Source organism: Pinus tabuliformis, chromosome 9 (assembly GCF_031772625.1).
Source record: "Pinus tabuliformis cultivar Carrire ecotype Pingquan chromosome 9, CPIR1, whole genome shotgun sequence".
NCBI lineage: Eukaryota > Viridiplantae > Streptophyta > Pinopsida > Pinales > Pinaceae > Pinus > Pinus tabuliformis.
In genome coordinates this window covers 1161307340-1161451518 of record NC_142307.1, presented here as the reverse complement: position 1 = coordinate 1161451518, position 144179 = coordinate 1161307340, and positions in this window count along the sequence as shown.

The following is a 144179-nucleotide window of genomic DNA, read 5'->3' as shown; positions in this document are numbered from 1 at the left end:
TGAGTACAGGATAAAACAAAGAGAGCAGAAAGCTTTTGAAGCATCGACATCTCAACAACGAATTCAGACACCCTTGCAGCAGAATTATGCTCAAGGAGAGTTTGATGATGAAATAAACTCGATTGTCAAGGAAAATCATTTCTCATCCACCTAGGAGTAGTTATTCCTTTCCAAAGCACTCAAAACGAGACAACTAGTTATTTCACAATCAATTTTTTACAGTCCACCTAGGAGTAGTTCTTGGCATCTTTCTTTGACTAATTTTCTAGAAAACTCAGTGTTAAGTTTTTCACCACCTCATGCTCCTTATCACCCAACACCTAGAGGTTTTTATACTCCCGTCAATATGGCAGGACAATCATCCATGTTTGCTCAATCGCCCGAATCTTTTTTGTATGGCGGTCCTTCTGTTCCCTCCGGGTATCAGTCACTTTCTGGTACTTTTTTGGGAGCATCTCCTCAACCCATTGAGTAAGGGTTATTAACTGGAAGCAATGGTACTAAGCCATTGACCGTAGAAGACATTCTTATGATGTCAGGTTCTATTCCCAATCCTCAACCTCAAGGTGGCCAGTTACCGCCTAGGGGGCAACCTCAAGGTACACAATTTTCATCTGGGGGGTAACCTCAAGGACAGTACATACCTATGGGACAGTACGTTCCTCAAGGTCAACCCCAGACTCAATATGTACCCCAAGTTCAACCCCAGTATCAATTTATACCTCAAGGTCAAACTCAGTATCAGTATGTGCCTCAAGGGTATCAACCCCAAGGTCAATACTCGAACCAAGGTTTCCAACCACCCCAAGGTCAAACGTTTGTTCAAGGAACGGGAAATGTACCTTTCAATTATCAATCCTACCCTCAACCTGGTTATGGTCCTCAGTATTCTCAACCAGTTATGGGTCAGTACCCTGGAATGAATATAGTGTGGGATCCATCGCAAACCCAACAGGTGTTGCAGCCAAGTGTACAGTTGTCATCTCAAACTGGACAACCCTTAGTTTCTGGTTCACCCCAGCAACCAGTCCAGTGTAACATCCAAACTTCTGTACCTTCGGTAGTTTCTCAGCCTGGGCCCAGTACACCTCGTACTCCACCTCAAACGACTGCTACAACTGCCGCAACATCTGTTCAATCTACCCCACCTACTTCTGGAGTATCGACAGCTCCGGTTTCTACTGTTCCTGTATCTACTCCTCAGACATCTTTACCACCGTTTGGATCTACGATTCAAACTTCGGTTCAGATGCCTGTAGGACAACCTGGTTTAAGTATGATTGTCCCAAGTCAACCACAATTCACCTATCAACTGTACCAGGGACAGTACCAATTCGGTCCTGTTGTGCAGCAACCAGTCTATCAGTATCAACCGTATCTTGGGTACACTTATCAACAACCTTAACAACCCCAGTACGGTCCGGTTAATCCTGGTTTTCCGAGAGGATACAATATCCCGAACACGATTCCTATTCCTAGTTATCCTGGATATCCTCCTCCTGGGGCTGGTCTCATGACCCAGAGTTTTAGGGACCCTAATCGGCAGTTACCGTTTATTGCAACTTTGGACTTACCTGACTTGTCGTGCCTAATGAACGATCCCATTAATTATCTTCTGTTTTGGCCGCCAATGCCGAATAAGTTGCCCAGTGACATTCCCAAGTTCGAAGGTAAATCAGGAGAGGACCCGTCGAACCATGTGATGACTTACCACCTCTCGTGTGCGTCTAACTCCATTACAGATGATTCAATCCGTCTTAGACTTTTCTAGCGCACTCTAATTGGTCTTGCGGCCAAGTGGTACATTGAGTTACCACGAGGCACTTTTTATAATTTTAGTCAATTAGCTACCTCGTTTTTAACTCATTTTCAATTGCCAGTCCGATATGACAATGGCACGTAATTGTTAACTTCGCTAAAACAATCGACATCCACTTACATTTCAGATCATATTCATGAGTGGAGACGTCGACGTCGTTTAGTGAAGGTATTTATTCCGGATCAAATCTTCGCTGAGTGGTTTGTAAAATCTTTGTTTCCAAAGATCACTGAAGATGTTGCTAAAGCCAGAGTTGTTACTGAGGAGCAAGTCATTGCTCAAGCACAGTACCTTAACTTGGTCTACACTCAGTCGGGTACGTTACACGAAAAAATCCTCGATCTTCCCAAGCAAAATCAAATCGCTGCAGCTCCTTCGGGATCTCATGCCGCTGATGGTATGATTGGCACGGTTAACACTAAAAGTAAGAAGAAGTCTTCCAAGAATTCTTATCCCATTATAACCTTTCCTGATTCCCCAACAGGAGATTCTTCTACAGAGATTTCCGCCGATATTCACGTTATAGAGTCATCTGCAGCCAAATCAAAATTCAGTGGGAAGAAGAAAGGAAAGAAGAAGAATAAAATGGACAAAAGTTCAAAGGAGAAACCTGAAAAGGCAGAATCCAATGATGAAAAGCGCAAACCTCGTTATCCTTGTCTCATTTGTGACGATGAACATTTTACAAGAGACTGCCCTCATCGTGCAGAGGTTGCAAAGATTGTCAAAGGTTCCCAAACTCCTACTGTTTTGAAGGATCCTTTTCCAACTCAAGAAAGTAAGATGATAGGTTCATCCTCGAGTGCCAATGAAGAACCCATACTGATGATGTCCCATGTTAGGATTGCGACTCGATCGTAAGATTATGGTAGTAAGAGTCCTGTTGATGGTAAAGAAGTAGAATCTTCTCATTCTAATCCATCAACCTCAGCTCCCGGTTCCAATCCACTACAGATCGAGAAACCTAATCCAGACTTGGTAATCAAACCGCCCACCAAGGGTATACTTCAAAAGTCAGCTTTCAATCCACATGCGAGAGCGGCTCAAAATTATAACATTGTTGAGGATTTAGCTGTTTCACCCTTAGCAATGTCGGCTTTGGAAGTGTTGCAATCATGCCCAGCACAACGTAAATTACTTTTGTTGGCTATAGGAGCTGTTGATGTTCAGGACTTGAACCTAATAATTTTCGATCTAGAAAATAGTACACCGTGTTTACCTCATCAAATGGCTTTCCAGATTCCAGTGATAGTAAAAAATAGCCCTATTCATCGGACTGTAATTGATGAGGGAGCCTCAACGTGTATTATGTCGATACAGTGTTGGATATCGCTTGGTTCTCCTTCGCTAAATCAATCCCTGACAATTCTAAAGGCCTTTGATGGCTGTGGGTTTCATCCTTTTGACATTCTACAGGATTTGCCTATAGGGGTTGAAGGAAAAACTATTAGTGTAGATGTGGAGGTGGTTGATGCCCCTCTAGATTACAACCTTCTCTTGGGTCGAAGTTGGTCTTACGCTATGACAGCGGTCGTTTCATCGGTCTTTCTAGTAATAAAGTTTCCACACAATGGAAAGATCATTACAATAGACCAGCTGGCTTACTTTTCATCCGACCCAGCCTCTTCGGAGAGTATTCAGCATGTTGGTAAAACGACTATCCCATATAAGGGTGTTGGAGTAGGATTAGTTAAAGACGCCGGTTTACTGGGAACTTTTCCTTTTCCTCCAATCAACGTATCATCTTCATTTGCAACCATTCATATGATTACATCAGACACCATTATTTATGATGATCCTTGGATCATCCCTTCTGAATCTGAGATAGACTCATTTAGTAATTCCATGCCTTTGAGTCCATATGAAATTGCCTATGAAGCCGTGCAGTCTTTTGCCGACCCGTGTTCAACCGCAAATGACTTAATGAATGTGGTCCGTGAGGAATCACTTTTCACATCAACCTCGGATTTAACCACGTTTTCTGAACTTGTTCACTCTGATGAGAAAATTCATGAAATCCTATGTGTAGATGATTTACCATAGGAAGATCTCCATCACAGATCTTCGTTTTTACCTGAGGATGATTGTTTTGAAAATGATTTCTCATCAATTTTTACAACTGAATATGTCAAGGAACCTCAGAATCCAATGAAACATCCCGATTCAGAGTTAAATTTGGGAAACATCTCTCGAACTATCCCTATTGACATTTCGGTTAAGCCCGAAATTGTTGAGAACATTGATATAGGTGCCTCGTGTACAGATGACGAAATTCAATTATATAAGGCCCTATTTCAAGAATTCTGCGACGTGTTTGCCTGGTCCTATGAGGAAATGCTAGGAATTGATCCCGTGATTGTTGTTCATGAAATCAAGTCTTACCCGGACGCTAAACCCGTCCGGCAACGTTTGCGTCAGATTCACCCACGAAAAGCTGCTGCAATTAACGCAGAAGTTGAAAAACTGTTGAAAGCAGGTTTCATTTATCCGATCCTGTTAACGGATTGGGTATCGAATATTGTTTTGGTTAACAAAAAACAGGGAACAATAAGAATATGCATCGATTATAGGGACATTAATCGGTTCTGTCCAAAGGACAATTATCCAACCCCCTATATCGATCAAATCATTGATGATTGTGCTGGCAGCAAAATTTTCTCCTTTATGGACGGTTTTTCTGGATACAATCAAATTAACATTCTACCTGCCGATCAACCAAAAACCTCGTTCATTTGTCCATGGGGGACATTTGCTTATTGCAAATTACCTTTTGGGCTTAAGAATGCCGGAGCAACTTTTCAAAGGGCGATGTCTTATGCGTTTCATGACATCAAGCACATTGTGCAACCCTATCTCGATGACTTGCCTACTCATTCATTACATCGAGCTGATCACCTCGTCCATTTACGAGCAATCTTTATGAGGTGTAGGAATTATCGTATTCGGTTGAACCCACACAAATGTGTCTTCTGTATATAAACGGGTTGATTGCTGGGGTTTGTAGTTTCGAAAGCCAACATTCGCATTGATCCCTCAAAGGTCGAAGCTATCATCAAATTGCCTCCTCCTTCGAGTCTTCGCCAACTCCAAAGTCTGCAGGGAAAAGCAAACTTTTTACGACGATTCATTCCTAAGTACGCCAAGGTTACAAAGGGTTTTACCCGGTTGTTGAAACAGAATACTCCATTCTATTGGGACGAGATAGCTCAGAAATCTTTTGATGCACTCAAACACGCATTGACCCATGCACCGATGTTGCATCCTCCCAACTACAACCAGGATTACTTCTTGTATCTCGCCGCTTCTCATTCCACCATTGGAATGGTCTTAGTTCAGGAAGATGAATCAGGAACTGAACATGTGATATATTACCTTAGTCGAACTTTAAATCCAACTGAGCTAAAATACTCACATGTGGAGAAATTGGCATTGGCAGCCGTTCAAGTTGTCCAACGTTTTTGTCACTACATTCTACTACATAAAACTACAGTAATTTTGGATTACAACCCTATGATCTACATTTTGACCAAGCAATTGCTAGGGGGCAAGTACTCTAAATGGATCGTTATCCTGCAAGAGTTCGACTTGGAATTTGAGAAATCAAAGTCTAAGAAATCTTTAGTTTTTGTGGAGTTAATGTGTGACTTCCCGCGTGCTGACACGGAAACTGTGGCGGAGGAGCCCATTGCGAATGAATCCTTGTTTTTAATAAGCACTTTAGATCCGTGGTATGGGGATATCATTGTTTATCTCCAGACCCAATCCTTTCGACCAGAAATTTCAAGGTCAGAACGTCGGAAAATTCGATTCCAGTCCCAACAATTCAGGATTATGGGAGATACTTTTTATCGCCGTGGGGTGGATTCTGTTTTTCGACGTTGCTTAACTCATGAGGAAGCTGAAAGGGTTCTAAATGACTGTCACTCTGGAGCGTGTGGCGGTCATATGTCTGGGTTTGCCACAGCCCAAAAGATATTGCGCGCTGGCTACTTTTGGCCGTCTTTATTTAAAGATTGTATTACGGCGGTCTGAAAATGCCACAACTGCCAGATTTTTTATCGTAAGATGCGCGCTCCACCTACTCCTCTCCACCCTATAATTGCCGTTGGTCCTTTTGCCAAATGGGGTATCGATTTTATTACATGTAACCCTCACTCGGCCAGGGGGCATGCGTATATCATCCTTGCAGTAGATTATTTTACTAAGTGGGCCGAGGCGATGCCTACATTTGAGGCAGACGGCAAGACAGCTGCAATTTTCGTGTTCAATCATATAATTGCTAGGTTTGGTGTCCCACAAGTGATAATCACTGATCATGGACGCCATTTTCGAAACGTTATGATGACTGAACTTACAGGCCATCTTGGTTTACGTCACGATAGTTCAACCCCTTATTATCCACAAGCGAATGGTCTGGTTGAGTCCATCAACAAATTTTTAGTTATCATGATTCGACGAATCATTGGGATTCATCAGTCGAATTGGCACAACATGCTATTTTCAGTGCTTTGGGCGTACCGAACTTCAGTAAAAACATCAACTGGGTTCACTCCTTTCCAACTAGTCTATGGTTTGGAAGCCGTGTTACCCATTGAATGCGAAATCCCGTCATTGCAAATGGCCATCGAGTTACTTCCAGCCACTTCCGAAGAGGAAAAGCGTTTGTTATACTTGGCTCAATTAGATGAGAATCGACGTGATGCTGCATTGGCAATCGAGACTCACGCAAAACGCATGAAAGCTCAGTATGATCGAAATGTGACCCCTCGAAATTTTTTGGAAGGAGATCTAGTCTTAGTTTATGATCAAGCTAATGATAAATTAGGTGCTGGAAAATTCGTTCCTATGTGGCATGGTCCCTATGTTGTAAAGTGAAAGCTAGCCAAAGGGGCTTATGAATTGGTAGACTTTGATGGGGACTCTTTGGGTAAACCCAGAAATGGCCTTTACTTGAAGAGGTATTATGCTTAAAAGAATGGGTATGGAGATTTAGTTAGGATAGTTTTCTCTTTTTAGCTGGTGTGTTTTAGTTCAAATAGTGTGCTTAGCTTAGAGAGTGTTTTTTTTGTCATTATTCCGGCTTATCTTGGTTTTACTCTTAATATCGCAGATGTCGATGCCTCTCCAAACATACATTGGTTTCGCTGATGGTGCTTGTCGTAATACACAGAACATCTCTTCCGCAGCTTGGGTTATCTATTCGCCCTCTGACGAGTTAGTATCTATGCATGGGGTAAGCCTCGGTCAAACAACGAACAATATTGCCGAGTATAGTGCAGTGATTGAGTTATTATCTGAATCTATTTCATTTGGGATTCGGAGTTTGATAGTGAGGTTAGATTCTGAACTCGTTGTATTACAGCTTAATAGAGTGTATGCCATTAGAAATCCAGTGTTATTAAGATTATTTTTGAGAGTGCGTCTCTTGGAACGTGAATTTGATTATATTGAATATTAGCATATTCCAAGGTCTTTAAATACATTAGCAGATGTAGTTGCTTCTCGAATGTTAAATAGACATTTGCAATAATCATACATGTAAATTTAAAACCTTTCCATAACATGATTTACAAGATAAGCCAGTAATAGTGATATATATATAGGAGTGTGTCAAAAAATACATCGTCCTCGATCATAGGTTGAAAAACACCTTATGATCGGCAAAAATGATAAGTACAAAAAACAAAAATATCATATGTGCCCACAATAGGTGATCATCCTATCACTGGTGATGATCTCTATAAGAAACCACTGCACGGGCCACCTTGCAAAGGAACCTCCTAAAAGGTCCCGGGTCTCCAATCACATAGCGTTGAAGTCGACGAGGAATGTCGTCTATAGTGGTCTCAGGAATATCTCCTGCCAAGCGCTCGAGATGACCCTCCAACTCGGCCAAAACCTCTGCTGATTCGTCCTGTGGGGCTGGCGTGGGTGCAACTGGTTGCCTCCTCTCATAAGGCCGGAGAGAGGCTGGTCGCTGTGGACCCACATTTGCATTTGAAATTTTTACTATCAGTTTTTAGACGATGAAAAAATAACAAAAAATTAAAATAGGAAAAATGTTGAAAAGGATTTTACCTGACTCGTCCCATTGCTCTCTTGTTGGAAGAACCATGTCTGGGTCACCACAGAAATCTATCCCAACGTAAGGGAAGTCCTGAATGGAAAAGACCTGGTTTTCCAGTCATTGGAAATACTCAGGTTTGAATCAAGTAACCTCTGTCCTCTCGTCCGAGTGACGGGCCATGACTACGACCCATCGCATCAGTTTGGGCTCTCGAGGAAGCCCAGCTCCAACAGTAAGGTGCTGTGGGATCAGCATAGGAACCCTCTCCAGGCCAAAACTCACAACCAAAGCCCCATAACCAAAGGTCTTTAGTTGTCCGTTTTTGGCCCTGGTCAGTTGGCCTTTCAGATTGGCCAACACGGCATTGCACTAGTTGAAAATGGTGCCTCGAAAGCAATCAACTGCCATACGCATCTGGGATCCGGTGGCAATATGTAATGCGGCAGCTCCGCAAAGTCTGGTGACAGTGAACACAATCACCATGAGCTCAGGGTGGGATATGGTCTTTATGTCTATCCCTTTATCTCTAGCCTGGCTGTTGCAGTACTCTAGCCTGAGGCTATTGACAGACTGGCCACCTGGTCTAGCCCCAAACAGAGTCAAGTCTTCGCCTCTCTTCGGCAAACCAGTCAAAAAATATATGTCTACCGGCTCGATTTCGAGCTGGTGGCCACCAATGAAGAAGCACTGGTCCTGTATGCTCCATCTGTCAACCAGCCATTGTAAGAAATCCACCTGAGCCCTCATGCCAGGAATGGCCCAGTATTTGTACAATCCGCACGCCCTCAAAGCATCAAGTGAAGGCTGATGATTCCATGCGGCGGCATCCACGTCCTCATGCTCTCGTTCACGCCAATCTAGCATGATGTACTCTCTGCATCAAGCATAAAGATAAATTAAAATGCTAGAAAATATTTTGTGTGGTCCATTTTTGAGAATTTTTGGGTTCAAAACCCTTGCGGCGGGGACCGCACCCTCCAGGTTAGACACAGTGCGTGGGACCGCACTTTGTCTACACGGAAGGTGCGGACCCCGAGCTTTTTCCCAATGGAGAAAAAGTCAGGGTCCGCAGGCCCGCAATGGTAAACCTGCGGGCCCCCGCGCGCGAGTTTTGCGCCTAAAAACCCTCCCAAAAATGAAATAAAGGACTAAAACAAAAAATTAAATGGTTAAAAATGAAGAGTGGGATGATGTGGATTACTTGGAGAAGACGGCGTTCGATTCCGACGGTTGGATTTTCCGCAATCTTCACGGAAAGTTTTCTGAGCAAGAGCACTATTTTCTCACCCAAACTCAAACGGTAAAAATGAATTGACAAAGGCCCTTTTTATAAGTTTTTTGAGTAAATAAATTGCAAATTTGTTTATGTTTCACTTTGAAAAGGTATTTTGCGACATTTTTATCCATTTCAAAAAGGTATGAGTAATGTTCGTGTTCTTGTGCAGAATAAAGGATTATTCAGGCGAAATCTATCATTTTCGACGAAAAAAACATGTAGAGTCATCTTTAAACTCTTTTCTGACTCCTAAAACATGAAAAGATTGCCGAGTGTTTCTTTTAAACTCGTTAAAACGGAATTAAAAGACGGTCCACTTACAGCTCTTTTCCGACCGTAAAAAACATGAAAATATTGCCAGATTTTTGTCGTTTCAAATTCGATATCGGTCATAAAACGACGTGTCATTGATCGCTTTTTTACTTTTTCGGGTCAAAGGCACTAATGACGAAAAGTACTCCTTGGTTGTAAAAGATCAAGCGGTTCTCTCAAGTATTATTTTATACTTTTTCGGGCTTGGGAGACACAAATTTACGAAAAAGGTCAACCATGGAGTCTTCTTAAGTTTTTTCAGACTCTCTAAAATTGAAAAACGCCGAGTTTCTCCTATACTGGACTCATTAAAATTTCACAGTAAAGGACCTGTTCAATTACAAATAGGAACAAACCACTCCTTCTTAGGGTTCGAATTTAAACTAAGTTGGACTCATCCGAAGGATGAGCTTATAATCAAGCAAATGTTATCCTCCTCAAGCTTATCAAAAATAAAGAGGTACTTGCCAGAAATGGTGGGGGAAAAGAGAGAAAAATGAGCTTTTTTGTCATACTTTGTAACCACTCTTGAACACGACACTTTCATTCACCTGGGTTGGGAAATCCTTTGCCTAACAGTTGATCAAACCACATTGAAAGTCTTCAGCCGGTTTCTGGGTATTAACTTTGGGTCAATCGTCACCAAGCCATCTGTCGTGTCATTATGTGTTCAAGAGGTCACTGCCAATAAGCCATTCATCTGCAAAATATCTGTCATCCATCTTGACCATCCCTGAGTCAGTCCTTGCAACTAAATTTCTTCAACTTGATCTATGATTTCGTGTTGTGGGCTTGCCTATGACGGATCGCTTTCTATCGACATCAACTCATTATCTAGAAAGATGATCTAGGAATCGTCAGTACCTTGAAGTCTGCATGCCTCAATGGCAGGTTTCTCGCCTTTGACGACAGTTTACATATTTAATTTCGATCAAAGGATTCCGTGACATGTTCGACATCAACACATTTATTCGCATCTCATGGATTGTACTAGGTGCTTTGAGAGCCATTGACATCATTGACGGTTTCTCTCACACTTGTTAACAGTTAACATCATTGAATGGTAATCAAGTGGTTTCTACCATGTTCGACATCAACACATTCGTTCACATGGATAGAATCATACTATTTCAGGAAAGTAGAAATGAAGACCCTGGATCTAGTTTCCACAATCCAGGCTGCGAGGAATTTTGTATTCATTATATAATGGACTATTCATAAACAGATGGTTGCGTCCATACTGTGTCCACATGAGTCTATACTTGTGATGTTTTACAAGATCATTCCTGTATCAGAGCAGTAGTTAGTTTTTCTAGTTAGTTTTGATCTGAGCATGGGAATGCCTACCTCAGCGATGATATGATCTCATATATATATTTTGCATTGAATGTTTTTACAGGTTCCAACCGGGTTCTCCACAAGATGATCCTCGAAATGATAAAGTACTTCACTCTTCCTAAATGATAAGAAATCCTCATCTACTACAAAATTCGCACTTTAGGGGGAAATCTGTTACACAAAAATATCATCATCATGATTATTTGCAGTCAGTATGGGTCTATCATCACTTGTACTGTCCTCCTAAGCAAGTCTCAGACCTCAACTCTTCAAATCAAGCTTTGGAAATGAGAGAAAGACATTAAAAATCAATGTAACTCTGGTTCCGCACTTTCTCTCATGGTCACCTGCGGTCCTGCACCTTCTGTGTACAAAAACTGTGGACCTGGCCACTCTGTCCCTAACGGTGTAGGTGCGGACCCCTGTGAAAGTCAAAAGGCGCAAGTTTTATCTTAAAAAACTCACTTTGGGTTAATTCTAGAGGTTTCTAGAAGGAATTTTGACGTGGATTGTGCGCTATGAGGTGGTTCATGCATCCCAAAAGAGAAGGAGCTAATCCCTTGATGAGAGGAGCTATCCCTTTGAAAAAGGGCTTTATCCCTTTGAAAGAGGACCTAGTAACCTCCCTCCATTGCACTATAAATACAGGCATTGGGCTGGTTGCTAGAGAGGTTAGAAGCTGAACATTTTTGAGGGTAAATGCTGGTGAAATCAAGACTTCCTAGTTGAGCTTAAGAGGAGAGATCACACATCCTTTTGGCTTCATTGGGGAGTGAATGAAACTTGTCAAAGTAGAGGAGACTTCTTGCTGGACCCTGGGAGGAGCTTGTACAACGTCAAGGCAAAGGTTGTAAAGTTCTTCTTCTTTTGAATTAATACAATCAAACTCATTTTTCTCAACAAGTATCTTATGTTATTTGTTTCATGGACTCCTTGACTTTCATGTTAAATATGTTTTATGAAATTGGCTTTTCAGGTGCTATTTAATTTGTTTGCCTTGTTTGTGTTTGCAGATTTGCGAAAAGGAGCTCACTCAGATCAAAGGAGTGAGGGCATCCACAAGCTTGCGTTGGACCTAAGGTAGGCCCTAAAAACACTTGTTTGCTATTTGTTTATCAAAGCATATTTAGAGAAAGATAGTGTCTGGTTGGTTTGCTTGTCATTAGGTCTTCTTTAGATCCTAGGAAGGTCTATCTTGTCTGCAAGATCGACTTATTCCGTGTGACAAGTAGAAGCAATATTCCTTGAGAAACAAAGATGTCCCAATCACTCCCATTCAGAAAAGGACATCATAGTAGAAGGATAATCCACCAAAAATAAATCCACAAGGTAATCAAAGCAAAGGTAAAGAGCTGGAAACATCTATCCAAAGAAAAGTAAACAAAGCATCTACAAGCCATCCAAATAAATACCTTGACAGTCAAAGGAAGGATCAGACACCAAGAGATCTACCTGAGAAAAGAGACACCATCCAAAAAGAGGTAGACAAATCCATCTCATTCAATTTAGAAACTGAAATTTCAAAGTTGAAAGTGTCAATCCCTCTTACTGAACTTGTCAAAAATAGCCATTAGAAGTCTGATATAGTTAAAATGCTAAAAGTTGATCCTATGTCTGATATGGCTAATATTGAAGATGTACAAACTGAATTTATTTTTTGTCCAACCATAAATGGTCAGTCAGGAGATAATGATGTTCCTCCATTTTACTTGAGTTTAAGAATCCATTAGTTCATTCTTCATAACTCCATCCTTGACTCTGAAGCCTCCCATAATTTAATGCCTAAGGCCATCATGGAAAGGTTGCGTCTAGATATAACTCATCAGTATCATGACTTGTACTCTTTTGATTCCGGTAATGTTCGTTGTCTTGGTCTAATCAAGGATTTGGTAGTATCCCTGGACCAAACCCTGACAAATAATGTTTTAATGGATGTTGTGGTAGCTGATATACCACCACAGTTTGGGATCTTATTGTCAATATCCTTGAGAGATAAATTAAGAGGCACAACGTAGTTAAACTTATCCTATGCCACCATCCCAGTTTTCGGGCAATTGAGGAAGTTGTACCGAGAAACCAAAATGAAATTCATGATAAATAGCAAGGAGAAACCCAATAATCATCCTATAAATGTTGTACATACAAATTTAGAGTTATTTATTCTATATAATGATGGTGGAAAGAACGATGTAGATAGTCATATTGTGGAAATTAAAGATGTACTGGAGATTTTCAATTGTATAAAGATAGTTTCAGATCAGGAAAAAGAAAAGATGCCAAGTTCATCAGAATAGCCATTAGACAAGGCAGAGAAAGGCTCAGAACAACAGTTAGAGAAGGTAATGGAAAATTCATAACACTATGAAAACAAAACCAAGATGTACAACCTGTTAGCGCTTGAAATTTCACCTCAGGCTGAGAAAGGTAAACCTCAAGGCAACATCAAACCACTTAGCCTCGTAGCTAGCCCTACGGGGCAGGAGAGGGCTCTCTCTGGTCTATCTCGGTAAATATCTTCAATTGGTGAGATGACCAATAGGGTAACGCTGATTTTAGGCTAGTAAACTGATCAAAAGGGTTGATTTGGGGTTTTTAGGGTTTTTGGTGGAAAATTGGGGAAATGGCAATTTTAGGTGCGGGATTGGACACAGTTTTCGCAGGGGGTTCTTTGGGGTGAGGTAGGAAACAGTATTGATGCCTTTAATAGAGATGGATGGATGAGAAATACAGGTGAGGAGCTAAGGAGAGCAAACAATAACTTTGAATTCTCCTTAAACAGTAGAAAACATTGAAATTAAACAAACTTAAAAGCAGAGCATGACAGTCATGAGTTCTACTTTAACACTTCATTTACTTAATGTGAAGAAGGAAAAGAAAGGAAATGATTCACATAACACACTTACAAGTACATAGAGAAACACACCATCAATACATGTAACCACAAGAATCCCAAAAAGGACTGCAAAACCCTGGTCTTCCTTAGCCAAAAATTGCAGAGATACAGTGAATAATACAATAAGAGCTTCTCCCTCAAGAGTCCAACCATGAAAATGAGAAAGAGAGTACATAATATAGATCATCTAACATCTTTCCCTGCCTATAGGGGTCGAGCTCACTATCCTAGGAGCTGTTTCAACTAATTCTAAACTGAGCACTAAAATCTAGGCAGTCAAAACAACTTGCCTCTATAAGCTAGGAAACCAATTCATTCATTAAATGTTTGCTATTTCATGAATGAATCTTCTAGAATAGGTAAATAAGTGTCATTTCAACATAAAAATACATTAATTACATCAAAGAGGGTGAAAAATCCCATCAAAAGTCAAAACTAGTAAAAGTTGGGCGAATCCATGAGCTGTAAGTGAAAAATTGTGAAAATTGCCTGATGGGTCGCGCGCCTTTGAGAGCACTTTTGGGGCACTTCCAGGTGTACAAATGAGGCAAGAGTAGGCGTGTTGGAAAGGTCTATGAGTCTACTTTCCAACCCAACTGGAATTGCTGAATTTGGCTGTCATTTTCCCCTCCAAAATTGCAATCTCCCAAGACTGTTTTCTGTGTGTCAAAAATGTGGCAGAAAGTCATTTTTTTCTTGTTTTTTGACTTTTATGAGGCCCAAAACTTCATAAAATCTCTTGGAAATGGGTGAGCATGTGTAAATTTTCATGCCAAATCCAGAAATGCTGATTTTTTTGAAAATAGAGTTGCCAAGTGAAAGGGTCGCGCGGGGGGTGAGACCCGTCAAGCGGAAAAACCTGTTTATGGCACAAAAAATTCACAAATGACAAAATTTTCTCCAAATTTCTTGAAATTTGGGCTGGGAGTCCCCAATCAAGTACCATGCTCATTAAAAGAGGCTTTGACCAAAATTTGGAGTGGATCGGGCCTTTTCCGTCGTTTTAGTGCCTTGGCCAACCTCCTTGGATCCGACGATTGTAATTTTGACATTTCTCTAAAACCATGACACCTGTGCAAAAAGTGAAGGAGGTTTTTCTTCTTTGGCATGTTGTGGACAAAAAAATCTCTCATTTTTGCAAAATTCATCTTTGATTGCTCTAAAACATCATTTGAGTGAAACTTGCCCCGATGTGTGAAACAAGGAATTTTGTCGAAATGAAGCGAAATGAAGGGGATAAGGGGCTTCTAAATTCTTGGGGAAATTTTTGGAAGTAGGGAGAGATGTTAGGAAGCAGGGGAAAGTGGAATCTCAGGGATTGAGTGAGGGGAAGGGGTCCAAAAGGGCAAAACACGGGTCCAACTTAGAAAATTGCCAGGTTGTAGCTAGAAACTAGGGTTTGTGCAAAAATGAGGAATTTGGGGGATCTCAGTGATGGGAAGCATTTGGTAAGGTACTTTAAGGATAGGGAAAGGTGTATGAACATCAGGATACAAGTTTTGCCGATGATTTGACCATCCAAGAGAAATTGCCCTCAAAACCCTGGGAGAGGAAAATGACCTTACCTAGGCGCAACTGAAGCATGGACAAGGTGTAAAAAGACTCATTAGACACTGAGATGATAATGAAAACCCTATGAATGATGATAGACTTAGCTGAATAGTGACATAGATTGGCATTTGGACTACTTTTAGAAGGAGTGAAAGCAAACCCTAGACCTAATGCCTAGTGACCAAATTTTGCTTGAAAACTCTTTGAAATGACAAAATTTGACCTTGACACTCTGAGACCACTTTGTAAGAGCATATTTGATCACTGGAGGAAGGCTGGAAAGAATGACACTAACATTGGCTCCAATGGGGATGGTAGCTCCTTGGAGGTGCCAAGAACCTCAGACCTCTGGGAGAGCAGACCAGTGCTTTCAACCATTAGGCGATGGAGTCATTATTTGACAAACAATACAAGACCTTGACTCATTTATTGACTGAAACTTGATTCAAACCGACTCAATTATGAAACCTACATGACTGAAAACTGACTCACAAATGACTCATGACTGACTTAACTAAAACAAGAACTTACAAAGCTTATTGAAGGGCAGCAGTCCATCACGATTTGAAATCATGATGACAGCCACCTGTGTTTCTTACAAGACAATATACATCAAACTATATCAAAATGCCAATGTAACAAATCAAGCAGATGGCTTCTTGACTGATTCTTCCTATCAGAACTTCTGGTCAACAATACAAACCTATCACTGGGCATCCAAAAACATAGTTGACCATATTCTCCTTCATCACTGAATAATGCAATAATCACCTTCACTGTTGACTGTAACAAATCTTCCATTGGATCCTGGAAAACATGAAGACTTGACATTGCCACCTCCTGCTGAAAGAACAAGGTGTCTTTTGCTTCAAATTTTGATCTGCCTTCATCATGTGCTTCAGTACAAGTATGCTCATGGGATTCAAAAAATTCTGAACAAGTAGGTGAGCAGATCTCCTCTTGGAAAAGCATTTCAACACATGAAACATATGAAGATTCTGAAAGGTAATCCTGTATGATATGATCTTCTGTAGTCTGACAATATGGTAGGTCATCTTCATATGATATCACAACCAAATTATTAAGTTCCTTATTACATTCTTCAATCATGAGAAAAGAAATTTCAGATGTTTCGTGAAACCCAACACTAACATTTCTATCAGCTATCATAGATTCATCCAGAGAAACCTTTTCACTTTCTTGAACGAAGATCTTGTCTTGTTTTTCACAGAGGCAATGAACTACCTCCTCATGAAGATCTAGTGCTGGTGAGATGAGAGCATTTGGGTCTGCTACTCCATTTTCTTCATTTGAGGCAGCCGCGACAATACAACTCTCTTTTATGAGATTCGGAACAACATGTTTTACCTCATCAAATTTATCTCCCGATCTGATTTATCATCATCACTTTCGGAGATTGGAACATTACTTTCCTGCGTTACCTGCATGCTATCTTCGTCTATGGACAGATCTGAAATAGAACCCTCTCTTTCATCATTTTCAGCCATATGGCCATCTTCAACCTGCTGATCTTGATTCTGCTGCAAAATTTCTTGATCATCTTGATAGGTATCCACTAGGTTCTCATCATGTTGCTGAAATGGATTCTCATACAAAGCCTCCATGATCTCAACATCCATAAATTTATCATCTTCATAATATTTCTCAAGGCTTTCAATAAAACCATAAGCATGCTTGCAACATTCATGAACCAAATTTAATGATGGATAAGAGTCCTTATATCGTTCAATGAACATAGCATGAAAATCCTTTAAACAGTAAATACAAGAAGGCGGCAAACTTTCATACCATGATTCGGCTTTACCTTCCAGAGTGGCCAAGAATATCTTCATCAAGTAATCTTCAGGAAAATCCACCTTCAACTTGCGAATATGCATATGGAATCTAACTAGATGTAAAGCAGCATCCTTCTTACCATCATCATTAAATATAGGCAGATTCCTTGACCAATCTACCTTCGGAATTTTATTTGGAAAACCTGGAATGTGATCTCGGCACAAGGGAACATATCTTCTTGTGATTCGATCCATCTTGAAAATCTCAAAGCTACTGATCTCTCTGCAGTCAAGTCACCATGAAGCATTGATCTCTGGAGTTTTCAGTGAAGGAGTCGCCAGTGAATGATTTCAGCCTTGTCAGTGTCTGATCGTTGTCCACTATCAACAATCAGATCTGAACTTGATACATGTACTGGGGTAAAATGCAAATGAAGTATTGTATTCACAAGCTCACGGAGATTGACTGAAGCAGCGTTTATCTACTTCCGCTTATGCAATACAAAAGCGTTTCGAAGGCTACCTGGCATAACTTCAGGCTCCGTCTAAGACTTATGAAACAAACACATCAATCAACAAACAATTTGTTCTCCCCAGTATGGTCGCCAATATGTTAGCGCTTGAAATTTCACCTCAGGCTGAGAAAGGTAAACCTCAAGGCAACATCAAAACACTTAGCCTCGTAGCTAGCCCTACGGGGCAGGAGAGGGCTCTCTCCGGTCTATCTCGGTAAAGATCTTCAATTGGTGAGATGACCAATAGGGTAACACTGATTTTAGGCTAGTAAACTGATCAAAAGGGTTGATTTGGGGTTTTTAGGGTTTTTGGTGGAAAATTGGGGAAATGATAATTTTAGGTGCGGGGATTGGACACAGTTTTCGCAGGGGGTTCTTTGGGGCGAGGTAGGAAACAATATTGATGCCTTTAATAGAGATGGATGGATGAGAAAGACAGGTGAGGAGCTAAGGAGAGCAAACAATAACTTTGAATTCTCCTTAAACAATAGAAAACATTGAAATTAAACAAACTTAAAAGCAGAGCATGACAATCATGAGTTCTACTTTAACACTTCATTTGCTTAATGTGTAGAAGGAAAAGAAAGGAAATGATTCACATAACACACTTACAAGTACATAGAGAAATACACCATCAATACATGTAACCACAAGAATCCCAAAAAGGACTGCAAAACCCTGGTCTTCCTTAGCCAAAAATTGCAGAGATAGAGTGAATAATACAATAAGAGCATCTCCCTCAAGAGTCCAACCATGAAAATGAGCAAGAGAGTACATAATATAGATCATCTAACATCTTTCCTTGCCTCTAGGGGTCGAGCTCACTATCCTAGGAGCTGTTTCAACCAATTCTAAACTGAGCACTAAAATCTAGGTAGTCAAAACAACTTGCCTCTATAAGCTAGGAAACCAATTCATTCATTAAATGTTTGCTATTTCATGAATGAATCTTCTAGAATAGGTAAATAAGTGTCATGTAAACATAAAAATACATTAATTACATCAAAGAGGGTGAAGAATCCCATCAAAAGTCAAAACTAGTAAAAGCTGGGCGAATCCATGAGCTGTAAGTGAAAAATTGTGAAAATTGCCTGATGGGTCGCGCGTCAAATCCTGACGGGTCGCGCGCATTTGAGACCACTTTTGGGGCACTTCCAGGTGTCCAAATGAGGCAAGAGTAGGCTTGTTGGAAAGGTCTGTGAGTATAATTTCCAACCCAACTAGAATTTCTGAATTTGGTTGTCATTTGCCCCTCCAAAATTGCAATCTCCCAAGACTGCTTTTTGTGTGTCAAAAATGTGGCAGAAAGTCATTTTTTGCTTGTTTTTTGACTTTTATGAGGCCCAAAACTTCATAAAATCTCTTGAAATGGGTGAGCATGTGTAAATTTTCATGCCAAATCCAGAAATGCCGAGGTTTTTGAAAATAGAGTTGCCAAATGAAAGGGTCGCGCGGGGGGTGAGACCCGTCAAGCAGAAAAACTTGTTTATGGCACAAAAAATTCACAAATGACAAAATTTTCTCCAAATTTCTTGAAATTTGGGTTGGGAGTCCCCAATCAAGTATGATGCTCAGTCAAAGAGGCTTTGACCAAAATTTGTAGTGGATCGGGCCTTTTCCGTCGTTTTAGTGCCTTGGCCAACCTCCTTGGATCCAGCGATTGTAATTTCGACATTTCTCTAAAACCATGAAACCGGTGCAAAAAGTGAAGGAGGTTTTTCTTCTTTGGCATGTTTTGGACAAAAACCTCTCTCAGTTTTGCAAAATTCATCTTTGATTTCTCTGAAACATCATTTGAGTGAAACTTGCCCCGATGTGTGAAACAAGGAATTTTGTCGAAATGAAGCGAAATGAAGGGGATAAGGGGCTTCTAAATTCCTGGGGAAATTTTTGGAAGTAGGGAGGGATGTTAGGAAGCAGGGGAAAGTGGAATCTCAGGGATTGAGTGAGGGGAAGGGGTCCAAAAGGGCAAAACACAGGCGCAACCTAGAAAATTGCCAGGTTGTAGCTAGAAACTAGGGTTTGTGCAAAAATGAGGAATTTGGGGGATCTCAGTGATGGGAAGCATTTGGTAAGGTACTTTAAGGATAGGGGAAGGTGTATGAACATCAGGATACAAGTTTTGCCGATGATTTGACCATCCAAGAGAAATTTCCCTCAAAACCCTAGGAGAGGAAAATGACCTTACCTAGGCGCAATTGAAGCATGGACAAGGTGTAAAAAGACTCATTAGACACTGAGATGATAATGAAAACCCTATGAATGATGATAGACTCAGCTGAATAGTGACATAGATTGGCATTTGGACAACTTTTAGAAGGAGTGAAATCAAACCCTAGACCTAATGCCTAGTGACCAAATTTTGCTTGAAAACTCTTTGAAATGACAAAATTTGACCTTGACACTCTGAGACCACTTTGTAAGAGCATATTTGATCACTGGAGGAAGGCTGGAAAGACTGACACTAACACAACCCTTGGAAGAGGAACATGGCCTTTGGACCATGGAATTTGATGGTGCTCTTGGGAAAGATGGAGCAGGTATTGGCATTTGGATTTGAAGTCCACATCATCAGCAAGGTAAGCTCCCTCAGAATGTTAGATTATGCTCATACAAGTTAGCTTTTGATTGCACTAACAATGAGGTGGAGTATGAAGCACTGATCACAGGTTTAAAGATCTTGAAAAGGTTAGGTGCACGAAAAATTTCGGTGTATGGTGATTTAGAACTTGTGATCAAGCAAGTCAAAGGTGAATATCAAGCTCATCATTCGCGAATGAAACAATATAGAAATGTGGTTTTGGACATTCTTAAGATGTTTCCTAAATATACACTTTTAGTTGTACCAAGGAGTTAGAATCTTATGGCGGATTCATTAGTTGCAGCTGCAAGAAATTTCAAAATCCACATTTTTTCAAAAAATAAAATTGAGATTCATGTGAAGCATCGGCCCTCTGTTCCTGACAACTTGCAATATTGGCAAGTATTCTGGGATGAAAAGCAAGTGAATGACTTTATTTAGTGTGAAGGAGAGTTTGAAAATTGTTCTATGGATGAAGTTTACGACAAGGATGATTAAGTCATTGAGGCAACCCAAGTTGACATATTACAGCTGAAGGACAACATTATTCCAAAAGGTCTTGTACCTTTAGAAGACTTGTTTGATCAAGATGATGTAGCAAGGAAGCCTACATTAGTACCTACAGAGAAAGGTGTGGAAGACGTGAACATTGGAACAGGAGACAAAAAAAAAATGATCAAGCTATCCAAAACATTGTCTCCAAAGGTAAAAGAGAAATATATTCATTTATTATCTAAAATTTGTGATGTTTTCGCTTGGGATTATGCAGATTTAAATGAGTATGACAAGAAAATAATTCAGCATACCATCCTGATTAAGTCCAATCAAAAGCCCTTCAAACAAAAGCTAAGAGGGATTAACTCGAGGTTTGCTTCCATCCATAGAGAAAGAAGTTAACAGACTTGTTAAATTGGCAACTAGGGCCAAACTCCATGTGGGTTGGCTTATTTCTGGCAGCTGATATTTTTATTGGATCCCTCTCGTCGAGAGGTGTATAATTGATCCAAAGATCATCCGATTCCGATAAGTATTTATGGAGATATGAATTTATTTTGTTTATGTAATTATAGTCCAACCGACCAGCTCTTATGTAGGCTCTAGAAGCCCAACCGATGTGTCTATTCATCATCCTCGTTTTACTATAAATAGATGAGTGTTTGATGTCATTTGAACATGTATTCTTGAGTGATCTCCTCCTCTCCACGTCTTGGGTTTTTGGAGAAAGAGTGAGACACTAAGAGAAACACACGCTGGCCCAAATATGATGCCCTAGCCTACACGTTGTTCAAGACGCCCTAACATATCTGAACGCAGTCCTGTAATGGAGTCACCTAGCCACAGTAAGGGAAAACATTTACACGCTGATCATACGCTGTTTAGGTAGACATTTACACGCTATTCAGACACTGTTCAGGCAGACATCACGATGGACAGGAGATAGCTATATACTGTTATATATATATATATATATATATATATATATATATATATATGTTGGGTCCCTATAATACTAGTGATTACCCCATTACTATTGTAGTTATACCCCTTATTTATATTGTTGTGGCCCTATTACCCCCATATTGTTATTTCTGTGCCCCATAGAATCCCTCTATTGTTATTTTTGTGGCTTTATATTATTATTGTTAGGTCGGCTGGATTATATTGTGACTCCTTAGACTCCTATATATAGAAAAGAGGTTTTGTCATTTGAATCATCCAAGAATTGTTCATTTATGTAATGTAAAGGAGGTTTCCCCCTCGAAGAGGCTGAATTCTAAGGCGTTGATCTATCTTTTCTTGATCTGGTTTCATAACATTTGGTATCAGAGCTTTGGAATTCTAGGGTTTCGCTGCTCCAAACAGGTCATCGTGGAATTTTCGCTATAACTTTCTTTCTGTGACATTTCAGAAGTCGCAAAAAAAACCCATTTGAGAAGAATTGGCGCTGAACCTTGGGTCCACATTTCAAAGCTTTTTGCGTGATATTTTCGGAGATATGATCTGAGGAAGTTGACCTATTTGCAGACTCCTGAATTACATTCAAAACAGGTGATCTGGGGAAAATCGTCATAACTCTCTCTGAGGATCGGATTGAAATTTCGTAAAAAGGTACAGAAAGAGGACAGACTGTAGTTTCTTTTGTGTGTGTTTTAGATTCAAAGGTTGAAACAGTGACTCGTGGCACGTCGTACAAGTTCGCTCTACTGAACCAGTCTAAAAGCAAGTCACTGTGGGAGATTTCACATAACTCTTCCTTGGAGAATCCAATTTGGCTCAGACTTGTGGCATTGGAAAGAGGACGCAGAAGGCTACCATAGGTAGCAATTTCAGAACTGGATGATCCGAAATTACAGAGATACATCAGATTCAATATCAGGCTTCTATAAAGTGAAAAAAGGTGTGTAGTTTTTTTTAAATTTTTGTGTAAGCTTGGTTTAACGGAATTCAAAGGGCATAGTAAAGCATTATTATCGGTAACTGATGCCCCGAGGAAAGAAAATGCAAACACCTAGTAAGGAACCTGAAAGCTCTAGCATGACCTATGAAGAAGAGGAAGAAATGCTACATGATATATCAAAATTACAAGAACAAGTGCAACAAATGTCACGCTCACAAAAGCTAACAGAAGCTAAGATAAGTGGCGTGGAATCTAAGATAAATGGCGTGGAATCTAAGATAAAGGGCATGGAAGCTAAGATGGATGATTCGAAGACAGACTTGAAGAGAGACATGGCAGATTTGAAGATAGATATGAAGACAGACATGGAAGAATTGAAGAAGTTGCTACAAGAAAGGGTCACTAATGGTGAAAAGGTAGTAAAGGAAACTCATGATGAAAACAAAAGAAATGTTAATCATGATACCATAGATGCTAATGTTGGATCGAAGAATCACCATATTCCAAAAATCGATATGAGGAAGTTTGATGGCAAGGATCCCGCTACATGGATATTACAGATGGAGCAATTCTTCGATCTCAATAATGTGCAAAACGCACAAAAGGTACGTATGGCAACTGTATATTTGGAACCAAATCAGTTTGTATGGTATCAATGGCTTTGCTCTCGTAAACAATTTATCACTTGGGCAATTTTTACGAAAGAATTGATAGCACATTATGAGGATACAAAAAGCAACACTTTTTTTAGCCAATTGATAAGTCTCAAACAAAAGGGTTCAGTAATGGAGCACATTGAGGAGTTCCAAAAATTGAACATAAGGGTAAAAGATATTCCAGAGGAGCATAGGATTGATGTGTTCATAGGGTCTTTAAAGGATAATATCCAACATGATGTTCGCCTTTGGGAACCTGATTCATTAGAGAAGGCATTCAGGTTAGCAAGAAAAATGGAAAGCAAAATTATGGCAACCAGGAAGCATACCACTCACAACTATAAAGACGGAAGTGTTGTTGCCCCTAGTCTTCCACAACCTATAAGGTTGACACCACAACAATTGGAAGAAAAAAGAGCAAAAGGGCTTTGTTACAGTTGTGATAGCAAATACACTAAAGGTCATAAGTGTGCTGAGAAGAAATTATTCTACATAGATTGTGAAGAGGAAGAAGAAAAGGAGCAAGAAAGGTCAAAAGAAGAAGATATACTCCAGGAACAAAGCCTAGATGAAGAACAAATAAATCCGACCATATCTTGTAATGCATTGGCGGGAATTACCACTCCTCAAACCATCAAGATAGAAGGACAAATCAAGAAGAAAAAGGTAATAGTGTTGATTGATTCAGGAAGCACCCACAATTTTATTCATTGTAGGGTAGCAAAAGAATTGAATTGCTTCCTATATCCAGCACCAGAGTGTCAAGTGATGATTGCAAATGGAGGAACAATAAATTGCTCTGGAAAGTGCCATAATATCAAGCTATCCATGGGAGAATATGTATTGACTAGCCCAATGCTTTCCATTCCAATGGGAGGTGCTGATGTTGTACTAGGAGTCCAATGGCTACAATCCTTGGGTACAATAGCTTTTAATTTTCAAGAACTTTTCATCAAATTTTCTGCAGAAGGAAAGGAAGTTGAATTAAGGGGTATTGCAGGGAAACCAGGAAAGATAATCAGCTCTAATGGTATGACAAAGCTTCTAAAAAAGGAGCAAAGAGGTGTAATTGCACAATTATGTTCGCTAGATGTTTCCACATTGGAATCATCTATTTCTCCAGATCTCCAAAAAGTCTTGGACAATCATTCCAAGGTATTTGAGACTCCCAAAGGTCTCCCACCTATGCGTGATCATGATCATGCTATTCATCTGATTCCAGGAAGTGTTCCTCCAAACATCAGGCCGTACAGATATCCCTATGTCCAAAAAAGTGAAATTGAACGTATGGTTGCAGAAATGCTAGAGGCTGGTATAATTCAACCGAGTCAAAGTTCTTTCTCAGCTCCAGTAGTATTGGTGCACAAGAAGGATGGATCATGGCGCATGTGTCCAGATTATAGGGAGCTCAACAAGCTCACTATTAAAGATAAGTTCCCCATTCCTGTTATTGATGAATTACTGGATGAATTGCATGGATCAATTTACTTCACCAAGTTGGATCTTCGTTCGGGATATCATCAAATCAGAATGAAGATTGAAGACATTCCAAAAACGGCATTTAGAACTCATGAGGGTCATTATGAATTTTTGGTCATGCCTTTTGGCCTTACCAATGCACCTTCAACATTTCAAGGTTTGATGAATTCAATTTTCAAACCATTCCTTAGAAAATTTGTGTTAGTATTTTTTGATGATATACTAATCTACAGCAAGTCTTGGAAGGATCATGTTGAACATGTTGACAGGGTGCTACAACTATTGGAGGAGAAACAATTATATGCAAAAAGATCCAAATGTTTCTTTGGAGTCCAGGAGGTGGAATATTTGGGTCATATTGTATCTCATGAAGGAGTTAAGGTAGACCCTAGCAAAATTAAAGCCATTAAGGAATGGAAAATCCCCACATCCATAAAGCATCTGCGAGGATTTCTTGGGTTGACAGGGTATTATCGCAAGTTTGTTAAGAATTATGGGAGAATAGCAGCACCTCTAACAACATTATTGAAGAAAGATTCATTTTCATGGACTCCGGAAGCAACAAAGGCCTTTGAACATCTTAAAGAGGCAATGTGCCAAGCACCGGTCTTAGCTACACCGGACTTCACAAAAACCTTTATTGTGGAATGTGATGCTTCAGGAAATGGAATTGGTGCTGTTCTAATGCAAGATGAAAGACCCATTGCTTTTGAAAGTCGTCCAATCAAGGGAAAGTTTTTAAGCAAAGCTATTTATGAGAAGGAAATGTTGGCAATACTCCATGCACTTAAGAAATGGCGACCCTACCTAATGGGAAGACACTTCAAGGTAAAAACGGATCATGATAGCCTTAAATACTTTTTAGAACAAAGATTATCCTCTGAAGAGCAACAAAAGTGGGTCACAAAGATGTTGGGTTATGACTTTGAAATCATCTACAAAAAAGGGAAGCAAAATGTGGTGGCAGATGCACTCTCAAGAAAGGATGAGGATGTGGAAGCATTGTTGTGTGCCATTTCTATTATCCAACCAGATTGGATAAACGAAGCAAGGGAGGAATGGAAGAATGACGAAGAAGTGTGGGCACTTATTCGAAAGCTACAACAAGATTCCAGTACTTCTGATACATTTAGCTGGAAAAATGATTCGTTATGGTACAAAGATCGCTTATACCTCTGTAAGAATTCCCAGCTAAAACAAAAGATTCTTATGGAATTGCACACTTCTCCCTTAGGAGGGCACTCAGGATTTTTAAAAACTTACCACAGGGTTAAGAAGGAATTTTTTTGGGATGGCCTTAAATCAGATATTCAAAAGTTTGTGGCGGAATGTTTGGTTTGCCAACAAAATAAAGTTGAAACAATTAAGACACCGGGTCTATTACAACCTTTATCCATTCCAAGCCAACGTTGGGAGGAGGTTTCAATGGATTTTATCACAGGTTTACCCAAGTCTGAGGGAAAGAGTGTCATCATGGTGGTAGTTGACAGACTTACCAAGTATGCACACTTTTGTGCATTATCACATCCATTTAAAGCCAGTACAGTTTCTACTGCATTTATGGAAACAATTCAAAAGCTACATGGAAACCCAAAGATTATTGTAAGTGACAGAGATCCCATTTTCACTGGAAATTTTTGGACAGAATTATTTTCTTGTCTTGGTACTCAGTTAGCTCATAGCTCATCTTATCATCCTCAATCTGATGGGCAAACTGAGATAGTAAACAAATGTTTGGAAGGATATCTTCGTTGCTTTGTATCTGATAAACAGACACAATGGGTCAAATGGTTGCCTCTGGCTGAATGGTGGTATAACACTTCCTTCCATACAGCAACAAAAATGACCCCATTTATGGCACTTTATGGGTATCAACCACCATCCATCACATCATATTTAAGAGAAAATTCTAAGGTTCAGGCAGTGGAACATCACATCGAACATCAACAACAAGTCCTCCAACTCTTAAAGGATAACCTCGTGTTGGCACAAAATAGAATGAAACAACAGGCAGATCAACATCGCAGTGAAAGAAGTTTTGATGTAGGTGATTGGGTATTCCTACGGCTACAACCATATAAGCAAATGTCCCTAAAGCAAGCTAAGAAGGATAATAAATTATCACCAAAGTATTATGGTCCGTACAAGGTGTTGCAAAAGATTGGTACTATGGCATACAAATTGGAGCTTCCTGCAGCTTCTCGATTGCACCCAGTTTTCCATGTTTCATGTTTAAAGAAGGTTATAGGTGACAAGCTCCCAATTCAAACAATATTGCCAGAACTTGACGAGGAAGGAAAAATTATATTGGAACCAGAAGCAGTCACAGAAACAAGAACTCGACAGCTACGAAATCGATCAATTTCAGAGTATCTTATCAAGTGGAAGAACTTATCCGCTGAAGATTCCACATGGGAGGATGAGAATTTTATGCAGAAGTATCCAGAACTACTCAAGCGTTGAGGACAACACTTTTTTGAAGGAGAGGGGCATGTTGGGTCCCTATAATACTAGTGATTACCCCATTACTATTGTAGTTATACCCCTTATTTATATTGTTGTGCCCCTATTACCCCCATATTGTTATTTCTGTGCCCCATAGAATCCCTCTATTGTTATTTTTGTGGCTTTATATTATTATTGTTAGGTCGGCTGGATTATATTGTGACTCCTTAGACTCCTATATATAGAAAGGAGGTTTTGTCATTTGAATCATCCAAGAATTGTTCATTTATGTAATGTAAAGGAGGTTGCCCCCTCGAAGAGGCTGAATTCTAAGGCGTTGATCTATCTTTTCTATCTTTTCTTGAGCTGGTTTCATAACAATATATATATATATATATATATATATATATTATATATTATATATATATATATATATATATATATATATATAGGGCTCCATACTCGCAGTTCATAAACTCTATATAGACGCAGCGTGAGGCAGACATATATACGCAGGTTGTGGAGACAGCTATACGCTGTTCAATACATATATATACACGCAGGGCTCCATACTCGCACTTCAGCGTGGATATGGATCATGAAGTCGAAATCTATGTATCGGGTCAATACATGAAGCCGTAATCAATTTATTTAGCCACAGTCATGGGTTCATGGTTACGTTGTTGATTTATAGAGTCAACGTGATGCCCTATACACAGGGCAAAGGACGCAGCGTATCAATGCACGTATACGCAGCTATGAAGCCAGCAACATATCAGGTCTGACCTCGCACTATAGGAAGACTGGCTCTCAGATGACCTCACATTACAGTAAGGCAACAGATCAGGTCTACAGATGGAATAGCATCACTGTAATCTTCACATGTCTCGACATTACAGTGTGGAACACTCAGCTTCCCAACAACCCTAGATCATGTACATCAATGCATTTGTTACAACATATCTCCATACGCTGTCAATAGATAAGTCTTGGCATTTATTTATAGAGATACTATATTAGTCATATGGTCTCAGTCATATGCTGTCATAAATTCATAACACGTAGGGTCCATACGCAGTTATGAAGATACCCTTACACATAGTTCATATATACGATGTTCAATGTTGCTCATGTTATTACACATTGTTCATATATATATATATACGTTGTTCATGTTATGCACAGAGATATCCATATGCAGTCATAACAACAATCAAGGTATGGGGCCATTGTAAATTCCTATAGCTGCAGTCATGCACTCACAATGACATGGATCATGAGCAATGATGGTTACAGTATCAACATGATGAGAATGATAAGAATGATATGTCTCCGATCATGATGGGCATGGGCAGCAAGATGATGCTAAGAGTAGATGAGAGCAGCTTAGTCATAGGGTTGCACGATGATAGAGGATGCAACATAAAAGGCAACAAGATAATTAATAAGATCATGGACATGGGAAACATGATGATAATCATGATTAGTGCAGCATGGTGTAGTATGCAGTGGTGCAGCAAGAGAACCAGATGCAACATGATGATAGGTGAAGGAGTCACCTTCGAGGATCAGTTGAAGCAGAATGTCTTCAACTGATCTCATTGTTATAGGAGATGATATATGCTCAGATCTAGACAAGTCAAAGTGTTGACTTCTGTTGTAAATGTACTCTCTCTCTCTCTCTTTCTCTGCTGAACTTTGAAGATAAAAGAAGATTTGATCAAAGGGTTTCCCCACACATTGTGGGGTTTGTCCCTAGCTCGCGCCATATCTTGTGTCCTCTTGCCTTGGCTTGTCTTCTGCGTTTTATATTTATGTTCTATCTGCAGTTTATCATAATGCTGATGTGATTGCTAACTATGAAAATTTAAATAAATTACTCTAGCATAGAACATACCTAAACTTAACATGGTATCGGAGCTGAGGTGAAGACAATGCCCAAGCAAGAGTGAAAGAGCAATCACCGAAGACAGTTGGGACAAGACAGAAGGATCAATGGGTTCCTCATAATTCACCTAGGGTTAAGTCAAAGCAAAGAATGTTATCAGAATAGCGCAGCGGAAGATTATGATCACTTCATTGGGAAGTTCGGATCTAAGGGTGGAAGGAAAGGCGGATGCCTTGTTGAAATAAGTTCGGCCGTTATGCGAAGGAGTGTTCGAATGGCAGAGACACATCTCTTGATGAAGATAACAATCATTCCTGGGACATCTTCAATGATCAAAAGAATGACTGGTAATGCAGGTCATCAAGGAAATGGTCGACTCTTCCAGGAAAGCAAGGAACCCCAAAATCTATTTTATGTACCTGATCGAACTGGATGTCCATCTCGGAAATGGGAGTCAAAGGTTACAGGGTGGAACTTATCGATGGAAAGGTACGTGTTTGAAAATAGATATTTTAAAGATGTTTTGAGTTCAGGGTTGTATGAAGTTGCAGGAAGTCCACTAGGGACCATGTCCATTGACTCAACACTGGAGGTCTGTGAGTCAGATGGTGACTAGGATGCCTAAAGAAGCATGAAGTACATGTCTGAAATGTACCGAAGGAAAATATTATAAGGGGACCTTTCCCCTCATGCAGCAAGTTCACATGTTTGGAACAACTCGAGGAGTTTGAGAATCATGATCAAGGAATCTCATGCATACAGGTGGAAGAAAGCCCTCTATGGCTTGAAGCAAGACACCCCGAGCATAATATGAGAGGATTGATAGCTGTCTAATGTAGCTGAGATTCACTAGGAGTGAAACCGATCCAAACCATTACTTGAAGGTTGTGGATGATAAACCTCTCGTACCGGCACCTATGTCTGACAGGTGCAGACCCTCTCATTTATAGGAGACAGAGGGAGTTGGATTCTGAATGTGGGAAGATAAGATGCAAGCTTGTGACTACCTCGAGGATCTTAACTTTCAAAAGTTATATGGTAATGATGTCAGACTAGATTTGGGAAATGCCTCTGAGTTTCATAAACTCATTCGCATTGATGTTCTTGGAGAACCTCCGTCCGGACATCTGTGTTGTAGTTAGCATGGTGAGCTCATATTTTGTTGAGCCTCACTAGATTGGTGCCAAGAATCTTCTAAGATATCTTCAGGGCAAAATCTCTCATGAATTGAGATACATTACCGGAAATATGAAACCACATGATTATTCGAATGATGAGTGGGCAGGAAGTATGGAGGATCACTAGAGCACTTCTCAGTGCTGTTTGGAATCTGCCTTGATATCCTGGATGAGTAGGAACCAGAAGTCGGTGACTCTAAGCACCACCAAGGTAGAATACATTGCTGATAGTATGGTCTTCTGTGAGGCAGTCTGGTTGCTGAAGCTCTTCAGTGAGCTGTTTGTACACATGATGAATACCTCTGTGATTCTCTATGGCAACTAGAGGTGGGATTCGATTATTGAGGAATCTCGTATTTGACAATTGCTCCAGCAGATAGACATCAATTAGTGCCTTATCTAGGATATGGTAAGTCGATGATCAAGGAGGCTCCATCACACTGAGATGATGTACAGGACAGAGCCCTGAGGAAAGATCAAATTTGTGATTTTCCCGAACGACTTGGAGTCGTCGAGAGACCTTTGTAAAAGGGTCCTGCATGCTGCATACATTGAGCTCTAGGAGCTTTGGGGGGCTTGCAGTTCTATTGGAGCAACATACGACCACAGGGTGACTCATCCTCCCTAGTGGTGCGCACTGAAACAAGATGATTCGCTCTCTTGTGGGACAAGATGATTCGCTCTCTTGTGGGACAAGATGATTCGCTCTCTTGTGTAGCAGGATGATTAGTTCTCCTGTGAGGCTTGGATTGATGTGTTCTCCATGGCGATTGTAGCAGGATTGATGTGTTCTCTTGTGAGGCCTGGATTGATGTGTTCTCCATGGCGATTGTAGCAGGATTGATGTGTTTTCTTGTGAGGCCTGGATTGATGTGTTCTCCATGGCGATTGTAGTAGGATTGATGTTCTCCTGTGAGGACAGGATTGATTAAGTTCTCCTGTCGAGGCTTCCTACCCATGCAGTCTGGGACTCATGGGAAGTACCTCTCATCTGATCAATGAGTAGGGAAATGAAGTTAGGGACCATAGTAATATCAATGGACGCATCATTGTATCTATCGTACTCCCTATGCTAAGATGTCCTCCATTGATCTGGGATCAATGATACTGGTCTGTGACCAGTGGTAGGAGTTGTACATACTATGACGCTAACTTCGGGTTGGCTGAGACTGGTCTGGGACCAGTGGTACATACTTCGAGACTGACTTCGTGTCAGTGCAGTACTGGTCTGGGACCAGTAAGAGTCATACATACTATGACGCTGACTTCGGGTCGGTTGAGACTGGTCTGGGACCGGTGGTACACACTCTGAGACTAACTTCGGGTTAGTGGAGAATGATATGACTCATTCTCAATCAATTCTTCTTCTTCATAGTTCAGTAGAGTAGAGCAGAGCAGAGCTAGCAGAGCCAGCAGAGCTGAGCAGAGCCAGCAGAGCTGAGCAGAGCCAACAGAGTTGAGTAGAGCAGAGTAGAGCAGAGCCAGCAGAGTTGAGTAGAGTTGGGCAGAATCGTGCAGGGCACTGATGGCAGAGATAGTACAGTCGGACATATGGATCAGCAGATGGAGTTTCCCCTAGTTGAGTGGGAGTGTTAAATTGGAAACTAGGGCCAAACTCCATGTGGGTTGGCTTATTTCTAGCAGCTGATATTTTTATTGGATCCCTCTCATCGAGAGGTGTAGAATTGATCCAAAGATCATCCGATTCCGATAAGTATTTATGGAGATATGAATTTATTTTGTTTATGTAATTATAGTCAAGCCGACCAGCTCTTATGTAGGCTCTAGAAGCCCAACCGACGTGTCTATTCATCATCCTCATTTTACTATAAATAGATGAGTGTTTGATGTCATTTGAACATGTATTCTTGAGTGATCTCCTCCTCTCCACATCTTGGGTTTTTGGAGAAAGAGTGAGACACTAAGAGAAGCACACGCTGCCCCAAATATGATGCCCTAGCCTACACGTTGTTCAAGATGCCCTAACATATATGAACGCAGTCCTGTAATGGAGTCACCTAGCCACAGTAAGGGAAAACATTTACACGCTGATCATACGCTGTTCATGTAGACATTTAGACGCTGGTCAAACACTGTTCAGGCAGACATATATACACTGGTTGTGGAAACAAATATATGTTGTTTAGGCAGACATCACAATGGACAGGAGATAGCTATATACTGTTAAATATATATATATATATATATATACGCAGGGCTCCATACTCGCACTTCAGTGTGGATATGGATCATGAAGTCGCAATCTATGTATCGGGTCAATACATGAAGCCGTAATCAATGTATGTAGCCACAGTCATGGGTTCATGGTTACGTTGTTGATTTATAGAGTCAACGTGATGCCCTATACACAGGGCAAAGGACGCAGTGTATCAATGCACATATACACAACTATGAAGCCAGCAACAGATCAGGTCTACAGATGGAATAGCATCACTGTAATCTTCACATGTCTCAACATTACAGTGTGGAACACTCAGCTTCCCAACAGCCCTAGATCATGTACATCAATGCATTCGTTACAGCAATTACTCCATACGCTGTCAATAGATAAGTCTTGGCATTTATTTATAGAGATACTATATCAGTCATATGGTCTCAGTCATATGCTGTCATAAATTCATAACACGTAGGGTCCATACGCAGTTATGAAGATACCCTTACACATAGTTCATATATACGATGTTCAATGTTGCTCATGTTATTACACGTTGTTCATATGTCATATATATATATATATATATATATATATATATATATATATATATATATATATATATATTTATATATATATATATATATATATATATATAGATATATATATATATATAGATATATAGATATATATATATATATATATATATATATATATATATATATATATATATATATATATATATATATATATATATATATATATATATATATATATATATATATATATATATATATATATTATATATATATATATATATATATATATATATATATATATATATATATATATATATATATATACGTTGTTCATGTTATGCACAGAGATATCCATATGCAGTGATAACAACAATCAAGGTATGCGGCGGTTGTAAATTCCTATAGCTGCAGTCATGCACTCACAATGACATGGATCATGAGCAATGATGGTTACAGTATCAACATGATGAGAATGATATGTCTCCGATCATGATGGGCATGGGCAGCAAGATGATGCTAAGAGTAGATGAGAGCAGCTTAATCATAGGGCTGCACGATGATAGAGGATGCAACATAAAAGGCAGCAAGATAATTAATAAGATCATGGACATGGGAAACATGATGATAATCATGATTAGTGCAGCATGGTGTAGTATGCAGTGGTGCAGCAAGAGAACCAGATGCAGCACGATGATAGGTGAAGGAGTCACCTTGGAGGATCAGTTGAAGCAGAATGTCTTCAATTGATCTCATCGTTATAGGAGATGATATATGCTTAGATCTAGACAAGTCAAAGTGTTGACTTCTGTTGTAAATGTACTCTCTCTCTCTTTCTCTGCTGAACTTTGAAGATAAAAGAAGATTTGATCAAAGGGTTTCCCCACACATTGTGGGGTTTGTCCCTGGCTCGCGCTATATCTTGTGTCCTCTTGCCTTGGCTTGTCTTCTGCGTTTTATATTTATGTTTTATCTGCAGTTTATCATAATGCTGATGTGATTGCTAACTATGAAAATTTAAATAAATTGCTCTAGCATAGAACATACCTAAACTTAGCAGGACTTTACAAGGTGGGCAGCATTGTTCCTATCATATTTTCCTATTGGATATCAAATCTAGTCACAACAAGAAAGAAGACCAGAGAAATTAGGCTCTGCGTCAACTTCCGAAACTTGAACAAAGTATCTCTGAAAGATAATTATCTGCTTCCCAAAATGGACCATATCCTTCATAGAGTTGTGGGCACTTTCCGACTGTGACTTTTGGATGGCTACTCTAGTTACAATCAAGTTTTAGTGCATGAAGATGATCAAGACAAGACAACATTCACCACACATTGGGGTACATTCAAATATGCACAAATGCCATTTGGTCTCAAAAATGCAGGGGCCACTTTTCAGCGTGCCATGGACATAGCCTTTTCTAATGAAAAAGATGTTTTCTTAGTTGTATACTTAGATGATGTAGCCATATTTTCACATTTAGATGATGAACATTTGCATCATTTAAGAGTCATTTTTCAGAAATGTAGAAAGTTCGGGATCTCTCTCAATCCGAAGAAAAGTTTGTTTGCTATGGAGGAAGGCAAACTTCTTGGTCACATCATTTCGAAGGATGGCATCCAGAATGACCCTTCATAAGTAGAAGCCATTCAGCAAATTGACTTCCCTTGTAGCAAGAAATAAATCCAAGCATTCAATGGTAAGATGAATTTCTTACGCAAATTTATTACTAATTTGGTTGAACATCTTAGAGAAATGACCAATATGTTGAAAAAGGATAATGAGGTGAAAAGGTCCAAAGAAGCCTGCAAGTCCTTTCATGCAGTAAAGCTTGCCTTGACCACAACCCATATTTTAATCAGTCCAGATTACTCCGATGATTTTATTATATTTTCATTTGCTTCTGAGAATACCATGGCAGTAGTACTAATGCAAAAAAGGGGATAAAACCGAGCTGCCAATAGCCTTTTTTAGTCGCAACATCAGGGATGCAACCCTTAAGTACAACATCATTGAGAAACAAGCCTTGGCTTTGGCAAAGGTGATCAAAGATTTCAGAGTTTACATTCTATATTCCCATAAACTTGTTTATGTGCCCAATGCAGTGGTAAAATAAGTTCTCCTGCAAAATGACCCAGAAGGTAGAAGAGGTAGATGGATAGTGAAATTGTTAGAATATGATCTTGATATCAAGCCTACAAAGCTGATCAAGGGTCAAGGATTAGCCAAACTCATGGCCGAGTCAAACCTTCATGCTCTAGATATCAACCTTGTGCCAGCATTGTCTGACAATCAAGAAGAAGTGGATCTCATTTAGGCATCTGAAATCTTTCTATCTTCCCCATGATATTATGATATTATTTATGTGCTTCAAAATTTAAATCCCCCTCCAGGTATTTCTAAGGCTAATAGCAGGTAATTGAAGTTGAAGGCCTCCAAATATTGTATCGTGGACAACGCACTTTATTGGAAAGATCCTGGAGGTGTGTTGCTGAACTGTTTGACTGAAGATGAGTCTAAAGAGGTAATAAATGACATCCACAAAGGAGATTGTGGGGGCCACTTGCACTAGAAGATGATGACCAACAAAGTACTGAGAGAAGGTTACTATTGGCCTACACTTTTGGCAGATATCTACAAGGCTGTGATGAGTTGTCACGAGTGTCAAGTTTTCCAAGGTAAAAGAAAGCTTCTTCCTTTGCCTCTACAACCTATATCAATTAGTGCGCCTTTTTAGTAGTGGGGCCTAGATTTCATAGGTGAGATCAATCCATCATCATCCGCACAACACAAGTGGATATTGACAGCTACATTCTATTTTACTAATTGGATCGAAGCGATCCCAACCAGGTAAGCAATAGATTCAATTATCATTCGGTTTTTGGAAACTAATACCTTGTCTAGTTTTTGTTGTCCTAATAAGATTATCACAGACAACATGGCATCATTCAAGTCCAAAAAGATGAATAAGTGATCTAGGTGGCTCCAGACACAGGCAGAAGTCCCAGAGGACTTAGAAAGGGTCAAAAATCAAAGTGATCAAAATGCTGTTGAATTAAGATTACAACATAGATCTCATCGTTGTGATCACAACAGTAGGAACGGTTTGTCAAACTGAGCTCGTATGTGAAAGTTAGAGGCAGTCAAAGTTTATGGTTGACTTGGGTGACTAGGCACGGTTAAGGAGGGAAATTTTTTTCCAAAACCTGGTCATCGTATTCCGGCCAACCTGGGCCGGATTCCGGGTGAAATTGTTGAATGGATAAAAGCACTCCTATGGTCAATTTTCAAATGTTCAAACATGCCTAATATGTTCTCTCTCTCTCTCTCTCTCTCTCTCTCTCTCTCTCTCTCTCGATATATATATATATATATATATATATATATATATATATATATATATATATATATATATAATAATATATATATATATATATATATATATATATATATATATATATATATATATATATATATATATATATATATATATATATATATATATATATATATATATATATATATATATATATATATATATATATATATATATATATAAAGGGTGGTAGGCCATGACCCCCGCCACCCCCATCGCACCCAACATATATATATTTATATGCCGTTAGTTAAATGTGAGGCCGACGGGGATTGAACCGCCCGGCCCACGTGCGCCAGCGCCCACCAAGCGGCCCCATGTGTGACATCAATGTGCCTTTTTAAAACAATACAACACCATATCCAACCTATTAACAATACAAACAAAAAAATATTAACTGCATGCCAAGTTATGAAACATTTATGCATTAAAACTAACCGCTTGCCAATTTTGGCATGGGTGGGATTTGATGCCCTGACCCCATGCTTTTCATTTACCCAAATTACTGGCCCGCCAACAGTTCCCATTGGACTACCCACCCACTTGCTAATACTTAAACATTAATTTCGTCACTGCGCGGAGGCCAAGGAGGGCACGATTTTTGAGACACATATTATTTTTTATTAATTTGCAGGTGGAACCATGAACCCAGAGAAGTGGCAAGTGAAACCATGATTGGGCGAAATTTCTAGGAGGGTGAAATTTTGCCAGTGTCTAAATTGGAAAAAAATTATGTTGATCTTACACCTCTCAGTGACATGAACCTGATGGCATAGTCAAAATTTTGATCTGAGTAATAGATCTTTAGATGACCCGGAGGAGGGAATCTATGAGGAATCTAGGGGGAATCTAAAAGATTCCTTAAGCCCCAGATTTTCACTTTCTCAGAATTTAGAAATTGGACAGTTGATTTTGCACTATTCGACACCACAAATCTGATGGTGCAATCAGATTTTCCATTTGATCATTCCATTTTTTGGCAACTTTTCAAAGTGGAGTCTAGGTGTCAGCATTCAACGTGTGAGTAGTCATTCCATGAGATTCGACGCCGCGAGATTGATGGTACGACCAAATTCAGCAGTTTGACATCCTTTTCTTCAGATGGCCCCAAGATGTGAGGTATATGCATTGTGTTCATATACTTCTTTTTGCTATGAGATGCATTGTGCTACATAGATCCTTGTTTGATGTTTGATGTGGGATCTTGTTTTCTTACTTGTTTCATGATTCCTGCTTGATGTGACGCAGAAACATTTGTGGGATGTACTTGTTGTCATGATTCATCATGTATTATTTGAGATCCCTTTGTCCTCATGTTGATGGGATACTCATGTTGTCGCCATGTATGTCTGAATTGAGATCCCTTTGATGCTATGTTGGAGGGATGCTCATTTTTGTCATATGTGTAATTATGTCATACTGATAGGAGTCCTTTTTTACTGATAGTTCCTGTAGGGGAACATCTCGTGGAGCCACTCCTGCATTAGGGAATTTCCTTGTATGATAACGACGTCACCACCTATGTGCATCATCACTCTTTCTAGCACTTAATGTAGCGACCTACACCATCGTGACATCAAGGCCTAGAGATGCGGTCCCTCCTGGACAAACTCCATTATCAACGTCTTGCATTGTTGATTATTGTCATGTTCCCTTTTATTTACAACATGCATATATGTCCCTTTATACTATTTTAATGCAATTCTAACCACATCATGAAAGCAAAATATCTTAGTTAAATCTGGGAGTTGATTCAACTTGGAGCAAGTTTGGTATCAGAGCAATCTTTGCGTGGATGTCAATTGCAAGCATGAACAATGGAACATGAAGCGATAGAGGATGAAAGAGTGATGTACGAGACCATGCTCAAAATTTCCAAAATGGTGGAAATAATGTATGAAGCTCTAGAAAGAGAGAGAGAGGAAAAGGAGTGATTGCAACTTCAGTTGTGAGCCACAGAAGAGGCCTTGGAAGAACTGAAGTACAACAAATAGAATCTTCAAACAAAGAATGCTGAATGGAAGATGCTTGTACATGAAGAGAAAGAGGAAAAACAGAGTTTTCTACAACAACTGCAAGCTATGGACGAGGCCTTGGAAAAGCTGCAGCGTGACCCATGTGAGGTAAAAAGTAATTCTCTAAATTCATGTATGTTTCCTGATGATGATTTCACTGTTTTTGAAAATCATACCACAGGAATTGGCTCCCAACTGTTGAATAAAATGGGTTATGAAGGAAAATGCTTGGGCATTAATGGCCAAGGCATTGTTAACCCCATCAAATTAGAAGAATTACCCCATCAGATAGGACTTGGGTATGTCAGGAAAGAAGTTGTGGAATTTGCCGAGACAGATAGAAAACCACCAACAACAGATGATAAGCATCCCTCATCAGTTCTTTCCAACTCGACAAGGGAGGTAAAAGATGTTGATTTCCTTTTGGTTTTGTCTTCACATAGTATGATTTCTGTTGGAGATGTGAAGATACCAATTACAGGGACAAACATGAGGCTCCTTACCAGGATGAGGTACAAGGAGGAAGAAGAACTTGGTGTTAATAACCAAGTCATAACTCAACCATTAAAGGTTGTGTAGAGACCTCGATTTGCAGGCTTGGAATACACCAAAGGAGAATGCTCGAAGGTGTCGGATTCTTTCGAGACATCGTTGAAATTTTCGAGGAAAGAGAATGATGGGAACACATCCCCATCATCCCATGGCAGTGTCCATTGCAGAGAAAGAGCTGAGGCAAGCTCTCATTGCCACAATGACATCAGAGACAACAAGGAAAGGTATAACCAGTCTTAATATTCAAATGTTCATTTCAATTATAATCATGTTGTTAATGATGGACATAAATCATGGAATCGAAAGACATGTACCTTTTGTGGATTACATAACCATACATTTTCTAAGTGTTGGAAAAGAATAGTAGCACACAAAAGGATGAGGCGTGAAAGACCCTCTCAGTAGTAGGTAAAGCAGATCTAGAGGAAGAAGACATATTGCAGTCATTGCGATAGAAGTGGACATCAAAGAGCCACATGTTGGAGGCTCCACCGCGAGCAACACCTTAAAGACAAAGTGTCGGTGCATGAACCAGGTGAAGCAGTTGTTCGACAAGAAAAACCACCATAGGGGGATGACCCATTCACATTGATAAGTGAAAAATGGTTTCTATATATGTTAGCTTTTCATGGTCGTGCTTTTGTAAATCATTTGTTGCATTTTAAAATGTAAAAAGTGATGATGTGTTTTCCATCACTTGTTAAGAAACAATGATGTCTGGTCTTATTTTGAGTTGCATGATAAACTGTGAAAGTGATGTCGTGTTTCCATCACTTGTCAAAGAAAAATAGTGTTTGGCCTTATCTTTGTAAATCATGTGTTGCAGCGATCATGTGTTTTCCATCACTTGTTGGAGCAACAATGATATGTTGGCCTTGTTTTCGTAGTTGGGGTATTGTGTCCATCTTGATGTAGACTTGATCACCGAGTATGGGTTATAAGCTCATGGCAAGTATGGGATGCTTGGGTCATTAGTTGGTCATGTAAGAAAAACATGTAATTTGAAAAACAATGTACTATAGGTTGCAGAGGTTGCAGGTGTCGGCTCATCACTCAAGGCTTCGAAGAACAAAGGTGAAGGAGATGGAAGCGAGACCTTTTTAGGACACTTGTGATGCAGACAAGGTACAAAGAAGTTATAGATTATTTTTCATGCTTTTGTAGGACCAAAAGCTCCTCAGTGGAGAGGATTGATCTAGGTGGCTCCAGACACAGGCAGAAGTCCCAGAGGACTCAGAAAGGTTCAAAAATCAAAGTGATCATAATGGTGGTGAACTAATACCAAAGCGTAGATCTCATCGTCTTGATCGCAACGGTGTGAACGGTTCGTCAAACTGAGCTTGTATGCGAAAGTTAGAGGCAGTAAAAGTTCAGGATTGACTTGGGTGACTGGGCAGGCTTAAGGAGGGAACAATTTCGCCAAAACCCAGCCATCGGATTCTAGCCAACCTGAGCCAGATTCCAGGAAATATTGTCAAATAGATAAAAGCACTCCTATGGTCAATTTTCAAATGTTCAAACATGCCTAATATGTTATCAAAATAATAAAAAAATAGATATATAAAGGGTGGTGGGCCATGACCCCTGCCACCCCCATAAAAATTTATACCGTTAGTTAAATTCGAGGTCAACGGGGATTGAACCTGCCTAACCCATGTGGGCTGGGCCCCATTGGGGGGCCCCATGTGTCACATCAACGTAGCTTTTTAAAACAATACAACACCATATCCAACCGGTTAACAATACAAACAGAAAAATATTAACCACATGCCAAGTTATGAAACAGTTCCGCATTAAAACTAACCGCACGCCAATTTTGGCATGGGCAGGATTTGATCCCCTGAGCCCATGCTTTTCATTTTCCCAAATTACCAGCATGCCAACGGTCCTCATTGGACTATCCGCCCACTTGTTGATAATTAAACACTCATTTCGTCAGTGCACGGAGGCCAAGGAGGGCACGGTTTTAGAGACTCATATTATTTTATATTAATTTTTAGGTGGAACCATGAGCCTAGAGGAGAGGTAGGCGGAACCATGATTGGGCGAAATTTCCAAGAGGGAGAAATTTTTCCAATGTCCAAATTGGACAAATTTTATGTTGATCTTACACCTCTCAGCAACATGAACCTGATAGCATAGTCAAAACTTTGATCTAAGCAGCAGATCTTCAGATGACTCGAAGGAGGAAATCTTTGAAGAATTTAGGGGAATCTAAAAGATTCATTAAGCCCTAGATTTTCACTTTCTCAGAATTTAGAAATTCGACAGTTGATTTTGCACTATTCGACGCTAAGAATCTGATGGTGCAATGATATTTTCCATTTGATCATTCCATTTTTCAGCCACTTTTCAAAGTGGAGTGTAGGTGTTAGCATTCAACATGTGAGCAATCATTCCATGAGATTCGACGCCGCAAGATTGATGGTATGACCAACTTCAACAATTTTACATCCTTTTATTTAGATGGCCCAAAGATGTGAGGTATATGCAGTGTGTTCATTTACTTCTTTTTTCCATAAGATGCATTGTGCTGCATAGATACCTGTTTGATGTTTGATGTGGGATCTTTTTTTCTTACTTGTTTCATGATTCCTGCTTGATGTAACGCAGAATGATTTGTGGGATGTACTTGTTGTCATGATTCATCCTGTGTTATTTGAGATACTCATGTTGTCGCCATGTCTGTCTGAATTGAGATCCCTTTGATGTTGTGTTGGCAGGATGCTCATTATTGTCATATGTGTAATTACCTCATACTGATAAGAGTCCTTTTTGACTGAGAGTTCCTGTAGTGGAACATCTCATGGAGCAACTCTTGTGTGAGGGCATTTCCTTGTATGATAGCGATGTCACCACCTATGTACATCATCACTCTTTCTAGAACTTAATGCAGTGGCCTACACCATCTTGACACCGAGGCCCGGAGACGTAGTCCCTCCTGGATGACCTCTGTTATCAATGTCTTGCATTGTTGATTATTGTCATGTTCCTTTTTATTTACAACATGCATATATGTCCCTTTATTCTATTTTAATGCAATTCTAACCACATCATGAAAGAAAAATATCTTGGTTAAATTTGGGAGTTGAGTCAACTTGGATCAATGAGTTTTGTGAAAAATACAACATTAAGTTGGGACATTCTACAATGTACTATCCGCAAGGGAATGGTCTGGAAAAGTCCTCTAATAAATCGTTAATCAAAATCATCAAGAAAATATTGGAGGCAAAGAAAAATAATTTGCACAAAAGGCTAATCAATGCATTATGGGCAGATAAGAAATCTCTTGGCCTTTCTCCTTTTCAGATTGTGTATGGAGTAGACACTGTTTTTCCTTCGTTATTAGCGGTACCGATCATGGAACTGTTACAAGAAGAGGGAAGTGAAGAGAGTGATATTCAATGCCGGATCAATCAAATGATTCACCTACAACAGACACGGGATGAGGTATTTTAGAACACCTCTAAGCTTCATGAGAGAATAAGGGGAATCTATAACCGGAAAACAAAGGAAGATGATTTCAAAATTGGATATTTGGTGCTTCATTGGGATGCCAGAAATGAAGACAAGGGTAAGCATGGTAAATTTGAAAACCTATGGAAAGGCCCTTATCAGATTTCAGCCTTCCGAGGACAAAATTCTTTCTTATGGATGAGATGAATGGAGAACCATGCTTAGGAGGACTAGTCAATGGTAGGCTACTGAAGCATTATCTTTTCTAAATTGTCCTGGTTTCATTGTACGTACAATATAATTTTATGCAAGTGTGAAGTATAAGATCAATGGAGTTCAGAGCCCGAAACGAAGGCCATGGAGCTTCACTGATTTTCTACCATTTTTAGTATTCATTCCTTAGTCATGTAAGTCAGTTTTGAGTCAGTTTGAGATAATTGAGTTGTCAGCATTTACTGATGCATTTCAGTTTAGTTTTTGATTGTATTGGCCCATATGGTTAGGCACTTGGTCTACAATGTTCTTAACACCTCCAAGGAGCTACCATCCCTGAATAAGGCCGATGTTATAGTCAGTATTTGCATACTGCCATTAGTGATCAAAAATCCTATTTTCATATTCATATTAGGGTCTCGCTCACAAATTTTTGTCATCCCACCTAGGTCCTCATGCAAAAATATACTCATTGATGGTAGACCAAGTTAAAATCCCACTCTCCCTCAAAAAATCAATATTTGTTGGGCCACCTTCCTGTGTCTTATTGAGCATACATTCATTTTAAATGCTCATTTCATCATGTCATATGTCAGTCAAGTCTACATGAAGTCACCGCACCCAAGTTTTTCATTAGGTCTCTAAGTTTCATTTTTTTCAAGGTCCAATAAAACACTTGTTCGTTGCATAAGGCCATCAAAAAGCATGAGAGTGAAAGAAATAATATCCTTTTTCATTCAAAAACGATTTGCAAACATGTAAATATGGTTGCCAGACCTCTAATTTTCATTCCAAGAGTAAAAGTTTTTGTTTCAGATTGTAATTTTATTTCAAAAAGGGAGATGTAATATTTTTATTTATTTATGTAATTTTATGTTTATCATACATAATAAGTCACTATTACTAGTTGTTTACTCAAACTCTATTGCCAATATCACCCAAGCAAAAGTCAAAAGTGAAGATTGCCAAAACTTCAACATCATCCACCCACAAAGGAAAAAATCAGAAAGAAAATTAGCAAAGAGGTCAAAGAGGTGAAATGTAACATTAGAAAGTGGGTTTTTTATCTAAAAGATCAAATTCACTCAGCTATAAAGGGATTCTTGGCATCAAACTCAGCCTCATTTACCTCTTACCATTGATTAAGCAAACTCCAAGAAACCCTTTTCACAGTTCAGGGTGAAAATTAGCAGAACAGAACAGGCGCTGCACATTTCCTTTTGGCGTTGCACGTTTCCTTAAGGCACTACACATTTCCTTAAGGTGTTGTGTGCTTGCTTGAGGCACTGCTCACTCTCCATTGGTGCTGCTTGTTTGTCCAGGAAGGCTCCAGTTACTTCCTCAACTCCTCCAAGGTCCATTCAACGTCAAAAAAAGTAAGTAGCTACTTTGGAAGGTGTTTTTCTTCCTCCTCAAGTCGTCCCCTAAGTGTTTGAAAGGTTTAATTGAATATTTGGTTTAAGTTCAGATATAAACCCTAGATCTCCCCCCAAAAAACTTCCTTGCACTCTCAATCCCTTTCATACACTCTCCTACACCTTCCTTCCCTTTCCCTAGATGATTTTATCCCAGATGCCCTCTAACCCTTTGTCCCAAAACCCTAAGTCCTAGGTGATACAACTACCTAGGCTCCCAAACCCCATATATTGCAAACAATTTCCCCATCCCCACAAGCTATCATACTACTACCCTATATCCCCCTCCAAGACATATATCCCTTCACCCATCATCTTCATATTTTCCCTTCTCCATTTACAATTTCCAAAAAACTACATTCCCACTACGTCATACATGCCTCGGGTTTGATACTAAACACCATGGCAGATGAGGAATACAAACCACACAATGAGGAAGAGGAAACTGATAGAGAAGAAACAGAGGTCAAGAAAGCTCACAAAGGAGGCCATATACACAGATTTGAGCCCACAGATCTCAATGAACTCTTAGCATCCCCTATGATTGTGACATCCTTCAAATGGCTAGGCTGTTATGATTTCTATGAGCAAGTTCAAGCAGTCCAACACCATCCTGAGATGACTAGGCTATTCATATATAAACTCCAAAACAACCAGGTCACTCTAATAGGTATCAAATTTACTCTATCTATTTCCATTATATCAGTTGCCGCCAGATCCCAGATGTTGGGGAGAAATGGTTTAAACAAGGTGATTTGGAGAGGCATTATTATGAGCCTTACATGAAACCAAGGTACTGAAATGAAAGAAGGGGTTATTTTCCTTTTTCACACCTCCTTGACAGATATGTCCCAATGATGAAGATTATTATGAAATACTTTTCATGTGAAGGTAGATTCTCCAGAGTCTATTCTTATCATATCCGACTTTTAATGCATTTCACTTGGGTAAAAATGGTCAATATACCCTACTATCTTTTCTGGAATGTTGAGAAGATGGCCTACATTTCCCAAAAGAGGGAGTACAAAGATCAAATGAAGAGCCTATTTCATCATTCCCTCATTAAAATTATAGTCCTTTATCATCTCAAGGAACTCAACATTGCTTGGAGCACCTTCATAGCTAATCCCATATTCACTCATGCATCTGCTCAGAATGTTCAAAACATCCCTTCATCATCTCATCCTTCCACCTCCATTCCTCCATCTCAACCCATATATCATTCATCCTCATATGATGAGTTAGCCACACAATCACCTCCATCATCACCATTCCATGAGGATATTTATTCACCTAACAGAGATGAATTTAGAAAGCAAGAACACTTTGAATAGGTTGAGGTCAACAAACCTAAAGGTGTTGATTTGGGCACTTTGATACAAACTTATTAGAGAGGACATAGGAAAGTTTTTACCCCACAGATTTTGGGAGGGGCCTTGCCTTCTTCATCAACAAAAAAGGTAAAAGAGGGCAAGGAGAAGATGATAGAGACAGAGATCTAGCTGCAGGAGAAGGACCTCGATGAGACAGAGCGAAATTTTCATTTAGTTGACCTAAGTGGTTGAAGGGAAAATACCCCTAGGGTCCTTTGGGCTAAGACTCTACCAGACTGAAAATTGCTTATACAAAGAAACACACACACACAGCCATCTTTTTTACTTTTAAGCAAATTCTAATGTTTAGGGTACATACCTAAGGTCCTACGTTCGAGAAGACCGTTAGGGTGCAAACCCTTCTTGGAGTTCCCTTCTTCTTTCTTTGACCTGCAAGACAAACAAATCAAAGAACACAACAGTACATGTATAGAAGTTTATGTATAAATCATCTTTATGCTATAAAGTTAGTTATAAAAAATCTTTAAGTAACCACTTTCATAAGAATTCAACACAAGAATCTCATAAGCATAAAGAAAGATTATTCGGGAACAAAGACGTGTTTCTTTATATATAAAGGCAAATAAAGTACATATATCGGAAAGATATCACCTGAACACCTTCAGCAGGCTCCAAGCAAGCTTCCTCCCGGATTCGTTCCAGCCTCCAGCCTCCAACAAGAGCTCCTTCCAAGTCTTACTCAATGATGATGTCAAGGATGAATGACCACCAATACACCTGGAAACAAGGGTTTCCTATGCAAAATGGGGGAAGTGCAGAATGCACCAAGGACTTCAGACCTGGTCTAAGGGAAAAATCTCAGCATAATAATCTTGCTCTCCTTTCTCTCTCTCCTTGGCCTTCCCTTTGATGTCTTTTTATACCCTCTCCAAAGTAGTTTTTTAGTTAGGAGTTGGTTGGGAACAGTTGGGCCACGGGCACTAACAGGTGATCCAGCAGGTAAACCCGCGATCACCGCCCGAAAAAGAGGAAATTATATTTTTTTTTAAGTGTTTTAATAGATACACGTGGGTTGGGTATGACAGACCCACGTGTACACGCGTTTAACACAGGGCAAAGTCGCGTATAGGGAATAAAACACTGTTTTTTAAATTTTTGGACCAGGTCTGGAAGGAGGGGTTGCCCTAGGCCATAAGTGCAGCCTCACAAACCATAAGAGTGAGATTTGGAGCTATAACAGATGCCCCCTAATGTATGAGGTCAGAAGGGGAACATGATGGCCGAAATACATTAAGTAAGTACAAGGAAAGGAACTCTGCCGAAAAACCGAGGAGGACTTCACCAGAATTCAGCCTGCCAAGCCACCGAAAGGAGATCAGAAAGAAACACTGTCTGAGGCGGGCATACCCATGCTCAGGAAAAGTAAAGCATGTCCGCATATCAAGTACAAGCGGATCCACTAAGTATACAAGTATAAATGACTGTAAAATACATAATGGATCATCTGATCATAATGAGTAAGTACATGTCTGAATATCACATATAAAACTGTCAATGATGCTGAAAGATGCAACGGATCACTGAAATCAAAGACTGATCCCATAAGGTACCAACTGAACATGATGGAATAGGATGGTACTACACTGCAAACTCAGGTGCCAGCATATAGAATGTCGCCATGACTGACTGCAACATATAAGGTGGAATGGTATCAACTAGCAGCAACAGGAGCAACTGTCAAGTGAACCAATGAATGCTGATACAACCTGAGGTCTTCACCGACCGCCGTGGTACATTTCTACACCATGGGAATAAATGATCTGAAGTCGACCATGTGAGAAATCGTTTGATTACCGATCATTGATGTATACCGTTAACAAACGCGAGACTACTCACCGATAATGATAATGAGCGTCAAGGTACCCAGTACAATCTAACAAGTGTGAATAGATGAGCTGAAGTCGAACACCTGTAAGAATCTATCAATCAGGAGACAATGATGGTTTCCCACTGTCGATAGCGAGGAATCTGCCACTAATGACTGCAAACCCCAAGGTACTGCCAAATGGACTCTAGATCTTTGCCCCAGAGCAATGAGTCGGAGTTGATAGGGAAAGATCCGCTAGAAGGAAGGCATTAAGGCATCCTCCATCAATCTAGCGCGAGTGTAACCAGTAGGCCAATAATGTGGAAGGAATCGGACGAAAAAGATGTAGTAACCCAACCGAAGTACATTTCCGGCGTACACAAGATGTGGCTAGCGCACGGCAGAAACCCTCTGAACCAACCAATAATGAAAGCTGACATAGAGGCGAGGTATCCACCAATAGGGTCAAATGGAAACCAAGGTACTGCACGAATCCCAATGTGTGATAATGTATGCTGATGTCGAACACAAGGGAAACCACTCAGTCAAAGACCCATGATACTGATCGATGCTGAGCACAAGGTGACCTATCAATAATGAAAATAGGGCCAGGGTGCGGTCTCTAGGTCTGCCCTCAGAGCAATGTGTCGTCGTCGATAAGGACAAGACCCGCTAGCAAGAAGTCAATGGGGACCTTCTCAAACCGGCACGAGTGAAGGACCAATATAACTGATGTGATGATAGACATGACACTGACAACCAGGGATGGCCGACTGAAAAATGAGTCAAGAGACACCGCAGAAAGGCCGACTCAGGCTAACTTCCCTTGAACAAAAGCACGACTCAATGTGACTATGTGGCAGCATATAATGAATCTGTATAAGTTCGTCATGCAGGAGGCACGAACGAACCCTCCATATGATTGGAAGAGATAACCAATCGGGGGAGAACTGACTCGATAACAAGGTTATGGCTTACCTAAGTCAAACTAAATCCCACCCATGCGGAGGAGACTTTGTTTTGAGTGCTTTGTTCAAGGGCGACACGACTGACTCTAGCTGCCAACAATAAATGGAAATAATGTCCCTGTTCCCGCTCTTTTTGGAATATTTAATTTTTTTGTCTTTTTCTGATAAGCCGGAAAAAGAATAAAAGAATGCTATGGTACAGTGGAAAGAACGAGTGTCGGTGAAACAGATGATCTAGTTCCTGGGAAAGGAACGTTCCTATGCTCAATGCAGGGAGGTGAAAAACTGGTCAGTGACACTCAGAGGTATGTTCCTTCCACGGATCAAGGTATGTCAAGCTGCAGAGGTCAAAGGTATGCAAGGTTGATTTTGCAGACGTCATGGTCAAAAGTTGGCTTAAACACGAGTCCAAGTGAAGCCGGCTCTAGGCCAAAAGGTGCAAATAGTCAACATGCAATGCAAAAGTACAACTCAACACACATAGGAGCCTCTAGGGTATAAGGCCAGAACGAAACGAAGAAGCAAAGGAGAATGAGTCTTCAACGCATAAGTCATGGCGGGACTACAGAGGACTCCCGAGCCTACTCAAAACGAAGCAGCATGGGCAACAAATGTCAGTGAGGTGCTAACTAGGATGCCCATGTAAAAGGATGGCTCTACCACACAAGTCATGATACTTCTAAGCAATGAGAAGGTTCTGCACCATAACTTGGTGGGGTCGATCCTAAGGTGAAATGGGAAAGGAAACTGATAAGTGCACAATGCAGGCGGAAAAACCTAACCTATATGCCAGTTTCGAGAACCAATACCTGTCAGAACGGACCAACCATAAACTTCCAAAGGAGAAATCTTCCAAGTTCTGTAAACATAAATAGGAACACTAGACACGAAGTTAATACATCCCATATATAAACTTCATATAAAATCTTTGTGTTATAGGATACAAAACTTGAAAATTCGTACCTCGTATATACAATATGGTACAGGGAACCACGCAGCCTTGCGGCTTACGCATAATAGTTCTGCTGAACAACCCCTTTGCAGGGATCAGGCCAAGGGCTCCTTTGGTAGTCATAACTCATGGCTTCAAAGAGTTCCTCCTGTGAAGGAAAAGCAAAATCTGAGAAATCATGAGAACTACAAGGATCAAAAGAGGGAATTAAAGGGTCCCATGTCCCTATAGGAAGAATCTCTCGGTCAACTGCCGGGACCAAGTCCCAAGAAGGAGAATAATAAGTCAAAGGATCCTTCTTAGAAGCAATTGAATATTGAGGATTCAATGCCACATAATTGACCCGTGGTGGGGTAGAGTCTACTTGAACACTTGTAACAAACCAAGGGGCATTCTGCAGTAAAGTCGAATTAGGGTGATGATTATCAGATGCAAGCTGATCAATAGTGACAATATTCCCGTTATGAGGAAAGCACATTACTCGAAAGAGTGAAGACACCACAGCATTCATAGCATAGACATAATCACGCCCAAGTAGCATATTAAAGTCTAAAGGGCTATCAACCACCATCATATCGATTAAGACAGTCTTCCCACCTAAAGTGATAGGCACTTGAGGAAGAACACCCATAGATTCACCAGGTCTTCTATCATAGGCTAACAACTGACTCTGAGTTGTCAACAACTTTGGGGAACCCAAAGCTTTCCAAGTCAAAGAGGATATAATACTTGTAGAGGATCCTTCATCCAGCATACATTGATAGACATTTGTGGAATTAACCCTGACCTTTATTTGGAAAGGTGCAGCGGAAGGAAGACGAGGCTCAACAAGGCTATCCCAATCAAAGGAAACACTCTTAGAACTTGGAGGGGGAACATTCGAAGAAATCGGAATGCCCCCTATACCAGAAGACTCTGTACTAGAGATCAAACAGACTCTTTTGTTAGGCACTTCACCCCCCAAAAGAGGAGTGTAATCGGCCAGCGATTGCACTGGCTTTACCACATTCTCAACCGATGGTTGATGGGATTGATGAGAAACCATATCAAGTGTAGGAGTAGAAGTACTTTCAGACTCGGACCATATCCTTTGAACCTCTGGAATACCAGGGCATAAATGAGTAAGATGGTCTCCCTTGCATATCTTACAAGGGAACTTAGGTTTAAAACTTCTACGTCCAGGTTTCTTATCAACCTCCATTCCGCCAACATGACTAGCAGTGGTTTGCGGAGAGTCCTGAACATGACTTGCAGAGGTCGGTGACTCTTTGCTAGTATGACTCGCAGTGACTAGACTTGTGCCCCCAGCATGACTAGCAGCGGCTGAAGACTCATCTCCAACATGACTCGCAGAGGTTGAAGATGAAGTGCTAGTATGACTTGCAGTGACTAGACTCGTGCCCCCAGCATGACTTGCAGCGGCTGAAGACTCATCTCCAACATGACTCGCAGAGGTTGAAGATGACAGGATAGAATTATTCTTCTTCTTTGACTTCCTTTTTCTCCTTTTTTTAGATTTCTTGTTACAAGAAGGGGGAGAAGAAGGAATCGCAGATTTCTCTTTGAAATAAGATGAACAATTAGCACCCATGTGATGCCCCTGAAATAAAGCATTCAACTGAGAAGCTTCAAGAGCATTCGGAATATTCAGAGTGGACCACAACCAAACGGGTAGTCCAACATTCAACCCAGGAATATTCAAAGTGGCCATCAAGGGAGTACCAACGTTTCCAAAGAAAGGAAAAGCACAAGGATCCCCTTTTGGAAGGGTACCTTGGTTGGTTTCCACAGGAATATTAGCCATATCTAAGTAATCCAAAGACCCTTTCCCTTGCGGGAATATAGAAATAACTCTTCAAAGAATATGGATAAGCAATCAAAACCTTTGCCCTTGAGGAGGCAACTCCACAACTTCTGAAAGAACAACCAAAAGCCTTTCAAGATCGGTAGAGTGGCAAGCCAGTCACTCAGAACACAAAGTCCAAATGTGACTAGACAAAAATACCTAAAGCCAACTATATACAAGGAGCAAAGAGCACTCACTATAAAGTCCCTAAAGAAACAGCCAGTCAAACAACTTCCAAGTATTTCCGCTCGGGTGGTGAGGACCGGACACCAAAATACAAGAAAGTGGAGTCAAAGGGCCTTCTGAAGATAGTCTGGGATGATGAGGGCCCAGTCCTATCAGCGAAGGTAACAGAGGAAGTTACGCTGACCTCCTAACAACAGCCTGCGCCGGTGCAAGCCCCCAAGCTTCGCAAGGGTGCCCTCCAGAAGTACTGTCGAGAGTGATACAACGTCGACCTCAGGTGCCACGGGATTCCCCTCCGTAGCCACCTATGCAGATCCCTAGGAGAGGCAACTATGGGTACCAACTCGTCGCAGAAGCCAGGCGGAACAGTCGTGAGGTGAGTCCGGACAAGTAGGAGAGGGGGTATCTCTCTTCCCTGTCTTCACAGACCCTCGTGCTTAACTCCCAGATCCGGAGCTTTCCTGGTCTTCCTAACGCTGTTGGATTTACTCTCTTTAATCAGACTCTTATGTTTGACGTTTTGTGTGGCCTTGGAGAGTTAACTCTCCACTCGCCTAATCCAAGGCCCTAAAATCCTAAACTTGTTGGTGTAATAACTAAAACAAAAAGTTCTAGTGGATTTTAATTAAGCGCTTGATTTTATTAGGCTGTTCTTTAAGTCAAAGGTAACGGAAGTGAAACTTGTGGTGTTTTTAGGATGCAAAAAGAAACCATCCTAACTACATGCACATGCACTTTTTCGTTTCGATGAAGAGCAATTTCTATGAGGTTCAGATGTACTTCAAATTAAACAAAGTTTTTTGCTTTCTTTTCAAACTCCACACTCACAAAAGCTAACAAAACTATGCATGCCTAAAAGAGGATGCAAAGCTATGCTAATGCAAGAACTATATGTGAATGCAAGATTTTAAGACTACTCTGCAAACAAAGAAGGAAAGTTGCTGCTTTACCAAATTTTGTCTTGCCACTGAAATGCTTAGATAGAAGATGATTTGTTACTAATCATTTCGTCCAAACAATAAAAACAAGTTTTAAGATAAAAACAAGGCACTTTCACTTCGCAAAAAAGGAAATCAGATGAGAAGCAAGTTTAAGAAAGCGAAACTCAAAAACTTTCAAAAGATTTTCTTTCAATCAAACCAAAAAGTCTTTTTCAAAGGAAAACTCTCAAAAATACTGACACTAATGATTGATAAACAAGCCACCAAACACTTTTGTGAATTGACACCTTTCAAATGATGAAAACTCAACAAAAATAAAATGTGTTCGAAAACGCTTTTGACAATCAAAAGCAGCAATGAAAGTCCAAAATATCAAAAGACAAGTTTCAAGAAACTGGTAACAAGCAAATTTCCCGAAACAAAGGAGTAAATGGTCATAAAAACGATTTCGTTAAGCAAACATAAATGTCATGAAAACAAAATGGACACAAAGATTTGAAGACAATCTTCCCACTCTGCCGAAACAGAGCAATCAAGATTCTTAAACAGAAACCTTGTGTGTCAAAAATCAATGACTCTTGCAATCAACGAAAAACAAGACTAGCACTCCTTATAACTAGAGAGAGTTCGAAACAAGATGCCCCCTGTTAAACAGAGAACTGTCACTGGGAATTGACTGTTTTAAACTGACCCAAACCACCAGACAGACATTCAGCAAAAGAAAAATTATAAATCTTGAAAATTATGTGATATACGCGCCTGCAATTATTTGCAGAATGCGTGTACACGCGACTGTAACTAAGGAAACCTGCGTATACGCGGGTTTACTTAGTGCAACTTGCGTATATACGCTTCTGTAATCCAGAAAAAGTGCGTATATGAAGTGTTCAAGAAAAATAAAAAACACAAACTGAAAAACTGGAAAAGCTTGGAGTTCAAGAAAATATCAGACAGTCAGAACCAACAAACAGAGGGACTGAGCCTTGATTGGCTTGAGGACTACCCAAACTAGGAACAACAAGAGTGTTGTCCCCAGCGGAGTCGCCAATTCTGGTTGAAGGGAAAATACCCCTAGGGTCCTTTGGGCTAAGACTCTACCAGACTGAAAATTGCTTATACAAAGAAACACACACACACAGCCATCTTTTTACTTTTAAGCAAATTCTAATGTTTAGGGTACATACCTAAGGTCCTACGTTCGAGAAGACCGTTAGGGTGAAAACCCTTCTTGGAGTTCCCTTCTTCTTTCTTTGACCTGCAAGACAAACAAATCAAAGAACACAACAGTACATGTATAGAAGTTTATGTATAAATCATCTTTATGCTATAAAGTTAGTTATAAAAAATCTTTAAGTAACCACTTTCATAAGAATTCAACACAAGAATCTCATAAGCATAAAGAAAGATTATTCGGGAACAAAGACGTGTTTCTTTATATATAAAGGCAAATAAAGTACATATATCGGAAAGATATCACCTGAACACCTTCAGCAGGCTCCAAGCAAGCTTCCTCCCGGATTCGTTCCAGCCTCCAGCCTCCAACAAGAGCTCCTTCCAAGTCTTACTCAATGATGATGTCAAGGATGAATGACCACCAATACACCTGGAAACAAGGGTTTCCTATGCAAAATGGGGGAAGTGCAGAATGCACCAAGGACTTCAGACCTGGTCTAAGGGAAAAATCTCAGCATAATAATCTTGCTCTCCTTTCTCTCTCTCCTTGGCCTTCCCTTTGATGTCTTTTTATACCCTCTCCAAAGTAGTTTTTTAGTTAGGAGTTGGTTGGGAACAGTTGGGCCACGGGCACTAACAGGTGATCCAGCAGGTAAACCCGCGATCACCGCCGAAAAAGAGGAAATTATATTTTTTTTTAAGTGTTTTAATAGATACACGCGGGTTGGGTATGACAGACCCGCGTGTACACGCGTTTAACACAGGGCAAAGTCGCGTATAGGGAATAAAACACTGTTTTTTAAATTTTTGGACCAGGTCTGGAAGGAGGGGTTGCCCTAGGCCATAAGTGCAGCCTCACAAACCATAAGAGTGAGATTTGGAGCTATAACACTAAGTGAGAATGATGATAGTGTAAACACAAGAATTGTCATCAAAGAAAAGGATTCACTCATAGGGGAACTCTAGGTCAACTTGCAGAGGGCAAAATACATCATTTCATACTATAAGCAGGAAAACAAGCTGTTTGAGACCAAAGATGAGCTCATGGAGATTTAGCTCATTAAGGCAAAGAGGGTGGTTGAAAAGGCTAAGGATTTACTTGTTGAAGCATATGGAGAATATGGTGACCAGTTGGAGGAACAGGTACCAAGAAGAAGGCCAAAGGCCAGGGGCTTAAAAAGAGCATTGGAGCTAGAAAAACAGAAAGAGGCTGAACTAGCTAATGAGTTCACCCTAAATGAACAGTTTGCCAAAATGGTTAATGAGAACTGGGAGCATTAGCTTGAGAGGGTTAAAAATCATCTTGAAAACCTCCTAGACAAGGCCAAAAGGGACAATAACATTCATAGAAGTATGGCAAATTATTATTGTCAAAGAAACCAAATAGCAAGGGAAAAGCTCAAGGTTGCCAGGGCAAGAATTGAAGCCTTAACTCACCGAGAGGAAAAGAAGAAGCTTGAAATACTTGCAGAGGCTTCACTCCATGGCTAGAAACATCAAACACCAACTTCTTGCCCAATTTTGAAGACTTTTGGCTCATTTTTGGTAAACCTGTCTTTCCTGCCTTTTTTCAGGGAAGTTCATATCAGTAGTTTGGTCAAACGTACAATGCCCTAGGTGCTGCACACCTTTTTGAGGAATTTTTTGGAGGAATGGAAACCACCATTAGATTTAGAAGGACCAAGACATCTAGGAAGCAATTTTTCTAGCCCTGGAAAGCAAAACTAGTAGGTGAAAAAGGTAAAAAACCACCTAAAAATCATGTTTCTGCCTCATTTCTGGACGAGATGCTACGCGTTTGAGTAGTCTTACGAGAATGGAGTTTTGGGGGGTCAAATCAAACCCATTTTGAAAACCAAAGGCAGTTTTGGAAATTAGATAGGATACACTTTCTAGAGAGCTATCCTAGGATAATTTTGGACATCAAAAAGGCAGGTAAAAGTCAACATGAAGATGGCACTACGTGTTTGATAGTTAGCCTAGTTTTTCAATGTTTCTCTCCAAAATTATTTTTTACCTATGGGAAATAATTGTTTTAATAATGTAATTGATGTGGTTGATGTAATTATTATGTTTTTACTATTACCTAGGGTAATTACATTAGGTAAATTGCCTCCATGACTTGTAATGAATAAGTTTCTTAAGTTAGGGATGAGTCACTTTGACCACCCTATACTCTAGCTATCAGTTCAGTTTTTGTTGTAACTACTCCTCCTCTCATGGATTCGACCCATGAGGCTAGGATGAGTAGGTTTGAAGCATATATCATGTAATTTCTCAATCATTCTATAGGTTGGACTCTATTGGATGTTGTATTAGTGTTTCAAACTTTGACATGAGATATATTGGATGAGTTGCAACTATTTTGGTGGGATTCCTGTGGCATGATATTGTTAGGAAACCAACTCATAAAAAGATAGAAAATATAGATCAACGCCTTAGAATTCAACCTCTTTGAGGGGGAAACCTCCTTTACATTACCTAAAAATCATGTTTCTACCTCATTTCTAGACCAGGCGCTACGCATTTGAGTAGTCTTGGGAGAATGGCGTTTTGGGGGGTCAAATCAAACCCATTTTGAGACCCAAGGGAAGTTTTGAAAACTAGGAAGGATACATTTTCAAAAGAGCTATCCTGGGATAAATTTTGACATTAGGAAGGAAGGTAAAAGTCAAGTTGAAGATGGCACTGTGCGTTTGACAGTTAGCCCAACTTTTCACTGTTTCTCTCCAAAATTGATTTTTACCTATGGGAAATCACTCTTTTACTGATTTAATGGATGTGGTTGATGTAATTAATATGTTTTTTCTGTTACCTAGGGTAATTACATTAGGTAAATGGCCTCCATTACTTGTAATGAATCAATTTTCTTAAGCTAGGGATGAGTCACTTTGACCACCCTACACTCTAGCTATCGGTTCAGTTTTTGTTGTAACTGCTCCTCCTCTCATGGATTCGATCCGTGAGGCTAGGATGAGTTGGTTAAAGGCCTATATCATGTATTTTTTCAGTCATTATATAGGTTGGATTCTATTGGATGTTGTATTAGTGTTTCAAAATTTGGCATGAAATATATTGGATGAGTTGCAACTATTTTGGTGGGATTCCTCTGGCATGATATTTTGATATTGTTTCTTCTTAAGTTACATATGTATGATTTTTCTTTTACCTTTCATGATCCATTTAATTTCTAATATGTTTTATTTTCAAGGTGTGATAAGAAAAACACATCTTCTATGCTCTGTTTTGGGAAAATCATCATAATTTGTTTCATTTCTTCAGTTTAAAAAGAATTCATGATTTTCATGCTCCTTTTAGCATCTCATCAGTTTAAACCATTTCATTAATATACTACAAAGTGTTAAAGTAACTTGTTTACCTTGCCCCATCATATGTCTACAATTCAGATTCTCTTTTGCCCTCACCTAGTTCACTCTCTGACCTAATTCACTCATCTGGTGACTACCCGAATCAAAATCAAATCAAACAACCCCTTGAGATACTATATCTAGCCTAAAACCCTAATATATCCAACCCTCTTGGCTGTGATTCTTTGGAGAGAGCCCTCTCTGGCTTGGTAGGGCTAACTACCAAGTCAAAAGTTTGGTTTGTGGTTACCTCAGCTAGACTCTTCCTTAGCCTTGGAGATCCAAAGGAGTGATAATGATTTCAATTGCTTTATCTCTATATATAAAGTTTGATGTAAAATTAAGATGGAAATTGAAGTATTTTATTTACTACCGACATTGGTTTTTTCTAATTAGTATTTTTTTAATTTGTTAATGTAAGTATTATTTTATTATTTTAGATTTAACATTACATGACAACGTCTCCGTCATACTAGGTTGTAGAGCGCATCTTGACGTAACAATTATTATTATTAATTATATAAAGATTTAATATATAAGTTAAGCATATATATTTTTACTTGATAAGTTAAATATATATATATATATATATATATATATATATATAGATATATAGATATACATACATTTAATATCAACCTAGATCCATCTTAACTTTGTATCTATCAAGTGCCAAGAGTTATCAAATCTCTTGAGTTCCAAATCTCTATTTTGAGTGAAAATCATGAGGAAAGGTTTTCACCTCGAGAGATTTGATCCCTCTCGGCATTTGATAGATCCATAGTTAATACGGATCTATGTTGGTTTAATATATATGTATGTGTGTGTGTGTATTTTTCTTTGTGGTTCACGGACCCCAAAGATTGGTGACCACTACATCCACAAAAGAACTAGGCATATCCACCTAAAGGGATTACTTCCTGTTGGCTCAACCACAGAGCCTGACTCTGAGGGTGTTGAGACAATTTAACGTATGAACTCTCAATAAAAAAGGTGATTTAATGATGGAGACTCGATCAATTGAGCTAACCCTTGGGGCCATGTGTGTGTGTGTATTTCTTCTTGTCACTGAAACCATTTTATTTTAGTGATCATTACAAAGGAGTCTTCATACCTTTAGATAAGGTATATTACATAAGAATACCATTGGAAAATGTCAAAACCTGGATCCCAAAAACCACCAATGGTAAATTGGCTCTATGACCTCAATTTTACATGAACTACCATAACAATATTTATAAGCATTATTTTATTATAATTATTTTATTTTTTATTTTAATAAGATTATATAACATATAAATAAATTACGAATAATATTATAAGCGTATATATAAAATGAATACAAATTACGACAACAATTTTACAATTTTGAAAGATGGATAAATGTAAATAATATGAATCTAGTCAATTACAAATAGTTTACATTGTGATCAAACTTAATCTCTCTTCTTCTAGTTTTCTAACAGTCACACCTACTATTTTTGCCATCTTTTCATATTGTTGATATGAAAGGAGAGGTTGATCATGTACCTTTGAGCTCTTTAACTCGAGATATCATAGTAAATGGCATACCCTTTCTCTCTTTCTTCCCAATATTAATTATAGCTTTATCCAAAGTTAATCCTAGTGACATATGGATTATTAAGCCCAAAAAAGGTTTCAAAGGAAGTTGTTTTATTTTACCTCTTTAAATAGGTGATGATAGGAACAATTTGAGGTGATGATTAATCCCATGGTACTCCCATATAATTATCAAATCTTGCTAAAAGATATGTGGGTGTTTATGGGGTGAAACTGCAAGGTTATACATAATTTTTTCTACAATTCCAAGAGAAAAATTTATGAATCCTGCATTAGTCCATATGTTTGATGTGAGCATCAATCAAGCTCAAAAAATAATAAGTTACTCAAGTTCCATTTATTTCTCATATATTTCCATGTAGTTACTTTTTCCTTTTGTAACAACACTAGTTGCAATGAGACAATTTAGATTTCCTAAGAAAAACTTATTATGATTGTGTACATCATCATTTATCACAAACAAATGTATTTACTTATTGAAGGAATCTATTATGAAAGGATACAGGTATGTACTTTTACAAGTCATAAGTGATTTCTAGTCTTCCATAGTTGGTATTGCATTCATTATGTTTATGAAAAAATGACAAAATTGTATTTGTTTATTGCTCTGCCCATGTTGTCGAAACACAATATCAAAATTCACAACCTTTGTGAATAGGTTCCACAATTATCTTGCAACATCATCACGTGAATATATATGTTTATCCATAACAGATGGAAATTGTCCCAAATCACTGACAGATATAATTGACCTCCCACCAAAAGGAATGTTAACATTTTTTGGGAAAGCTTGTCAAAGTCTTGAATCAATGTTTTTTAATATATTTCTTCCAATGAAACTAATTTTGTCCATCATAATGTTTTTCACATGCCTCATCTCTTCCTATAATGTAATTAAACATGATCCTTGTAGAGGTTTTATGTCTTTGATCGATAGTTGAAGTGCATAATGAATTGTTGTTGTTGTTAGGTCCCTATAATACTAGTCTAGCCCCTTTATTTTTATTATTAGTGTAACCCCCTTGTTCTTATTGTTAGAGTATCCCCATATTGTAATTTTTTTTCCATTGTAGTCCCCATATTGTTATTTTTGTAACCCATATAAGCCCACTATTGTTATTTTTGTGCCCTTACATTATTATTGTTATGTAGGCTCTGATTATACTATGACCCCTTAGACTCCTATAGATGCCAAGGAGGTCTTGTCATTTGTATCATCAAAGAATTGTTCATTTATGTGATTTAAAGGAGGTCCCCCCTCTAAGAGGCTAATTTTCAAGTCGTTGATCTATCTTTTCTTCTATTTTGTGATATGGTTGCATAACATTTGGTATTAGAGCTTTGGATTCTAGGGTTTCACTGCTTGAAATAGGTCATCTTGGAATTTTTTTCTACAACTTTTTTTATACGAAGCTTAAGAATATGAAATTTCAACCAAGTGGAGCTGAAGTATTGATTAATTTCATGTAGAAATTTTAGATCTTATTTCACTACAACTTCTGAGATATGGTCCTAATAAGCTAGGGTTTTTGGATGCTCTAAAATTCAGTTTGAAATAAGTGACCTAGGGAAAATTGTCTTCCTTTTCAAGAATAAAATTTAAATCCTGTAAAAATTGAAGGAAAATGCATAGACTTTAGTTTTTTAAATATCAATTTCAGAGTTGAAGGTTGAAACAGTGACACATGGAAACCCGTACAAGTTATCAAACCAGTCCATAATCATGTTATTGTGGGATATTTGGAATAATTTTATATTGAAAAATCCAATATTAATCTAACTAATAAGACTCATAGTGATACCACAAGACTAGATTTTAGACCTTGGGACGTATAAAATTCAGAGATACAACAGTTTCAATATCAATCTCTAAAAAACAAGAAGAAAAAGAGGTGCATTTTTGAAAAATTTCATAAGTTTTGTTTGAAAAATCAGTCTGATTTAGTTCAAAGGGCATAATTAATTGGTTCCAATATGCCTCAAAACAAAAAAATGGATACTCCCAATAAGTAACCAAAAATATCTACTATGACATATGAAGAAGAGGAAGAAATGCAATATGATATATTAAAATTATGAGACCTAGTGTAATAAATTTCACTCTCACAAAGAGTAACCAAAAATGAATTGGAAGTGATGATGAATTTTAATATGGATGATTTAAAAGGGAGCATGGATGGTTAAAATAAAAAATAAAAAATGAAATAGAAGGTTTTAAGGATGGTATAAAAGAAGAAATGGAAGGTTTGAAGGAAGGTTTGACATAGTTGCTACAAGAAATACTTCCTAATGGTGACAAGGTATTTCATGACAATAATGATGAGAAAAAGAAGAGTGTGAATCATTATTTTAGAGACTCTAACTTGGAATTGAAGACCAACCACATTGCAAATATTGATATGAGGAAGTTTGATGGAAAGGATCTGGTATCATGGATACTACAGATGGAACAATATTTTGATCTAGATGATGTTCAACACACACAAAAGTTACACATTGCATATTTATATTTAGAACCCAATAAGATTGTATAGTATCGATGGCTTTGTTCTCATAAGACACTTGTCACTTGGTCAATTTTTATGGAGGAGATACAAAGAGCAACACCTTTAGTCAATTGATAAATCTCAAACAAAAGGGTTCAATGGCGGAGCACATTGAGGACTTCCAAAAATTGAATATCAGGGTAATTGATATTCTAGAAGAGAATACAATTGATGTCTTCATAGGGTCTTTGGAGGATAACATCCAACATGAGGTTTGCCTTTGGGAACCTGATTCATTGGAGAAGGAATTCAGGGTGGCAAGAAAAGTTGAAAGAAAAATTATGGCAATAAGGAAGTCTACCACTCACAACTATAAAGATGGAAGTGTTCCTACTCCTAGCCTTCCACAACCTACAAGGTTGACACCAGAAATATTGGAGGAAAAAAGAGAAAAATGGCTTTTTTACATTTGTGATAGCAAATACAATAAAGTTCATAAGTGTGCTGAGAATAAATTATTTTATATAGATTTTGAAGAGGATAAAGAAAAGGAAAAATAAACATCAAAAGAACAGGATATACACTAGGAAAATCCCCAGAGAAAGAAGAAATGAATCTAACCATATTTAGTAATGCATTGGCAGGAATTACCACTCCTCAAACTCTCAAAATAGAAGGATATATCAAGAAGAAAAAGGTAATAGTGCTGATTGATTCGAGTAGTAACCATAATTTTATTCATTGCAGGATAGCCATGGAATTGAATTTCTTTCTATATCTAACACCAAAGTGTCAAGTGATGGTTGCAAGCAAAGGAACTATAAATTTCTTTACAAAGTTCCATAATATCAATCTAACCATGGGGGAATATGTATTGAATAGTCTAATGATTTCCATTCCAATGGGTGGTGTTGATGTTGTACTAGGAGTCCAATGGTTACAATCTTTGGGGACACTAGATTTTAATTTTTAAGAAATATTTATAAAATTTTTGTTTGGAAGGAAAGGAAATTGAATTAAGGGGTATTGCAGGGAAACTAGGGAAGATAATCAACTCTAATGGTATGATAAATATTTTGAATAAATAAAAATGAGGTGTAATTGAACAATTATTCTCACTAGAGGCGCAAACTTCAGAATCATCCATTTCTTGAGATCTCCAACAGGTCTTGGAAAATCATTCCAAGGTATTTGATACTCCCATGGGCTTGCCACCTATTCATGATTATGATCATGCTATTCAATTGACTCCAAGAAGTGTTCCTCCAAACATCATGCCTTACAAATATCCCTATTCCCAAAAAAGTGAAATTGAATGTATGGTTGCAAAAATTCTAGAGGTCGGTATAATTCAACCTAGTCAAAGTTCTTTCTATGCTCCAATAGTATTGGTGCACAAGAAGGATGGATCATGGTGTACATGTCTGGATTATAGGGAGCTCAACAAACTCACTATTAAAGACAAATTTCCCGTTCCTGTCATTAATGAATTATTGGATGTATTACATGGAGAAATTTACTTCACCAAGTTGTATATTCATTGAGGATTCATCGAATTAGAATGAAGAATGAAGACATTCCAAAAACAACATTGAGAACTCATGAAGGTCATTATGAATTTTTGGTCATGCCTTTTAGCCTTATTAATGCACCTTCCACATTTCAAGTTTGATGAATTCCATTTTCAAACCCTTCCTTAGAAAATTTGTGTTAGCATTTTTTGATGATATACTAATCTACAACAAGTCTTGGAAATATCATATTCAACCTGTTGACAGGGTGCTCAAACTATTAAAGGAGAAACAATTATATGCAAAAAGCTCCAAATGTTTCTTTGGAGTACAAAAGGTGGAATATTTGGGTCATATTGTATCTCGTGAGGGTGTTAAGTTAGACCCTAAAAAAAATAAAGCCATTAAGGAAAGGAAAATCCCCACAAACGTAAAGCATCTTTGAGGATTTCTTGGGTTGACAGGGTATTATCGTAAGTTTGTTAAGAATTATCAAAGAATAGCAACACATCTAACAAAATTACTGAAGAAAGATGCATTTTCTTCGACTCTGTGAGCGACTAAGGCCTTTGAACATATTAAAGAGGCAATCTTCCAAGTATCGATCTTGTGGAATGTAATGCCTCGGGAAATGGAATTGGTGCTATTTTAATGCAAGAAGGAAGACCCATTTTTTTTTAAAGTAGTCTAATTAGGGGAAAGTATTTACACAAACCTATTTATGAGAAGGAAATTTTGGAAATACTACATGCACTAAAGCAATGGTAACCTTACCTAATGGTAAGACACTTCAAGGTAAAAACATATCTCGATAGTCTTAAATAATTTTTGGAACAAAGATTATCTTCAGAAGAGCAACAAAAATGGGTCACAAAGATGTTAAGTTATGACTTTGAAATCATCTACAAAAAAGGGAAGAAAATGTTGTTGCATATGCACTCTCAAGAAAGGATGAGAATGTGGAAGAATTTCTCTGTGCCATTTCTATTATCCAATCTGATTGGATAGGTGAAGCAATGGAGGAATGGAATAATGAAAAAGAGGTGTGGACACTCATTCAAAAGTTACAGCAAGATCCCAGTACATTTGATAAATTTAGCTGGAAAAATAATTCATTATGGTACAAAGATCACTTATATCTCTGTAAGAATTCCCAACTCAAACAAAATATTCTTTTAGAATTGCACACCTCCCCCTTAGCAGGGAACACAATATTTTTAAAAACTTACCATATGGTCAAGAAGGATTTTTTTTGGGATGGCCTTAAATATGATATTCATAAGTTTGTGGAAAAATGTTTGGTTTTACAGCAAAATAAAGTTGAGATAATTAAGACCCCATGTCTGTTACAACCTTTATCCATTCCAAGTCAGTATTGGAAGGAGGTCTCAATGGATTTTATCACAAGTTTACCCAAGTCTAAAGGAAAGAATATCATCATGGTGGTAGTTGATAGACTTACCAAGTATGCACACTTTTTTGAATTATCTCACCCTTTTAAATCTAGTACACTTGCTACTAAATTTATGGAAACAATTCAAAAGCTACATGGAAACCCAAAGATTATTATAAGTGACAAAGAGCCCATTTTCACTGGAAATTTTTAGACGAAATTATTTTCTTGTCTTGGTACTCAATTAGCTCATAACTAATCTTATCATCCTTAATATTACTAGAAAACTAAGATAGTGAATTTTTTTTTTGAAGGATACATTAGTTGCTTTATATATGATAAACAAAAACAGTGGGTCAAGTGGTTACCTCTAGCTGAATGGTGGTATAAAACTTCCCTCCATATTGCAGCAAAAATGACCCATTTATGGAACTTTATGGATATCATCCATTGTCCATCACATCATTTTTAAGAGAAAATTCTAAGGTTCAAGTAGTGGAAGATCACATTGAGAATCAACAGAAAGTTCTCAAACTCTTAAAGGATAACCTCACTTTGGCGTAGAATCAAATGAAACAACACACAAATCAACATCGAAATGAAAGAAGTTTTGATGTAGGCAACTAGGTATTCTTAAAATTACAACCATACAGATAAAGGTCCCTAAAGCAAACTAAGAAGGATAGTAAATTATCACCCAAGTATTATGATCCTTACAAAGTGCTGCAAAATATTGGTACTATGGCATACAAATTGGAGTTTCCTGCATCTTCCCAAGTACACCTAGTTTTCCATGTTTCAAGATTAGAGAAGGTTATCAGTGATAAGCTCCCAATTCAAACAATATTTCCAGAACTTGACGAAGAAGGAAAAATCATATTGGCGCCTGAAACAATCATGGAAACAACAACTCGAAAACTATGAAATCAATCAATTCCAAAGTATCTCATTAAGTGGAAGAACTTACCCATTGAAGATTCCACATGGGAAGATGAAAATTTTATACAGAAGCATCCAAAATTACTCAAGCATTGAGGAAAACACTTTTTTGAAGGATAGGGGCATGTTAGGTCCCTATAATACTAATGTAGCCCCCTTATTGTTATTATTAATATAGCCCCCTATTGTTATTGTTGTGACCATGTAGTCCCCATATTGTTATTGTTCTGCCCCATAGAAGTCCACTATTTTTATTGTTGTGCCATTACATTATTATTGTTATGTAGGATCTTATTATATCATGGCCCCTTAGACTCTTATATATACCAAGGAGGTCTTTTCATTTGTATCATCTAAGAATTATTCATTTATGTGATGTAAAGGAGTTTTCTCCTTGAAGAGGCCAATTTTCAAGTCGTTGATCTATATTTTCTTCTGTTTTGTGATATGGCTACATAAAAATTGTAAATATGTTGAAAGATGTAACACCTCTAGGAGATAAAGGAAGTAATCAACTCTTCTCTAGAAAGGATTCAGTTTCAAGTGCATTTTTAATAGTTCTAATCAAATAAGACTTTCTTGTACTTGTAGCTTATTGGATTATCATGTGCAATGGATCAACCACTGATCTATAATGGTCAAGGATAATATAAAATTCTTTTCTCTGTTGAATCTCAGGACTTTCAAAGGAATAATACTTTTCATGCTAGTTAGTGCGAATGTAATTCAACATTTTATTACATATATGAAATTAATAGTGCGATTGGAAGTGACTATAATAACAAAATTTATGTTCCAATTATGCTCACAATCACAATCTGTCCCAACATCTCATACTCATTGTAATTTATATATTTATTCTTATATAATGCACAAATGATCTCCCACTCATTCTCCTTGGAATCTGCAAGTGGATTTAAGACTTCTTCTTCTTCGTTAGATTCAACTGGATCAATTGGAGGCACCGGGTTGAGATCTATATGCCATTGTTGGTATTCTAAATTTTCCCAATTATGCACTATCTCATTAGATGTCAAACCAATATCTCTTCATAAATCAAAAAAGTAATTTTATAATACCAACCTAGACCAACAAAATTCAAAAAAATTATCATCTGTTTGAATGGGAATTGAGCTAAATTGAGGGAATACATGTACAATAGCTTCATTCTTCCATGGTAACCATTTTTTCTCATAGCGACCTTTTTCATATGACCATGATTTTTCAACATATATCAATGCAAGGTACTCAATGTGGGCAAGTTTCTTGGTATATGCATCAATAAGTGAATTTTCATTGTCACCATTACATGTCTCAACCTGTACTTGTTTGAAAACCTTCATACCAACATTTAGGACTGCAAATCGATACCTACATTTGAAAAAGTGGGAGTTTTAGAAATAAATGCCTTATCTCCTATGCACCTATATCTTCGTCAACAATGGTTTCACACAAAAAACTCCCGTATGCATATTTTTCCCGTTCATTTAGATTTGAATAGAAGAGAGACACATCAACATATCATGAAATGTTTTTGATCCATTTTCAGGTCTTGGTGCATATTTTTCTATGTAATTATTGACAACACAATTCAAAAGAACGTGTTTCCAATCTATATTATCCCTCCATATAAACAAAAGTTAATGATTGATTGTATTCAATTTATCATCATTTTGTCTTATTTCATACTTCTATTCTCCATTCGCATCAACATAAAGTTTTAAACCATCACATATATCCCACGGTGCCTTATATTGACATATCAATCTTCCTGCATTCTTTTGAAGGAAATATCTCTCATTGTAGGTGATGTGACAGTGAAAACAATTAAGAATTTCTTCATAATCAATCATAGGATCATATTGAAATATCTGTTGTGTGTCATTTAAGCAAGGATGATCATCAACATTGAGTATAACTTAGATATCTCTTTGATATTGATCATGCATATTCATTGCATGTACACATCCATCAAAATATTCTTTTGCAATTATAACTTGTGTAGGATCATCCCAGTTCAACATGTTCATGTTAGGATCATTTTTTAACCATAGAGATATATGCAAATGTGAAGATCCATGACATTACCACTTATAGTGACACTAATAATATATAGTTTGATGAAGAAAATATGAGGATTATCAATTACACTTTGATGTCCCCATTTCATTGGTTCCACCAGATCGGAAGGGTATGTACTCGACATTAATCTATGTAAATTTTTCCATTGCGTACCTATCACACTTAATGTATATAATATTGTCGGACTCCAAATTTGTTGAATCAAGTCAGATAACTAACCATGACACTTATTCCAATATGCACTTGTGCCTCTTAATATAGTTCCAAGTCACATTAATCTTTCTTCAAGTCACGATTCTAGAAAATTTTATAAATGTTATCTTAACTCCTCCACTGTTGTTGGTAGATCTATCATATTCTTCTATACAAACACTGCAGATGAATACCAAGCACGATGTCTCATGATGATATTAAGTAAACAATATCTAAAGCATGGGTTCCTTCCAAACCTATTGTCATGATATCAAAGAAGATATTTTTCATACTCATGTAGATGGGAATTTCTCTCTTGTGCCTGCAACCAATATGCTTCACCATTTGGGAATAATTTTGGAAATGGCATATCAAATAATCCCACAGTGTTATACTCATTGATTAGAGATGAGCCAATGCCAAACCAACTGAGCACTTCCTCCACATTTGGGTTATGTTCCTCTACATTAGGGCTATTTTCCCAATCTCTAATAATATCAATCTCTCATTGTACATTTAGAGGCTATGATGAAAAATAAGTTTCTTGTAAACCATCTAATACATCATCAATCTCTGGAACCTCTTCCAACATTGCAAATTCAGTGTCACTATCTATATCTAATAATGTAACAAATTTAATCAAATGTGATACATCTATTGCAATTTAAGGTAATTCGTTAAGTGCATTTTCATCAAATTAAATCCACGATAATATGGATCATTCTTAATATTATAATTTAATGCATGAAATACTTTACCATTTCTAACAGTAAATCATAACATGATTCTTTTCCATTTTTTTTTCAGAACAATAATCAAATCCAAGCCTTGAATATGTCAAGGTAACCTCATGGCAAGATAACTAACCTCTTGTGGAAAAACAATGTTGTTTCCTCTATATTTGTATTATCCACCTACTGAATGCAGAGCCTACAAAATAAGACTTGCATGTGCTATGAACATCTATTACACATTGTTTTTTCACACCTCCTTTTCACTTGCTATTCCATATCCCGAAGTGAAAAAATTTTGACAACTGTGAAGTATATCCATCATGATACACAGATAAAAAAATCCCTGAAAAACCAAAGGAAAACTTCACTGAGTCAATTCTAAAGAAGGTTATCCAAAACCCTAATTTTTAGGGTCAGTGTGCTTTCCTCCACTACTTTCTTGTGCTAATGGCAGGTTGCACTACTTTACCCTAGCACTGTCAGTGTGAGTTTTGACATGAAAACTCATGCCGAACCTCTTCTAGCAGGTTTTCCCAAAATGGGGGAGAAGCTTCATATGCTAGAAACTTCGACAACTATGAGATGGATATTGGTTGTTGTAGATATGATCGAGCTCTCCCATTTGGAGCTCTTGATCTTATCATTATGGGCCTTCCCCTTGAGATTTGTACCTCCCTCCCTCTTTTGTGGATCCCTAACTCCCTTCCATAACCAAATGGTTGGTCATTGATTTCTTGCATTCCTACACTGAGATTATACCCAAATGCTACCCATTCTAACTTGGAGAAGGAGTGCTTGAAGAGTCTTTGCTTGGATTTGGAAATCGACCAAAAGGAGGTCTCCAACATCAAGGCATATGGTGTATGCTTCTTTTTTTAGCTTATTAATATATACATCTGATGTTCACTTTCCATAATTATGTAAATGTTTTTTCTTTTAGCTTAATACTCCTTGATCTATTAAGTATTTTATGTTTTATGTGTGCCATATATGCTCTTGTACCTTGTATTTCTCTTTGATTTTTCTTGCAAGTAGTCAAACATGAAGAAAAAGTAAGGAGCAAGCCTAAAAGTGAAGGAATCAAAGTCATCTCCAAAGGATTGAGCGATTAGCATTAGAGCGAGGTAGGTATCTCTCTCTCTCTCTGCATTTGTTAAACATAAAGTAAAAAAAGTGCATGTTAGTTTGTTTAGTTTGTTTCTAGAACCACTCATTAGGCTAGAGAGATTGGCTCTATCTGCAGAAGGGAGTTTCCTTCACAACAAAATGGTGAATCCACTAGGGAAGCTATAACCTTTTCCATCTCTTTTTTGACCTCATCTCTTGATCAGTTTTATTGACCATTGAGTTCTTATTTAGCTTGAGCCTGTATAGATCTGCACCATCATTGATTGCTACCTTAGAGTGCTGAGTCTGGAGTGCATTGAAATATTTTTTATTTTTTTCCTTATTCCTTGCCCAACGTGTTTTTGACTCGGATAGCCATGCTGCAAGTGTGCTTTCCTTTAAAACTATCATGCTGAACCCCTATTCAACATGAGTTTGGCCATTACAGCTTCACTGATCTCAGAGATTGGTGAAAATTAGGTTTTCTCGATCAAAATTCAGTGTGTCTTAGCCCCTGAGGTCCTTTTTCTTATCCATTGTGATTGGATTTATTGGTGTTTTGTCTGATTATCTTATTTGATTAGTAAATTCTTGTCTTTTTGGCTTTCAAGTGTTTGGAGTGAAATTGGATTTATTCTAGGGTCTTTAGGTCATTTGATTGTCACTTTCCACTTGTAAGTGTCACTAAGTTTGTAGTTTGTTGATTGATTAGATATGGTTATTTGTTAAAATCATTCAAAACGTCAATTTGTATTAGTTTTGGCTTGTCTTTTGAAAAGTTTCTTTTCTATTGCATTATGTCATCTTGCACTTAAAAAATCATCTTTGTTATTGATTAAACATAGATTACGTTGTTTGGTTTACAAGATGAAAAGGGTGCATTTCTTATTGATCCAGGTTATCTTTTGCTTATAGATGTATTAAAGAATCACATGAAAAATTTGTAGCTTAACCGTAGAGAATTATGTTCACATGAGAGAAGAAGAAGAAGAAACACATGAAGCATAAGAAGAACACAAGAAGCTTGATAACATAGTTCGTCCAACTTGGACTACGTCTCTGAGCCCTGCTCGATCATTGGGGAGGCCTTCATTCATCATAAAGAGAAATACAATCATTGGTTACAAAAAGGAGCCTTATACCTCCATGCTAGAAAATGGCCAAGAAATGGAGAGCTCTATTGTAGAAAATAACACCACCATTCGATTCCCATCACCAAAAGGTGTAAAATCGATATAAAACTTGTCCAATTCTGACACTGGACCAAAATGACTCACCCTGGAAAATTTGCTCAAGCAAGGTTCCACCTTTGGTTTTCTACTGCTTAGGGTTCCACCACCTGTTTCTCGACATCCATGCCCACTCTCCCCTTTGCGTACTGAGAAAAAATGTGTTGTATATCACTACATTGGTGGAGTTTCCCAAACTGTTGGTTTGGCACAGTGGCAAAGTTCGAAAATGGTTAGGGAGAGGTCGGGTGGTCAAACCTCGCGCCTCCCTTTTTACATGGTATATGACATATTTATGCGGTGGTTATAACAATGTTTATGTTGGGAGGTAGGTCCACCGGTCCTAGTGGCCTGCTCCACCATTTCCCGTGGCTCATATATGTGGAGTGAGGTGGTGGAGCAACGGGGTTGGCCGTTCGTGCCCCCACTTAACCGTTACCTTTATAAGCCTGTTGTTACGCTATTTTAATGAGGGTTCTAGGGTGGCGGGGTCATGGCCACCCACCCCACTATAACAATAATGTTGTTGGGAAGTGGTTAGGCCGGCGGGGGTGGAGGCCTGTCAGCCTATTTTCATATTTTATTTTATTTTATTTTAATCAAACCACCCCATATTCTTAAAATACCGATTTTTAGGCCGAAGGAGATGATTTATCCAGGCCACAAATTCGCCTGGAATCCGGCCTAGGTTGGCCGGAATCCGGGGCCGGGTTTGGGCAAAAAAATTTCTCCTTTAAGCCTGCCACATGGGCAAGTCAACCTGAAGCTTTGACTGCTTTTATCTCCTTCATTTAGACTTGGATTGGAGCGTTGTTCACACCATTGGAATCAAGGCGACGAGAGCTTCGATCTGATGTCAAGATAATTTCCTTTCTACCACTTTTAATATTGAGCCTTTTTCATGCCCCTGGTGTCTTGAGATGCACCTGGATCAATCCTCCCCATTAAGAAGCTTTTGGACCCCAAAAGCATTAGCACATTATCTCAATCCACACTTTCAATCACCTGCATGAGAAACTGGTACATTCTTGCAATCATGCACACCACACATGAATTAATAACCCCTCCTTGCCAAGAGTTCATAGCACACACTCATCAGCCAAGGATTATATAAAAGTAGTTAATGTCTCAAATACTAATAAGGAAAGGCCAAAATATCATCGTTGCATCCCGAAGTGATGAGAAACACACCATAATTTATTATTATTATTATTTTTCTTTACTTGCAATATATGATTGAAAATGGTGGCCATAACAAGCTACTACCCCTAAAAAAACCAACTTAATAAAGAAGACCACTGTGAATGGGGTGGATTCATTTGTTGAACATGTTCACCTTTCGGCTCCTCTAGCGATGTTTCCAAAACATGGAGCATCGAACATGTGGTTTGTTGGTGTCCCTCTTTGTTGCAATGGCTACAACGATTCTTTCTCCTCCAAACTTTCGGGGCTGCCTTGGGGCGCTTTCCCTCGATGTTCCTTCGATAAGTGTTCATGCAACCTTCACTATCACTGGACTGTGAGGAAGGAATTTCATCATCTGTCGTTGGTTGGTTACTAGCTGTATTGGAGCTTTCCCCTATTTCCTTCCTGGTGTATTCAAGTCTTGCATAGTGCGGCAACTCCTTGACTTTGATGGGGTTTATGATGCCTTGGCCTTTGATTCCAAGGACCTATCCTTGATATCCCATTTTCTTCAATAGTTTGGATCCAATCCCTGTAATATGTTTTTCAAAAGCAGCAAATTCATCATCATGAAAATCATATGAAAACAAAGAATCACTTTTTACGTCCAGATAGCTATGTTGCAGCTTTTCCAAGGCCTCGTCCTTGACTTGCAACTGGCGTAGTAATCTTTGGTTTTCTTCCCTTGCCTCCTATAGAGGCCTCCTTAGTTAAGCATTCTCTGCTTGGATGTGGTGGTTGATCTCCTCAAGTTCTTGGAGCCCTGCTGTGGGGAGTTCCCTTTTCGTTATGTTGGTTGAAATCCTTGATTCATTGCCAAAATCAGACCCCAAATCAATGGGCCTACCTCATGCAAATTCTACAACTGTGACCTTCTCATCTTCCTCTGACTCGGAATCTTGGCTTTATTGCATGGTGGTGATGGCCTTCTGCTTCCCCTTTCTGTCATTCCTATTAGGTCTCAGCTGAGGGTGCAACTTCCAATTTTCTTTGTCATGCCCCTCTTTCTCACAATGTGTACAAGAGGGCTTTGCTCCCCTTCTCTTGGCTGCTGTGGTTCTCTTTGAGTGGTCATCTTGTCCATGTGTCCCTCTATTTTCCAGATGAATGGCCTTTACACTAGCTAAGTCAATGGTAGTAGGTTCAAACAATAATAAGGAATGTCTAATGTAACTATGTAATGATCCAATATACTTAGTTACTACTTCAGGTGAGTCAAGTGCAATGCCCAAATTAAGTGCTTGTTTTCTAAACTCCTCGGTAAAGCTTTAAACATCCTAATCTCTACCCTGCCTTAAGTATTGCCACTCCATTAAGGCTTTTTGCTTATAATCCAAGGGATAAAATTGTTCTTTTAATGCAGAAATGAAACTAGGCCATGAGGAAGGAAGATTACCCACACTCTTATTGCTTCATAATTTTCTCTCCCACCAGACGAGAGTGGTGCCACTCAGCCGAAGAGAGGCCAACTGAATGTTTGCCTCATCCTTTGTGATCTGCTAAATCCTATAGTAGATCTCAATCTGTGTAATCTAGTTACTAAGATTCTATGCATTACTTTCACCATTATACATGGGAAGATCAAATTTGAAATCTAATTTAAAGAAAGGTTTCTTATGTGCATGCCTTGAATTGCTATGATGATGGTGATGGGAGGAAGAAGAAATTTCACTCGTAGAAGGAGAAGGAGGTGGATCTCCTCCATCATCTCCATGCACTGAACCTTGTCCTTCTGGAGCTTTTTTCTCTGCACTTTCAAGTTTTTCAAGTTTTGAGAATAACTTCTCAACATGATCTGCCATTGTATACAAAGTCTTGCGGAAGTTTACTTCCTCTTCATAATGAGCCTCTTCATCTACCATGTTTCTCCTTTGATGTGCATGCCCCCTTCAGAGCCTATTCCTTGTTAGCATACAAACATGCAATTCACATCTAAAAAGACCTGCTTTGGTACCACTTGATCCAGGTTATCTTTTTCTTATAGATGTATTAAAGAATCACATGAAGAATTTGTAGCTTAACCATAGAGAATTAATGTGCACATGAGAGAAGAAGAAGAAGAAACACATGAAGCATAAGAAGAAGACAAGAAGCTTGATAATGGAGTTCATCTAACTTGGACTACGTCTCCGGGCCCTGCTCAATCAATGGGGAGGCCTTCATTCATCAGAAAGAGAAATACAATCATTAGTTACAAAAAGGAGCCTTATACCTCCATGCTGGAAAATGGCCGAGAAATGGAGAGCTCTGTTGCAGAAACTAACACCACCATTGGATTCCCGTCGCAGAAAGGTGTAAAACTGATATGAAACCTGTCCAATTCTGACACTGGACCAAAATGACCCCCCTAGAAAATTTGCTTAGGCAAGGTTCCACCTCTGGTCTTCTATTGGTCAGGGTTCCACCACCTGGTTCTCGACATCCATGCCCACTCTCCCCTTTGTGCACTAAGCAAAAATGTGTTTTATATCATTGCGTGGGTGAAGTTTCCCAAACTGGTTGTTTGGCGTAGTGGAAAAGTTAGAAAATGGTTAGGGAGAGGTCGAGTGGTCAAACCTTGCCCCTCCCTTTTTACATGGTTGTTATAGACATTTTTGTGCCTTACAGATCTAAGCATGAAATGTCCATAAACCAAGAGATCCTAAGTCCCTAAAAGTGTTGTTCCAACCCCTAAAGGAACAAGGTCAACAAATTACAGCTTCTCCCAGAAGTTCTCCACCAGAAACTGCTCAGAATCAGTCAAATCAGGATCATTTCAGCTGCTCCACTAGCTAGCTGCGTTGCATAGCACCCAAGTACACTAGCTAGGTGCATTGCAATGCACCTAAATGCACTACCAGGGTGCGTTGAGTGGGAAATGAAAAATGGCAGCGTCATTCAGTGAGGTGGACAGACAATGGAAGCTTCCAGAATCTTCCCCATTGACACTTGCCTCACTGAGTTCGACCAAGGATGAGTAAGAGGCTCTCAGTCTCCAAGTGGAAGCAAGAACTGACAGAGAGAAGCCACTAGTCAAAACATAAGCTGACTCATCCTCTTTGCATACATCTATATATGGATCCCTCATCCCAGAGATCCAGAGGCTGGAATTTTGTACATTGTAGAGAATTGCTGTTGGTTTTGAGATAGATATCAGAGTATTGGGTGATTTATGATTTGTTGGAGGTGAAGAGGGGACTTCTATGTTGGGAGGTTGATGCTGGATCAGGAATCATCGGTTGTAACTCCTCCTGGATCTTCTTGTTATATCAATAAAACTATTTGAGTTTCTCCTAAATGCTTGTGTATCATTGATGTTTGTTACATTTGTATGTTTAGCTTAAATCTGATCCTAAGCTATTTATGAATATAAATCCATGTCTTTGTGTAGTTTTCTTCTTCTGTGATCTTACAGGAACTTGGTGAAGCTGGGAAAGTAAGGGAGCAGGTAGCTGGAAGCTGTCAAAGAGAAGAGAGATTGGATCAAAGGACTAGCGCAAGACACAGGTTGGTTCATCCTATTCCTCTTCGTTTATAGTTCATAAAGAAGAATATAAAAGTAGTTTTCCTTGTTTGTTTCTAAGGTCACTGTCACACCTTAGTGGGATAGGGTCGTTTTGAATAGACACTTTTCCCGTTAACAAAATGGTGACTCCACTGGGGATCATGTCTAGTTAATTTGTTTGTGTTTCTCTTGTTGTTTGTTTCATAAACATAGAAGTAGCAATCGAACTGCATTTGCCATTAACAAATGCAAAGTAGACATCTGCGACTTAAATCCATTCACTGGATCTATTTATGATTTGAACAGCTGATTCACAAATGATCTGATTGCCCTTTGTGATAGCTCTTAGACCTCTTTTAAATCTACCCTCTAATTGTGCATTACTGATTGCTTTTACTCGGCCAAAAACCATAGATTAAACTGCAAACCGTGACCCAGAACCGGATAGAATTCTCGTTTCTGCCCTAGTGCAGGCTCTGTGAAGAGATTCTTCATTTCAACGCAGTTCCCAAGAGGGCTACCTGTGCTGCAATCCAGTTTCTTTGTGTAACAGGTGCGCTGATCAGCCTAGCCTTGTGCAGCTGAGGTTCTTTGCTTCATTTTTTCAGTTTTGTCTCTGATTTTTGCAGCCTGTGATCAGTGTATGTGTCTGTTTAAAAACCCCTTTTCTTTGCCTTAATTCTGCCTCCTTTGTACAAAAAGATTGTAGATGTTTTTGTGTGTTTGTGACATCATTTACAGTTTTCCATTGAAAAAGTAGAATAGTCATACTGTCGTCCTTTGATTTAGATCTGTCGTAAGTGTCGATTTTGATCGTAGGAGAAAGTTTATTTGCTGTTGACAGTCGATTATGCTTTTACTTTTGCCTTTGGTTTGAATTTGTGACTTTCTAGTGCCGAAATGAGTATTTATTTCAAAATCATAAAGTGTCGTAATCATCTCTACCTTTTGATTTCGAAAAGAAGCTTGTTTGTGTTTGTCACTTGAAAGCAAATTCAGATTTGTACATCAACTTTATTTTTGGGCATCAATATTAAGAAAGTGAAAACAAATACATGCACATGTGCATTTGCATATTGACAATCTGTTTGGCTTGATTTAGGAAAAGTGCATTTACAGTGTGCTCTTTGCTCTTTGAGAAAAGATTGTGTCTTTCTTTTCCCCTTGTAGCTAGGATTTTCATTGCTGAAAAGAGATAAAAGTTTGCTTATCATCTTTAGATTGCATTTTAGGAATTACATCTACATCTCATGGTGAACCCAAAAGGCAAACTTCATAAGAAAGATCAACTTAAAATAAATTGAATGAATCTAACAATGCTTTGGAACTTAACGCACAACATTTAGAGGTCTAGGCTAGAGACGTATTCCGGCGTCGTAAAGCCTGGTAACTGTTTTCCTCACTGATGGTTGGGTGATTCCTCCACTTTGAGACGATAAGTGCCAGTACGGACTTGTGCTCCCATGTACCGTCGAGTATATATTGGGAGACTCCTATAGGCTTAAAACCTTTTATCCATAGGAAGGCGTGTCGGCCACCCTACTGATTGCAATGCACCGAACACAGCATTCGGGAAGATTGACTGCCGTACCATAAAAATTATTCTGCAGTTTTGTGATTGGTTTGGTACTCCCTCTACCTAGATCTCCAGAGCAGTCCCTTTCGTTCCTTTTCAGACTCCTTAACGGAAAAGGTCCATCTGAGCACTTGTCACTTCAGGCTCATTAAAAATAGAAGGAGACTAGAGTCATCTTTTGTTTTTTCTCAACTCTTAAAAATTGAAAAAACAAGTTGTGTCAAAGCATCTTAAAATTTATTTTAAACGGAATATTCATACCCTTTTCCTACATTGATCTTAGGTTGAGAAAATGGAGTCTACCAACCAAGGAATTCCCCTTGGTGGAAATCCTAGTCCCTTCTCCTCTTGGGGAGATGTTGGTGCATCCCATATGGCCACATTGTCACTTCCAGGACTGACAATTGGCTTGCCAGTATGGCTCTTCTCAACCAATGTCGTTCAGAACACCACCATTCCTGAACAATCGAATAAGCAATTAGACGAGTCCAGAGTTGCCCACCAACCTTCTACTTCCTCTAATTCTTCCTCTTCGCTTGATGGGGCTGGCAAAGCCAAAAGTCAAGTTCCTAAGGAGAAGAAGGAGAAGAAGAAGAAGGAGCCAAAGGCGAATGGGGGAAAACGAGTGTCGTCTAACGAAAATCCACACACTGCACCGACCAGGCCTAAATCGCCATGTGTCATTTGCAAAGGAGACCACTTTCACAGAGATTGTCCTTGCATCCCTCGGATACTAAGGGACTGGTCTCCTCGTTTGCACAATCCGGTGTCATCAACCTCTGATGATCATGTTGAAAGCACACCGTCAACTAGTGAAAGTGAAGCCCCAGGACAAAAAGGGAAAGCCAGATTTCGTTGTAAACTGTGCGAAGGTAATCATGTCGTCCACCGTTGTCCCTTCTTAGACGAAGCGAAAAGAGTTTTAGATGATCGTCCGGTTTCACCGTTACGACTTCCTCCTGGATATAAAAACTCTTGCCGAGTCCGTCGCTAGTTGAGAATCCAGCTGGCCCGCTCAGGTGGTCGGCTGAAGCGCCTATCATCGAAGCTAAACCATCTGAATCCATACCAGACGAAGGTCAAAAGGTCGAGGCGGCAGTTGACCTGGTCTTGCCTTCAGAGGTTTTATCTTCGGATGATACAGTCACTGAAGAGAACATGGATGACACCGTCCAAATTCTCTTCATCAACACAGACTCCGACGAACATGGGGGCAATCTACCCATTCCCTTACCGCAGGAGGGAAGTTTGTCAGAGCCATACCCGGCCGTCTACACAGTCCCACCTCCAAGCAACCTAGTTGTCTCCTTCGACTGGAATCAACTAGGCAGACCCCGTTTACCAGCAAGCATACCATTCCGAATTATCATTCAAATATATAGAATGGTCATGGCCGGTACCATCATAGATGAGGGGGGTTCTGTGAGTATCCTTTCCTCTATTTCTTGGAAAGCGCTTGGTTCGCCATCGCTATTGCCTGAGATGAGAAATATGACAGGCTTTGATAAAGGAACCAGTTGACCTTTAGGGATCCTTCCTGATGTGCCCATAACATTGAGAGGGAAGACAGTTCAAATGAACGTAATGGTAGTTCAAGGACCCTTGGATTATAATCTACTCCTTGGACGAGACTATATTTATTGCATGGGAGCCATCGTCTCCTCACTCTTTATAGTAATGTGTTTTCCGCACGAAGGAAGAGTGGTCAAGCTCGTGGACCAGCTTTCATTTCCCGGATCACGCATAGCAAATAGTCATATACCATCCCTAAATGGTCTCTTCACGCAAGAAATGTCTCAATCCCCAGTCCGTCCTCCCGATGAGCGCGAGTAATTCGGAGGGATATGACTGAAACCCAGGGAGCATGCGTCATGGTCTGTTTCGGCAGGAAAACTTCGGGTATAGGGTAGGTTTCTGCGGGAGAATATGACTAGTCTGTACCCCGTCCGTCGGTGGAAGAGGGGTTATTCTAGAATAAGATTCTCTTGTCAAAGTTATGTGAGTTGGCGGACGTCGTCACTCACCTTTGTTTATCTTGGTAGACATCGCCGAAGAAGTGTTTTGTTTGCACCGCGAATAGAACAATCTTTGGGTAACCTGTAAGAGGTAGGCCTCTCTCGGTAAAATAAATGTTTTGGCGGACTAAAGTAGAGGTAACTTTGAAACTCTATTTTATACTTGGGGGCATGCAAACCTTTTGGAGTGCAAGCAAAGAGCGATTATTTATCTGTTTTTTGGATTAGTCGTTTCCTAACTTGCATAAAGAAAGGATGTGGGGAAAAAATATAAAAATTGCCATTTTTATATGAGACTTTCTTATCATATGACTGGATTAATCGAGCAATTTTAGCACATAGTTCAAGCTCGTTAAAAAATAAACATAAGACATGAGAAAATGTTTCCACCCGTGTTTAAGCTTGTTAAAAAATGAACTATTCCCCGGTAAATAACGACCGTGAATGTAGCATATCAGCCATTAAAGCCTTGGTCGTGTTTGCACCGTCACCTGCACTTTTCCATTGGCCGATCATTCACCTCCATTTGATTGTTTACCCATTTTGAGGAACAGCTGCGAAGAGTGATTTCACTAGCCATCCTTGTGACACTGCTGTGATTGGAAAATTCCAAACCTTACCTGGAATCAGCTGCTACCCATTTTTATCATTCGTTCCTCAAAAGATGAGTCTTCTTTAAGCTCTTTTCAACTGACTCGTAAAATATGAAAAGATTTCCGAGTTTTGGCCTTCCAGCTCGTTAAAGCGATCAGAAGTGCTATCCCTCCTCTAGATTTTAATCTTTTTGGACCTGGGGGATTATTGCACAAAAAGATCGAGCGCTTGTTTTGTTCGGCTCGTTAAAACTATCGAAAATTCATCCCTTCTGTATTTTTTTATACTTTTTCGGACTTAAGGGATTAGATGACGAAAAAGGAATTTTGGAGTTACCTTTACGTACCTTTTCAAACTCTCTAAAAATGAAAAGGACCGAGTTATCTTTATCGTTAAACTCGTTAAAAAGATTAATAGCGACAAACTTGTCTTTAGACGAGAACGAGTTTCACTATCGCTAGGCTCGTTAAAACATAGCGATGGGTTTGCCCAAAGGGAAAATTATAGAACAAGCATATGTTATCTTCCTCAAGCTTGACAAAAATAAAGAGGTACGGGTCAGCAATGACTGGGGAAAAATTGGGAAGAAAACTCAAAGAATCTTTATTGGTAGCAAGTCGCTCTTGAACATGACACTTCCACTCCGTGCCTGAGTCAGGTTGGGTTGTTTCATTCACCGGTCACATCACCATGGTCACGCCATACCATCCACATTTGGGGTAAATGCTACCAATCCATCACATAAGTGTCGCCGACATGTTCAAGAGAAGTCATCCAGAGAAGTCACCCGTGTCCCATCCACTACCATACATTATACTTCATTCTTTCATGACCGCCATCCTGAACCATATATCATCAGATCGTTTTCACCTCCATCAAAATCATTTGCTCCGTTCCGTGTCATTGATGTTGGATTCATTAAGGCCCTCCTTTGACAGATTGCTTCTTGTCGACATCAGCTCATTATCCAAGAAGTTGATCTAGGAACACCCCATTCAGTACTTTGAAGCTTGCATGCCTCAATGGCAAGTTTCTCACTTCCGGCGACAGGTATACATCAATGACCTTCGACCGAAAGATTTTGCGTGGTGTTCGACGACAAGTCCTTTATTCACACCACGTGAATTGTACTGCAGTACCTTGAGGGTCATCATCATTATCGGTGATTCCTCTCGCGCTTGTTAACAGTTTACATCATTGACTGGTAATCAAGCGATGTCTTTCCATGTTCGACTTCAAAACATTTCTCACATGGATCGACTTGTAATTCGAGTGAAGATCGGACGAGATTGAAGACCTCGGATCTAGTTTCATCCATCCGGGCTGCAATATATATTCAGGAAAATAAAGACATTGAAATGTACAGCACTGCAGCACAGATAATCATCCTACCAAAAGGATGATGGCTCTATCAGAATCATCAGTCTACCATCAGACGATTTTCTGTCCTATGTACATGAAAATGAATTTATAAAGCTGAGCATGGGAATGCCCGTCTCAGCTAGATCATGAAAATAGTATGAAGATAATGTATTGTATTGTATCTTATTACGCGTCTCCTCCCAGCATTGAAAGAACTTCGGATCCTCCTAATAAAGCATTTCACCCGATAAACGGCCTCATACTTTAGGGGGCAACTGTTATAGACATTTTTGTGCCTTACAGCTCTAAGCATGAAATATCCATAAACCAAGAGATCCTAAGTCCCTAAAAGTGTTGTTCCAGCCCCTAAAGGAACAAGGTCAACAAATTACAGCTTCTCCCAGAAGTTCTCCACCAGAAACTGCTCAGAATCAGTCAAATCAGGATCATTTCAGCTGCTCCACTAGCTAGCTGCATTGCATAGCACCCAAGTACACTAGCTAGGTACGTTGCAATGCACCTAAATGCACTACCAGGGTGCGTTGAGCGGGAAATGACAAATGGCAGTGTCATTCCGCGAGGTGGACAGACAATGGAAGCTTCCAGAATCTTCCCCAATGACACTTGCCTCATTGAGTTCAACCAAGGATGAGTAAGAGGCTCTCAGTCTCCAAGTGGAAGCAAGAACTGACAGAGAGAAGCCACTAGTCAAAACATAAGCTGACTCATCCTCTTTGCATACATCTATATATGGATCCCTCATCCCAGAGATCCAGAGGCTGGAATTTTGTACATTGCAGAGAATTGCTGTTGGTTTTGAGATAGATATCAGAGTATTGGGTGATTTATGCTTTGTTGGAGGTGAAGAGGGGACTTCTATGCTTGGAGGTTGATGCTGGATCAGGAATCATCGATTGTAACTCCTCCTGGATCTTCTTGTTATATCAATAAAACTATTTGAGTTTCTCCTACATGCTTGTGTATCATTGATGTTTGTTACAATTGTATGTTTAGCTTAAATCTGATCCTAAGCTATTTATGAATATAAATCCATGTCTTTGTGTAGTTTTCTTCTTCTGTGATCTTACAGGAACTTGGTGAAGCTGGGCAAGTAAGGGAGCAGGTAGCTGGAAGCTGTCAAAGAGAAGAGAGATTGGATCAAAGGACTAGTGCAAGACACATGTTGGTTCATCCTATTCCTCTTCGTTTATAGTTCATAAAGAAGAATACGAAAGTAGTTTTCCTTGTTTGTTTCTAAGGTCACTGTCACACCTTAGTGAGATAGGGTTGTTCTGAATAGACACTTTTCTCGTTAACAATGGTAAATGATATATTTATGTGGTGGTTCTAACAATGTTTATGTTGGGAGTCGAGTCCGCCGGTCCTAGTAACCTGCTTCCCAATTTCCCGTGGCTCATATATGTGGAGTGAGGTTGTGGAGCAACGGGGTTGGCACCCATGCCCCTGCCTAACCATTACCTTTATAAGCCCGCTGTTACATTGTTTTGAGGGTTTCGGGGTGGCGAGGTCATGGCTGCCCACCCCACTATAACAATAATGTTGTTGGGAAGTGGTTAGGCTGGTGGGGTTGGTGGACTGTCAGCCTATTTTCATATTTTTTTTTTAATTTTAATTAAACAACCCCATGTTATTAAAATACCCATTTTTAAGCTGAAGGATATGATTTATCCAGGCCACAAATTTGCCTGGAATCTGGACCAGTTTGGCCGGAATCCAAGGCTAGGTTTGGGCAAAAATTTTCCTCCTTTAAGCCTGCCACATGGGTAAGTCAACCCGAAACTTTGACTGCTTCTATCTCCTTCATTCAGACTCAGATTGGAGCGCCGTTTGCATTGTTGGAATTAGGGCAACGATCACTTCGATTTTATCTCAAGATAATTTCCTTTCTACCACTTTGAAATTTGATCCTCTTTCATGCCCCTGGTGTCTTGAGATCCACCTAGATCACTTATTCATTCAAAAGAGAAAAGTGAAAGAAATTTTCATTTAAGTGCTTTTGGATTTGAGTTGGTGTTGTTTTGATTGTGTTATAGACATATTTGGGCACTTCAACCCCAATATTATAGGTCGATAAACTAGGGCTCTTTAACACCTAAAAGAGTTGTTTCACACCCTAAAAGAACATGGTCATCTGATTACATCATTCCCCAAAAGTTCCACCTGAAAAACCATCCAAAAATGGCCTAAACTGAACCATACTGACTGCTACACTGGCCAAGTGCGATGTATATTGAATAATACACTGCTTAGGCGCGATGCATACTGTTTGGGCCTTCTATAGGGTGTGATGAGAAAGGATGGACAAATGTCCGGGACAGTTTGCTAAGTGGATGCTCATAGAATCTTCTAGAAACTTCCCCTCTGACACTTGCCTCTCTGAATTCGCCCAAGGATGAGTAAGAGATCTAAACTTCAGTTATCTCCCCTCTTGTGATACCAAATGTAACAAGTGGAATGAAACTAATCAGACCCCATAGATGACTCACACCCTTGCAGACATCTATAAATGGATCCCCCATCTAAGAGATCCGGAGGCTGGAATATTGTGAATTGCAAGTAGATGCTGATAGTTTGAGGAAAGAGCATTGTATTGTTGGTGTGATCTTGCTATTTCATGAGGTGAAGAGGGCTTGATGCTGGGAGGATGATGTTGGATTAGACAACTAGGTTGTAATTCTCCCTTCTATTTAATAAAGTTCTTTGAGTTTTCTTCCATATAAATGTGCAATTGTGAATGTTATTATTTGTGAATGCCATTGTATGTTCATTATATTTCCGATTCCTTAATGATTATGATATAATAGATCAAGATGATTTGATGGTTCTTTGTTACTGTATTTCTATAGGTACTCTCCAAGCAGGATAAGTACGGAGAGGAGTTACAAGTTCTGTCAAGGGGGAGAGAGACCAAGCAAGGAGTTAAGTGGAAGATCCAGGTTGGTTCCTTTGTCTTTCTGTTATCTATTATACATAGAAGAAATCATGAATTTCTTTAAACTGTTGTTTCTAGGATAGCTGCCAAACCTAGAGGGCTAGTCGGTCGAAAAGACACTAGTTTTCCTAGAAACAAATTGGCAACTCCACTAGGGAATCAAATAGATGTTTGTTTGTTGTTATTGTTTGTTTTATAAACTATAGACAGAGCCTGAAGTTAGCCAGATAGCCTTCGAACTGCTCTTGCTTTGCAATTGCATAGTAGATGAATGTTGCTTTAGTCAATCTCCGGTTTAGTTTATGAATTAAAAATTTGACTTACAAGCACTCTAGGTGCCCTTTTGGTAGCTCAGTAACCTCTCAAGATCATTCCTTTGTGCTTGGCTCTTTACTATCCATCATACCTCAGCTTAACTTACTGAAATTAGCTGCAAATTTGAGCCAAAACCATTTCAGTTGTGCTCCCTGGCCCATCGCATTGTCTGTCACTGTGAACCAGTATGAATTGCACATCCCGAGCCTGTAAAGTGCGATGCATACCTATTTCTGTGAAGCCTGGGTGCGATGACTGACTGAACCTATTTCCATTCTTGAAATTTGTGGTTTTTTTCCTTGTTTTTAGTTATATTTAGTTGACTAGCTGCTTATGAATAATGCCTCCTTACTGAAGCCTCCTTGCATCACATAGATCAGCCTCCATTTATTAGGATTAGTAAATGTTTTTTTATGTTTTTTTCCATCATTTACAATCCTTTGTATAAAAGTTGCTTAAATCGATCTGTCATTTTGGTACAAAAGGTGTCGTAACTTTCGTTTTGCGTCAAAAAGAGAAGTGTCGTTGAGTCTTCCTTCCCTGGATAGTCGATTGAAATTTTGGTCATGTACTTGATTTTATTTGTTGATATTTGAAGTGTCGAAAGCATTTTCTATTTGAGATTGAAAAGTGTCATTTAGTCTTCCTTTCTCTTTTGAAGAAGAAATTGTCGAAAATGTCGCTTTGAAAGAAATATTTCAGATCTTTGTTGCATTTAGTTTTTGTTTTTGGCATTTTTCACATTAAAGAGAACGAAAACAAATACATGCATTTGAATTTGCATTTAGTTTGTGTGTGAAATATGATTTAGTAAAATGCACTAGCGTGTGTTCTTTGCTCTTTGTTTGAAAGAATTGTAATCTTCTTTCCCTAATAGCTAGGATTTTCATCGATCAAAATAAACAATGATTGTTTATCATTGTAGGTTGCATTTTTAGGAATTTCAAATCAACATCATGCAGTGAACCATTGAAAGGAAAACTTTAAATAAGATCAAATCTAAAATAAATTTCAATGAACTTAACAATGCTTTGGAAATTAATGCAACACATCTAGAGGTCTAGGCTAGAGACGTGTTCCGGCGTCGTAAAATCTAGTAACTATCATTTTCATTGAAGGTTGGGTGATTCCTCCTCCTTGATACAACAATTGATAGCATGGACTTGTGCTCCCCGTACTGTCAAGTATATATTGGGTGTTATGCTCTTAACCTGCAAAAAGATACCCAAATACAGAATATGCGAAGAAAGATGCCCAAAACATAGAATAGTGAGAGACAACAACAAATATTTTATTATTCAGAAAGCAATGTTCACTGGCCTCTTCGAGGGGGAAACCTCCAATAGAGCAGAGCTCGATACAAAGATAAGACACAATGCTCCTCGCAGGGAGTCTCTATCCTTTATATATGACTCATACATGAAATACCAAGGATCAATACCATGGGTTTTATTAATATCATCTATCTAATACTACGGCCCATTTGCAACTAACTGTGGTCCCGTCATTAATTGCGGGTTAACCACTTACAATTATTAATATGGGCTTTATTGACTCTTGACTATGACTCGATCCCATTACATAAATAAGGGGGTTAGGGTGGGACCCTAACATGCCCTCCCCCTTAAGACGATTCTCATCCTCAAGGTTGAAGCTGTGGAAACTGCTAAAGAATAGTCGCTGGTTCCCAAGTTGCATCTTCCGGAGAGGTGCCTTTCCACTTGATGAGGACTTCCCTAATCATGCAGCCCTGCAGGTGCCTATCTCGTGTGTCTAGGACCTATTCAGGTTAGAGCCAGATTGACCCTTCTTCGTCCAATTCAGGTAGACTGGTTTGAATTATGCAATTGTTCCCAATCACTTTCTTGAGGCATGAGACATGGAAAACTGGATGGATTTTTGCATTAGGTGGCAAAGCCAACTTGTAAGCCACTTCTCCAATGCGCTGAAGCACTTGATATGGTCCGTAGAATTTTGGAGATATTTTCTGACAACCGTTGTCTTTGAGTGATGTTTTCTTATATGGTTGTAGCCTCAAAAAGACCTGATCCCCTACTTGAAATTGGCGCTCTGAGCGATGTTGGTGTACCTATTGCTTCATGCAGTTTTGAGCTTGATGAAGATTCTCTCTAAGATGGGCGAGCATGGTTGCGCGGTGTTGTAGGAGTTGATCCACTGCTTGTACCTTTGAGCACCCCTTGATGTAGGAAGTAGGGGAAGGAGGGAGTTGACCATATACTGCTTCATAGGGAGTCATTTTGGTGGTGGCATGATAGTTGGTGTTATACCACCATTCAGCCAGAGGTAACCACTGTACCCAAAGATGTTGCTTTTCTGAAGTGAAACACCTAAGGTAGGTTTCCAGACATTTGTTGATGGCTTCAGTTTGACCATCCGTTTGTGGATGATAAGAAGTACTGAGTTTTAGTTGCGTGCCTTGTAGCCTGAAGAGTTCCTGCCAAAAATTACTGCTGAAGATCGGGTCACGATCGGACACAATAGAAGTGGGCATGCCATGCAATTTGAAGATCTAATCCATGAAAGATTGAGCGACCAAAGTCGGTGTAAACGGGTGGGTAGGGCGCAGAAATGAGCATACTTTGAAAGTCTGTCCACAACCGCCATGATGACTGACTTATTTCCTGACTTTGGAAGACCTGTAATGAAATCCATAGAAACCTCCATCCAAATTGATGCCGGGTGGGCAACGGTTGTAATGTGCCTGGTGTGTTGATGGTCTTCCCTTTGTGGCTTTGACAGACATCGCATTCTGCTACAAAAGTAAGGATGTCCTTTTTCATGCCTGTCCAAAAAAATGATCTTCTGGTGTGAGCATATGTCTTCTGAAAGCCTGAATGTCCTGCAATGGGGGATGAGTGCAATTATGCCAAAATGTGACTTTTGAGGGTGGATGTTGGTGATATTATGACTCTGTCCTTGTAGCGAAGAATCTCATCCTGCCACGAGTAGCCCTTGGTGGAATTTGGATCTACCTGCAAATGAGAAATGAGTTGGGAGAGCCCAGAATGTGAAAACCATTCGCTATGAGCCTCTTCAATCCATTCTGGAATGGGGAGGGAAATTTCTAGCATAGTACTTTTCTCCTCAAATTGGCGAGATAATGCATCTGCTACACTATTGTCTTGCCCTTTCTTGTAAATGATCTCATAATCATATCCCAGCATTTTGGCGAGCCATTTATTTTGTTGTGGGGAGGATAGGCGTTGCTCCAAAAAATATTTAAGACTGTGATGGTCTGTGTGGATTTGGAAACGTCGCCCCAATAAGTAAGGTCGCCAGGTCTCTACTACATGTAAGATGGCCATCATTTCCTTCTCGTAGGTAGATTGGCCCAGATTCTTCCCACTTAGTTGTTGGCTTGTGAAGGCCAAAGGTCGCCCTTCCTGCATTAAGACTACCCCAATACTTGTGCCCGAAGCATCACATTCAATGACAAAAGATTTGGTGAAGTCAGGTGGTGCTAAGACTGGAATGGAACACATGGCATTTTTGAGAGCTGTAAATGCCTATTGTGCGTCCTCATTCCAGAAGAATGAATTTTTCTTCAGGAGTTGAGTGAGGGGCTTTGCTATGCGACCATAGTTGCGGAAAAATTTACGATAATAGCCTGTGAGACCCAAAAATCCTCTCAAGCTCTTCAAGGTATTAGGTTGAGGCCAATCTTGCATTGCTTGGATCTTTTTGGGGTCCACCTTGACACCTTCACGCCCCACAATGTGGCCCAAATAATCAACTTCTTCCATGCCAAACGAACACTTGGACATGTTGACAAATAATTTATGCTTGCGGAGTAGTTGTAAGAGTAGATCTACATGCTGAAGATGTGCGGCCCAAGTGCAACTATAGATGAGGTTGTCATCGAAGAAGACAAGGACAAATTTCCTGAGATATGGTTTGAAAATGTGGTTCATAAGGCTCTGAAAAGTAGAGGGGGTATTACAAAGACCGAATGGCATGACCAAGAACTCATAATGGCCTTCATGAGTTCTAAAAGTAGTCTTTGGAATGTCGACTTCCTTCATGCGAATTTGGTGGTAGCCCAAGCGAAGATCCAGCTTAGTGAAGAATTGAGCCACATTGAGTTCATCCAGCAAATTGTCAACCACCGGGATGGGAAATTTATCTTTGACTGTCAACTTATTGAGGGCCCTGAAGTCTGGATACATCCGCCACTCCCCATGTTTCTTGAGCACCATGACCACCGGTGATGAATAAGGACTAATGCTAGGACGAATGACACCTGCTTCCAAAAGTTCCTTGATTATTTTTTCTATTTCATTCTTTTGGGTGAACGGATATCTGTATGGGTGCACATTTGGGGGTTGGGCTCCTGGAACCAAGTGATGCTATGATCATGTTCCCCTCTCGAGGGTGGAAGCTCATGAGGCTTGTCAAAGACCGACAGATGGTTATTTAAAATCTGTTGCATCTTAGGATGAATCGACAAAGACTTGGTTTCGACCGCCTGGATGGCACTAAATTGAGCTATAACTCCATGATGGCCCTCTTTTAGCAATTTTTCCATCCTATGCGAGCTGATGATAGAGGGAGCTCCCGCCTGGAGTCCACGGAGGGTATGTGTGGAGTTGTTTTGCTTAAAACTCATATATAACTCTTGGAAATCCATTGTGATTGGCCCAAGAGTGCGAAGCCATTCAGCACTGAGGACAATGTCGCACCCTCCCATGTGTATGGCAAACATGTGGGTCTTCAACTGATAATCCCCCATTTGAAGTTTGACATTTTCATAGTGGCCTTCACATTTCATTGTGCCCCCATCCGCAATTTGGACTTGGAAGTTAGAAACTGCTCGTACAAAACAATGCACTGCTTTCGTGACTTTTTGATGGATGAAATTATGTGTACTTCCACTATCAATCAAGACTACTACTGGGCGATGTTTAATAAAACCTCTGATTTTGAGAGTTTGAAGTGAAGAAATACCTGCCAAAGAATGCAGCAAAATAACTGGTTTGTCAGGGACATTGTCTTTTTGGTTGTCCTCTTCCACCACCTCATGTTCCTCCAGTGGTGGATCTTCGTCCGATGAGCTGTAATCAGTGGCATCAATTTGAAAAAATTTGAGCTCCTTGCATTTATGACCTTGGGAGTATTTTCATCACAGTAGTAACATAATCCTTGCTTTCTTCTTTCGGCCATTTCTGCAGGTGACACCTTTTGAACCTTAAGTGTTTGAGTCGTGCTGTGAGCCTGTGGGGGGCGACCCTTAGCGGTGAAATTTGGGCAATTGTACTGGGCTGCTAACGCACGTTCTAAGTTACGAGCTACCTTACAAGCCTCCGTCCATTTGGGAGGGTGGTGCAGTAAGACGTGGGCTTTTATGGCTTCTTTAAGACCGCTGATAAAACATTCCATGTAGAACACATCTGAGAGACCCCTAGTGTGGAAGGCTAAGGCTTCAAAGGCTGTAATATATTCATCCACTGTGCTAGTCTATCAGAGCTTAGTAAGATGACGCAAAAAATAAGATTCCTGGTCAAAGCGTTCTGTAAGAGATTTTTTGAAGGAGTTCCAAGTCCTAAAAGGTCCATTGCAACGTTGATGCCATTCCCACCATTTCCACCTTTCATTGTCCAAGTACATGCTCCCCACCATAAGCTCAGTCTCATTATCTAAGATGTTATTCAGATTGAAATACTACTCCATTTGTGCTATCCATGCTGCCGGGTGAGAACCATCAAATTTATGCATATCCAACTTAGGAGGTCGCGGATAGGATTGTTGGTGGGGGCCCCCGAGGTGAAGAGAGTGGCTAGACTCACCCTCACTGTGTCCATTGCCAATATACGCCTCCTCATGGGCTTCCTCCTTGCCTGTCAGGATTATGCTCGGAATCATGCTATTTAGTCGGTCAAGTTGAATGTGGAGGGATTGCAAGGATTCTTCAAGTTTATCCATCCTTTCATTGGCCATAGCTTGAGCTCTAGCTTCTACCATGCATCGACCTGATGTTCTTGAAAATTGGGACCGCCTAAAAGAAAAAATTTCACTAAGAATTGAATGGTACCACCATGCTCAGCTCGTCCTCCTGATTCTGATGGGCTAGATCACCAACGAAGCTTTACTCCTTCCTTATGAATACTGCAGTCGCCAAATCCTGAAAATGTCAATGTGGCCAAAAGTCCTGCGAAAATTATACCCCGGTATAGGAACCCCACACAACTACTCAGATCTGGTGGATCTGAGAGATCTGAGTGGCAGATCGGATAGCTCTGGGCGGCGGAACAGACTGCTGCTGTGGATCTAATGGATCTAGTAGATTGGAATGGCTGGTCTACTAACTCAGAACTGCGGGACTGATGTCTGCTACTGCTGCACCTCTTTGCGTGCTGATCTGGCAGAGATGATGCGTGATCCCCATATAGAAAAGGGAACTAAGGTCTCGAGGAGTGTTAGGTGCTACAGATCGCAATATACATAAGGGTCTGACAGTAGTACTCAGACGAATGTTTTAGGGCTCTAACTAAGGAGGATCAACCGTACCCTTAGTCGTACAACCTGACTACCTTATCGTACGGGCGAGTAATCTCTCTGAGTGTTGTTCTAGGTGTACTGTAGCAACAAGATGGCCAACGATTTATCTATGGTGAGGTTGCAGAGGAGCTAAGGGGCTTCTGATATACCCAGAAGGTACTTGGAAGATAGTCCGTACACGGTTCTGTCTAATGCGCTACTACTCGAAGGGGTACCCACAAGGGTTACAAGGGAGTCCAACAAGCGTGACCAACTCTTGTATTTCCTGCGTGCATGCCTCCCCAAATCCCTAGGTTTATGCGCTCAACAACAGATCCCGTGGTTTAAAGATGTCAGAACACGTCTCTAGCCAAAAAACATTTTGCTAGGAAATGGAGATCCCACTGGCCCTAGAAAGTGCTCTGATACCACTTGTTATGCTCTTAACCTACAAAAAGATACCCAAATATAGAATATGCGAAGAAAGATACCCAAAACATAGAATAGTGAGAGACAACAACAAATATTTTATTATTCAGAAAGCAATGTTCACTGGCCTCTTTGAGGGGGCAACCTCCAATAGAGCAGAGCTCGATACAAGATAAGACACAATGCTCCTCGCAGGGAGTCTCTATCCTTTATATATGACTCATACATGCAATACCAAGGATCAATACCATGGGTTTTATTAATACCATCTATCTAATACTATGGCCCATTTGCAACTAACTGTGGTCCCGTCATTAATTGCAGGTTAACCACTTACAATTATTAATATGGGCTTTATTGACTCTTGACTATGACTCAATCCCATTACATAAATAAGGGGGTTAGGGTGGGACCCTAACATTGGGAGACCACATAGGCTTATATCCTTTATCCATAGGAAGCCGAGTTTGTCGTCCTATCGATCGCAATGCACTGAACACAACATTCGGGAAGATTGACTTCCGTACATAAGTCCTTGGTAATTTCTCTTTAATTTATCACCAAGGTGTATTTTGCAATTTTGTGATTGGTTCGTTCATCCCTTTGTCTTGATTTCCAGAGTAGTCACTTTTGTTCCTTTTTTACTCTTTAAAAGAAAAGTTCCATTTGAGCACTTGTCACTTCAGGCTCATTAAAAATCGAAGGGGAATAGAGTCATCTTTAGCTTTTTCTCGACTCTTAAAAATTGAAAAAGCAAAGTTGTGTCAAAGCATCATTAAAATTTATTAAATTTGGAATAACATCCATGTTCCTTCATTAATATTAGGCTGAGATAATGGAGTCCACCAATCAAGGAATCCCTTTGTAGGGGAATCCTAGTACTTTTACTTCTTGGGGAAATATTGGTGCTCCTCATATGGCCACATTGTCCCTTCTGGGACTTACCATTGGCCTGCCAGTATGGCTGTTCTCAACCTCTGTGGTTCAAAATAATGTGATTCCTCCGCAATCCAATCAGCATCTAGTTGATACTGAAGTTGAACCTTCACCTTCTTCTTCGTTTGTTTCTCCCTCCCCTTCTTCCTCTTCACTTGGTGAAAATAGTGATGCTAGTAACCAGGTGGCTGAGAAGAAGAAGAAAGGGAAGGAGAAGAAGAAGAAGAAGTCGATTCAGTAAGGGGGAAACCATGAATCATCTAGTGAAAGTCCACACATTAAATCTCCTAAACCCAGATTCCCTTGCATAATTTTCAAAGGAGACCATTTTCATCGAGACTATCCTTGCCTTCCTCGGATCTTGAGAGAATGATCTCCCCGTTCACACTGTCAGGTGTCATCAACCTCTGGTGATCATGTTGACAGTACACCATTAAGTAGTAATAGTGAAATTCATGGACAAAAAGGAAAGGTCAAAGTTCCATGTAGGTTATGTGAAGGAGACCATACCCTTCACCATTGTCCTTTTTTGGATGAAGCCAAAAGAGTCTTGGATAACCGTCCTGCTTCACCGCAGCAACTCCCATCTGGATACAGGAAACTCTCCCCAAGTCCTTTACTAGTTGAAAAACTGACTGACTTAACTCAACCATCGGTCGAAACACCTATCACTGAAAGTGAATCTTCTGAGTCCATACCCGACAAAAGTCAACAGGTCGAGGTGACAGTTGACCCAGTTTTACCTTCAGAAGATCATACCCTTCCCGAAGAGAGTAAGAACGATATCGTTCAAATTCTTTTTGTTACTTCAGAGTCAGAAGAACTTGGGGGCAATCCGCCCGTTCCTTCACAACAGGAGGAAAATCCCCCAGTTCCCGCTACTCAAGGGGTTAATTCAACCATTTATTCGGTACCCCCTCCAAGCAGTCTAGTCACTTCCTTTGATTGGAATCGACTAGCAAGATCCCACCTTCCATCTTACGTGCCTTTCTGGATCATAGTACAAGTTTACAAAATTTTCGTGTCCGGCAATATCATAGATGAAGGGGAATCAGTGAGTATCCTTTCCTCAACTGCTTGGAAAGTGCTTGGTTCACCATTGCTTATGCCTGTTACACAAAATTTGTCAGGCTTTAACAAAGGAACCAACTGACCATTAGGGATCTTTCCTAAGTTACCGATAACTTTGGGAAGGAAAGCCGTTCACCTAAACATGATGGTAGTCCTAGGACTGTTAGATTACAATCTACTCCTTAGATGTGACTATGTTTATAACATGGAGGCTATCATTTCAATGCTCTTCCAAGTATGTGTTTCCCGCATGAAGGCAAAATTGTCACTGTTGACCAAATTTCATTTCTCGGTTCAAGCATAGCTCTCAGTCGATCATCATCCCTAAATGGTCCTTATATATCAATAGTGTCTCTTCAACCTTCATTCCATCCACCTAATTACCGCGAGTAGTCTGGTGAATGTAACGAAGCTTGGGGGGGCATGCACCCTTGTCTATTTGGTGGATGAAACTGGCTAAAAAGATAAGTTTCCCTATAGGTTATGTGATTGGTCTGACCCACTGTTCACCTTTGTCTGCTCTGCGGATGAAGCCAAGGAAGTGTTTTGTCTGCTCTACAGATGAAACCATCCTGCATAACCATAGTAGGTTTCCATATAGCTACTGGAGACTCTCCTTTTCACCATGCTGGGGGCATGCAAACTTTTCATTTCTTTTTCAATTTTCATTTTCTAGCTTTTTAGCTTTTTCATTTTCAAGCTTTTTAGCTTTGTTTCTAGCTTTTTAGTTTTGAGCTTGCGTAGAAATAGAAGCTAGACCAAGCATATGTTTGTTCGTTTCAAGCTTGTAAAAACAATGAAACCCGCACCGAGCATAGTTCCCCCAGGATTCAAGCTCGTTAAAAAATGAATCTTCGAGTAAATAACTTTGTGATTTCCATGCTGTCAGCCTTTTGAGCCTTGGTTTTGTACCCCCCATCACCTCCATTCTTTTGGCCGAGCATATGCTTCCACTTGGCTGTTTACCCTTTTGAGGAATAGTCACGATGTGTGGTCTTGTTAGCCAACCTCTTCCTAGAAACAACCGTGTTTTGAGAAGTTCCCAACTTACTCGGAACTAGTTGCCACCCTATACACCACTTGTTCCCCAAAAACGAGCCTTATTTAAACCCTTTTTAGACTTGTTAAATATGAAAAGATAGTCGAGTCCCCATTAAACCCTTTTCAGACTCGTCAAATATGAAAAGTTGGTTGAGTCCCCATTAAACTCTTTTTAGAGTCATTAAATATGAAAAGATTGTCGAGTCCCCATTAAAATCTTTTCAGGCTCGTTAAATATGAAAATATTGTCAAGCACTTATCTTTTTCGGCTTGTTAAAGTGATTGAAAAGTCATCCCTCCTCTATATTTTAATCTTTTTCGGACTTGAGGGATTATCTCACGAAAAAGTTCGAGCGCTTGTCTTTTTCGGCTTGTTAAAATGATCGAAAAGTCATCCCTTTTGTATTAATTTTAATCTTTTTCGTACTTACGGGATTATCCTACAAAAAAGAACTGTTGAAGTTTCCTTTTTGTCCCTTTTCAAACTATCTAAACATGAAAAGGACCGAGTTATCCTTGTTGTTAAACTCGTTAAAACAATAGTGACAAACTCGTCCAGACGAGACATATTTTCCTTTTCATCCCTTTTCAAACTATCTAAACAGGAATAGGACCGAGTTATCTTTGTTGTTAAACTCGTTAAAAAAATAGCGACAAATTTGTCCACCTAGACAAGAACGAGTTACATTGTCACTAGACTTGTTAAAACATAGTGACAGGTTTTCCCGAAGGGAAAATTATAGGACAAGCATATGTTATCCTCCTCAAGCTTGACAAAAATAAAGAGGTACTGGTCAGCAATGACTGGGGAAAAAGGGAAGAAAACTTGAAAAATTTAAGGTAGCAGGTCACTCTTGAACATGGCACTTTCACTCCATCACCATGATTGAGTCGGGTTGGGTTATGTCGTTCACCGGTCACTTCACCATTGGTCTTTCACATCATCCATTTAGGGTTTAACGCTACCAATCCATCTTAGTGTCGCCAATATGTTCAAGGGAAGTCATTTAGTTGAGAATTCACCATCCAGTTAATGCCTCATCCACTGCAATACCTTCAACCTCCATTTTTCGTGACTGCCATTCCTGAACCTTGTATCGTTAGATCATTTTCACCTCCAGAAAATCATTTGATTCGTTTCGTGTCGTAGATGTTCGATACATCAAGGCCCTCCTATGATGAGTCACTTCTTGTCAACATCCGCTCATTAACCAAGAAGTTGACTTAGAAACAACCCTTTCAATGCTTTGAAGCTTGCATGCCTCAATGGCAAGTTTCTCACTTTCGGCGACAGGTTGACATCAATGGCCTTCGACTGAAAGGTTTTGCGTGGTGTTCAACATCAGATCATATATTCACACCACGTGAATTGTACTATAGTACCTTTAGGTTCATTATCATTATCGGTGATTCCTCTCACGTCTGTTAACAACTTACATTATTGGTTGGTAATCACGCGATGTCTTTCCATGTTCGACTCCAGACCATCTTTTCACATGGATCGACTTGTACATCGAGTGAAGATTGAATGAGTTTGAAGACCCCAGATCTAGTTTCGTCCATCTGGGCTACGATATATTTAGGGATATAAGACATCAAATGTAAATAGAAGCTGCATAGATGGCCATCCAAGCCAAGGAGGATGACTCTGCATATGAAGAATCACTAGTCTGCAACTGTAGATGATTATCTATTCTATGTACATGAAATGAATTTATAAATCTAAGCATGGGAATGACCGCCTTAGCTAGATCATGAAAATTATATTAAGATGATGTATTTTATTGTATCTTATACAGGTCACCTTCCAGTTTCAAAACCTTGGATCCTCATGATAAAGCATTTCACCAGACATCAAAGATTTATGACTTCATGCTTTAGGGGGCAACTGTTATAGAAATATTTGGGCACTTCAACCCCAATCTTATATGTTGATAAACTAGGGCTCTTTAACCCCTAAAAGAGTTGTTTCATACCCTAAAATAACATGGTAATCTGATTACATCATTCCCCAAAAGTTCCACCTGAAAAACCATTCTCAAATGGCCTAAACTGAACCATACAGATTGCTACATTGGCCAGGTGCAATGCATACTGAATAATACACTGCTCAGGTGTGATGCATACTGTTTGGGCCGTCTATAGGGTGTGACGAGCGAGGATGGACAAATGTCCAGGACAGTTTGCTAAGTGGATGCTCATAGAATATTCTAGAAACTTCCCCTCTAACGCTTTCCTCTCTGAATTCACCCAAGGATGAGTAAGAGATCTAAAATTTAGTTATCTTCCCTCTTGTGAAACCAAATTTAACAAGTGGAATGACACTAATCAAACCCCAGAGATTACTCACACCCTTGCACACATCTATAGATGGATCCCCCATCTAGGAGATCTGGAGGTTGGAATATTGTGAATTGCAAGTAGGTGCTGATAGTTTGAGGAAAGAGCATTGTATTGTTGGTGTGATCCTGCTATTTCATGAGGTGAAGAGGGCTTGATGATAGGAGGATGATGCTAGATCAGACAACTAGGTTGTAATTCTCCCTTCTATTTAATAAAGTTCTTTGAGTTTTCTTCCATATAACTGTGCAATTGTGAATGCCATTGTATGTTCATTATATTTCTAATTCTATAATGATTATGATATAATAGATCAATATGCTTTGATGGTTCTTTGTTACTGTGTTTCTAAGGTGCTCTCCAAGCGGGATAAGTACAGAGAGGAGTTGCAATTTTTGTCAAGGGGGAGAGAGACCAAGAAAGGAGTTAAGCGAAAGATCCAGGTTGGTTCTTTTGTCTTTCTCTTATCTATTATACATAGAAGAAATCACAAATTGCTTTAAAATGTTGTTTCTAGGATAGCTACCAAACCTAGAGGGCTAGTCACTCGAAAAGACACTAGTTTTCCCGGAAACAGATTGGTGCATTGTTTGAATTAGAAGCATTTGAATCAAAATCTCATTTTTTCTTTAATTGAAGCTTTGATTGCATTAGAGCATCCAAAAATCAAAGAGAAAATCATTTATATAAAGTGCATCTTAGTGAAGTAAATGTCATTTTTCTTTCAATATATTGCATATAAGATAGTGAAGATTGTTTTTGATTTTTCATATTTCATTTGGAAAGAAAAGTTAGTGGAGGCATGTTCTTTGATGCGTTCTCTTGTTTGATGCATTAATTGATTGAATTCTATTCACTTGTTAGTTTAGCTTTCATTGAAGTGAAAAGTTTCATTTTCTCATATAGTTGCATTTTAGGATTCATGTGACATCATTTGAGACACCAAAATTGAAACATAGTTCAAGAACAACATTAAAATTTACTCAATTAATCTAAGGAGCATTTGGAACTTAATGGAAACATTTAGAGTTCTAGGCTAGAGACATGTTCCAACATCTATAAACCTATCAGCTATCTTTAACTTCCTACATTGTATCCAGGGGGTGAAATCCCATTCCACGTACAAAACTATATAGGATCGTTCTCTAGTACTCTCGGGTATATCAGAGGTGGTCCATGTATGGAAAGTATATGGGAGCACTCTCATCGAACAACTATGCATTAGACAACGCTAACACAAACCTGTGCTCCCCGTACCATCACGTATATATTGAGATACCCACTAGGTTTCTATCCTTTAGACACAACTAATCGAGTCAACTACCTTGTATATGTGATACACCAAACACAACATTCGGGGAGATCGGCTGCGATACATTACATCGTAGGTTTTCGCTAAGGTGTATATAGTGGTTCATGGATACTTGGTAAACCCTCTTTCCTAGTACACCCTTCTTGACTTATTTCTTGTTTTTAAGTTCTAAAATTTAATTTCCCATGATAAAATGACTTACCTATGCCATTTTCCTTGGCCTCACATTGCCTGATTAACAGTAAATTTTAATTGTAAGCTCAAATAAACCACCTCCTATTGTTTTTGAGATACGTTCATCATGTATGAAACACAAGGTTCACCTTTCATATCCCCTTCATCATCTGACACTGAAGTGTCACCACAAGGAGTCCATCTTGAGATTTCATAGTCACTTGAAGCCTAAGGTTTTGAACCTAGAATTATCCCAAGTATTCAATGCCTTGCTTCTCATCCTCCACCTCAAGAGTCATCATCTTCAGAATCTGATCTAGAAACTCTCGAGGTTATGCAGAGGTATTTATTATTTTCTTCGAATCCACTTTTCAATCCTTTGGCCATATCTCCTCAACAACCATATAGTCCATTTGATAATCCCAACATAGCTTTGTAGATTTCTCCTTGATCATTGTTGATTCCTCCTTGTGAACTGTTTCCACGTATGGCATCAGAAGATGAGATTCCAACCTCTCCTTGAGTTCCTCCTCGAAAAGTCTCAGCTAGTCACACTCCTAGTGTTGGCAATGAATCTGAATACAACTTTCCACCTAAAGGATCTCCGTATGTGGGAAGTATGCCACGTCCACCACTGCCTGAGAGCAATGAACCTTTGTTTCCACCAGGTTAAACCTCTTTGGCTCAATTGGTTTCAGGTACACCAAGTGCGTCTTCACTTTATCAAGATCAAATTTAGTCATCGGGCGCTATGCCTACTTCTGGTTTGTTTGTTTCAAGTGTGGCCTCTCAAATTCTTATACAAACTATAGTTTCTTTAGTTCCTGTACAACTGATAGTTATGGTTGGGATAGTTAATGTCCCTATAGGTTTCTCAGGTCCTCCATTAAGTGGACATTATGTGCCACCAAATATCCCACCACATGGGGGGTAATAACCAGCTTTTCCATATGTATCTCCTGTTTTGGATGGAACATATGTGAGTGGATCTCAAAATCATGGTACCAGAGTTAGTCAAAATGTTGGAAGTGTACCTTATCTTAGTGGATCATCTATTCCATCTGGATTAGGCCAAATCTCGTATCAACAACCTCTTTCAGCCAATATACCATACCAAAAACCATACCCTTTGTATGACTCACAAAAGCCTCAAAATCCACCTTTTAATCAACAAGCAGGACCCCAAATGTAATCTGGTTCAAATCCCTCATTTGGGAAATCCAGTCAATTTCAAACTGGAACCTATTAGTACAAACATGGAACCCAACAAATTCCGCAAGGAACTTTCCAACAATAGCATCCTTATGTAAAACAAAGACCTTATGTGCAACAAGGGCCGTATCAACAACCATTGACAACAATGTCAGCCCTTGCGGAAGAAAAACCAACCCTTGTACCAACAAGGCTAACCCTTACAGCAACAATGTCAACCCCTGCAATAACAAGGTCAACAATTTTACCGCCAGGGTCAATCATTGCAACGACAACCTTATGCTCCATACTATTCACAAGATGTTTATCCATTTAATGGTTCTTAACGGTTTATGATGGCTTAATATCAACCTTACCCTAGTCAAAACCCACCTTTGTGGGGACAAAATCCACCCTTGTATGGTTAGAATGCCTCTTAGTGGGGGAAACATCAAACTCCTTATGGTCAAAATCCGCCACTTTGGGGGCATAACCCATACAAGAAGGTTGGAATCCACAAACTAGGCCTTATCAAAGGACCCCCATGCCTTTCAATCCACAATTTCCATTTCTAGCAACGTTGGAACTACTAGATGCATCAAGGCTCACAAATGACCCAATACTCCATTTGCCGTATTAGCCTCTGGTTCCGACTAAGATTCCAGGCGATTGTTTGAAATTTGAAGGAAATTCTGGAGAAGACCCCCAAGCCCATTTTATGACTTACCATTTATGGTGTTCATCCAATTCTTGGGTTGATGATTCCATTCATCTACGTCTTTTCTAGTGAACCTTGATGGGTGTTGCTACAAAACGGTACATCGAATTACCTCAAGGTGCCTTCCAAGACTTCAAAACTTTGGAAAAGGCCTTTTTACTCACTTTTAGCTACCAATTCGATATGAAACTGGTACCCATATCCTTACGTCTTTGAAATAGAATACTACTAACCACATCTTCGATCATATCCATGAATGGAGATGTCGGTGTCACCTTATCAAGTTTGATATTCCTAATGAAATTTTAACTAAATGGTTTACCAAATCATTCATTAATAAAATTTACAAGGACATATCTATGGGTGGCTATGTGACTGAATATTAAGCCATTTCTCGTGCCTAGTATCTAGATTTGGTATATTCCCAATTTGGCACGTTGTATGATCTCTTTCCTGATGCTCCAAGATTGTGTACTAATCCTTCATCTTCAAAACCTCCAGAGGCAATGCCTGTCAATGGTATTATTGGGGTAGTGACTCAAACTTCTAGTAAATATTCTTCTACTTCTACGAAGTAGAATTTTTTTTCAACTACTACATCTAATTCTCCTTCGAATCCTTCTCAAAATCATGGTAAAACCTCTGAGGTTAATTCTTTTCAATCTACCATGGCAGAAAAACCTTAAAAGGTAAAAGGAAAGGTAAGGATAAGCCAAATCTAATACCCCCAAACAAGATCCTCCGAAATCATCTGCTGATGATGTGTCTAAATGTAAGCCCAAACATCCTTGCCTCATTTGTGATGAAGATCACTATACCAAGGATTGTCCCTGTCGTGCTGAAGTCAATTATTTGTTAAAACGAACCTAAGGGACACCAAATTTATTAAAAGAACCTTTTCCATCACAACAAAACCAATTGGTAGAGAAACCACAATATTCTACATCTTCGGGCTCTCGAGTTTATATGAGTGGAACGATACCTATTTCTGTTGCCACTCAGTCAAAAGACTACCCAAATCCTCCCAAATAGGTTGTGGAGAAAGAGGTTACTGATAAACACTCCACCTCTACTCCACCCAATTCTGGTCCTCTTCATATTGAGAGACCTAGTAATGACGCTGTCGTCTGACCACCTCCAAAGGGTGTCCTTCGGAAATCATCATACAATCTGAATGCGCGAGCTGCTCAACGTTATAATATTGTCGAAGATTTAGCTCAAGCACCTTCGGTGATGTCTGCCTTAGAAGTTCTCTATAGTTTTCCATCGCAGCGGAAATAATTACTATCCACTATATGAGGAATTGACCCTACTGATTCGAGTCGAATTACATTTGACATGGAAAATCATGTTCCATGTCTTCCACATCAGCTTGCCTTTTTAATCCAAGTCATTATCAAATGGAAGGTGCTTCATAGGACTATTGTTGATGAGGGTGATTCCACCTGCATCATGTCTGTCTCATGCTGGAAAGCTATTGGCTCTCCTCCTCTCAACCAATATCCTAACACCTTAGAATCTTTTGATGGTAGAGGATCTCGTCCATATGGTATTCTCACAAACTTTCCCATAACGTTGGAAGGGAAAACCGTTAATTTAGAAGTAGAAGTCGTTGATGCCAACTTGAATTATAACCTTCTACTTGGTTAGAGTTGGACCCATGATATGTTTTGTAGGGTTTCTACATTGTTTTGTGTGCTCTGTTTTCCTCATGAGGAGAAAATAGTCACCATTGATCAATTAGCCGTTTTCTCTTCTAGCTCTTCAAATGGAAATGTGTCATATGTGGGAAATACTGACATCCCTTATGAAAGTGTTTAGGTAGATATTTTTAAATACTCTGCTCTTATGGGAAAATTTTCCCTCCCAGCTCCAAACATCACTTCAGTTAACATGATCTCCACTTCACATGATCCTTGGATCGTTCCTCATCCTGATCAAGTTGATTCTTTTGGCGATGTCATGCCTCTTAGCCTAACAGAACAAGCCTATCAATATTTTGTTTTGGCTTCAGTGACCACTTATGAAAGTCATTCTAATATTAGTATGCATCTAGATGCATATTCACAATCCACCTAGCTTGGTTCTTGGGATTCTCCAGATCCCTTGAACAAGACATTTCCAACCGAAGAGAGTATCACCGAGGTTATGTCTCTTGAAGAAACTCCTTGCAATGATTCCCACCATTTTTCCTTGTTTCTCCCAAATATTGGAGATATTTCATTATGTTTAGATATCTTTGTTTCTTGTGCACTCACTCATCCACTTCAAACGCCTATTTTTGTGCATGAAGTTTTCTTTGAAGGAAACATGGGGAACATTACAGCTACCCAGCTACCTTTCCCATTGACATTTCAGTCCAACCTGAGATTGTCAAAATATTTCAACTAGAAGTATCTTTTCCTCACAATGAGATTAATATTTTCTTGCCTTCTTTCATGGGATTTTCTTGCCAAGTTTTTACTGTTCACCAATTATCGCAATGGGGCATTGATTTGATGACTCGTAACCCTCACTTGCCTAGGGGGAATAGGGGAATTGTCATTTATGTGTGTCATTCCACTATTTGGCCCAGTCAATGCTTACATGTCATACCAATGGTGAAAATCTGGTTTTACTCTCTGTTGACTGATTACCCGAGTCTGCAAATGGGCTCCATATGAGAAGTATTATGAGTGACTTTTCGTGTAAATACTTTGGTACATTAGTCTGTTTCATTAGTGTGCAGTGTGGTTTTGGTGTGTTAGTTTTCTTTTGAAAACATGTTTTCCTCTACTTACCTCGTGCTCTACCTATTTTGTAGATGTCATCCAACTGTTATGTTAGTTTTGCTGATGGTGCTTGTTGTAGTACACAAAATCTGTCTTCCACTGCATGGGCAATCTATGACCCTAACAGTGAGCTAGTGAATTTCCAAGGTATATGTTTATTTCGTATGACTAATAATATTACTGAATATAGTGTGGTCATCGAAATTTTGTCAGAAGATATTGCTCTTGGATTCGGGATTTAATCATGAATCTTGATTCACAGCTCATTGTACTATAGCTTAATTGAAAATATTTAGTTAGAAACCCTCAAAATTTGAGAATGTATTTACAAGTTCATCTCTTGGAACGAAACTTTTATTTTATTACTTATCATCACATTCTGAGACGCTTGAATACATTAACAGATGCATTGGATAACTATGTGTTAGATAGATAAACATGTAAATCATAATATATCACATAATACACATAGTGAATAGGAAAATATGTATATCTCTCTATATATATATCTATCTCTCTCTCTCTCTCTCTCTCTCTCTCTCTCTCTCTCTCTCTCTCTCTATATATATATATATATATATATATATATATATAGAGAGAGAGAGAGAGAGAGAGAGAGAGAGAGAGAGTGTTTGAAAAAGAGTTTGCTACATCAAAATGAAAAAATCTGTGTTTTGAGACACATGGCTTCATAGGCCCACATCAATGCAGAAAGTAAACTAGAGCTGGTTATTGACCCACATGGTGCTCACGGTAGCATGAAATAGCCCTAACAACTTGGTCCAACAGCTGACGTAGCCTAGAAAAACCCTTATAATGTGTCTCTGGTACTGCAATGGCACCTCATCTATCGAGGCGTACTTTGGAATGCCCCTGGTTGAAGCTTCTACGTTACGTTCTACCTCGACAATCAGATCTGCTCCCTCCTCATAAGAAGCCTCCTCAATTTGGCATGCCACTCGTATAGCTATCGGAGAAACCCCTAGAGGTTTCTCTAGTCCCACATCTGCAAATAATCATAAGTTAAATCTCAATACATATATAAATAATTAAAATTAAAATATTCAAAGACTTTAAAGATAGTTTTTACTTGCATCAGTCCACTGTGCACCTGGTGGAAGTGGAAGGTCCAGATCTCATCGAAAATTTTTGCCTGCATATGCCCAATCGTCAACCATGATTAGCTGCTGATGCAACCATCCAAAAAATGTTGGAGGGAATGACATTTGCTGGCCACCTCCATGCCGAGGCATCAAATCACCCCATCTAAGTAATCAAGGATCTCTGGGTGTTGGTGCATCCACTTCTATCCACCGATAACGAAAAAATGGCACACGTTCCATGTAGAATGTCACCAAAATGGATCTGAAACTGAATTGTTTTAGGCATCCTGACTTGTACTTCATAAGTTTGCACTTCATACAAACAAACAAACCCTCACACCAGTTGAAGACCATGGGATTTAGACACTCGATTGCGTATTGGAAATGAGATTTTGTTTCTTCATGCAACGCCTGAGCCCGAACTATTTGGTCCATAGTATGCAAGATTGTTCGTAGTGGGAGATTTGTGATGGTATTTATATCTATCTTCCCATTTTGGGTCTTTTTAGTCCCTGGACAATGCCTTGTAATCAACATATTCGTTCTCTCTCCTCTAGTGCAATAACCAGACAACTAAATCCGTTATCCCTTTCTAGACAAGACAATAATGAAATAAATGTCTGCAACATCTATTTTGAGTTCTTGGTCCTCGATCATGAATAGTTGGTGATCCACATCTCACCAACTAATCAAATGCTATAGTAACTCATGCTAGGATCTAATCCCAAGAATCCTAAAGAACTTGAGAAACCCACATGCTCGTAGGGCATCGATAAAATTTGGATCTTGACCTTCTTGATGGTCTTCAGCTTCGTGTCCTCTTTCTTTCCATTCAATGACCATTTTGGACTAATTATCATGTGGAAAATCAATAAAACAACATTTCATGAGCTTCCATGGAGACGAACTTGAAGAAAAATCATTCAACATGGAGGATTTCACAAGATATTTTTTACCTTGGCGCTAATGCAATTGTTAATGAATTTTATTGTTCTACCAGCACACTAACCTAGTTGACCATAGGGTGATCAATGCGAGTTCGATGGGTAAAACCCACGTTGATCACCCTCGACATAATTTTTTTGCAAATACTCATTGAAACATAATTATGGATGAACATGCATGCAATGAGAACCAAAACGAAGGGAAGGGACATATATCTTACTTGCAACAAACGAATCGATGAATGGTGTCTGAGATTGATTGTACTCCTTGCCTAAAATCGAGGTAAAATGAGATAAAATGATCTTCGATTTGAAAACTTGTAAAATGGTAAAAATGATTTACTTTTTTGGCTTTTTATAAGTTTTAAATAGTATTTTTTTACCAAATTATGGCATATTTCCCTCATTTTTTAATATTTGCCTTGAAATCCGTAATGTGTGTTTCCTTGTGTAGCAACAGATCATGTATACTTGGTGACAATGATTTATCTTGGATGATTCAATGATTTTTAATTTATCACTTTTTTCAGACTTGTAAAAAATAGATGAAAAAATGACTCCCTGGAGTCACCTTTAATCTCTTTTCTAACTCTCGAAAAATGAAAATATTGCCGAGTACTTGTTGTTTCGAACTTGTTAAAGAAAATGAAATAATGTCTACTCATTATAAGTTTAACCCTTTTCTAGATTGAGATAGACTATTGTACGAAAAAAGAATACCTTAGTCGAACATAGCTAAGAGGATATCTTGGATATTGTTTTCTACCTTTTTGGGTTCAAGATACGACTTACGAAAATGGACCTTTGTAGTTTTCTTTTTTGCTTCTCTTTCAAAATCTCCAAACATGAAAAAGATGCCAAGTTTCCCTCCTTCAAACTCGTAAAAATTAAAAAATGTAGGAATTTTCACTATGACAAGACCAAGTTTCTCCTTCCTAAGGCATGTAAAACTTACTAGGATGGATTCATCTGAAAGATGAACTTATATGGCAAGAATATGCTATCCCCTTTAAACTTGTGATAAAAAATAATGGGGTACTCACTAGAAATGGTGAGGGAAAAAGTGAAAGTGATGATCTCTTATTTTTTGTAAAGGCAACATGTCGCTCTTGAACATGACACTCATCCATTACTTGTGTTGGGTTTGGGACATCCTGACTTAGTCACCTGCCTTCCTGGGTTTGGGAAATCCATTTTTCCTCTCATTTGATTATAACACTTCATCATCAAGACCTTTGATCCCATGTTGAGTCAAATGCTACCAAACTCCAGAGTCGTGTCACCGATATGTTCAAGATAAGTCTTATCTATAGTTCTTTTCTGCTTATACACTGTCTGACTTTCTACAATAGTCCTGGATCAAACTTATCCTCTCTACCACATCCTTTGTTTCGAGTCGATGATGTGGGATTCATTATGACCCTCCTTCAACATATCACTTATGGTTGACTTCATCCCATTATTTGGGAAGATGATCTATAAACTCCCTTCCAGTACCTTGGAGCTTGCATACTTCGATGACAAGTTCTTCACATTCGATCATAAGTTTACATCATTGACCTTCAATTAGATGATTCCATAGGTGTTTGACTTCAGCTTCATTATTCACATTCATTGATTGTGTTAATTGTACCTTAAGAGCCATTGTCATTATTGGTGGTTTCTCTCATGCCTGTTAATAGTTTACATCATTGAATGATAATCAGGTGGTCTTCCATCATGTTTGACTTTGACACATCTATTCACATGTTAGAATCCGTACATTGATCGGGTCCATACGGAGCACAAGACCCTAGTTTCTATTTGATAAAATCCAATTTGTGTGGAGTTATGAGTTGTTCATGATTGTACACATCTTTTCCTTTGTACGGATGGCTGCAACCATACTATGGGTCCATCTATACTATCCTGTTTATTCACATGGCTATGATGATATTGTGGATCCATACAAATGATCCCTTCTACTCGGATGGTTGCTTCCATACCGTGGACTCATGTATCATTAGATGCCTATTCATGTATCACTAGGCATATTTATAAGAGATGTCAGATATGTATATGTATATGTATATTCTTGGTTTGAAGGTCTCCTTACAGTGTTCTTTTAGTCCTTGCCTTGGTTTGTAAATCATCTCAACTATCACTCCCTATTCTACCTTCATGCTTTAGAGGGAATCTATTACAAATTATCTTGTCACACCTTCTATTCACTTCTTGTTATATATCCTGAAGTGCCAAAATGTTGACAACTGTTAAGTATATTAATCATGATACATAGATAAAAACATTCTTGAAAAACCAAAGGAAAACTTCCCTAAGTCAATTCTGAAGAAGGTTAGCTAAAACCCTAATTTTTAGGGTCAACACACTTTGTTTCATTGCTTACCTGTGCTGATGGCAAGTTGCACTTTTTTACCTTAGCACTGTCAGCGCGAGTTTTGATATGAAAATCCACACTGAACCTCTTCTGGTAGGTTTTCCCAAAATGGGGGAGAAGCTTCATATGCTAGAAAATTCGAGAACAATGAGCTCTATATTGGTTGTTGTAGATATGGTCGAGCTCTCCCACTTGGAGCTCTTGATCTTATCATTATGGGTCTTCCCCTTGAGATATGGCCCTCCCTCCCTCTTTTGTGGATCCCTAACTCCCTCTCCCTTCCTATAAATAAACTCCCTTCCATCCCCAAATGGTTGGTCATTGATTTCTTGCATTCCTATACTGAGATTATGCCTAAATGCTTCCCATTCTAACTTGGAGAAGGAGTGCTTGAAGAGTCTTTTCTTGGACTTAGACATCCACCAAAATGAGGTCTCCAACATCAAGACATAGGTTGCATGCTTCCATTTTTAGCTTATCAATATATACATCTAATGCTCACTTTCCATAATTGTGTAAATTTTTATGATTTTAGCTTAATACTTCTTGATCTATTAAATATTTTATGTTTGATGTGTGCCATATATTCTCTTGTACCTTTTATTTCTCTTTTATTTTTCTTGCAGATACTCAGATGTGAAGAACAATTAAGGAACGAGCCTAGAAGCGAAGGAATCAAAGTCATCTGTAAAGGATTGAGAAATTAACATCAGAGCGTGGTAGGTCTCTCTCTCTCTCTCCGTATTTGTTAAACATAAGCCAGGAAAGTGTATGTTTGTTTGTTTAGTTTCTTTCTAGACCCACTCATTGGGCTAGAGAGATCACCTCTATTCACAGAGGGGATTTTCCTTCACAACAACATCTCCTCAACATGTGTGAGATCTTAAATAAATTTAGGTTATCTTCCTAGATTCATATGGTTATTACATGCAAATATGTGATGAGTTCCTTCTATTTAATATCTCATTAATATTAGATTTGTATTTTTTTTAAATATACAAACTCCAACATATGACTCCTCATACACATAACACATTTGAACCTAAGCTAATTGATTAGTTCTATTACGAAGTTTTCATTCTGAAAAATCTATATCAGTCAAAATTTCCAGCTAACATTGGACATAGATATTGGTTTAACACCTTTTTTTCACATGATTTTATTTTACATACTTTAAACACACTATTTTTGTATGTTTTTCTTCTACATCCTTTAAAAACTATTTTTTTTTTCCTCTTTTTTTTTTCTCTGTGGGAATTGCTTCTACATTTTCTTGCATTCTTTTCTCTTCACACTCTTTCTATGTTATTTTTTGTGTCATCCTTTGTTGATATGCTCAATAATATCCTCTTGGATGTGCTCTTTGTCGTTCTTTCATCTCTTCTTGTTGTTGTTCTATTGTCATTTGTTGTGCCTTTCTTTCTTGAAATGTTCTTTTAATTTCTCTTTGTTGTTCAATTTGTTCTTTCGTCTCTTTTTTTTTGTTCTTTTGTCATTTGTTGTTCCTTTATTTCTCATTGTGCCCTCTTAATTTCTCTTTTATGTTCTCTTTGTTTTTCAATTTCTTTTTTCATTTCTTGTTGTTCTTCTTCTTCTTTCGTTGTGTCATTCTTTCTTGACGTGTTCTTTTAATTTCTCTTTGATGTGCTCTTTTTTATTAAATTTGTTTTTTATCTCTTCTTGTTCTTTTTTTTTGTGATTGGTTGCATCTTTCTCTCTCAATATCCTCTTTGTTTTTCTCTTTGACATCATTTTGTTGTTCAATTTGTTCTTTCATCTTTTCTTGTTGTTGTTTCGCTATGGTTTGTTGTTCCTTTCTTTGTTAATATGATTTATTCTTTTCTATTTGAAGTGCTCTTTGCTGTTCAAATTGTTCTTTCATTTTTTGTTGTTGTTATTTTGTTGTCATTTATTGTACCTTTCTTTGTCGATATGCTCTTTGATATTTTCTTTGATATGCTATTTGATATGTGTTTTGATATTCTCTTTGACATATTATAATATATAGTTTAATTTATAATTTATAATTAAACTATATATATATAATTAATTTACTTTAATATTTAAACTACAGGCTGATAATTAAATACCAATTTTAAAGTTAAATTAAACAACAATGATTAATGCTACCTCAAATTATTATGAGATATGATATCTCAACATTATCAAATTTATTACTTAGACATTATAAATTTTATTCAACCAAGTTTACTACCTTAACATTATCAATTTTATTTAACAAAGTATTAGAGGATGTTGCATAATTGAAGTCACTTCTAATGAAAATCACACTTGGTGACCTTCTTGTGAATTTATGAAATACTTAATGAGAGCCTCAATATCCTACCTGAACACTTCTAACCTTCTCATGAATGAACATAATATTTGGTGACCTCCTCGTGAAATCATGGCAATGTCTTCATAGTTTCTTTCATATTTAATTATTACATTATAATCAACTTAAGAAGTTTAATTGTATATGAATTTGTGGAAATTTTTGAGAGTCCTTTTCTTATCATTTTTTATATTATTTTTTCGACTGGAAAAATCGTAATCTTTCATTATCTTGAAAAATTACATATTGTAGATGCTTGATGCATATGCTATTGTATCTGTCAGCCTTCTGAGGGCTCAGTATAAGATCAAAAATATCAACATAAAACCAGAAACATCACGCAGGATGTTCGTTGTAGTTCTTCTATTTATATGTACATATTGCCACGCAGGGCCCTGTAGTAAGTTTCTGTCCACTATATACATAAAACTATTCCAAAATATCAAAAAATTATATCAGATATTCAGTTCAAGGGTTGTCTGCCCTATGGTAATGTGGGTCTATGTAAGGTCGATGATAGTATTGGAATGCATTTGACCCACGCTGCTCCTGGATCAACCACTCTCCTCGGGGAAGTGTCGTGGCCACCTTGGATAGTTGGTCGGCACTGCTATTGTGTTCCCTGTAGATATGATTGCAAGTAATGTCATTAAAATGAGCCTTCAATATATTTATTTCATCCAAAATATTACTGAGTGTATGTGTGTGGCAAACAGTAATATTATTGAACCAATCTATAATGATCTTTGAATCTCCAAAAATATGAATGTTCAAGCAGTTATGTCCAAATGAGAAATGCATGAGATGACGAAGAGTGATGAGTTCAGCGAAATTGTTTGAGCTAATCCCCAAACCCATCCGAACTTTGTAGAAATGTTGATCGTTGATGTATAGGATGAAACCACCCATGCATCCCTGCTGCTGGGCTACACCATCAAAAAAAGCCCAAGGGATATTTTTGTCAATGTGCGGAGGGTCGTGGGGTCTTCGGGAGCGAGGTTGGGGAGGCTCAGGCATCTCATTATAAGCCGATATTATAAGTGTTGAAAGATGTGGCCAGCTCACAGGTTTGTCATCAAAGACGATCCGGTTCCGGGACAACCATAGGTACCAACTGATAATTAGAGGGAGACTCTGTAGTTTAGATCCTTTGTGCCGTTGATACCATGTTTCCCAAACTCTGTTTATATCATCGCCTTCCCAAGAACCCATGAAATGTATAGATAAGGAGATGATTTTCCACAGGTTCTTCAAGGCTGTGTAGTTCAAGAATAAGTGTGAAATCGATTCAACTGCACTTTTACATAGTGTGCACCAGGTAGGCCTGTAGAAAGCTCTGTGCATGAGGTTTTCACCTGTGGGAACTTTGCCTTTTAGTATGCACCAAAAAAGCAGTTTGGTCCGAGGAGGCGTAGTGAGTTTCCATATTGCCTTCCACCAAAAAGTGATCAAATTCAGTACCTTATGTGAGATCAGTGCTAAGTAGCCCACCTTTGGAGTGTATATACTGTTGTTAGATTGATGCCATATAAGCTCATCCGGTCCCTGTTTGATCCTAATGTGTGATTCTAGGAGAGAATTTATATAGTCATTCCATTCTTGGTGCCAGCAGAGTGGTAGATTAATATGAAGTGCGGATTTCCATCGCTGAGAAAAAATGGAAGTATTGAGAGGATCTGCAATGTCAGCGAGGACCTTAATCTCATGAGAATTTAGATGTTGTATTAGCGGCCACCACTCCCATTCCATGGATCTGCTCCAATGTGGGCCAGAGATCCATTGTCTATTTTCCAAACCAGGTTATCCCTGATGAGGGGCAATGAATTAAGGAGTGCTTTCTATACAGAAGAAATGCCGAATTTGGGCAAAATTGGAAGCTGGATCCATTCCATGATGTTCAGAGGCCAAATGTATTTGTGATATGTGATGCTGGTCCAAAGATTATGTCCTGTGAGCAATGTCCACCCCATTTTAGCAGCTAGAGCATGTGAAAAAAGGGGCAGATCTTTAAGTCCCCAGCCTCCCCATTTTTTGGGCAGCGCTATCTTCTTCCATCCCACCCATGCAAAAATCCACTTGTCCTTGTTCCAATTCCATAGATATCTGTTACAAATTTGGTGTAACCTTGCCAAGATGCATCTCGGAATCCAAGCAAGTGCCATCCAATAGACCGGCGTAGCCTCCAGTACAGATTTAACTAATACAAGTCGACCTGCTCTGGATAAATATCAGTGACTCCATAAAGGCTCTTTTGTAATTTAGAGACAAGCCAAGTCCAGTCAGTTATCTTCTGGCATACAGGCTTGATCGAGAAGCCTAGATATTTAAGGCCACAATCTAGTGGGCTAATGCAGTATGGAAAAAGTTGATGGGCATAATGAGACTCATGAATGGAAGTTCAGGTAAATGTGATGGTTGATTTTGAATGGTTTGTAAGAATCCCAGTGGCAGATGAGAATAGGGTGATCATTTTCGAAAAAGTGTGGGAATCCCTGATACTGCCATCAAGAAAAATAACGACATCATCCACGAACAGAAGATGTGTGAGGAAACAGTCATCAGATATCGTGAGCCCATAAAGGTCCCCATCTCTCTTGGCTGAAGCAATCAATCGACTAAGAATATCCATGATAATCAAAAAGAGAAGAGGAGATATGGGACAACCCTGTCTGAGACCTCGTTCAGAGTGGAAAAAATGAGAAGCAAACCCATTGATTAGAACACTAAAAGTAGGAGTGGAGATACAAGCCATGATCCAGGTGATGAAATTATTGGGAAAGCCCAGATGGATAAGGAGCATCTTGATGTAGAGCCAGCTGACACGGTCAAAAGCCTCTGCCAAATCAATCTTTAGGGTGATGGCCTTATGGTGTCTGGTCAAGATGGTGTGAATGGCTTCCTGGGCCAAGACGATAGCTTTGTGGATCTGGCGATGTTCTAGGAAAGCAAATTGTTGAGGGGCAATGTGATGAGATAGGATAGGGCGAAGGCGACTTGCAATGATCTTGGAGATGATCTTATAGAGACATTTTCACAAAGAAATGGGACAGTAATCATCGAAAGAGGAAGTGGAATCAGATTTGGGAATAAGGGCGATGAAAGTCGAGTTGATGGCATTATACATTGTCCCAGATACTCGGCATTCCTCCACTACCCTTAATAGGTCATGACTGATAAGCTCATAGAAGGCAAGGTAGAATTCAATGGTCCAACCATCCAGACCCAGGATTTTTTCCTTTTTGAACCATTTTAAAGTGCCCTCAAGCTCCCCAGGTGTCACAGGGTCAGATAATGCCACAGCCTCATCCTCATTTACAAACCTGGGGAAGTGTCCAACAATATTGATAATATCTGCAATAGTCTGTTGGAAATAATACTATGAGGGGGGGTGAATCAGTATTATCAAGTTCTTTTAATAAATCTTCCTTATTTATACTTTGAATTATTTTTGCATGTCAGTACCATAAAATAATGAGCATGAACAAAGAAAACAGATAGTCACACCAAAGAACACCAGATGTAAGGTGGAAACCCAATGTGGGTGAAAACCACCTGCTACAATATGTATCTATCTTCTTTCAAATTAGAAACGCCTTTTACAATGGTTTTGTATTGGTGCAGTCCTTTACCAGTACGCAGGCTGCAACCTACAGAGAGCTACAACTCTCTCTCGTTTTCCAGTCTCTCCTGGAAGGGAGCTACAACCCCCTACTTCTTTTCTTCCAAGGATCACTTTTCATAAATTTTCAAACTGGATCCATAAACATCAAGAGATCATCAAGTACAAGTAAATCACCTAGTCAACTGCAGTAACCAGATCAACAATAACAGTAAACTAAACCCAGAACACCTTATCAACAGAGAAAAGTCAGCCAACAGAAGATCTTAAGACAGATACGCATTTTTTCTTTCTCTGGCCTGCGAGCGTACGCACTTCACCTTCTGCACCTCTATGTATACCAGCAGAGACCCTTCTGCCGCACCGCGTACCCACGCACTGTTTCTTCAATCACTCTGCGTACTGTTACTGTAGGTACACACCCACAGATACTATCGCGCCGCGTACTGCTACTGTAGCCACGCACCCACAGATGCTATCGCGCCGCGTACCCACGCACCTGCGGCTTCTGAAGCGCCGCGTACTTTCCCTGTGCCCACGCACCTGAACCTCTGTCGCGCTGCGTACCCATGCACTGCGCCTTCTGCTGCTCTGCGTACCCACGCAATGCGCTTTCTTCTGCTCTGCATACCCACACACTTGCACTGTTAATCACCTGCGTACCTCTGGTTAGGGCCGAAATTGGCAGTCCACCAGTGTGCTACAGATTGTCAGATGCCCAGATCTGTTCATGCGCTCGAGAGATCACCCTTCACAGATTCGCTTTCAACTTCACTTTTATATAGATCAAGCTTTTAAAACAATAACCCAATATTTCAGATCTTAAGATATTCAATTTGAAAAGATACTTAGCTAAGTGATCTCCTTTGCTTTATATAGGCAAGCTCCTCCTAAAATCATGGATCAATACCATAGATAACCAATACAAGGGGCCCAAAGACATGGGGCTCAATAATAATAATAATAATATAAAACAATACCATGGGCCAAAACCATAGAATCAAGAATCGGCGGGCTAAATACCACGGGCCAAACATAGGAAACCCCACGTGAACGCGCTTCTCTGCCTTGAAGTAAGTGAACTGGGGGTACGCATCTTCTGAACGGGTGACCTGCGTGTCTGGGCGCGGTCCCTTCACGGTGTACCTGCGTGTACGCACCTTTTGAACTATTCTCCTGCGTACCTCTTGATTTTCAACATTTTGAGAGCCTGATCAGAGCATTGCCACTTGAGGGTGTTTCCATCAAGTACAACATCTGTAACATAGAGCCATACCAGAAACATAATGCCAACAATCTCCCCCTTTGGACTTGATGGCAACCTCAAAATCTTCAACGTCATTATCCCCCTTTGAAATCAAGGGCAAAGGGTTATGCTCCCCCTAATAACATGCTCCCCCTAACTATAAACCAGATCTGCAAATAAGAACCATAAGCCACCAAAACACCATAAATGACCATGAAAGAGATAGAGACATATTGCAGCAATATTCACACCAACATCCATGATGTACTTCCTCCATAATGCCAACAATGCATTATATGCTCCCCCTGAACCTGTGCCATTCGATCTTCAACCAATCCGCAACCCAGCAAATGTACGCCTATACCCCAGATGAGCCTTGCGTACAACCAACCATCAGAAGAGATTCAACAAGATGATGCATCAACAACCCCCAGTTTTTGCCTGAGGTATTCAAAAGTCTCCCTGGGCAATGGTTTGGTGAGTATATCAGCAAATTGTTCCTTAGAAAGAACATACTCCAACTTGACCTTTTGTTCAAGTACTTGTTCCCGGAGAAAATGATATTTAATCGGTATGTGCTTAGTCTTTGAATGCATGACTGGGTTCTTTGAAATGTTGATTGCACTTGTGTTATCACATAAGATGGAGATAGGTGGTGTACAAGTGATTTGAAAGTCCTGCAAGGTCTGCATCATCCAAAGGAGTTGAGTGCAGCAAGATGCAGCAGCAACATATTCTGCTTCAGTTGTAGACAAGTCAATCGAACTCTGTTTCTTGCTAAACCAAGATACTAATCTGGAACCCATAAAGAATGCACCACCACTTGTGCTCTTCCTGTCATCCACGCTTCCTGCCCAATCTGAATCTGTATAAGCATGAAGTGTGAGATCTGTATCTCTAAGATACCATAAGCCATAATTTTGAGTCCCTTGAAGATATTTAAAGATTCTCTTCACTGCCTGAAGATGAGTTTCCTTCGGATTTGCTTGAAATCTTCCAACTATTCCCACTGCATGCATGATGTCTGGTCGGGTACCTGTCAAATAAAGTAGACTTCCAATCATAGATCTGTAGGTTGGTTGATGCACTACTGCTGATTCATCATTTGCACTAAGGCTACATCCTGTGACCATGGGTGTACATACTGGTTTTGCATCTTCCATGCCATATTTCTTCAAAATCTGCTTGAGATACTTGGTTTGAGACAAAAAGATCCCTCCTTTTTGTTGTATTTGCAAACCAAGGAAATATGTCAGTTCTCCCAGCAAGGACATTTCGAATTCTTTCTGCATCACCAAGGCAAAGCTTTGACTCATAGCTTCTTCATTGCTGCCAAAAATAATGTCATCTACATACACAACAAGTATTAGCAATTTGTCATTTTCAATTTTTATATAAAGATTGTTGTCTGCTGATCCTTTTGAAAAACCTTGTTGATGAAGATATTTGTCGAAACGATAGTACCAAGCCCTTGGAGCTTGTTTGAGCCCATAGAGAGCCTTTTTCAATTTGCATACAAGATTTGGATCATTTCCAAGAATGAAACCATCTGGCTGCTCAATGTATACTTCTTCTTCCAAGTCTCCATTCAAAAAGGCTTATTTCACGTCCATTTGAAATAATTTGAAGTTTTGAAAGCTTGAGAGAGCAAGGAACATTCGGATGGCCTCAAGTCTTGCAACAGGAGCAAAGGTTTCTTCAAAATCTATTCCTTCTTGCTGCGCATACCATTTACAAACAAGTCTGGCCTTGTTTCTAATTACTTCTCCATTTTCATTCAATTTATTTTTGAAAACCCATTTTGTCCCTATAACATTCTTATCCTTTGGTCTAGGAACCAGCTCCCAAGTGTTGTTCTTTTCGATCTGCTCAAGTTCTTCATCCATTTCTTTCACCCAACATTCATCTTTGCATACCTCTTTCACATTTTGTGGTTCAATGGAAGAGAGTAATGTCAAATAGCTTGAAGCTTCTGCAACTGTTCTTCTTGTTTGTACACCTGCTTCTTTCTGCCCCAAAATCTGAGATTCTGGATGATTCTTCTGAACATATCTGGATGGAGTCTTCTCTTCTATCCTTATCTGCTCTTCTGGTTCTTCTTGAGGTTCTTCTTCTTCATCGTTCTGTCTTTGAGGGTAGTCTTCATCTTCTTCGATATCTTCATGATTTACTTGCCTAGGAATGTATCCCTTCTCATCAACCACTACATCAATGCTGTCAACAATTCTTCCAAGTCTTTTATTGTAGCACTTGCATGCTTTGCTATGTGGAGAATAACCAAGAAGAATGCCTTCATCTGCTCTAGGATCAAGTTTTCCAAGTTGCTCATCAGTATTCTTAATATAGCATTTGCTCCCAAAGATTTTGAAGTGCTTTACCGAAGGAGTCTCACCATACTAGAGCTCATGAGGAGTTTGAGTGCTGTTCACCCGGACATTTGTTTTGTTGAGAATAACAACCGCAGCATATGCAGCTTCACCCCAGAAAGTTGCGGGAGTTCCAGACTCATCAAGCATAGCACGAGCCATTTGTTGGATTGTTCTGTTCATTCTTTCCACTACTCCATTTTGCTGAGGAGTTCTAGCTGTAGAGAATTCTCTTCTTATCCCATGTTCTTCACAGAAATCGAAAAATTCATTTGAGGTAAACTCCCCACCTCTGTCGGATCTGAGGCACTTAATTTTGTGTCCTGATTCATTTTCAACCAAGGCTTTAAAGGATTTGAATTTTTCGAATGCTTCATCTTTGTGCTTCATAAGGCCTAACCAGACAAACCTGGAGAAATCGTCAATGAATAATATCAAGTATTCTTCTCCTCGAGGTGTCCTTTTCCTGAATGGTCCACATACATCTGTATGTACAAGCTCAAGAGGCATGCTAGCTGATCCTTCCTTCTCTGGAAAGTTAGTTCTAGTTTATTTTCCAAACTGACATGATTTGCATATGGTGTTGTCTGGAATTTTGATATCTGGAAGACCGCGAACTGCCTGATATTTGCATGCTTTCCTTATTTGTGAAAAGCTTAGATGCCCCAGCCTCCGGTGCCATAACCAGTGTTCATCATCCTTGCTTAGATAGCATTATTGTTGTCCCTCTTCAAATATGAATAGATTATTTGGAGTTCTTTTACCTTTGATCACCGTTTTACCTGTATCAAGATCACGAACAAGAGATCCATTTGATCTAAATATCACCTCGGTTCCTTGATCACACATCTGGCTGACACTCAGAAGATTATGCTTCAATCCATCAACATACAAAACATTTCCAGCTTTGACCTTTTCTTTTAACTGAGCAGTGCCTTTTCCTTTTATAGTTGCAGGAGTATCATTTCCAAAAGAAACTTTCTTTCCCTTTTCTAAAGCAGAATATGATTCAAGTTTTTCTTTATCACCTTTCATATGCTTCAAACATCCACTATCAATGTACCATAGATTTTCTTGTCCCTCTGCATAAAATGCTATCCCACATCTTTCTGTTTGTGGTTCCTTTATTCTCCATGTTTTGGTGCTTGAGGCTTGTTCCTTTGTCTGCTGAAACCTGCTCCTGCATTCAAAATCTTCATGACCAAAGTTATTGCAAATAGAACATTCAACTTCATTTTCAAGAACCGAAAAGTTGTTATAGGTCCTTTTTGTAATCCCGGTCATACTTCTTTTTTTTTTAGCTTCTCTAGTCATGATCGTTTTATATGCAACACATTGAGCCACTTTGTGACCAAAGTTATGGCAAGAAAAGAATTGTCCATTGAAGAAACTTCTGCGGTTATCAAATCTTCCGGCCAAATGATTGTAATTTATATTGTCATTCATTCTTGAAGCAAATTGAGAAGATTTTACCTGTGGCTAGTTGTAGCTTTTGTTCATCCTTAAGACGGATTGCCCCTGGTTTGCCTGATATTCTTTGTTTGTAATTGGTCCCTGCTTTACCTGGTGATCTCCATTGTGCTTTTGCTCATTCCTTCTTGCTGCATCAAGATAACTCTTTGAGGTGGATGCTTGAGAAGTTTCTCCATTATAGCCCAGACCTATCTTGTTTAGAGGAGAACGCTGTACATTGATGATCTCATCCAGAGTTTCAGATCCTTTGACAAACTTAAGATTAATAGCCTTTGTTTTCTCAATCTCTTTTCTAAGACCAACAATTTCACCTTCTAACTTTTCAAGATATTTTTCCTTTTCATCAATTTGAAGTTGTAAAGTATCAATGATCCTATTCTTTTCTTCTATACATGTCTTGAGTCTAGAAATTTCTTCACAAAAGCTATCCACATCTATAGCATCCATGTAATCATCATCTTCAAATGCCATTAAAAGTTTATAGTCATTACCTCGTTCATCTTCATCACTATTTGATAGACCATCACTATATTCATGCGTGTAGTAGCTTTTCTTATTTGCAATCTGTTTCTTGTTCCATCTAGCAGGTTCCTTTCCTTTATCCTTATAAGGACATTTCGCAGCATAATGACCTACTCTTCCACAAGCAAAGCATTTAAAAGGCAACTTACCTCTGAACCTTCCAGAACCCCTTTGAAGATTTCTGACAAAATTTGATTCTTCTTCTTCTTCTTCTGGCACGTGACTTGCTTCATAATAGTCTCCTTTGCCTGAGGCCTTGAAAGCAGCTTCTCTTCTGTCTGATGGACCTCCCTTTCTCATTTCATAAGCAGTTAGAATTTCGTGTAGCTGAGACATAGTAAGAATTCGTAGATTTTCCTTTTCTTCTATTGCAGACACTTTAGATTCAAACTTGGGGGACAATGATCTTAGAACTTTTTCAACCACAATAGCCTCTTTTATTTCTTCACCCAAGTTTTTCATGCAATTAACAATCTCATCTACCCGAAGGAAATAGTTAGCCACACTTTCCTCATTATACATTCTGAGATTCTCATACTGAATCCTGAGGGTTTGAAGTTTAGCACACTTTACCTGTTCATCTCCTTCGTAGCTCAAGACAATCTTGTCCCATATTTCTTTTGCGGATTTATATTGCATAACCTTCACGAATTCTGTTTGAGATAAGCATCCTAGCAGAGTATTGACTGCTTTAGCATTTGTTTCATATTTCTTCTTCTCGGCTGAATCTGTAGGAGTAGCTGAAGGAAAAGCGTAGCCTATATCTATGATATCCCAAACTTCTGTACCAAGAGATTGAAGATAGGCAGTAACTCTTACCTTCCAATAATTGAAGTTTGTCCCATCAAAGATTGGTGGCCTGATTGAAGCTTCCCTCTCGTAGTTGCTCATGATGAATGATCTTCCTCCAAGCGATCAAGCTTCTCTGAAGGACCTGCTCCGATACCAATTGTTGGAAATAATACTGAGAGGGGGGTTGAATCAGTATTATCAAGTTCTTTTAATAAATCTTCCTTATTTATACTTTGAATTATTTTTGCATGTCAGTACCATAAAATAATGAGCATGAACAAAGAAAATAGATAGTCACACCAAAGAACACCAGATGTAAGGTGGAAACCCAATGTGGGTGAAAACCACCTGCTGCAATATGTCTCTATCTTCTTTCAAATTAGAAACTCCTTTTACAATGGTGTTGTACTGGTGCCGTCCTTTACCAGTACGCAGGCTGCAACTTGCAAAGAGCTACAACTCTCTCTCGTTTTCCAGTCTCTCTTGGACGGGAGCTACAACCCCCTACTTCTTTTCTTCCAAGGATCACTTTTCATAAATTTTCAAACTGGATCCATAAACATCAAGAGATCATCAAGTACAAGTAAATCACCCAGTCAACTGCAGTAACCAGATCAACAATAACAGTAAACTAAACCCAGAACACCTTATCAACAGAGAAAAGTCAGCCAACAAAAGATCTTAAGACAGATACGCAGTTTTTCTTTCTCTGGCCTGCGAGCGTACGCACTTCACCTTCTGCACCTCTGCGTATACCCGCAGAGACCCTTCTGCCGCACCGCGTACCCACGCACTGTTTCTTCAATCACTCTGCGTACTGTTACTGTAGGTACGCACCCACAGATACTATCGCACCGCGTACTGCTACTGTAGCCACGCACCCACAGATGTTATCGCGCCGCGTACCCACGCACCTGCGGCTTCTGAAGCGCCGCATACTTTCCCTGTGCCCACGCACCTGAACCTCTGTCGCGCTGCGTACCCACGCACTGCGCCTTCTGCTGCTCTGCGTACCCACGCACTGCGCTTTCTTCTGCTCTGCGTACCCACGCACTTGCACTGTTAATCACCTGCGTACCTCTGGTTAGGGCCGAAATTGGCAGTCCACCAGTGTGCTACAGATCGTCAGATGCCCAGATCTGTTCATGCGCTCGAGAGATCACCCTTCACAGATTCGCTTTCAACTTCACTTTTATATAGATCAAGCTTTTAAAACAATAACCCAATATTTCAGATCTTAAGATATTCAATTTGCAAAGATACTTAGCCAAGTGATCTCCTTTGCTTTATATAGGCAAGCTCCTCCTAAAATCATGGATCAATACCATAGATAACCAATACAAGGGGCCCAAAGACATGGGGCTCAATAATAATAATAATAATATAAAACAATACCACGGGCCAAAACCATAGAATCAAGAATCGGCGGGCTAAATACCACGGGCCAAACATAGGAAACCCCACGTGAACGCGCTTCTCTGCCTTGAAGTAAGTGAACTGGGGGTACGCATCTTCTGAACGGGTGACCTGCGTGTCTGGGCGCAGTCCCTTCACGGCGTACCTGCGTGTACGCACCTTTTGAACTATTCTCCTGCGTACCTCTTGATTTTCAACATTTTGAGAGCCTGATCAGAGCATTGCCACTTGAGGGTGTTGCCATCAAGTACAACATCTGTAACATAGAGCCATACCAGAAACATAATGCCAACATAGTCGAGCCAGGGGGTTGTTTGTAGAGGTTCCTGAAATGAGTAGATCCCAGGTGGGAGAGCTTGTTGAAGGTATTAGCCAATCCTCATTCTGGCAATGGAATGTTCCATATGGTATTTGTGACCTTTCTGCCTTTTGCATAGTTTTGGAAGAACCGAGTGTTATCATTTCCTGATTTTAACCATATGGCTCTGCTTCGAAGACGAATGGATTCCTCTCTATCTTTTAGTATCTTTGACTTCTGGTTTTCTAGCCCCACTAGGTGGGATTTATCTTCCACAGTGATAAACCCTAAGCCTTGCTCATCCAATAAGGAACAGAGTTCTGATTCTATACGCAGGAGAGCTGAGTTCTCCCTTTGGTGTTTTCTTTGGCCCATTTGACAGAGAGGTGCTTGAACTGTGATAGATTGTAGTAGAAACCTTTGGCAAATGAATCTGATTGGTCTATCGAATTAGCAACCCAGAATTCCTTGACCATATTTATATATGATGGATCTTGGAGCTAACCGTGATTGAACTTGAATGGTGCTTTTGGCTTTTGGTGAGGTCCCAAGATCTCCAGGTATATTGGGTAGTGATCCGAAATGCCTCTAGTGCCAACTCATTGTTTGTAAAAATGCAGCTGCTGAATAAAGGACCCTTTCATGATGAATCTGTCTAGTCTACGAGAAAGGGCGGTCTCACTAATTCTTCTGTTCCTCCATGTGGGGAGTGGTTTGTTCATTGGTACATCAATCGGGTTATGTCTCTCCAGAAGGTCAGTCATATAGCCTATGATCGAGTCCACTTGTGCCATGGATCCCCAAGATTCACCATATCCTAGGGAGAAATTTAGATCACCCCCAATAATGATATTGTCAGCAGAGAAGATAGTGAGCCCTAACAGATTCCGCCAAAATTGATCCCTTTGCTGACATGGGCCATAGATGCTGATAACCCTAAGACTGGTCCCTAGGTCTTCCAAGAAGAGATATATACCCATAAACCCCCGTCCTCCCCAGGAAGCTTGTGGTTTGATTGTTGTAGGATTGTAGCCAATCGCAAGGCCCCAGATCACCCAGTAGAATCCATGGCCAAGAAATGCCACCCTGGAAATATAGAGGTGAGAGAAACAGAGATAGTATCAGCTGGGCCAAGGGTTTCTTGGAGGAGAATGAGGTCGACAAGTACAGTCTCAAAAAGTCTATGCAGGGCTAGCTTATTAGAGGCACTAGCCAAGCCCCTGCAATTAAAGGATAAGCATTTCATGGAGGAAGGCCACCAGGGGTATTTGCTGCTCTAAGAACCCCGTCAAGAGTGGATTGGCAGCCTGAGGAAAATTCTGCTCTAGCACACCTAATGGCTTTAGAAATGAATGATTTTCTTCCCTGTGAAATCATGGGTGCCAACTCGGATATGGCAATACCCAAACTAGCAATTTTCAGAGGGGATCCTCGTGTATGAGTATGAGGGCGAAGATTATAATGGTGTGATTTTGACCCCCAAGATGAAGATGGAGAAGTGGAGGGTGTGGATAGAGTATGTAGAGAGGGAACTGACGGTGCATAGACACGAGAGGTGGGAAAAGTGCAATATGCAGTAGATATGAATGGAATATGCGTGGAGGAGCAAGGAGAAATACAAGATAAAGGAGGGGAGAGAGATGTACCCATAGCAATGGCAGCTTCAACAGCTGCCTGAGATCTGGTGACCGGTGGCGAGAGAGTTCTGCAAGCGTCGTCTGCTGCCTTTTGATGATTGTTGACAGAAAGTCCCGGCGCCGGTGTACGTAGGATGGCCGGTGAAATAGTCCTGGAAGGTGCTGATAAAGGTACCTCTTCAGGCTTCTTTTTAAGGGGTGTAGTCCTTGAATATGTGCCCCACCTTGTGACAGCGGCGACAATGGAAAGGAACCCATTCGTAGTCCAATATCTGTACCCTTGAATATTTCCCCCAATGTAGGGTAATCTTCTCCTCCAAACCCTCACGGGTGTCCAAGTACACTAGGATGCGCGCAAGGGTTCTATTCCTTGACTCTACGAAGGTTCGATCACGGTCAAGATATGACCCTAGAGCATTCCCAATACGGATGAAGACCTCCTCACACCAGTATTAAAGAGGGAGTCCAGGCAGGCGAACCCACATTCGACCGGCCCCAATTTGTTCTCTCTCCAAATCAAAGAGGGGACTCCATCTCTTTAATAGAACCAACGCCATCTCAATGTGCCAGTATCTGGTGAGCACCAAGTCAGTGTAGTTCTCTTTTGCAAAATGTAGGGCAAACCAGCCTCTAGGTAAGACTTATACCTCAAGCAATTCTTTGAGAACGCCCTCGCAGATTTCCTTTACCCATTGAGTGAGCCGAGTAGCTAAATACGCCCTTCCACGGACATGTCCAACGAGAATGGTGCTAGCCATGATAGCTGCTTCCCCGATAGCAGAGGTCTCTCCGAAAGGAATCGAGATATCCTTTGAGGTCGCTTTCATGCACTTTGTTCTTTTCTTCCCTGTGCGCGGTGCAGATGGGTGGTCCGCTAAAGAGTCCGGGGAGCTGTCCAGAGGGATGGATTTTGCAGACCTAACCCTAATTGCCGAAGTCTCAAAACAACCCGAAGGTGAGTGAAGGGGAGTAGATGGGTTTGTGCCTACCAAAGGATGAGGGCCAGTAGAGGTCGCCGCGAAGGAGGATGAATTAGGTGGATGCGGATCAAAAGAGGGCGACAGAGGCGTGATAGTTGACAGAAAATGGAGGGTCCCAGGGGACAGAGGGGGAAGGTCCAGAGCAGGGGAACCCTGAGGGGAATTTCCATTAGAGGGAGGAGCAGAGCGGTGATCCAGCAAGGCTACCACCAGAGAGGAATTTGGTGGAAATGGCTTTGATGGGAGGCTAGGGCCAGCTGTAGCAAATGAGAAATTAGGGCACCCAAAAATAACACGATCAAGATGCGGATCTTCAGAATAATCCACCTCCTCCTTCGTTTCCATTGAGTCTCCTAATATAGCAGTAGACATCCTAATAACAACAGATGGACTAGAAACGGGTAGGGTAACATCTAACAGACAGCTACGGGTATGCGGACAGTGTGGTAACAGGATGCAGTAGGAGGGTTAACCAAAACCCTTACGGACACCCGTCGAGCTCTCCATCTTCCTCAGTTTATTGAGTTATTTGGTTGTTTAATATAAATTTATGTCATCATTTTTTATATTATTAAAAAAGTATTTAATATTATTAAAGAGTTGTCTAATTACAAAATTATTTTTTTGAAAAATTTTGAGAGTCCTTTTCTTACTTATCATTTTTTATATTATTGAAAAGGTATTCAATATTATTAAAGAGTTGTTTGATTACAATTTTTTTTTTTTTTTTTATAATAAAAGTAAAATTAAAAGAATAGAAATAACACATAACAAGGAAAATTTCACTTTTATCTATGAAAAGATATAAAACATATATTTATTGATTAATTTTAAGAATACTTTAATCTTAACCAAATTTATTTTCTAAGGTAGAAAATAATATCATATATAGAAATATGCATTGAATCTTTTTCCCAAATTAAGAAATCTGTGTAAATATTTCAGTCAACTATTTAATTTTTTAAAATAATTGTTTATTAAAAAATCTAACTTTTTAATATCTTAATTATGTAAAATAAGTTCTATGCTTCTAAATATAATTGATTATTTAAATTAAAAAACTTTACTACGAAATGCATAGAAAATAACAATAAAACAGTGCAACCCTTAAGCAATGGATGCAAACTTATAACGTTAAGTTACTTTCATCATCACGTAGAAAAATGTAAATAATGGAAACCCCTTAATAAACATTTTGATTTCAAATAATTGTAGAAAAAATTAAAGGATTGAAAAATATGAAGTAATCAAAGTTATTCTCTTTCTTCTTATTAGGATACATGAGTTGATCCAGTTTCAAACAATATTCAAAACTTTATATTTGCTTTAAACATTGGTGATGTACTACATAATTAATTATTTAATACATCACGATCAAGTAGGCCATGCATTGGATGGTCGGTTAATATTGAAATTGGGGAAACCATGTACTTCATACCAACAACACACCCTTATATTCTACTTTAAATCATGACTAAGCTCTTGAATGACCGCAAAGGATTGAGGAAAAAGATATTAAATTATGTATAGAATGTATTTTATTTTAAGACACCAATTTATTTTATGATAACAAGTCTCACTTTAGGGGTGTAGGATTTCCACTTTGTTATTTCCACGGCAACATACCAGGGTTGAATGCACACGATGATCAATGAGTCTTGGCTTTGATGTTGTAATAAATGCTAAATTTTATGAAATTATAATTTAATATTGGATAGTAGTATCATTATTAGATATGAAGAATAGAGTAGTCTAACGAGGTCACAATTTCATAGTGGAAATTCCAAAATGATTTTGTCAAAATTCTAGCACAAATTTTGGGAAGTCTGGGTTACAACTATCAAACTTTAGTATTTTGGATGCCTTAAGGTTTTTTATGGTAATGAATCCATTTTAACCACAAAAAATTATTCAAACACTCCTATTGTCAATTTTTTTGAAAAAACTAAAAGGGCGGATTCTGGCGAAAAAGGACTTTCTTGGCAAAATTGTGGCCTTCGTAGACAACACCATGAAGAATATAATGATACCAACCCTGCAATTATGCTTACAAGAATTTGACATATGTCAATATAATATGTTCCATATTGATTACTCATGTCCAAAAAATACATGGTAACATCATCTTTTTCTTTTCATATTTTAACATTTTGGCAATTCTTCTTGTCGTAGTTTCTAGTACTACTGTGAATAGAGTTATGCTAAATTTTAAGATTCACTACTTAATGGTAACTCGAATATATTAGTATATACATAGAAATTGATGGCAAAGACAAGTTTGATAACATTATCTAAGTAGTTAGTTAGTGGTGCAAGCTTTCCACCATGTTACTTCCAAGGTGGCATACCAAGGTTGAATTCACATGGTGTTAAATGAGCCTTGGCTTTATAAATTTTTAGAGTGCCATTGTACACACTAGGGTTTAGATTTTTTGTTTAAATAATTGCTTTATTCCATCCATACTAAGGATGTGCAATAGGTTATGTCCACATGTTTGGTAGTAAGAGGATGTAAATGAACACTTATCCACTTACCCCGACTTTCTCCCTGCATTGTCTTCTTTGTCAAATATTGTGTCTAGAAGATCAACTAAATGTTCTAGGGTTTTTTTGGTGGTAGAATGGGACTTGAGGAGTTCGATAAGAAACTTCTAGCTACCCGAGATTTCTCCCTCCCATGGCTTCTTCATCGAACATTGTTTCTTCCAGATCGATTAGAAGTTATATGATTTTTTGGTGGTTGGGACTCAACGAGTTGCAAGGGCAGTTTGTTTCGAAGTTTTCTCCCTCCATTTGGCTTCTTCATCGAAGATTGTGTCAACCAGAAGTTTTAGGTTTTTTTTGAGGTATAATAGGACTCGAGGAGATGGAAGGGAATTTTTTTCAGAAGGAGGAGGTAAACTCTAAGCGAAAGAAAATGCGAAATTCCTGAACCTGTAACATGTAAGACACACCTCAACCCAAACCTTAAACATGCAAGACATACCTTAACATAAAATAATTTTTGTTGATGTACGAGTCTATCTTCATAATTTTCACTACAGTTTGGTTACTAAACTTGCTCGAATATGCTCCATGACCTACCTCCAAACTTATACGAGCACTTGGTTATTTATAGTTGTGGTTTAATATTTTTAACTATAGAGTCGACATTTAAAACCAATTCCTTCTCTTTGGAAAGAAAAGTAAAATTCTTTGGAATTTTATGCCTTTAAATAGGCTACATTAGAGAAGAATACCATGGGAAAATCCATGGGTTGTCAAACCCAAAGTTAATTTAACTATATATATATATATATATATATTTATATATATATATATATATATCTATATATATATATATATATATATATATATATATATATATATATATATATATATATATATATATATATATATTTTATTTAATTTTAGTTTTGTGCCTCTTATTTTTTTTTTTTTTATCGTTATTTTTATGTAATTTGACCTAGTCAAAATTTTTACATAACATAATAGAGTAGGACATGACAAGACATTACAACATCTCATCCATACTGGGATGGAGTGTGCCCCTTGACACAAAAAACATGTGACAACACCCTTAACCATGAAGATTATTAATCTACAAACATGCTTTATTACAATACCATGGGTTACTAATATCACATGCCTAAAAAACCATAACTCATGTACATATGTCAAATGTTCATATGACATATTTTTTTCTTATTGATCAATTTAATTCAAAGGTAAATCTCAACCTTTGATCTGTGACTACTACTAAGAATATTGTAGGATGTTCCATAGAGGATAAATCTCTACCATTCACCTAATGATTAATGATAATTAGATTAAAATTCTGAAATCCCTATCCCAAAATAGACACACCTATCAATGTAATTAGTTAACTATATAATAATTTTTGTTTTAACTGGAAATAATATTTATATTGTATAAATCCACTCCTGGCTCATGAGAAATACATTAGGAATTACATCAAAAATTTTCAAAATTTCTATCATTTTTCTCTTATCTAAGAGATATGCTAAAATTTCATAAGGAACATAATACCGAGCAAAAAGAATTTGGCTTTTGTAGGTGTATACCTTATACATTTTCCCCAACATAACACAACATTTATGAATAATAAAACTACTAATTGACAATAAAGTCCTTGATGACAATGAACATGATTTGCAGAGATGATATACATTGGGTTAAATTAATTTTTGACTTATTATACTCCATTAAGGGATAATTGATGGCCTAATTTGTCTTTGAGTCATAGAAACATAACCATTTTTTGGTGAAACATTTTGCTGTGATGACCCAAGGTTTGCGACAGGGTGCCAACAAAGGGCCTATGATAGTATATCATGTTGCTAACATTTTCAATCCTTTTAAAGGGAATAAGGTCTCACCTGAGGTGTGCCAAGAATTATAAGTGATATTCTAGGGTTTTAGGAAGTGATGTGATTCATATCCTTAATTGAAATACACATTAAAATCATAATCTTCCATATATCTACTAAACAATTGTTGTGAAAAAATAAATACATGCATAACAAGGAATTTAAAAAAAGATTTTAATTTTTTTTAAAGGATCCATACAATACAATCATGCTTATTCATAAATACACACATGTGGATCTATTGGGATAGGGTCCCTAGGGCCAATTTTGGTTAGTTTAATTAGTTTTTGGTTAGAATTTTGTAAAGAATGTAAAGTATCTGTGAAATGGGGAAGTGGAGCGTGCAACTAAGTAAGAGTCAAAGGGGCATTAGCCCCTTGTATGGGTAAGTGATAGGATGGTTTTGCGATTCACCCATAGGCCGTGTGCCATGGTATTGTAATAGAAAGGCTATAAACGCTTGAGTCATAGAGATTATAGACATATAAGTTTTGGTGAAGGATAAGTGTCGGGGAAAAGTGCTAGGGCAGGAAAGCTCTATTTTCCTATACTTATGCGAAAGGGGAAGGCTCCTGTAGCTGAGTGTGTGGAGACATTGGCAATTCTGCAGTTGAGTGTGTAGGCCCCTCTAGCTAGGTGTGCAGGGTAGAATACTTTGTAAATTGAATGATGAATCTAATAAACACTGTTTGGACCGAATGTATTGCATTTGTACCTTGTTCTTAGTTCTATTTAAGTTTATGTATTGTCATTTAATGATTTGTTTTCTATGAAATAAATTGTATTCTCCGTGCGAATCTGTTATATCTTTAATACTCATGCATGAAAAGTCTAATGAATTGTTTTTTCTAAGATATTAGATAGATATGGTAATATAACTGTTCGGAACGGGTGGATCTACCCAAAGGAAGATCTAGGGTTTCTATCTACTAAGTGAACGTCATGATTCTACCTCTTTTAGGTCTAATAATCTTGATCGTAGACCTTTGCGAAGATCTGAGGTCATTTAGATAGAGTTGCAGTAGTGGACCATACGAAGGTATAGATCTGCACGAAGGCAGATCTGAGCTATAAGGGCTTTAGAATACACATCACCTGGTCTCTGAATGCATAAACATGGTTCTAGAATCTCCCAATACTACTTTGGGTGAAATTTTAGCCTATGTTATGCATGTTGTTTCTGAAAGGGCTAGAAGTTAGGGTTTTGTTGGTTGGCACGAATAACTATGAACCTAGCTCAGGTCCCCTTAATCCAACAAATGGTTCTGTTACTAGGACCAAGATCTATCTAAGAGATGTGTGATAAGTGGTTTCCTATAAAGAAATATATTGAGAAGTGGATTGACCAAAAAGTGCACAAATTTGGGTCTCAAGAAAACAAAAGCCCTAAATTGTCCAAGGAGCAACGGTTGTAGATATATTTGTAAATAGATGAGACCAAAGTGTTCCTCTATTTCTTCCATGATGGACTACACGAATGTATGTCTAAATTGGCAGATAGTCAAGGGACATGGAGGCTTGATGGTCCTATAGTGTGGAATCCAGAACTGGTGCAACGTCTCGAACCATTAGAAAGAAATATCACGCGGGCCATGGATCATTGGATTGATCACACACTTGGAAGTTTTGTGACTGAGTTCACGGTTGATTGAACTATCATCTATAGCGAAGCAGAACATAGGCTCTTCAAGGGACCACAAGGTAAGTATATGAAATCATTGAAAACGTGGATTAAAATGATGTGATGTGAAAAGACGATTATGAAATTACCTTGATGTTTGGAGATATGCAAAGTGGTAAATTTTTCAGAAGAAACGAAGGAACGAGCTCAGATTATAGTCTACTGATCGAGTCCCCATCTAGTGACGATGAAGGGATGATGTTAACTACACCGGGAAGTGCAGTACAATTAATTAAGTAGGGTATCCTGAGGATACCTCATCTGTCGACTTTGCCTCCACCTCCACCTCCACCTCATACGCCGACACCTTCACCTCCACATCCACCTCCACTTCCACCATTCAACATGGGGAACATGATGAAGATTCTAGCTTTTAAAGGAATAGGGAGAGAATACCTCGAACAATTCTGGTTTGTTGTAGGAGACCTATGGTTGAAACAACAGATTACAGATGATAACATCAATAAATCACAATTGGTCATAGCCTTAGAAGATCGAGCCTTAACATGGTACATCAATTACTACATTGATAACCCAAACGTGACGTTGACAGAGACCTAGTAGGCTCTAAACATGGATTTTAGGAAGCCTAAGTTAGAGGCACAATCAGTGAATTAGTTTAAAGAAATTTGACAAAATATAGATGAGTCACCCTGGGATTTCGATCAAAGGTTGAAATGCCTGATCAGGCAGGCCAATATGGTGATTATAGATTCCAAACATCGAGACTGGTATATCGTGTCGCTCTTACCACACTTAAGGTTGTCACTGCCACAAAAAAAGATAGCAACATAAGAAGAAGCCTTAGAAATTGTGATGAGGTTGGAAGTGTCACACATACACGATAAAAACTTGGAGTGCAACAAATTCACTCACAGCTGGAAAGCCTCAACTTGGAGTTGCAAAGTGTGAAGAAAGGAAAGGAAGCGCAGCTGGAGGTGCACACTGAAGTCTGGTGCTTGAAATGCAAAGGCCATGGGCATGATAAGGAGCATTTCTTGGTTTTTTAGAACTATCTTATTGGTGGAGGGTTGTTCCCCTGAAACCAGAGAATATTTTTGGGCTGAGCACGAGGGCTATGCCATGGTGCACTATCTGTGAGGTTATAGGACAGCATGCGACTGATAATTTCCATTTCCTATAGAAGTTTGTACAGACCCCATAGCAGTTGTTTTTCAATTTCTGTAAATTCGTCGGTCATGACGAACGTCAATGTAGGAGTTATGATTTAATTATGGATATAATCCCTACCTACCAAATGCAGGCAGGAAACTGGCCTCAATATTAGGGCGCTGGAGAAGTGCGCGGAGGATTCCATGGCCTATGATGAGGAAGAGGGGGCAGAGCTAGCAAAGGACGGGGGTAGATAATTTTCTATAATTGTGGCGAAGAAGGACACTTCGCGCGAGATTTCCGAAACCCCACGCATCCATCATGTTAGTATTGCAGACAGTTCGAACCCATTATAGAGGAATGTCCAATCCTTATAGAAAATATGCAAGAAAATAAGATGCAGCCCCAACAACCTATGCAGAATATCCAGATGATGAGAGTGAAGCCACATGAAGAAGATCATAGCATAAATATAGTAATAAGAAGTGGTATGGCCATTGGTGATAATAAGAGAAAGAAGGTTGAGACTGATGGGTGGGTGTGCAAGGTTGTCAAGAAATAAATAGACTTCGATCTTAATTGAGATAAAGATACCTTCATGGAAGCAAAGAAGAACTTCGTTGAGGCCTCAACCTCAAGAAGCCAAGAGAAAATGTAGGAAACTGGTATGACACAAGAGGTAGATCCTTCGATATTAGTTACTTTTCTAAAGACCTATATGAAGTTGTTGCACGATAAGAAAGTAGTAGAAGGGCTACAAGAGCTAATCAAAAAGTGCGTGAATAAAGAAAATACCCCTGCTGAACAACACACCGTGGGAAAAAATGGTAAGCATAAGAAGCGAATAGGGTGCAAGATGAGGCTGACCGCACAAATAGGAGAATATGAAATGGACCAAGTCATCCTAGATTTGGGTTCTAATGCGAATGTACTGCCCAAGCAGATGTGGGAAAGGATGGGGAGACCTGCACTATAGTGGTATCATATCTAGCTATGCATGGATAATCAATACAGGATTATTCTGATGGGGCGCTTATATGGTAGACATTGAGGGTGCAAGCGTGTTGGCTGACTTTGAGGTCATAGAAATAGTGGATGATAGTAACCTGTACCCCGAACTACTACGGATTAACCAGGATTTTGACATGGATGCAATAATCAACTTGAAGAAGTAGAAGATGACTTTTGAAAGTAAGGCACTTCAGGTTGTAGTACCACTAAAGCCTGCCGAGGGAGTGCATTATACTGCACCTGTTTGTGACTTTGTGGAGGATGATGATGATATCGATCATATATACAAGATCACAATGTGAAACAAAGATTGGATCAATCCTACAGCCGATGGACGAATTGCGTGGGAGAAGGATAGTTCTTCCACCTTAGACTCAAATGAAGAGCTTGAACACTGGCAGAATTAGTTGCATGAAGTATCTACGCTGCATTGCAATACGATAACCAAATCACTACGGTGTGTGTCAACTAAGGTAAGGAAGCTTCCAAATTATGATGGTTTGACTAATGTGGATCTGTTTTTAGATGAATTTGAAAGGGAAGTACGTAAAGAACATTGCTTCCAAGCATTGGAGTTGGCACTGCGGGCTACACCTTCCCGTTGGTGGGGTATGCACAAGGAGAAATTTGCTGGATGGAAGGAATATAGAAGAATGATGAGATTAATGTTTGGATATTCCAATACCCGGATGACAAAGAAGTACAGTGGGAAGGATGATCCACGCAATCATTTGGCACAATGGACTAAGGCCTGGGGAATGGAGCCACAACCAGAATGGGTGCACATTTTTTGTCATAGCTTAGATACAATCCCTATGAACTAGTATTTAGAATCAAAGCCTCACCATGGGAAAATAGAGTGGGATATATTAAGAGATTTTTCTATTGAGTTTCAGCTTTGAGGATGGGTTTTAATGCATTGACGAGGTGCTCCAGGAGATAAAATCTTCTATATTCAGAATGCCTAAGGAACTAGTAGAATGGAATCATCCAGATTAGAGTATATAGCTGTGCCATGTACTGGAATGCTACAATGTGACTGCTGAGGAGGAAGAAGAAAATCCACAAAATATTAACATTCCAGAGAAAAAAGGATAGTGCAAAGTTGAAGGACTGAAAGCAGAAAACTTTGAGATATCAGAGCCTTTGAAAACTAGACAAGTAAATATTGGATCTAAAGTAGATACGAAGTTCTTGAAGATGTGAGATTATGGGGATGAAGATACAATCGATAAGGTGGTTGAACTTCTGCGCAAATACCAGGATATATTTCCAACAAAATAGACAATGATTACATTGGTGTGATGCGTTTATGTGAGGAACGAAGTGCTTGGAGGTATTTGTGGCTATGACGATGACTCTAGAGAATTTTGTAGAGGTGGCTAGATAACCAAGAAATGTCAGGCATGTAACTTATGTGATAGAGTTTCCAGGAGAGCGTTTGAGATGATGAAATTGACTTCTACATCTGCCATAATAGATTTAGGATTCACAACCAACTCTTTTACTATTCCAAAGTTGGAATCAAGCTGGTGTAGTGCGTGAAGGACTGGATATCCTTTGGATGATAGGGGTTGCTTGGCTGGGGTGTCGAGAGGCAGAAAGAGATGAATAGAAATATTATGGTAAATGTTGATGCTCGACGACATAGCGGACTAAGCGACAAATATGGCAGTGGTAGTGCACTGTGGTAGAATGCGAAAACAATGTTGTAGCTATGTCTGAGTGTGCGATGATGGTCTTTTGCAACACAAAAATCTTGTTACAGTGTGCGAGGAGTTCAAGAAAGAAAACGACCTCTGGTCATCGACAATTGCGGCTTTGGTGTATGCAGCTGCAACTCTAGTGTTCACGACTGTTGTGGCAGCTGGATATGGGGTGATCGAATGTTGGCATAGGCAGAGAAGTGTGTTGCTGTTTTTGTTGTTTATTTTTAATCGATATTTTTTTTAGATATATAGTATATATATATATCTATATATATATATATATATATATATATATATATATATATATATATATATATATATATATATTATATTTTTTTTTTTTTTTTTTTTTTTTCTTTGATTGTGTTTTTTTTCACTTTTAACCTTTTTTTGTCATTTTTTAAAATATTTTATTATATATATATATATATATAGTTTCTTTTTTTACTATATGGCCAAGGCTTGATGGAAGAACAAAGAAGCTCCAAACTTGTGTAGTGAAACACTTCAATTTGTGACAACAACAAAGTCGATGAAAGATGATGCCAAAAGGCTAGATCAGACTAGCTATGTGCAGCGGTTGAGTGGCCAAAGGATTGAACAACTCTGATACCAAATGTTACAAACAAATTTCATACTTAAGTCAAATACTTCAGAAGACTTGGAATATTAAGATCTCTATTGAATATACAAGAATATATTTTAAAATGTATGAATGGAAATGATGATTATAATTTAGGGTGAGGGCTTGCTTATATACCTAGGAAGGTACCTCTTCACAAAAGGTCATGTCTTTAGAGACATTCCTACTCATGACTATTAATTAATTATTATTCATTATTATTATTATTATTTACATTACTTGTATATATTTTATTCATAACAAACATCATCCAGATAAAGTTCTACACATTGGCCAATCAGGCCATAGAAAGCAATGTCCATTGTTATTTGGAAAGTAGCTCTGACATTAATAAGCCATAACGATATGTACTTAAAGGAAAATGTTCCCCACTTGGTCTTGAATGTTGTTTTGAGGTAGTCTGATTCTCCCACTAGCACTTGGTTATAGCTAGAAAAACCATCTAACAATGAGAAAATATCAAACCCAGATACTGTTTGGAGGATCTGCTCTGTGGATAACACCAGGTAATTATCTTTTTCTTTTGCCCAGTTGCGGTTGACACATAACCTTATCTTGCTAGACTTCTTCCTGACATGGACTAAATTCGAAACCCAAGTAGAGTGTATAACCTTAAAAATGATCTGATCATCCAACAACTTCCTCAACTCCTTTTGGATTAGGGGTTCTAGTGTCGGATGAACTTCCCTTAGCTTTTACTAAAAATGTTTCACCCCTTCTTTAATGGGAATGACATGCTAGATAATATGAGTATCATATGTCTTCAAATCCTTGTAAGTCCATTCAAACACATCTTGGTATTGTTTGAAAAGGTGGATGAATACTTGTCGTTCTTATGGATAACAACATGTACCGAGGTTTACATAATTTAGATCATATTGAGTTCCCAAGTTGACTTGTTTGAATGACAACTTTGAGCTCTGAGTATTAGTATTAATTGGTCCTCTGAATCGGTTTTCTAAGTCATAAATTTTCCGTCGAGACCACACCTTTAGGCATAGTATTGCATTTCATTGTACCAGCTACTTTCTGCAAAGCCTTACTGTGCTCATCCTCCTCATTGGTCGCATCCTTGAATATGTTTGCATTAGCGATAAAATGCAGTATTTATTGTTCATCATTGAAAACATGAAAATTGGTTACATTATTTGACAAAAATGGTTTGTATATAATATCTATAGAAAAATTATTTTTCAAATGAGACATTCTAGCAGATGCATTACCTAATGTGTCTACTTTGACGTTTCTAAGTCTAGGAATAGAAACAATATTAAAAGCTTGAAAATAAGTAATCAATCGCCATACTTCATGTTGGTATTTTTTTAAACTTGGTGAAGCATAGTGGATAGTGTTACGTACCTGTCGAGTAACCAATTCTGAGTCAACAATTACCTTGAGGAGTTCTACCTTCAGGTTGACAACTTTATTTAACCCAAGCAAAAGTGCTTCGTATTCGACAGTATGATGAGTCCACTCGAAATCTAAACGATATGATAGAATGTACTTCTGAATATGTGGGTCTATGAGAATGCAACCATCTCCAAAGCCATCCTACATTACAAGGTCCAAATATTATCAAATACTAAACTGGTTCCTATACTATTATTACTATGTACATCTATGTTACAAGATTCATCAACACTAGTTGAACTACAAGGAGATCCAATTGTGTATCTGGTGGAATGGGTGATGGATGTGTTTGATAACATCTGTGATCAATTTCCAATAAAAATTTTCCAAAGATTAGATTTGAAAAGGAAACAAGCTCATTATGAGCCTCAAGTGGTGTCACAATATATTTCATGTATGGTTCACTCTCCACTTGAATTTGGTTGTTTCTGCCTTTATATGGAAGCCATAAGTGTGACCAATCTATTGAAAACTACTCTTTTAATTTAATAGACTAGTCTCTACTCAAAAGTATGTCATAGGCTTTAGGGATGTCCATGATTACAATATTTATACATTAGTGTACCCAGTGATATGATGATAAGTGGATAATAATATTCCCGAGTTCACCAATGGCCTAGACAAGTGATCCGTCCTACTAAATTATTTGTGCATCAATTTTATCCCATTTAGATTAATTTTCTTAGCCACAAATAATGTAATTACATTCATAGATTTACTCAAATCAACTACACAATTATGGGCATTATGATTAAATATTTCACATGTTAGAACAAATAGGGGGAAATTGTTAGCATCTAAAGTTACAACATTAACCATAGATTTGAGAGTTCTAGAAGACTTACTAAACACCTTTTGAGAAGTAGAAGCTTTGTCACTGATGAATGTTGTGAAAAGGCTTGGACAAACAATTGCCGCAATTTACTAAAAAGGTTTCACCCCTTCTTTAATGGGAATGACATGCTAGGTAATATGAGTATCATATGTCTTCAAATCATTGTAAGTCCATGCAAACACATCTTGATGTACTATTTGAATAGGTGGATGAATTCGTGTCATTCTTGTGGAGAACAACATGTATCGAGGTTTACATATGTCATATCGTCTTGAGTTCCCAAGTTGACTTGCTTGAATGACAACTTTGAGATCTGAGTATCAGTGTTAAATGGTCCTCTGAACTAGTTTTGTAGGTCATATAAATTTTCCAATGACACCACACCTTTAGGCATAGTATTTCATTTCACTATACCAGCTACTTCCTCCAAAGCCTTGTCATGCTCATCCTCCTCGATGGTCTCATCCTTGAATCATTCATATTAGCCATAAAATGTTGTATCTATTGGTCATCATTGAAAACATGAAAATTAGTACGTTATCCCACACAAATGGTTTATATATAATCTCCATAGAAATACTATTTTTCAAAGGCGACATTCTAGAAACTGCATTAGCTAATGTGTATTCTGCGACATTTCTAATTCTAGGAATATAAATAATATTAAAATATTGAAAATAAGGAATCAATTGCCATGCCTCCTATTGGTAGTTTTAAAACTTGGTGAAACAGAATGGATATTGTTCCTTACTTCTAAGTCATCTATTACCTCGAGGAGTTATATATTTAGGTTGATGGATTTATTTAACCCGAGAAAAAGTGCTTCGTATTCGATAGTATTATTAGTTTATTCGAACTCCAAATGACATGATAGGATGTACTTCTTATTACGTGGGTCTATGAGAATGCAACCATTTTGAGAGCCATACTGCATTTTTGAACCATCACAGTACAAATTCCAAATATTATTAGCCACTAAACTAGTTCATATACTATTATTGCTATGTACATCTATGTTACAAGATTCATTAGTACCACCTGGACTACAAGGAAGGAGATCCAACTGTGTATCTTGTGGGATAGGAGATGGCTATGCTTGATAACATCTTTGATAAATTTCCAAGAAATGATTTCCAAAGATTATATGTGCAAAGGAAATAGGCTCATCATGACCCTCAAGTGGCGTCACAATATATTTCATGTATGGTTCACTTTCCACTCAAATCTGGTTGTTTTTGCCCTTATATGGAAGCCATACATGTGACTAATTTGTTTCAAAATACCCTTGTAATTTACTAGAATAGTCTCTATTCAAAAGTACACCATGGGCTTTAGGGATGTCCACGATTACAATATTTACGCATTGGTGTACCTAGTGATATAATGATAAGCAGATAATAACATTCTCGAGTTCACCAATGGCTTGGATAAGTGATATGTCCAAATGAATTATTTGTGCATCAATTTTATCTTATTTATCATTAATTTTCTTATCCATAAATAATGGCATTACATTCACAGATGCACCCGAATCAACTAAACGATTATGGAATTTGTAATTAAAGCTTTCTAAAGTCAGAAAAAATAGGGGGGAAAGGAATATTAACATCTAAAGTTACAACATTAAGCATAGATTCAAGAGTTCCATAAGACTTACTGGACACCTTTTGAGAAGTGGAAACTTTGTCACCTGATGAAGGCTATGAGAAGGCTTGGACAAGTAATTCACACTAACCTGCTATCTTTGCAAGCTCAAAGATGGAAATGTTGGCACAAGCTATTTTTATGTCTTCGACTATATTAAAATCAATAAATTCATTTCTAGCAGGTAGTACTAAAGTGTTTGGAGGTGTAGCTTTATTAGAAACTTCTAGAGTGGTATACTTGTTTTTCCTGCCAATGGAAGTGTTCTTAGAAACAACAACATTTACGAACTTGTTTTGTACATTCTCAAAAGGATTGGTTGGTGGTGAGATCATTATTAAGAATTGATCCTTTAGTTTTTGTCTTGTCACCTCCTATTCAGAAATGGGTCCTTTTCTCCTCAAGCTATAACAACTAGTTTGTCTCTGAGGATGGGCTTCACTTTGAGGTGGTGCTTCAACACTTTTCTTGTCAATATTAAGAATGAAATCAAAAGTATTAACTCAATGTCCAATACCTATAATTTTCTCAGCCATTGTAGGCTCATTTTTTTCTTTTGTCTACTCTGACTGCTCATCTACTAGTAAAGAATCAACAATATATGCTGCCAAAGCATTCATTTCATGGTTCAACTATGGGAAAGTTTTTTTTTAATTCCATTCCTTATGGAAGAAACAATAGTTGTCCATGCTTATAAATTCAACATTCAACACAACATTTGAACTCTGGGCAAATTTGGTCAACTGGTTGTTGTTATTCCTTTTGAATAAGAAAGACTTAGGGCACTTTCTAATGGTAGACATCTCGGTTGACTTTCTCTTTAATTATGAGAATTCATTAGTAAGTTCCTTTAAAAATTTAGTCAATCTTTCAATGTCCACAAAATTCTTTTCTTTAGCCTTACTTGAATAAGGTTTAAACTTATTTCCAGTCTCCTTGGAGTCTTTATATTCTTCATCATCAGTGATAACTCCAATGGCATGCAAGTCTTTCTACGTGACGATTGCTTCCACAAAGTTTAAAGTCGTTTTCTCCTTTACAACTCTTTTAACAAAATCATAAATTTGTTGGCAAGGTAATTGTATAATAATCTTTATGATAAAATCATGAGGTTGCATATTTGGGGGAACTTGTTCAATATGTGGTTGAACCTTTGATTGAAGTCTTTGAATTTCTCCTTTTCCCCCATCTTAATATTTCCGATTTCCTTTAATAACATGGCGGGAGTCTTATCATTGGTGAATTTATCCATTCTTTTCTTAACTCCCTCCAACTATGAATTGAATTAATAGGAAGACTATGGTACCATGCTACTACTTTACCTTCTAAAGTGAAAGGAAAAATCCTACAAGAAACATCATCGTACCATACCTCCTCCAACATTTGTAGATGCATGTAGAATTCATTGATATGATCTTCTGCATTTGTATTCTTGTCAGGATCAAACTTAGATAATAACTTCTCCGAATGTCTAGGCATTATATGAAGGTTATCTAAAAGAGTGAGTGGCCCTTGGGAAATCTGTTACATGTAATTTTTTCACCATCAGGAAAATGACTACAAATACAGATCTCTCACTATCTAATGAACTCTTCAAAGCAATCCCATACAATGTTGGAAGAAAATCCATTCTAAAAACAATAATAATCCTATATTACATTGCTAAAAGTCTTAGTTTCATACATTGTCACACTTTTCCTAGCAATTAATTGTGCAAACACATTTCTAGTCTTTATAGCCTATGTAATAATTTGCTTTGTCTTCCTCTAAAAATTGCAATAGAATTTTAACATAGGAAAAAATAAAAAAAAACAATTTCTAGAATCTTTGTTGGGGAATATTATACCAACAAGAAGGACTCGAGACCCTATTTATTTGGGCCTCATCCCATGGTTCATGAATCTATTCCCTCTCATTATGGAACCCTAATCCCGATCTTTGTGGATCTGATCATTAGAAAGAGGATCTGTAACCCTCTCTTCTTGTCCTATAAATTCACTACATACCAGAGGGCAAGGGGTTGACTTTTGGATCTAAACTTATAGCTTGCAATTTGAGGTTGGAAGCTTGTCACTTAAGGGAGGATTGGAGACAATTGGAAGGAGATTTGTGAACATCAAAGTTGGGGTGTATTTATCATTTAATTGAATTATAATACAAAGGAGTATTTATTTCTCACTATATTTTCCATTGGATCTGATATATTGAATGTATACTTCCATTGTCCATTGGTTATGATATTAGGTAGTTGCCTCCTTGATCACTAGTATAGGTTGTATTGAATAATTTATATATCATATGTCTTTAATCCTTTGATTGTTATTGTATTTTTCGGTCCGAATTTTGAGCATTGAAAGGTTGCATCAAACCATAGCGAGGATCTTCATTAGGAATTTCATTTGAAAGCTATGGATTTCTTACTCCAATACTCCTGCTTATGATTCAATAGAAATGGAGCTAGGGAAAGATTTAATAGTTTATTTGTTTGTTACTATATTCAGTCATTGATTCTAGAGAGATCTTGTCTTGTCTACAAGAAAATATGTGTCTACCTAACACCATCTAATCCAAGTCTTGCTTAGACATGCATTCATATCTTGGTTCCTCCTCCTCTTATGAATCTGATGAGCTTTATCCTTCACCATTTAAATTGTAGTTAAACTCAAAATCAACTCTCTATTTTTCTCGGCCATGAGAGAGAACAAGATCTTCCTCATATTCTTTGTGAATGGGTGGAAGTGGCTCTTGTCGAACTGTGTCTTATGAAGGCTCTTCTAATTCCTTAAGATTGGAAAAGATCAGATATTCCACTAATGAACCAATACACCAATACGAGTTGTTTATTTCTTCTTGGGATGATGAGGAATATTATGAGAAATGGGGAGTAAATTAATAGCTTTCACAAATTGATGGATAATAGGTAGAATTTCCCAGATTTTTTTGTCAGTAACTTCATAGACCAACTGCAGACTAGGTTGAGAAGTCCCTCCTACCTCGGGAAAAGGAGTTGGAGTGGTACTTGGGATATTAATGCCTTGTCTAGAAGATGAATGGTTGGGATGTGATGAGTCATCATCCATAAAAAAGTGGTGCCAGAATGTTGATGGTGCTGGATCTCACCAACATACAAGGGATCTCCCAGATATGAGGTCCTAATTGTAATTCATATTATTTGGTGTAGGGGTCCTATCCCGAAATATGGCCCAACTACCATTAACTTAGAGATTTTCCTTGTCTTAAGAAATTAGCAAGAGAGAGTAGTGCACATGTTCTTTTGAATGAGAAAGAGTGTGCCTTATGAACTGTTCAATTGTAAATGTATCAAGGTTCTTTGTTGGGTTGATGGGGCCTGACCCAGGTTCAGCTTTAACTGCACCAACCAACAAAACCCTAACTGTTGGACCTTTCAGTAACAACATGCATAGCGTAGGCTACAATCTCACTCGAAGCAGTTGCTAGAACTAGTTTTCTACATCCAGAGACTTGTGTGATGATTTCCTGTGGTTATTATGGCTTAGATCTACCTTCGCGCAACTTTATCCCTTCTGAAGAGACAACTATTGCAAATCTATCCAAATGACTTCCAGATCTTCAGGAAGATACTTAATTGTATTTTTCATGCATAAAGATTATAGATCTACTAGTTTCACGCAGTAAATAAGCATTAATTCATATAAAACATATCATAGAGCGAAGATACATAAACTTTAGCAGAAGTAAATAACAAGGAATAAATGCATCAGAATCATCTCAAATAGTCTTTATTAAGTATAAATGTTCAATTACATGCTTCTTATCCCTATGCACTCAGTTGCAAGGGCCCACACACTTAGCCTGCGGACTTACCAAGGTCTCTGTGCAGTTATCTGTAGGAGCCTTCCCCTTTCGCCTAAGTACAAGAAAAGAACCTTTCTTGCCTTAGCACCTTTCCCTTACAATGGTTCTTCCTTAAAAGTTAACTTCTAAGACTCGCTATGACTGAACTTTATATAGCATTTTCTTTACAATACCATGGTCCACGGACCATGGGCGAGTCTCAAAACAACTCTATCACCTACCCAACTGAGGGACTAAATCCCCTTTGACTTCTACTAGCTTCATGCCCCACTTCCACATTTCACAAAGACTTTACATTCGATACAAAAAGAAACTACAAAAGTTACTCAAAATTGACTCAATTGACCCCAGGGACCCCTTCCCAACAGGCCCCCAACACAAATTAGGTGACTCACCCTCGAGTCACTTAGATGGTGCATCGATATTGTTACAGAGATTGCTGAACTCCATCCTCAGTACTTGTAACTTAGCATTACCCTGCACCGCGGTCTACTGCACTTCCTCTCCCAAATTTTATGTAGTCAGCCCTTCCATCGTGAGGTGCCTCATCCTTTGTGTTTGTTGGTGTGTCTTCAACTTCTTGGATTGACAGAGTAAGCTGGCTTACTTCCTCTATGCATGGCTGTATTTTGGCCTTTAAGATGACCTCTTTCCTTTGCATCTCCTCAATCTGCATTTGAAGATATTTTCCTACTATCAAGCGAGCGAAGCGCTGGACTGGAACCAAAGTGCACACATTCACCGTGATTTCATCAAAATTTTACTGCATCTCCCTGATATCTATGCCAAGTTTTTGTATGTTTGGGTCCTTCTGTAGAGTCGTCCATAGTTCCATTTCCTGCTCGAAGGTTAGTGTGCATCCTGTGACTACTACATCCAAAGTGGCCATTTTCTCCCTAATGGCTGCTCTACGTTGCTCCCGGATTTCTAGCGGAGTGGTTGGCTGCAATTTCAACTCAAGCTCTAAGATCCTCATGTGGAACTTAAATGTTACTCAACTGATCTCATCCTTCAATTCTCTAACTGCGGCAGCCAAATTCTGAATCTTCGCTACTGCTGCTACATCTTTTGGAATGTGAAGTTCTGGTAGTTCTTACATGCTTGTGTAATTGCTGCCTCCAAGCTCTAGCTTTGCGCAGTCATTTCTTCCTTTTCCTTTAGCGTCTAAGCCTTTTCTACAAAAATATGTTCATTACTCATCTTTACCTCGCTGATAACTGATAGCGCGCACTGCTCCCTGATCTTAATATCATTTGATACCCCCTAATGAAGCACATGGAGAGTCTAAATAGGCAGCGCAACTAAGTTGATATCCACATCCTTGATCTATCCTAGCTGGGTGTTTTCTTCATCTTCCTTTGTGTAGAGTAATCCTTCTGGTAAAGGTATAACTCTGAGTTCTAGAGTTTTGTCTATGTCCATCACCGTCGTACTAGATTGTTGTCGGCTTGCTTGAATCCCGCTTGCTTGTCCCATGTTTGCCTATAGCCAACTTGTTTGGATTTGGAACTCACATATATCCTTTTGCACATTTCCTAGTACCTAATGATATTGTTGTTCAAATTACGTCCAAAACTCCATTGTTGTGTCATAGGCCTCATCTCCGACCTCATCCAAGTCCCCCTCAGTGAGGACCATTGGATCTACATGGATGTGCTTGTCTGATTTCTTCTTCTTTCTAGGCCTGAAAGTGGCCTCTTTGGTTCGCTTCTACAATTTAAAGGGAGTGCTCTACTCCTCGCCACCACCTCCTTCCTCCTTGGACCCTTCCTTGTCTGGAGTATGTTGAGAAGTAGACTCCTCAACCTCCAATGTGGCCTCTTTTATAGCGCACTCCTTGTCAACAGCTACCTTAGTAGCAACTGCCTTGGTAGAAACTTCCTTCTTTTTCTATGTTGCTTTCTCTCGAGTGGCAGCCTGCTCAAACTCTTTCTTTTTCTGTGCTATTGTGGCCTACGAGGAGGAAATTTCCCTGAACTTTCTTGTACTTGCGCTAAGATCTGATGGCTATAGCCACTCGCATTGTCATGTTCCTACAATCACCTACACATCAGCCTCATTGACTAGGTATGGTAACTTGTACCACACCTTTTTAGGATCTCGCCTTGCAGGGATAAATATGTTGTGAAAATATGATTTAAACTCTGCGCAGGCCTCCAACTCCTCAAACAGGGAAGGTGATAGCCTCAGCCTCTGGTTGATAACCATGCACATGTCCATCTCGACTAACACCCAGAATATATTCATTTCCATGACCCTCTCTGGATCCTTTGTTGACCATAGCGAAGCGAACTTCACTGCCTCTAGTAAATCATTGTCCTATGGAGTGAACTAACTGTATTCTGGCAGTCTCCACACAACTAAGGAAAACAACAACCAAGAATACTAGAATTCCTTGCTGTCATCCTATTCTTTGTGACAATTCAGCAAAAACTCTTTGCAGAGATACTACGCCCAGTTGTACTGCACCCCTTTCGTGCATTATGCAACTAATGAAATGACGCGCGCTGACACCTCATCTGCGAGACACTTTCTCATGACCTTGCAAGCAAAAATGTGGGTAGAAAAATACACCACCTTGTATGTGATGGAACATATAGAGTATTCACGTGACTTCTTCACTAAGACAACCTCTCTCTTCATTATGTTCACAAGTTGTTTTTCCTTACTCTTGCCTCCAAACTCCTCGGCTCGATCCACCCCTTGATAGGGAAACCTTATGATGCAATGGATTAACATGTCTATATTGGGGATGGGTTCCCGTAGCCAAAGACACCCATCATGAACCAATGTGAGTAATTGGTGTATGCATACGGTGTTGATATTGGTTCTACCGAAATGAATTTCCCATAACATATTCAGGAATCTAGTCTTCGCAAACCCCATGACCCACTTGATAGGCTCCAGTTGCGTGACCCTAATTTCCTCATAATATATCTTCACCAGATATTTGTTTTTTGCTAACATCAGGAATTTTTCATGATCAACTAGATCCTAATCCTCCATTTTGAGTGT